Source organism: Pinus tabuliformis, chromosome X (genome assembly GCF_031772625.1).
Source record: "Pinus tabuliformis cultivar Carrire ecotype Pingquan chromosome X, CPIR1, whole genome shotgun sequence".
In the NCBI taxonomy this organism is placed as follows: domain Eukaryota; kingdom Viridiplantae; phylum Streptophyta; class Pinopsida; order Pinales; family Pinaceae; genus Pinus; species Pinus tabuliformis.
In genome coordinates this window covers 1,497,899,658-1,498,043,836 of record NC_142308.1, presented here as the reverse complement: position 1 = coordinate 1,498,043,836, position 144,179 = coordinate 1,497,899,658, and positions in this window count along the sequence as shown.

The following is a 144,179-nucleotide window of genomic DNA, read 5'->3' as shown; positions in this document are numbered from 1 at the left end:
GTCTCTAGGAACATAAATATGTATAATAGTATAAAAATGTCGTTCTAGGAGACATACCCTCAAATAATGATGAAGCGACGTATGATTCCTCATAGAATATACATGGTTCGGATTAGATACTATAAGTTATGATTCATGTTTAAATACCAAGTGATAAATACAAAAAATAATGGTCATGGATAAAAGCTCAATGAAAACATTATATTGTGCCACATTTTTGGTCGCATGGCCAAGATAAATCCCCCCTGAATTGACAAAATCATCAATGGGAAAAAAAATAATCCATGTAGTAGAAGCTAGGTTCCAAGTACCATGGCGGACACTATCTGTGAAGCCTACATATATCACAGAGGGACTTGACATATCTCAATCAAGAACCATGCATAAGGGAGAATTTAATGTATCATATATAGACATAGATAAAAAATAGAAAACGCACCACCCAAACCTATAAAAAATATATACAATGAACATATTGCTATCATACTTATTCATAGCGTCTTTTTAGATAATTTCTATTACATGGATTTGATAAGGGATTTCCATCATGATCTAATAACTCATAGGCTCCTTTTTTTAGAGAACACTTTACGAGATATAGACCATTATAGAAATTTTCTAGCTTATCAACACCTAAGGTTTCATGATCTTTATCATAGAGCATAACGATACCCTCATCCACTGAAACACAAAGTCCAATAGATTTATCATATTGGGTTTTCACGTGCTTCTTATGCGTCTTGTCCGATATGACTTGATAATGACATTGTTAATAAATATGGGCCAAATATAAGAGATTATATTGCTTGACATAAGTGTTAGGTACTAATTCTATGACTAGCTTTGAAGCTGGAATATAGCACTCAACCTAAAGTACAACATCCACCTCATAAACTAACTGGAAAGGAGTGAATCTTGTGGTCGTTTTGACTCAGGTTAGATGGGCCCATAACATGGAAAAAAACATAATATCTTACGATTCCCTCCCATCCTTTGGAGCATGGTTTTCAAGACATGTTTAATAGCCTCTACCTATCCATTAGCTAAGGAATAATAGGGGGTTGAGTGTATTTTGTGAAAACCAAAATTTGTTGTTAATTTTGTCATCATATGATTGCAAAAATGAGAATTGTCACCCATCACCATTGTATTGGGTAGAACAAACATACTAATCATGTGGTCGAATATTAATAAACCCATAGTGGTGCAATCACTAGAGAAGGGAGGCATAGCCTTAACCCACTTCTGAAAGTAGCATTAGGGGTATTTTGAGGGAAAAAAATAGGCCTAAAAGATTGTACTAACAAAATTAACTTAAACAAACCAATAGGATTCAAGATGATGATGTCATCAACAAGGGAGAATAGTTTTGAGGGAAAAGAAGAAAACAACTTTTCTTAATTATATTTTCATCTTATCCCCTTGTAGTTTTACTCAAATGTCAAGTGTAGACAGCCGTTGGATGCAAAATTGAATTCCACATCCAAGAAGTACCCAGTCTGCATACTTCATCGTCTAACCACACAAAAATATTAAAAATACAACAAAAAAGGTGTGTACTTTTAATGCTAAGATACCTGAAAATGCTAAGATAATTGAACACACTTTTTTCATGTATTTTCACCTTTTTTAGATGTCAGTCTACTCATAAGTATGCAAAGAGGTCACTTTGTTAATTTTTATTAGGGATATATTGTTCTTTTATTTTTATAATTGCATTAACACTTTTCATATACTTTTCATATACTTTCACTCTATAACATCATCATAACATTTGAAAGTATATAGAAAGTAAAATATCATCAACAATGTAGTGGAACACATAGGATTAACAAAAGGCCGAGCGTAAATAGAAACACCATGATTGATCAGAGACCAGGGGAAAACCCCAAAAGGGGGAAAACCCGGAACTTATTATTCTCCTTTTATTAGATTTCACCAATTATTTAGCTCAGATAAAAAGTACAATATCATGAGTCATAATCCTTCACATCAGGGACCCTAAGGCCTAAACATATCTTACTTACAACTTCATTTGTGAACAATATCCAAATCATGAAGAAGGGTATTAAAACATCATTATATCTGAATATGTGTTTCTGTTCAGGGTTACAGGTAACAAGGGATCTGCATATACCAATATGTCAACACCAATATGATGCTTCCATATCAATACTCAATACTACTTTATGGTGCCATATCAATATGTCCATACCAACAACTTTTCACACAATATTGTCATCAACCATAAATTTTCATCAAAACTAATTTTCTCGTACAGAAATTGTTTTATGCAAGAATAATGTAAAATACATACATCAAGGGATAATAATTTTCATAGTTTTAAGAGCACAGTCGTGTGAAAGGTGACGTCATTGTCATCATATAGTGTAACATAGATGTTGTAATGAAACAATTTTAGAAATAATATTATTTTTCAATCCATCAAACTTCTACAACGATGCTATACCATATTTAGTATTTTATGATTGTACCATTCTAGTGAGCAAGTACCTTACTAGTGAGTGATTTCCTCTTGACGGTGTCGGAAATCCATCAACCAAGGCGGTCTCCTAAATGTGAAGTCTAAATTAGTCATCACACCATTTCGAGTAGGTTCCCCATCCAAAATATTGGCTCTATTGCCATATTTTCTTATAGATTTTCCTTGGCTTTAACTGTCGGCAAGAGACAGAAGCATATATGTGCCTTTGTGAAAAGAGTGAGTGTGCCTGGTGAATGCTCGATTATTGGTGTATCCAAGTTCTTCTACTACAAAGGGAAGAAAGGCGAGACTCTAAGGCAAAGGTAAAATTAACACCCTAGTACAGGTCCACACAAGAGAAAAGATAATCGCCTAACATGAAGCAGAATAATCCACATAGATGTGATGATTGTTACCACCATTACAACACATCTTCAATTAGGTAAGCACTAGAATAACTGAAATATTTCAACTAAATTAGTACGGGTGAAAGCAAACATGAATCATAAATATTCATAGAACATTCCTACAAATATTCACAATCCATGCATGAAAATGTGTCAACCATTAGGCTTGTCCCAAGGTATATGAATACAATGAGCATCACTAGTTCGAATAGTGGGGCATTGTATCCACGAACTTCTCCTAAGATGTACTAAATTGTCTCTCTGATTCCTTATGAGAGAAGCCAAGGTGAAAATTCGTTTGCTTGTACCTTGAGGGTGTATATATAACAAATTGGGTGATCCTTCACCTCCCTTGTGGCTCTTAGGCTACCCTCATGATTCTTCGACTACTCTATGACCGTTTGACTTCCTACATAACATTTCACATTACAGGAATGACTCTTGGACTTCCACTTTACATTATATTTCTCCAATATTGAATTACATATTCTGTAAAATGATGTGGCACATGATGACTCATGACATGACATGACATGAAAATGTTGATAAGGAATTCTTGATGACATGGAAATCCCAATCCATTCTTGCTTCTCCTTTCTCTTCAATATGATATGTGCAATGCTTAATATTTATGAGATATATTTTTTATTCTTCATATCCGCCCCCCAACGGTTGGGAACCATATGGAATCTTCATCTGGTCCTCATCTTCGATCTTCTATTGTAATCTAGTGTTCCTTGGTATTCTCACCTGATGATCATCGCATCTATTCAACTCCATATATGTCTTCTAGCATGGCCCCTATTAGACCCTTATACCAATAGGTGTCATATGTCATGATTGACTTGATGAGTTATGTAATATGTTCCTAACTTTTCTTGTTCCAAAGGTTTCCCATATTTTCAAGAAAATAAAATTTTTTAAAAAATGTAAAGAGGGTATACCCTAAAAGAAACATCAAACGTTAAAAAGAATAAAGATGGTCAAAAAATGAAAGAAAATGAACCCCAAACAAAAAAGACCAGGAAAGTGTGCAAGTCTAAATGCCGCTACTTTTTCATTTGTGTAATAAATAATTGTGTGTATCTTGTCATTTATGCCACAATTCATGAATTTTCAAATTGTTTAAACTTGGCTCATTCATTTTTCAATTTCATGTTGTAGAAATAGAGAATAAATATCTGACCAAACAGTCTAATCTTGGCAGGTAAGTACATAGGTAGGGCAAATAAAAATGAGCTCAATAGTTTAATCTAAGCCCTTGGATGTAATAAGTGTAGATTTAGATAAAAATCATTATGTAAAAGAAAAGGAAGTTGAAGAGGCTTTGCCAGTTCAAGTGCACCCTAATAAAGAAGAAAAAATGCTAAGTTCAAGTAGGTAGGGTAGGTAGTTGATGTTGCAGAATTATGTGTGATGAATAATGTCTCTAAATGTGTTAATATTTCATTTTTCATCATAAGGAAAAGGCATACACTTCATTGAATACATTAAAAGCAAAACAAAGACATAATGATTAACTTCCCTTCTCATTTTCCCTAATCATTCACTAGCTTCCCCTAATGACTAAGGCATTTGCTAAATTGGAGCGGCATAGAGAATTTCTCTGACTTCTAGAGGGACTAGACCCTCGGCCCAATAATTTAAAAGGCCTAAGTACTTAAAACCATCCATAAATCATCCATTCACCCTCATAAGTATTTTCCTATGTAAAATCCTATTTTACTTAGGAAAAAATTACAATATTACATAAAAAACCCTTTTTCACTTTAAGCCTAGGTTCAAATATATATGCATAAAATGTTTCAACTTAGCACTTTTCATTTCATTTATCATATTAACTATTAACACATTATTATATAAATCCCTTGAAAAAATTAACCCACTCCCATATTATTTAAACTATATAAAATCCTGAAATATTATATATCCCGCTCGGGTTAAATATAACCATAAACTATGTTAAAATAGGATTAATGAGATAATCAGTAACCCATTAAGAACCCAGACCCTCCACTTTATTAAACAGGATTAATTAACTCTCATGGTTAATTAAGAACCCCCCCAACCAACCATATCACCCCCGATACAATTAAACAATCCTTAATTGGGTTGGGCCCACTCGCATTAAACCTCGTCCGATCGCGCCTCCCGTCTATCATTCGATCGTGCTTCCCCCATCCAACGAAAATTATCCATATCACGGCCCCGTTGGTGACCGTGCGTTAACGCGTGATCACCATGTGGTTTCCACCTTGTACCTCCGCCATGCGTCATGCAATCAATGGGATCGTTGGCTGCCGGTCGAATACCACCTGACCCCAAAAGTGATGCGACACCATAGTACTTATCGCCCTCCGCATATGACAAACATCTTTTCTCACTTACGTCATCTGCCCGATAAACAAAAAATCCTGCCAACCTTGACTTTGTTAAATAAAACAAACAAATTGCCATTTTCATGGTTTATACTGCGAACCTCTGTTCCCATGCAAAGGACATCCAAGTCAACTATACAAGCTTCCCAACTGCCACCTGGTTAAGAAACACGCAGCGACGGAGCCCAGAACCTGTTATCCATCCTATCATTTCACGGTTCACTGCCACAATAGAAGTATTTATCTAATCTCTGCCGAAACCCTACAAGTCTTGGTTTTACACTATAAATTCCATAGAGAAAGGCCAAATTTAGTTCTAATTTAGTCTGTGTTTTGCAATATAAGTCCCCATACCTACTGTTTTGCTCATTTTTCATAGAAAACCTAAATTCCTTTCTGAAAACACAAGAACCAGAAATGGAAAACCCAGTTGTTTTGAGTGTCGCACAAATCAATAGCCCCCACAAGGACGAGGACTATCTGCCTCTTGTAGATAAAGATTCCAAATAAAGGACCTATCGACTGATCAGAATCACCTCAAGGTCTTTTTCCAAGCCAGAGACAACTACTAAATGGCTCTGACATCTTCGAGCTATGGGAATCCAACCTTCCCAGGTATTTTCTCCCCTCAGTCCATGTTTTCCTTGATATAATTCATCAATCCTATGCAAATTATGATCCTAACCATAGAGCTGTTATGTCCCCAAGTCAAACAGTCATATTCCCCATAATAACTACGTCCATTAATGAAATGTTGCAATTTTTTCCTGGTCGAGCTCTTACTCCCCTTTCCATGGGTTATTTACTTGAGAAATCAACTTAATTACCACAATCAGAACTCATTCACCTCTGTTAGACGTTCATGTTAGAAAAACATTAGCCCAAAGGCCCACCTCCTTATGGACAGACCTTCTTCATAGATATGGGAAGAATTATAGTGGATATGATATCTTTAGTAATGGTATTTAACAATGGTGAATATGTTGATGAGGTAACCCTAGTGTTATTGTCAATCTTTACTCCTCGACAACCCCCTCTTATTAAATATGACTATGCTTCCTTTATTGCCAATAAAATTCATTACAAATTCCTGAGACCAGACAATGAAGGAGTCTTCAAATAGACCACTCTCATCTATCATCTTATGTTGTATTATCAGTCAAATAACTTCCCTTTCCATGTCAGGAAACTTGACACCGAAGGAAATCCAAGGTATGTCATCTTTTGGAGTCCCATTTTCCATAAATCCCTTGAGAAACCTTACACCTACAATGAGTTCATTAATATATTTGTGCATCCAACAACCACTTTACTGATAGGAGTTTCCCCTCCTAGGATCAATGGTGATATGAAGAAAATCCTACAGCTCTCCAAGAAATACAGAATAGGTGATTGGTACCTGTACACAAACCATATAGAAATCAGGATTTATGGGTGTGAGCTATGCCCTTTTAAGCTACCAAAGTATGTTCCAATGAGACCTTTTGCGTTGAATACTTCAGGAAAATAATAAATTCAGACCTGGTTCATTTTTGTAATTCCAAGAAGGAAGCTCAACTTAGAATAAAGAGTCAGTTAGGCCCTTTTGTCTGCAACACTAGGGAAGTAGGGAGAGAAGCATAAATTATTTTAGAAGATCATCTTAAATTACAAAAGAGTTTTGGGTGGAAACCATATGACCCTAACAAATTGATATGTGATAGAAGAATGAAGAACAGATTGTGACCACACACATTCACCATAGGATTCTAGAGATTGAACAATTTGCAAATATGGATGAATGGAGGGAAGGGACCCTAATAGAGAATGATAGTGAACAGGTCAAATTTGAGAATCTTATGAGAAATATTGAGAAAACACTTGACCTGGATTCTTTTGGACAGGTATAAAGATCAGAAATTCATGCATCCACTAATGGAACCACTCAGTATCCTTCACAGGAAGCCAGTACGCTAGCTACAGGAATATCAAAAGGCAAGGAATTAGAAACCACCATTCATGTCACAAAACAATCTACAATGTCTAAGCAGCCTGAAACTTCCAAAGAATAGGTCCAAATGCCAACTCCTCCAGCTCAAACTAATGTAGAAACACCTCCAAGCTTGCAGACTCCTATGAATGAGGAAAGGAACAAATAGAGAGGCAGGGAAACAAATACACCTGCCAGTGGACCTTCAGGACAGCCTGGAACAAAAAGGCAAACAATAAATCCCCTTCCAAAGGAGGAATTTGTTGAAGAGACTATAGATAGTCAGAGAGAATAAAGGGTAGTTAGGCATCAAACTTTTCCATTGGGAGTAACATCCACTAGCTCACAAAGACAAGAGATAGAAAGACCACAATGTGCAGAGGTATCATCTTTCAAGCCACCAAGGAAAGATGCCTCAGATATCAAGAAAACATTTACAGAAATAAAGGCTAGGAATGATCCATTGAGGCTTCAAGTTTATAATCAGTATTTGAAAATGGCCGCCACAAATCAATAGAGATTAATGTCAGCCTATGACATCAAAGAAGGCAAAATGATAATGAGCTATTTCAAACCAAAGGTGAAATAGCCTAAATTAACAACATATTATCTTAGAACAAATTTGGAGGTCATGCCAAAGGATATTTATCCCATTGATTAGATTGAATTGCATAAACAAACTAGAGAAATGATTTTTTCAACCTTGACTGGTAAGGCAATGATGGCCCATACGCTACAAAATTCTTTGGATAATACAACTTCCCAACTACACTTGGAGAAAGCCTCCTCCTTGGCTAAAGATAACAGAATAAAGTCTTTAGAAGAAATAATTATTGGATTGGGACATGATCCCAAAGATGTGAAGCGTGTAGAAGCATTAATAAAAAAGAAAGATGAAGATATTGTTGCCTTGAGGAAGCAGCTAAAGTTGCCTCCTTCAAGGCATCCACAGAGTGATGAGATGATGAAGCAAAAATCTAAAGAATAGCTGATGGATTTACTCTTAAAACTTAATGAATGATTAAACGAGATAGAGCAAGCATTAGAAAAAACATTGAAGGACAAGCAGGGAGAGTCAACCTCTCAACCTCCGAGTGTGATACCGTTAGTCTCAACAGTAGTTCCTTCTACACTTGGAACATCATTAGCACCAAACATTCCAATAGCCATAGCAGAGGTAGTCATAGGTACAACAACAATAGGGCTAGCATAGGGCAACACTGCCAATTTGAGCACATAAGAACTAATAAAGTCAATGGAGGACATGAAATTACAATTTTAAGAGCTAAATAACGTAAAAGAGTAGTATACCAATTTAGATCAAAGGTATGATCTCTCAAAGATAAGTGTTGGAGAAAAGACAAGAGAGATTAAAGGATTAGAAAATAAAGTGAAATCATTAGAAAAGGATCTTGCTTTTGACAAGCCTCTGGCAGAAATTAAGAAAATTCTTTGGGCCAACATCACTCAATCCATAAATGATGTTTGGCCATCCATCCAAGTAATTTTTTAGCAGATTGATCTAGTAAAGGCATCCGAAGAAGAAATCCAAAAGACAAAAGCAGAATTAGGGAGAATGCCTGAGGAAGCCAATAGGTTCATACATTTTTGATTACTAAGAACAAGGACCAACTAGAAGAACTTGGCATTATAGATAGAACATAGACCATTTTAGAAGTCAAAAGTGTACTAACCAAAAAAACTTTGATGCAAAATTCAGAAATAAGATGCCATGACATGCAGGCAGAGATCAATGCTTTTATGGAGAAAGTTGCCATTTTACAAAATAAAGGGCTACCCAATCCTTTAGTGATCAATGACAGATTAATGAGGCATAAAGATTATGTGTATAAATTGAATCAATATGCGGGCAATAAAGCAAGTTCATCAACAAGTGTATTAGGAATAAAAGCACTCCCTATAGGGAGAGTTCTCTATGACAACCTAGAGAACTTATTTCATGTCGAGCATGAACTGAAGCACTTGGTCCCAATTGAGCCTACATTCTTCAGGTATACATAAATATATGAAACCCTCCGAAAGCTCCAGAAAACCAGAATACCACAGCCACAATGGTGGGAAGAAATGCTTGAAATTTTGTAATTTATCTTTGGTAAAAGGTAAATTTTGATTTTTTACTACAGTCAATGAGGGTAAAGAGGATGAACACAAATCAAATAGGTAAAGAGTATCAGATGTAGGTAAAGTGTATCAGTAGGGAGATAAAAATAGAGCAGCCAACACATAATTACACCAAGGACAACAAGGGGCGAAATCATAGGACCTAACTCCTGCACATTCTCAAGAATAGGGACAACAAACCATTCGGTTGCCTTATCTGTCATCTATGAGGTCCTCTGGTCGTATTTTCTTGAAAAATATGACTAGCATCTCAGTTTATATCTCACTTTGTTATGAGATATTTCATTGTAAAATTTTCTGTATAAATACACCCCATTCGGAGTATTGAGGGTGGATTCTTTGACATTGCTATAAAACTGATTATTTTGGAATTAAAATTGTTGTTGGACAAATTTTTCATGGCTGGCTGGATGAAGGATTGATGTGAAGGATCTTTCACGGGATTCATGTGTTGGACATCAAACAAATAAGTATCTTATGTCTCATGTGTTAATGTTTTCCGGTTTATTATATTCATCATGTTCCATATCTGAATATTAAAACGAAAAAGAATAATTCAGAAAGTGCTTAAGTGCAATCTGTCATCAATCGTTTTTGTTCTCAATGTTTTCTTCTAAATTAGCATAAACAGTGAACTCTTAATTTCTCTCATTTCCTAGTTTACTCATTTTAATCATTTAGTAAAGAATTCTTAATTGCTCTTTATTGATGGTTATTCATATTCTACTCTCATAAAGTTGTTAAAGGATTCTTAGTTTCCCTTTAACCCTTTAAGTCCATCCCATATTTTTAAGTCACTATTTGCTCTCTGTTCAACTATCTCGACCTGTGAAGCCATCCTTTATTGAGAAACCAAATCCAGTTGAGCCATTTTCCCTGACTCCATTAGCCCAATGGACTAAACTATTCAGTTCTACCCCTCTGCTATTGAACTTCACCACCAAATTCAAACAAAACCCCAATCTCTAATAACTAGCCTAATATCGTCCAAAACAAATCTAAACCTTAAAGAGAGAGCCCTCTCTAGATATAGATTGGCTAGATTCTCTATCTAAAATATTTGTTTGTGGTTACCTTAGACACCTTTCCTCTTTTTACAAATTCTAGGAAAATTTGAGTGATAACATAGTGGCGACTCTGCTGGGGACGAAGATTTATTGTTATTGCTGTTCACTTTCTAAGCTACAGACGGAGCCTGAAATTAGCCAGGTAGCCTTCGAAATGCTCTTGCTTTGCAAGATCATAAGTAGATGAATGCTACTTTAGACTATCTCCGGTGTAGTTTATGAACTAAACATAACCCAGTTCGTTAGTGAAATAAATCTTTGGGAATGTTCTGAATTCAAATCCAAAACATAAAGAAATCACAGAAGTTGTTGTTGAACTTAATTTAGAAAATCAAAACCAAGAATTCTGGCTATAGAAAGAACTCGTTACACTAGGTCAAATCCTGATCCAAATCCACCACCTATGTTTGAGAACCCAAATCTGATTCCAAGAATTCTTAGGAGACAGGAAAGTCAATAAAGTACTTCTAGTTCTCAGCCAATCTACAGATCGAGGTCTTGTCCTGTGAAGGGGATTTATCTTGAGGACGAACCCTTTGATGAGTAATTTGAGAACTCTTTCTTTGTAACATTCTCTGGCACTGAATTATCCCGCTTGGTTCCAGACCCAATATTTATTGATGACTTACAATTTGAAGCTGTCACTGTTTCAATTGATAGACATTTACAAAGTTCAATATAATCTGAGCTTACTTATGAAAGAACACTTGATCCCTCTACAATCACTGCTGCTTCTATAAGTTCCACATCCATCCCTCATACATCTCAACCCAAAACTACTCCACCACAAACCCCTCCTTCTACCCCTCCATCCACAACTCACATTCCTATTGTTACCCCTACCCCATCGGTTGTTTCATCACTACCTCTAGCTATGGTAAATAGGTATACCCTCTTGAATTTACCTACCAACTTGGGGGCCAAGCCCCAAGACTACCAAAGTAAAACGACTCCTTTTGATGGTTCTGGTACCTACACAACACAACAACATACCAAAAGAATGACTGGCTATTTTAAAATATATGAAATTAATGCTAATGAAGTTAGAATGAGGATATTTGTTCAGAGTATAACTGGGCAAGTTGGAGCCTGGTTTAGGGATCTAAGAGAAAACAACATAAATAACCTAGAAGCCATTTATACACAATTCTTAGATCATTGGGAGAAAAATAAAGATCCTTTGCAGATCTTATCAGAGTATGAAAACCTTAAGAGAGGAACTCATGAAACTGTGCAAGATTACTGCACTAGGTTTAATGTTGTTTACAATGCAATTCCTCAAAACCTCAGATCCTCACCTGTTTTAGCCTTGATCATGTTCCCAGATGAATTTGATTCAGATATGAGTTTTTAGTTAAGGGAAAGAGCCCCTAGAACTTTATAAGTAATACAAAGTATAGTTGTTAGTGTTGAGGCTAATTTGATATCAAAACGTGTGAAGATTAGAAGTGAAAGAAGGATAACACTGAAAGAAGAATCTTCACCTTTGGAATAGAAACTGGATGCTATAATCAAAGGAATGGAAAGATTATGGGATAGACTTGAGACAATAAAAAGAAAATCACCTTGGGAGGGTCAGCAGGCCAATAGAGAGAGGAATCCCAATTTCCGAAAAAAAAAATCAAAATATTGGGAAAATTGGCCTTGATCAGAACATTAGACCCCCTTTCCAAGAGAATTATATAGAAGCTTCCAGCTTCTAGGATCCTCCTGAGAATACTTAGATAAATCCAATGGGACTTAACAATGAAGGAGAAGTCTTCCTAACCCAAGATGATCAAGAGGCTCCCATCCTCAAACAATTTCAAACATAGTCAAGAGAATCGTTTTACTTTAGGGAGGGATATGACACAACTATCTATGAAGTGCACAAACAGTATAATTTGAGAAGTAGAAGAATTGATGTTCCTGATAACAACAAATAGAAACATCCAAAACAACCAGTCAAAGGTAAAACAATCCCTCCACATTTACAAATTTTGTCTAGATCTAACAATAATCCCTCTAATCCAATAATTGAAGATGTTTCTGATAGTCAACAAAACAACAAACATTCTTCCATTCCTCCTCCCAAAGGTAATGTGGAAGAACCCCTAGAAGTTGATTTAGAAGAAATATCTAATCATAACACTACTCCTGAAAGGGAAAACATAGAAAATATAGAAAACAAAGACAAACCCATTGTTCGAAACACTAAAGCCCACTCTGAAAAACCTTTCAATCTGGAAGCTGAAGTAGGCAAACTAAAGGTAGTTGTTCCACTTTCCGAATTAGCTAAACATGATTCCTACCGAGAACAAATCAATAGATCACTTAAAATCACTGGAACCGAAGACTCTGTAAATGTCTTTGATGACCAACCAGAACTAATATTTGGACCTAAAGTGAATGGGAAACACTGGGAACGAAGTGTGCCTCCCTTCTATGTGATTTTAAATATTCATGACAAAATCCTTCATAATTACATGTTTGATTCTGGGGCATCTCACAACTTAATGCCCAACTCTGTAATGGAGAAATTAGATCTTCACATCACAAGACCTTATAAAGATATCTTTTCTTTTGATTCAAGCCAAGTGAGATGTTTAGGATTAATAAAATACCTGTGTGTTTCTTTAGTTCAGTACCCTGCTAAAATAATATTGATGGATACAGTAGTAGCAAATATTCCTCCGAAATATGGAATGTTGTTATCCAGGTCCTGGGGTGCTAAACTCCAAGGATCACTACAGTTGGATATGTTTTATGCTACTATCTCTGTTTTTGGCCAACCTAAATAGCTATATCGAGAGACATTAATGAAATATGTAGTAAGTAGCCAGGAGAAACCACAAAATTTCCCTATTTACTCAGTACACTCAGATATGGATTCGTTTATTCTATATAATGCCGAAATCAATCCTATCAATAATGAAAAAGTCTTAACAACAGAACCAAAAGAATTTGAAATAGGGAAAACAAGTGTTCAGATCCAGGAAATCTCAAATACAAATGACCAATCAGATGACAAAGATAAACCTGATGAGAATGAAAAACTGAAACCTCCTGCAAAACAAATTCCAACAACCCATGACACTGATTATCTACATGAAATACTTTGGCACCTAGAATTTGAAGGTTCAATAAATAAATTAGAGGCAGGGGTGGGAATTTGTGTGCATAACTTAGAAAACAACCATGCCAAAGGCCATGCCTACAGGCTAAATTTTAGATGCACCAACAATATGGCGGAGTATGAAGCTCTTTTACTAGGACTTAAAATTGTAAAAAGGTTAGGAGCAATCAGAGTTTCTGTTATAGGTGATTCAGAATTAATTACTAATCAGATTAAAGGAAAGTATTCAACTAGAGATTTTAGATTAGGATACTATAGGGGAATAGTTATAGAGATTCTTAATAATTTTTTGGAAACTCAGCTTGCTGTAGTATCTAGGAAGCACAACTTACATGCTCACAGTTTGGCCATGTTTGCCAGTACTTGTAAATTATGTTTCGAGCCTAACCACTAGTTCACTGCTGAAATTAGGCATAGGTCAGCCGTCCCTGACAATGTAAAAAACCGGCAAGTTTTCGAAAATGATGAGCAAATTAATAACTTTTTGACTTTAGATAGTGAATTTTCTCACAGTCACATAGACGTTGATGCTACTAAATAGATAGATGAAGTAGATGCCAACATTATAGAAGATAGTTAAATTCAAATGCTTCATCCCACAACTTTCACCAAACATGAAGTTCAAGACTTAACACATATGGACCTTGATGAGATAAATGAAGAAGAAACAAAAGTTATTGTTCTAAAAGATAATCATCTACCTAAGGGACTAACTCCTCTTGAGGACCTCTTCGATTCCAGTGACATTCCTAAGAAACCAAAGATGGAACCATTGAAGGCAGACATTGAAGAATATAACTTAGGGACAGAAGAAAATCCAAAAATGATCAAACTATCAAAATCTTTGCCTCCTAACCAAAAGTTAAAATATGTTGAACTCATGAGAGAATTCCAGGATGTTTTTTCCTGGAGTTATGAGGATTTGAAATCATATGATACCTCAATAATTCAGCATACAATACCTTTGAAGGAAGACCAGAAACCATTCAAACAAAAACTTGGAAGAATATACCATGTATTACTACCACTTATTGAGAAAGAGATTAAACGTATGTATGAGGTAGGGATAATTGCACCTATAAGATTTTCAGAGTGGGTATCAAATTTAGTACCAACTAGGAAGAAAACTAGTGAAATCAGATTATGTGTAGATCTGAGAAATGTAAACAAAGTTTCTTTAAAGGATAATTACCCCTTACCTAAGATGGATCACATTTTGCAAAGGGTAGTGTGATCCTCAAAGATTTCAATCTTAGATGGATTTTCAAGGTATAACTAGATTCTAGTTCACCCTGATGATCAAGAAAAATCTTCCTTTACCACACCATGGGGTACATTTATGTATATTAAAATTCCTTCTGGGCTTAAAAACGTAGGAGCTACTTTTCAGAGAGGAATGGACATTGCATTTGCTAAAGAAATTCATGATTTTCTTGTCATATATCTAGAAGACCTAACTGTTTTTTCCAAGACAGATCAACAACATTTGGATCATCTTAGACAGGTATTTATCAAATGCAGAAAATATGGTATCTCTTTAAATTCTAAAAAGTATTTATTTGGTCTAGAAGAAGGTAAGCTCTTGGGTCACATTATCTCAAAGGATGGCATTCAGATTGATCCTGCCAGAATAGAAGCAATTTTCCAGATACCTCATCCTAGAAGTATCAAAGAACTTAAAGCTTTCTTAGGAAAGATAAACTTTTTGAGAAGATTCATATCTAATTTAGCAGAATTAATTAGGTTACTAAATAATATGTTAAGAAAGGATTCAAGTATAAAGTGGACAGTAGAATCCAAACAAACATTTGAAGAAATTCAAATGGCTTTGACTAGTACACCGGTCCTTACAAGTCCCCAATTTGATAGAGATTTCATAATTTTTTCTTTTGCCTCAGAGCACACCATAGCAATGATTTTAATACAAAAGGATGACCAAGGATGTGAAAAATCCATAGCCTTTTTTAGTAAAGCACTAAGATATGCATCACTAAACTACAAGATCATGGAAAAATAGGGATTTGCACTTGTTAAAGCAATTAAGGACTTTAGAGTTTATATATTATATTATCATGTGATAGCCCATGTACCAAATGCTGTTGTCAAGGACATCCTGACTCAAGAACGAATTGAAGGCAAAAGGGGAAAATGTATTGCTACCATTTTAGAATATGATATTGAAATAAAACCTACAAAATTGATAAAAAGATAGGGATTAGCTAAACTCATGACAGAAACAAATTGCCAAGCCCTGGACATAAATGAATTTGAAAATGAACAGGAGATGGTGACTCCACAAATCAGCTAGGCCTTTTTAGATTCACCTTGGTATGCTGATATAGTCTATGTGTTACAAAACTTGCAGGCTCCTCCAAGGTTGTCTAGAATAAAAAGTAGATTTTTAAATATGAAAGCTTTAAAGTTTTGCATTTTATATAGTTCTCTTTTTTGGAAAAATCATGAAGGAATCTTATTGAGTTGTTTACTAAAGAATGAAGATGACAAGACACATCAAGATTTTCATGTAGGAGACTGTGGTGGACACCTCTACTGGAAATCGACTGCAGATAAGATCTTAAGGGTTGGTTTATATTGGCCAACCTTGTTTGCTGATGTGAAAAAATTTGTTACCTCTTGCCATAAATGCCAAATTTTTGAGGGCAAGAGAAATCTATTACCTCTACCCCTGAAACCTATCTCTACTAAAAAACCATTCCAACAATGGGGTCCTGACTTCATTGGAGAAATCCACCCTCCCTCCTCTGGCCAACATAAATGGATTCTCACTACCACTGATTATTTTACCAAATGGATAGAAGCTATCCCCTCCAGACAGGCCAATGACACCGTAATCATAAGTTTATTAGAAACCAACATATTGTCTAGATTTGGCTACCCTACTAAAATCATAATTGATAATGCTGCAACCTTTAAATCAAGAAAGATGATCAGTTTTTGTAACAAGTACCACATTACCCTAGGTCATTCCACAGCCTGTTACCCACAAGGGAATGGTTTAGCTGAGTCTTCGAACAAAATCCTCATTAATATTATCAAGAAAATGTTGGAAGAAAACAAAAATGCTTGGCATAAGAAACTAATAAATGCAGTATGGGCAGATAGATTGACAACTAAAAAATCCATTAGCACTAGTCCTTACGAATTAGTCTATGGCATGGAGGCAATATTCCCTTCATCATTGGGAGTTCCTCTTATGGAACTACTTCAAGAAGCTCAAGTGGAACCTAATGATATCCAAAGGAGGATTAATCAAACCATAAATCTACAACAGACCAAAAAGGAAGTGTATCAGAGATCCCAAATATGGCAAGAAAATCTCAAGAAAATATTTGATAGAAGAACTAAAGTAGAAGATTTCCACCCTCATGACAAAGTGCTCAAATGGGATTCTAGAAGAGAGGATAAGGGGAAACATGGGAAATTTGATTTCCTATGGAAAGGTCCATAAATTATCCACGCGCTATAAGGAAGCAATACATATTATTTGAAGAACTTGGATGGTGTAGGATTAGAAGAAGGACCAGAATGGTTGAATGTTAAAACATTACTTTGATCCTACCTATTAGGATTGATCATGATGACTAACTTGTACATACTATATCCTTTGTAATGTCACAGTTTTGATTGGATAGTGACTTTTGGAGTTGAAGCCCGAAGAGAAGGCCCTAAGCTTCAGAAGTATCATTGTCATACATATCATAAAGTAGTAGGGAAAAGAAGATTGTAGAATATAGTCAAAGTCATTCAGAAGCTAGCTGATCTATTGTTCTTGAATTTTCACCAAGAAAAGCCATCCCCAAGTCAATCCAGTGTTAGGCCCCTATAGCAATAGGTGTCATATACGTCATGATTGACTTGATGAGCTATGTAATATGTTCCTACCTTTTCTTGTTGCAAAGGCTTTCCATATTTTCAAAAAAATCAAAAAATTTTAAAAATGTAAAGAGGGTATACCCTAAAAGAAAAATCAAAGGGTAAAAAGAAAAAATATGGTCAAAAAATGAAAGAAAATGAACCCCAAACAAAAAAGACCAGGAAAGTGTGCAAGTCTAAATGCCACTACTTTTTCATTTGTGTAATAAATAATTGTGTGCAGCTTGTCACTTATGCCACCATTCATGAATTGCCAAACTATTTAAACTTGGCTCATTCATTTTTCAATTTCATGTTGTATAAATAGAGAATAAATATCTGACCAAACAGCCTAATCTTGGCAGATACGTAGATAGGTAAAGTAAATAAAAAGGAGCTCAACAGTTTAATCTTAGCCCTTGGATGTAATAAGTGTAGATTTAGATAGAAATCATTATGTAAAAGAAAAGGAAGCTGAAGAGGGTTTTCCAGTTCAAGTGCACCCTAATAAAGAAGAAAAAATGCTAGGTTCAAGTAGGTAGGGTAGGTAGTTGATGTTGTAGAGTTATGTGTGATGAATAATGTCTCTAAATGTGTTAATCTTTCATTTTTCATCATAAGGCAAAGGCATACACATCATTGAAGACATCAAAAGCAAAGAAAAGTAACAATGATTAACTTCCCTTCTCATTTTCCCTAATCATTCACTAATTTCCCCTAAGGACTAAGGTATTTGCTAAGGTGGAGGGGCTCAAAGCATTTCTATGACTTTTGGAGGGACGGGACCCTCGGCCTAATAATTTAAAAGGCCTAAGTACTTAAAACCATCCATAAATTACTCATTCACCCTCATAAGTCTTTTCCTAAGTAAAATCCTATTTTACTTAGGAAAAATTCACAATATTACATAAAAAACCCTTTTTCACTTTAAGCCTAAGTTCAAATATATATACATAAAATGTTTACACTTAGCACTTTTCATTTCATTTATCATATTAACTATTAACACATTATTATATAAATCCCTTGAAAAAATTAATCCACTCCCCTATTAGTTAAACTATATAAAATCCCGAAATATTATATATCCTACCCCAGTTAAATATAACCATAAATTATGTTAAAATAGGATTAATGAGTTAATCAGTAACCCATTAAGAACCTTGACCCTCCACTTTATTAAACAGGATTAATTAACCCTCATGGTTAATTGAGAACCCCCCCAACCAACCATATCACCCCCGATACAATTAAACAATCCTTAATTGGGTTGGGCCCACTCGCATTAAACCTCATTCGATCGTGCCTCCCGTCCGTCGTCCGATTGTGCTTCCCCCATCCAACAGTCATTATCCATATCACACCCCCCTTGGTGACTGCGCGTTAATGTGTGATCACCAAGTGGTTTCCACCCCATACCTCCGCCACACGTCATGCAATCAATGGGATCGCTGGCTCTCGGTCGAATACCACCCGACCCCAAAATCGGTGTGACACCATACTACTTACTGCCCTCCGCATACGAAAAATGTCTTTTCTAGCTTATGTCATCCGCCTGATAAAAAAAAAATCCTGCCAACCTTGACTTTTTTAAATAAAACAACCAAATTGTGCTTTTCATTGTTTATACTGTGAACCTTTGTTCCCATGCAAAGGACATCCAAGGCAATTGTACAAGCTTCCCAACTGCCACCTAGTTAAGAAACTTGCAGTGACGTAGCACAGAACCTGTTGTCCATCCTGTCATTACGTGGTTCACTTTCCCAATAAAAGTATTTATCTAATCTCCGTTGAAACCCTGCAAATTTTGGTTTTATACTGTAAATTCCATAGAGAAAGGCCAAATTCGGTTCTAATTCAGTCAGTGTTTTTCCATATAAGTCCCCATACATAATGTTTTGCCCATTTTTCATAGAAAACCTAAATTCCTTTCTGAATCCACAAGAACCAGGAATGGAAAAGCTCGTTGTTTTGAGTGTCGCACCAATCAATGCCCCCCACAGGGACCAGGACTATCTACCTCTTGCAGATAAAGATTTCCAAATAAAGGACCTATCCACTGATTAGAATCAGCTCAAGGTCTTTTGCAAAGCCAGAGACAACTACCTAAATGGCTTAGACATCTTGGGACTATGGGAATCCAACCTTCCCAGGTATTTTCTCCCCTCAGTCCATGTTTTCCCTTATATAATTCATCAATGTTGTGCAAATTATGATCCTAACCGTAGCGCTGTTATATCCCCATGTCAAACAGTGCTATTCCAGATAACAACTACATCCATTAATGAAATGTTGCAATTTTCCCCTGGTTGAGCTCTTACTCCCCTTTCTATGGGATATTTACTTGAGAAATGCAATGAATTACCACAATCAGAACTCATTCACCTCTATCAGACCTTCATGTTAGAAAAACATCAGCCCAAAGGCCCACCTCCTTATGGATAGACCTTCTTCACAGATATGGGAAGACTTATAGTGGATATGATATCTTTAGTTATGGGATTTAACACTAGTGAATAAGTTGATGAGGTAACCCTAGTGTTATTGTCAATCTTTACTCCTGGATACCCCCTACTGTTAAATATGACTATGCCTCCTTTATTTCCAATAAAATTCATGACCAATTCCTGAGATTAGACAATGAAGGAGTCTTCAAATACACCACTTTAATATATATTCTTATGTTGTATTATTAGTCAGATAACTTCCGTTTTCATGTCAAGAAACTTGACACCAAAGGAAATCCAAGGTTTGTCATCTTTTGGAGTCCCATTTTCCATAAGTCCCTTGAGAACCCTTACACCTAAAATGACTTTGTTGATCTATTTGTGCATCTAGCAACCACTTTATTGACAGGAGTTTCCCCTCCTAGGATCAATGGTGATATGAAGAAAATCCTAGAGCTCTCCAAGAATTACAGAATAGGTGATTGGTACCTATACAAGAACAATATAGAAATTAGGATTTATGGGTGTGAGCTCTGCCCTTTTAAGCTACCAGAGTATGTTCCAATGAGACTATTTGCATTGGAATACTTCAGACAAATAATAAATTCAAACCTGGTTCATTTTTGTAATTCCTAGAAGAAAGCTCAACTTAGAATCAAGAATCAGTTAGGCCCTTTTGTCTACAACACTAGGGAAGCAGGGAGAGAAGCAGAAATTATTTTAAAAGATAATCTTAAATTACAAGAGAGTTTTGGGTGGAAACCATATGACCCTAGCAGTTTTATATGTGATAGGAGAATGAAGAACATATTGTCACCATACATTCACCATAGGATTCCAGAGATTGAACAATTTGCAAATATGGATGAATGGAGGGAAGGGACCCTAATAGAGTATGATAGTGAACATGATAAACTTGAGAACGTTATTAGAAATCTTGAGAAAACACTTGACCTAGATTCTTTTGGACAGGTACAAAAATCAGAAATTGGTGCATCCACTGCTCGAACCTCTCAGCAGCCTTCACAGGAAACCAATACACTAGTCACAAAAATCTAAAAAGGCAAGGATTAGAGACCACCATTCAAGTCATAGAACAATCTACAATGTCTAAGCAGCCTGAAACTTCTAAAGAACAGGTCCAAATTCCAACTCCTCCAGCTCAAACTAATGTAAAAGCACCTCCAAGCTTGCAGACTCCTTTGAATGAGGAAAGGAACAAAAAGTGAGACATGAAAACAAATACACCTGCCAGTGGACCTTCACGACAGCCTGGAAAAAAAAGGAAAAGACTAAATCCCCTTTTAGAGGAGGAATTTGTTGAAGACACTACAGATAGTCAGAGAGAAGAAAGGGTAGTCAGCCAGCAAACTTTTCCATTGGGAGGAACATCCACTAGCTCATAGAGACAAGAGCTAGAAAGACAACAAAGTGCAAAGGTATTATCTTTCAGGCCACTAGGCAAAGATGCCTTGGATATCAAGAAAACATTACAGAAATAAATGCCAGGAATGATCCATTGAGGCTTCAGGTTTATAATCAATATTCGGAAATGGTCCCCATAAATCAATAGAGATTAATGTCAGCTTATGACATCAAAGAAGGAAAAATAATAATGAGCTATTTCAAACCAAAGCTACAATAGCCTAAATCAGCATCAGATTATCTTAGAACAAATTTGGAGGTCATGGAAAAGGATATTCATCCCATGTATCAGATTGAATTGCATAAACAAACTGGAGAAATGATTTATTCAACCTTGACTGGTAAGGCAATGATGGCCCATAGGCTACAAAATTCTTTGGATAATACAACTACCCAACTACACTTGGAGAAAGCCTCCTCCCAGGCTAAAGAAAACATAATAAAACCTTTAGAAGAAATAATTATTGGATTGGGACATGATCCCAAAGATGTGAAGGGTGTAGAAGCATTAATAAAAAAGAAAGATGAAGATATTGCTACCTTGAGGAAGTAGCTAAAGCTGCCTCCTTCAAGGCATCCACAAACTGATGAGATCATGAAGCAAAAATCTAAAGAAGAGCTAACAGATTTACTCTTAGAAATTAATGAAGGATTGAATGAGATAGAGCAAGCATTAGAAAAAGCATTGAAGGTCAGGCAAGGAGAGTCGACCTCTCAGCCTTCCAGTGTGATACAAGTAGTCTCAACAACAGTTCCTTCTACACTTGGGACAACATTAGCACCAAACGTTCTAGTAGCCACAATAGAGGTGGTCACAGGTACAACAACAACAGGGCTAGCACAAGGCAACACTACCAATTTGAGCATAGAAGAACTAATGAAGTTAATGGAGGACATGAAATTACAAGTTTGAGAGCTAAATAAGGTAAAAGCACAGTATACCAACTTAGAGCAAAGGTATGATCTCTCAAAGATAAGTGTTGCAGAAAAGACAAGAGAGATTAAAGGATTAGAAAATAAAGTGAAATCATTAGAAAAGGATCTTACTTTTGACAAGCCTCTGGCAGAAATTAAGAAAATTCTTTGGGCCAACATCACTCAATCCATAAATGATGTTTGGACATCCATCCAAGTAATTTTTTAGCAGATTGATCTAGTAAAGGCAGCCCAAGAAGAAATCCAAAAGACAAAAGCAGAATTAGGGAGAATTCTTGAGGAAGCCAATAGGCTCATACATTTTTTGAATACTTAGAATAAGGACCAGCTGGAAGAACTTTGCATTAAAGATAGAACAATGACCATTTTAGAAGTCAAAAGAGTACTAACCAAAAGAACTTTGATGAAAAGTTTAGAAAGAAGATGCCATGACATGTAGGCAGAGATCAATGCTTTTATAGAGAAATTTTCCATTTTGCAGCATAAAAGGCTACCCAGTCCCTTAGTGATTAATGAAAGATTAATGAGACATAAAGATTATGTGGATAAATTGAATCAATATGCAGGCAATCAAGAAAGTTCATCAACAAGTGTATCAGGAATAAAAGTACTCCCTACAGGAAGAGTTCTTTGTGACAGCCTAGAGAACTTATTTTATGTTGAGCATGAACTGAAGCACTTGTTCCCAATTCGGCCTACATTCTTAAAGTATATAGAAATAGATGAAACCCTCCGAAAGATCTAGAAAATGAGAATACCATAGCCACAATGGTGGGAAGAAATGCTTAAAATTTTGTAATTTATCTTTGGTAAAAGGTAAATTTTGATTTTTTACTACAGTCAATGAGGGTAAAGAGGATGAATAGAAATCAAATAGGTAAAGAGTATCAGATGCAGGTAAAGTGTATCAGTTGGAAGATAAAAATAGAGTAGCCAACACATAATTACACCAAGGACAACAAGGGGCCAAATCATAGGGCCTAACTCCAGCGCATTCTCAAGAATAGGGACAACAAACCATTTGATTACCTTATCTGTCATCTACAAGGTCTTCTGACCCTATTTTATTGCAAATATGATTAGTCATCTTAGTTTATATCTCACTTTGTTATGTGATATTTCATTGTAAAATTTTCTGTATAAATACACCTCCGTTCGTAGTATTGAGGGTAGATTCTTTGACATTGCTGTAAAATTGGTTATTTTGGAATAAAAAGTGTTGTTGGACAAATTTTTCATGGCTGGCTAGATGAAGGATTGTTGTAAAGGAGCTTTCATAGGATTCATGTGTTGGACATCAAACAAATAAGTATCTTATATCTCATGTGTTAATGTTTTCTGGTTTATTATATTCAGCATGTTCCATATTTGAATATTAAAATGAAATATAATAATTCAGAAAGTTCTTAAGTGCAATCTATCTTCAATCGTTTTTGTTCTCAATGTTTTCTTCTAAACTAGAATAAACAGTGAATTCTTAATTGCTCCTGTTTCCTAGTTTATTCATTTTAATAATTTAGTAAAGAATTCTTAATTTCTCTTTATTGATGGTTATTCATATTCTACTCTCATAATGTTGTTAAAGGATTCTTAGTTTCCATTTAACCCTTTAAGTCCATCCCATGTTTTTAAGTCACTATTTGCTCCCTGTTCAACTATCTTGCCCTATGAAGCCATCCCTCATTGAAAAACCAAATCTAGTTGAGCCATTTTCCCTGACTCCATTAGCCCAATGGACTAAAGTATTCAATTCTACCCCTCTGCTATTGAAATTCACCACAAACTTCAAACAAAACCCCAATCTCTAATAACTATCCTAATATCTTCCAAAACAAAGCTAAACCTTAAAGAGAGAGCCCTCTTTGGACACAGATTGGCTAGATTCTATATCTAAAAGATTGTTTTGTGGTTACCTCGAACACCTTTCCTCTTTTTACAACTTCTAGGAAAATATGAGTGATAACAACCCCTTCTCATTTTCCTTCCTCATCATTATGTCATGATAAGATAAAGTAACTCCAACTGGAAACCATTCATGACAAGTTGAAATCAGTTCAAAGAAACCCTAACCTAACATGTTTCATGAATTCACCTACTAGGGATGGAGCTGGTCACTCGTTGAGTAATTTTCTAAGGGATTGTGTAGTTATAGAGGCTGGGGTCCTATACTGATGCTTGAAAGTACACAATACATAGTTTAGGATGACCAAGTTCAGGAGATTTCATAGTTTGGGGGTCTTAAGAGTAAAAGGGCAGGGATTGACGCTTGAATATGCCCACTATGTAGTTCTTGGAGGAAATAAGCCAAGGAATTATGCATTTGAATGACTCAAGGACTTACTATGGAGGCTTGATCATTGAGACTGGACAATGCACAATTCTAGAGGACTAGGTAGAGGAGCTACGCAGTTGAGGGACTGAATGACTTAGGTTGGAGAATTGAGCGTTGAGTTTTTCCACTCCAAGGTTCTAGGAGGCAGGGATGCTAGAAGATTTCACAATTACATAGTTTAGGAGCTCAAGGCTAAGGCTTGAGGACTGAGACTACACAATGCATAGTTCAGGCCTAGCTAGAGGTCATCATTATGAAGTTTTGGAGGTCAAGGTTTGGGCTTGAGCACTGAGAGTGTGCAATCCATAGTCCTAGGAGGAAGGAATTACATATTGTGTGGTGTAGGCAGGGCTACAACGTAAGGGTTGAGATTATGTAATGCATACTTTAGTAGGGTTAGATGAGGCTAAGTTTCTTGGTTGCAAGTTTTTTTAAATTTAGCTAAGCGTGGGATCGATGAACCTGATGTGAAGTGATAAAACTTGATTGTGATCACACACTTAGAACTATTTACGACAAAAAATATATCATCCAAAACACATGAATAACAAACTTCACCTAGTGCAACAAATTTGCGATGACAAGTGCGACCCCAAAGGTACAGTTTGTGATGACTAAGACGACACTTGTACTACTATGCTTCAGACTTGGGAAATGAGTGCGATAAATTTATACATGGTGATTAAAACTCGTTAATTCAAATATTACCCCTTGAAACACACCAAAAATAGCTTTTGTGCGTTGTATGACACTCCACATGCCAAAAGACAACCATTATTATATGTTGAGAAAAGTGTGAAGGACACTTGTGATATGTAAACAACAGTGAACGTGACACATGCTAGATTCATGATAACATGAAAATCATGCTAACTAAAGTGAAAAAAAGAAAAAATGATAGTCGTAAACATGAAAATGACACATGTGAAGATGAAAGTGCACAAAAGGAAAAAATTGCAGAAGCTCACCAAAAAAAAGTACAACCACAAGAAAGCTGAGGAACTGTTAATAACATGTGCAGTGACTGCTAACATGGTTTGAACCTTGTACAGGAAATATATTAGTGGATTATGCAAGGCTTGTTCAATATTTTATGAAAGAATGCTTTCATGAATGTGTTACAGACTAAGCACGTGTGAGCAGGTGACTTCAAGACTTACGATCCAAAACCAAGCTCAAAGACTTAACAAAGAATCGATCAACCAAGAAGTCAATATGGAATGACCAATCACAAGATCCATAGTAGGCTTGAAAATTGAAGTATTGGAAAAATTTTGGAGGGTGTTGTTGCAGTGACAAAATTGGCAACACATTGGTACAAATATTATTTTCTTTGTTTAGGTTGATCCTGTTGCAGGGGTTCTAGTTCTTCGGGAAGTATTGATTCATCGTGCATTTCAATTTGGTCTCCCCACTTGCCCTACAAATATGTGTAGTCCCCTCTGTCCCTTCTTAGGTGAACACAAACATAAGATCAACAATATCAAAATGTTTTGAATCAGAGAAGAGTACTATAGTTCACGAGATTCAGATTTCTAGAGAATTAATTTTCATCTCTGGTGTTTCTCTGCTACCAGTAGGCCTGGATAGTACCCCAATGGAGTCATTAAAAGAATAAAAACATTTCTCCACTACCAATGAGCTTGGATAGCACCCTGGAAGAGTTTCTTTCTTCACCTCCTTGGGAAGGAAGCCTTTCTCTTCTTTCACTTTTATTTATGTATTTTAGAGATGATTGTGCATAGGAACTGATTCATTTCATGTGTGGAACACAACTCCTGACTTATTGAGGGCAAAAGAGGCTACTCCTTCAGATAAGCATATAAGACCTCTAATTTTGTTTTTATCGTTATATTTTTCACCTTCTACTTGTCTACTTAATTCGATAAGCATGGAAAACACTGAAACACAAAGAACCGGGTGAAGACGTAAGGTTTATATAATAGACATGGATACCATGGTTCGAAACAAAGTTTTCCTTACACAAGGATCATATTTTCCATCAGAATATCATCGACCAAAAGATGTAACCGAGGCACAGAAGAAGGACTAAATATTAGCCAAATGTTGCAGTGTCACAAGGCCCTTTTTGTTTGGCCACATTGTCTTTCGAGCCAAAATGGGACACCCGTCATGCAATGTCCTATTAACAACACAAAAAGGAAAATACATGACATAATAAGAAAGCAAAACCAAAAGACAAGCAAAAGGAAGCTAAACAAAAACATGATGCTAGAAAAAAGTAATAAAATGCAAGAAATACTAAGAAGAATAAGTGCATAATGAGTGCAATAATATTATGAGGGAGAATTGATCTGATCATATTCAACCAATACATCAAGACAAGTGCTCAAATGACGAAATATTAAACCATGAATATTAAAGGATGTAAAACAACTATCATTTGATATAGTAGTGGGAATACTATATAATGAATGATAGTTAATATGGTGATCAGAGGAAATTTTTATGTCATGAGATTCACGGTTCAAAGATGGATCAATTTTAACATATTTACAAATGCCCTGAATGAATGAATCATCTTCCTTGCATGATAGATATGGAAACTTGTTTCGTTGTAACCAGTAACATACTGAAATAGTATGGTAATCATCAAAATAAGTAAAAATGAACGCCGGTACAAAGAACACATGAAATCAACTAGGATACGGTGAGTGTAGAAGAATTTGATTCACTAGATAACTCATGCATTCATTATCACTCAAGAAGATTTCAGGTGCAATGAAGGGAAATATTTGCAATATAAAATTCACAAGAAAAAACAAGAGTTGACTATTAAGAAATGAATGTGATAGGAATAATTCCTTCTACCAAAGATACTCTTTGAAATGATCAACTTCGCAATTCCCTTATTCTATGAGAGAAACAAATTCCACAGTAAATTCCAGTACAAGAGCCTTGCATGGAGATGAATCATGTGAAATAGAATATTGAACCTAATCAGAAACAAAATCTTGGAAGTAAAATTAGATCCAACATACCAAACATTTTTCAAAAGTAAATTTACATCTCGTGAAACCATGCAAAGAGAAGGATTGTGTTATAGAAACCAAATACGACCAAGTTTGGGGGGCTTACTAGGATCACAAGATTCTCACATAACCATCAATGGAAGTTGAAGTAACTCGACTTCCTGAAAAATACCAGAACTCTCAAGGATTGTAAAATCACATTCTGACATTTGAATCCAATCATGCATGGAGTGAGGATAACTTCTTCATTTGATTTTAATGGGACCAGTACTAACCAAATGGAAACTATCTTTGTCATAGTTCTGACCATATTTTAAAACTTTAGTAGCCAAATTAATTAAATTAAAAGATTATTTTGATCACAAATCTGGAGATGTATGAATAAGAGAAATTTCATAAGCAAGTTGATTTGCAGAGTTGTCTTCATGAAAACCAAGAGGTGATGAGGTATGGAAATAATACTTAATGATTCAATTATTTTGCTTCATTTCATGGATAATCTCACTACCTTGTGTTAGTTTGGAAACTAAGTAATCAGATGAATAGCTTGAAGAGCATGGAGTGTCTTAATCACAAGTATATGGATCACGAACAATAGGGAATAAGGGATAGTGAGATGAAGAGGAAGTTTTGATTGAAACATATTCGTTGAATGAATCATATTCTAGATCTAAATTGAAATATTCATGAGAAAATGAAAGATCAAATGATGTACCTAGGAATTCCTGATCACATACATCAATAGAGTTATCATCATCAGATTGATTATTTCACAAGGCTACAGATTGACTGGAAGAAAATCATCCATGAATGTAAGCATACCATCTTTATCCAAGGGACTTTGAAAAAGGGAATAGAGATTAAAAGTCTCTTCACTTTCCTCCTCCTCTACGAGTGTAATGCGACTCCCTTGTATCTGATCGCAATTTTAACCAGCAACTCGAAGATAAAGGGAGCATGAAGAGCTCGTTGGTGGGGTTGATTTGTTATCGGGAAAACTAGTGTCCATTCAAAGCTGCTAGTCCCACTAAGGTGGGTAGCTATATTAGAAACAAACAAGCTAAAGTTACTTTTGTTTTCCTTTATGAGAGATAGATGAGAGAGAATTAGAGTGTACCAACCTCAGTCTTTCGCTTGGATGCTTGCTTGTTTCCTCCCTCCTTTGACAGAGCTTCGCCACTCCTTCCTTACTTGTCCCACTTTAAAGAACACATGTAGAGTCAAAGCAACGTAATACCATCAAATAATAGAGATCTATAACCATAAACAATATAAGATTATATATATATTAACCATACAAATGCATATATCAATACAAGATTCAGAGATATACAAGAATATGGAGGAAAACTCAAATAACTTTCTTGATAGAAGTAGTTGAAGAGAGGATCACAACCCATTTGTCTGACCCAGTGCCATCCTCCCAGCATGAAAGCCCTCTTCGCCTCATGAGAAGCTTAGATCACTCAACAATACAATGTTTCACAGAGAAACCAACAACACTTCCTTACAAAATACAAAATTCCAGCCTCCGGATCTCTACGATGAGGGATCCATATATAGATGTTTGTAGGTGGGTCAGTTAGCTTCTGGGATTCTGATTGGTATCATCTCTCTGATAGTTCTTGGTTCCAGTCAAATATTTCATTATCTCTTACTCATCCCTGGGCCAATTCAAAGAGGCAAGTGTGAAATGGGAAGTTTCTAGAAGATTCTCTGGGTTTCCACCTAGCCAACTCCCTCTGCCATTTGTCTGATCTCGCTCATCGTACCATAAAAAAGGGCTTTCCAGTATGCATCTCACTTTTTGCATGTGGCAGGTGAGATGCATCGCATCCTTAACATTGAGCAGTCTGTATGGTCCTGTTTTGACTAGTTTTGAGTAGCGTTTGAGCTAGAAATTCTGGGAGATGATGTAATTAGCTGACCTTACTCCTTTAGGGTATGAAAAAACACTTTTAGGGACTTAGAAGCCCTTGGTTTATGGACATATGAGATTGGGGTTGCAGTGCCAAAATATTTCTATAACAGTTGCCCCCTAAAGCATGAGGTCGCGAATCTTTTGATGTCGAGTGAAATGCTTTATCATGAGGATCTGAGGTTTTTCGAATTGGAAGGTGACCTGTAATAAGATACAATACAATACATTATCTTCATAATATTTTCATGATCTATCTCAGGTGAGCATTCCCATGCTCAGCTTTATAAATTCATTTTTATGTACATAGGACGGAAAATCATCTGTATGGGAGACTGATGATTCTGGTAGAGCCATCATCCCTTAGCTTGGATGATTATCTTGTGCAGCTATGATGTACATTTGATGTCTTTATTTTCCTGAATATATCACAACCCGAATGGATGAAACTAGATCTGGGGTCTTCAAAGTCATTCAATCTTCGCCCGAGGTACAAGTCGATCCATGTGAAAAGATGTTCTCACGTCAAACATCGAAATACATCACTTGATTACCAGCCAATGATGTAAGCTCTTAAGAGGCACGAGAGGAATCACCGATAATGATAATGACCCTCAAGGTACTGCAGTACAAATCGTGTGGTGTGAATACATGAGTCAATGTTGAACACCACACAAAATATTCCTGTCGAAGGCCATTGATGTAAACGTATTGTCGGAAGTGAGACACTTGCCATTGAGGCACGCAAGCTTCAAACTATTGAAAGGGTTGTTCCTAAGTCGACTTCTTGGATAATGAGCTGATGTCGAAAAGAAGTGACCCGTCATAGGAGGGCCTTAATGAATCCCACATCTACAACAAGAAACAGAGCAAATGATTTTTTGGAGGTGAAAATTATTTAATGATACAAGGTTTAGGGTGGTCGTCATGAAAGAATGAAGCATGAAGGTATTGTAGTGGATGAGACATAAGCTGGGTTGGTGAATTCTGTGAGCGACTTCTCTTGAAGATATCGGCAACATTGAAATGGATTGGTAGCATTAACCCCAAAATAATGGATGGTATGAAGGACCAATGGTGATATGACCAGTGAGCGGAATAACCCAAACCTACTCAATCATGGTGATGAAGTGAACGTGTCATGTTCAAGAGAAATCTACTACTAGTAAAGTTTCTTCAAGTTTTCTTCCCAAATTTCCCCAGTCATTGTTTACCAGTACCTCTTTATGTTTTTCAAGCTTGAGGAGGATAACATATGCTTGTTCTATAATTTTCCCTTCAGGCAAACCCGTCGCTATGTTTTAATGAGCCTAGAGACAATGAAACTTGCTCTTATCTGCATGGACAAGTTTGTCGCTATTGTTTTAATGAGTTTAATGACAAAGATAACTCGGTTCTTTTCAATCTTAGAGAGTCTAAAAAGAGACGAAAAAGAAACTCCAGTATTCCTTTTTCATAATATAATCCCTTAAGTCCGAAAAAAGTATAAAATAATACGAAAGAGATGACTTTTCGATAGTTTTAACAAGCCGAAAAAGACAAGCACTCGATCCTTTTGTGTAATGATCCCTCAGGTCCAAAAAGATTAAAATATAGAGGAGGGATGGCACTTCCAATCACTTTAAGGAGCTAGAGAGGCTAATTTCTCAACAATATTTTCATATTTTACGAGTTAGATGAAAAGAGCTTAAACGAGACTCGTTTTCTGACAAATGAGTGATGTTTTCAGATAGCAAGGGGTTCTAGGTAAGGTTTGGAACTTTTCAATCATGGCAATGTAAAGAAGATGGCTAATAGAATCACTTGTCACAACTGTTCCTCAAAAGGGGTAAACAATCAAATGGAGGCATCTGATCAGCTAAAAAGAGTGGAGGTGATGGTAAGAACACGACAAAGGCTCAAAAGCTGATAATTATTTGATCGCAATGGTTATTTACCGAAGGTGGGTTCATTTTTTAATGAGCTTAAACTCTCGCAGAACATATTCTCATTGCTAGTTTTGTTTTTTAACGAGCTTGAAATTCATGTAAAACTACTCGTGATAATGGTCATTGATATTCGATTCACCGTTAACACTATGTTCTCTTGATGGTCATACTACCTATTCAATTACTCCATCAAACTGACTATAAATGAGAATACATGCTTCAAAAATGAGTTAAAAAAGTAATACCTTACTCGATTTGCGTGAAAAGTAACTTAAAAGTAGTTTTTACCCCTCATTTTACCATTTCATTTGAATTTGTGATTGTTGGAGCTTTGGAGGTGCTTTTCCCCCTCGATTTTCATCAGCTAATTCCAGGAGATTCTATGGACGATTTTCGGCGCCGTCTGGACCAGGTAGGAGCTAAGTCTGAGCTCTTCAATTGCATTCTTTCCTTTCTGAATTCTGAGCATGTTTTCCTGCTTTTCTGAGCCTCTGGGGCTTGAAAAAATCATTCTCTCCCCATCACACCTAGTATATATCGAAAGGTGTGATGAATACTAGGCTCTCCATTGGAAAGTCAGTATGCATCCCACCTAGTACACAGCTAGGGTGCGATGGGTGCAAGGAGGAAAGTTTTTGCACTAATTTTTCATGGAAATTTTGTCTGTTTTTTGCCAAATCAAGATCCTAATTCTTCTCTTGTTTGTTTTTCAGAGATTCATTAGAGCAAGATGGTCATTACATGGCATGAACATGAGCATGAAGAAGAGGACATGGTTGCCTTACATGATCTAGGTACGGTAACTGCATTGCGGAACCGTGGCTTGCTCAAGTTCTTCCGCATATCTACCATGAGGCAACAAGTCAGCTTGTTGCAATATTTCCTCGATGCATGGGATCCTACCAATCAAGTGTTCCAGATTAGGGGAAAATCCATCCCTTTGACTATTGATGACATATACTTCTTGACCAATTTATCGACGCATGGTGCCCCTCTCTGATTATCAAGTTCTGCCCATGGGGGTCAATCCGTGAGGGATTATATTTGCCAATACTATAGAGATGGATCTCAGCTGAGCAGGGATGGAAAGATCAACATTAGAGACGTCACTTACCGGTCCTTGAGGACTATCTTATTTACCTTTTCTAGATTGGTTGGCAGCGTGGCTCTTCACTTGGCCAATAGGTTCTATATGTAGTATGCCTTGGAATGCCTTGAACCAAAGATATTAACCTGGTGTGATGTAGTACTTTCCATGATAAAAGAACAACTTACCAAGGTGAAAAATGGAAGATCCAAGTAATTTGGCTATGGTTCTATTGTGACCACTTTCACCTTGGGAAGATCCCACTGATGCAGCCACAATACATTTCACTCGGTCTGCCACCACTGACTGAACCATGGATGCAGAGATGGGTTGACCTTATGGCTAGACATGCTGGTCAATTGTAAGTTTCTTTCTCTGATGCCTTCTTCGAGTGGTTCAACCATTAGCAGATGGTTTATTCTGAGTATCCATATGCTGGGATGGATTTCCGGGGTGACCCAGATTTGGTGCTGCCGGTTGGCGAGCAGTGGGGTGTCGTAGGTAAAACTCTTTGACCATGTCTTTGTTTATTGATTTTATAATGTTCTTATGTTTTTTAAATGTTTATCAAGACTAATCAAAACTCATGTGTTCATGTAGATATCGGACTAGTGTTACCAGCAGTGCACTCGAGAGTAGCAGCTACCATTCCAACAAGAGAGGTTGTAGGGAGTGCTATCCTCCGTGATCTCGATGTAGCCGAGACCCTTGCAATATTGCAGGATCAGATCGAGGGTCTCACCCTTGGTATTGAGGATGTGAGGACCGATGAGCTACCTCTAAGATTACAGTGCCATACTACTGGTGTGCCGAGCTGATGGACTAGGCTCTTACGCATGATTGCACAAGAGGTGACCTGTTATCACCAGCACCATTAGTCTAAGGTACTTCCTTGCATTTTTGAGTTTTTGGGTCGTATGACCAATTTTGTCTTGGACACAGAACATTATGTAAAAACTATAAACAGTTATATATATTTTTTATTTTCAGAGCTTTATTTTGGTTAAGTTATATGATCCTAATGCCAATGTTGATGAAATGCTTTTCTTTTATAAATGTTGCAAATGTCTATTGTTACACAAAAATATCATCACCATGACTATTTGTAGTCAGTATGGGTCTATCATCACTTGTACTATCTTCCTAAGCAAGTCTCCTCAGCTCTTCAAGTGAAGCTTTAAAAATGAGAGAAAGACATTAAAAATCAATAAAGCTCTGGTTTCGCACATTCTCTCACTATTTCCTGTGGTCCTGCACCCCCTGTTCACAAAAACTGCAGACCTGCCCGCTCTGTCTCTATAGGAGTGGGTGCAGACCCCTGTGAAAGTCAAAAAGGCGCAAGTTTACTCTCAAAACTCACTTTGGGTTAATTCTAGATTATTCTAGAAGGAATTTTGACGTGGATTGGTTGCTCTTAGGCGGTTCATGCATCCCAAAAGAGAAGGAGCTAATCCCTCGATGAGAGGAGCTATCCCTTTGAAGGAGGACTTTATCCCTTTGAAGGAGGACCTAGTAACTTGCCTCCATTGCACTATAAATTAAGGCATTTGGCTGGTTGTTGGGAAGGTTAGAAGCTGAACATTTTTTAGGGTAAATGCTGGTGGAATTGAGACTTCCTAATTAAGCTTGAGAGGAGATATCACATACCTTTTTAGCTTCATTGGGAAGAGAGTGAAACTTGTCAAAGTAGAGAAGACTTCTTGTTGGACCCTGGGAGGAGCTTGTACAACATCAAGGCACAGGTTGTAAAGTTCTTCTTTGATTTGAATTAATACAATCAGATTCATTTTTCTCAACAAATTGTCTTATGTCATTTGTTTCATGAATTCCTTGATCGTCATGTTAAGTATGCTTTATGACATTGGCTTTTCAGGTGCTATTTAATTTGTTTTCTTGTTTGTTTTTTTAGATTCGCACTAAGGGAGCTCATTTGGATCAAAGGAGTGAGGCTTCCACAAAATTACATTGGACCCAAGGTAGGCCTAAACACTTGTTCGCCTTTGTTTATAAATGCATATTTAGAGAAAGATAGTTTTTCATTGGCTTGCTTGTCACTAGATATCGTTAGATTCTAGGAAGGTCTATCTTGTCCGCAAGATCGACCCATTCCGTGTGACAAAATGGTGACCATATCGGGGACTTGATTTTTTCCTTATTTTTACCTTGACCTGAGAAACTGTGCTTTTGTTTCTATTTTTGGCTTGTTTTGTGTGTAATTGGGTTGATTTAGTAGATCTAGGATTATTTTTTGTTTTTCATAACTTTGGGAGAGGACCGCACCCTCGGCTTGGGACACAGTGCGGACCTATCTACACTTTTGCTCTTAGCACAGAGCGGTACCGCACCTGTGTTAACTGTGGGCCTGCAGACCCTGTCAAAATTTTGGAAAACCTAAGATTTCCTCTGTTAGTCAGCTTAGTTTTTGATTAGATGTTATTATCCCCTGCCCAGACCTGCATATAACCTGTCATAAGCTTTTCTTAGGTTAATTCCATTGGTGTTAGGGTTTTTGGTGAAATTCCTAGAAGTTTTGATTGTTGGGTTTGGTTTTCATTTTGGTCTTGTAGTAACTCTGAGTTTAGAAACTGTAGAAGCCTCAGATCACCTTGGTTTTTACTAGCCTTCTTATGAGTCTGACCATTTGCAAAATCTACCTTTGTTGAGGAATCCACCTTGTGTTTCCTCTTTACGAAACTTCGAAAAATCTTGTGTTAAAAGTTTGTATTTCATTTTTAGAAAAGAAAACAAAAATTAGTTGTTTTTTGACTGATTTGTGATTCTGGACAAATTAGTCCTTAGTTTGCTTGTAGCTAAATAAAACATCCTTGAAAAAGACATCTTGTAAGCTTTGAATTCAAATAGTTTTTTATAGTTTATAGATATCAAGATTAGTCATTTCGATAGTTTTGAGTGTTTATAAAAATAAAAAAATCTCTTTTGGAAAAAGTTTGTTTTTGTAGTGTTTGAGTGTTTTGAAAGAAAAGGGAAATTGTTTTGAAAATAACTAGTTGTCTCGTTTTGAGTGCACTGGAAAAGACAAAAAGCTCTTCTTTTAATTTGTTTGTTAAGAAAGATTTGTGTTTACAAGTATTTTAGTTCTCAAACTCTTTCCTAGATAGAAGTTCATTGAAGGGAAAAGATTGCTTAATCATCTGAAGTGCATTTTTTAGTGATTTCGAGTCAATTCTTCACACCACCAGTTTCATCTCCGCACCTCTTGAATTAAACAAAAACCAATAAAAATAACGCTTAAAGTAAAATATATCTAGTAATATTTTTATTTGTAGGGCTCTGATACACCAATATAGCTTAGGCTAGTGTCTTGGAGTAGGGAGTAATTAACTCTCCAAGACAGTAAAACAAACAAGTAGCTGTATCTTGCAGTAGGAGAGAAATCCAATTGTTGCATTTATGCTCTGGGAAAGCTCCTCTTAAAGGAGAACCACGAGATCATGTCCAAACGAGTGTGGGAATCAATCCTTCCTAATTGGGAACAATGCCAGATATTCACGTATTAAAAATGGTAAACCTCAGATTAACCATTGTCGAGGAGCCTAGGGTCACTTGTTGGTAAACCTTGGATTATGTCAAGGAGCCTTCAAGGGGATTGAGCTTGTTACTCTGCCCTTGCGTGCGTATCGGATCGTAGACTATTCCCCTAGGTATATTTTTTTCCGTTGGTAACCTTAGTGACCATATTCTATAGGATTCTTCCTAAGGTGACAGTGGTGGGAAGATCCCACTGTACCTGGAGTAGACATCTGCTAGACTCACTTGGATTTTCTGGCGGGTTCTCTGCACTCGAGACGGTTTAGAGGAGGAACTTGTGCCAGTCAATTAATTAAGTAGGTTGCCGGGGTAACTGTTCCAATCGCCATTTCTGTATTGAACACTGGGACGTTGGGCTTCATCACCAACTAGTGTTTTCAGTAAGGAAAGTTACTATTTGTGTGTGGTTTGATCTCCTAGATTCTTTAGGTGTGTGATTCAAATTTGTTTTGTTTTTTAGAGGCTTTAGGTGGTTTTGATTGAGATTTTAATTTGTTTTCATGTGAAGTAGTTAAAATTTTTAATCGTGGCTGAATTACCGAGGAAGTCCCGTAGACTTCGGGGCGAACCTCCTGAGTTTTGACCGAGCCAGCCTAAAGGGTTAAGAGCCCTCGCAACTCCTAGAGATAGTAGAGTTGGGTCACCTGAAGAAGGAGAGTCTTCTTTGGTGGTACATCCTGATTTTCAATCTTTAGTAGAAGGTTATAATCCACAATCAGTGTCTGTTTCCGAAATTACTGATAGCTTTTCATCTACTAGTGATATAGGTGAGGAACCTGAAATATCCGAACCTGAAAGTGAATTTGCTGCTACTCCAACATCGAGGTTTACCTCTCCAACTTCTAGTGGTCCTGGTTCACCCAGGGTAGAAATAATAGTTACCAAAAATCTTCCTTCTGGACTTATAGCTATTGAAGAAATTGCTACTTCGGAAGAAGAAGTAGGCATCCCTATCCCTGAAAATCAACCTGTCATCGAACTTAGGGAGCGTGAATCAATTTTTTACAGTCCACCTAGGAGCAGTGCTTGGTATCTTTCATTGACTAATTTTTTGGAAAACCCGGGACTAAGTTTTTTCACCACCTCGTATTCCTTATCACCCAACACCTAGAGGTTACTATTATATGTTAAATATGTCAAGGCAGTCATCCATGTTTACTCAATCGCTAGAATCCTTTTTGTATTGTGGTCCTTCTGTTCCTTCTGGGTATCAGTCACTTTCTGGTACTTTTGCGGGAGCATCTCCTCAACCCATTGAACAAGTGTTATTAACTAGAAATAATGGTACTAAGCCATTGAGTGTAGAAGATATTCTCATTATGTCAGGTACTATTCCTAATCCTCAACCTCAAGGTGGCCAGTTACCACCTGGGGAGCAACCTCAAAATCCTCAATTATCGCCTGGGGGGCAACCTCAAGGTACCCAATTTGCACCTGGGGGGCAACCTTAAGGACAGTACATACCTACGGGATAGTACGTTCCTCAAGGTCAACCCCAGACTCAATATGTACCTCAAGGTCAACCCCAGTATCAATATGTACCTTAAGGTCAACCCGAGTATTAGTACGTGCCTCAAGGGTATGAACCCTAAGGTCAGTACTCAAACCAAGGTTTCCAACAACCCTTCGCTCAATCATATGTTCAAGGAATGAGAAATGTACCTTTGAATTATCAACCCTACCCTGAACCCGATTATGGTCCTCAATATTCTCAACCTGTTGTGGGTCCATACCCCGGAATGAACTTAGTGTGGGATCCATCGCAAACTCAACAGGTCTTGCAATGAAATGTACAATTTTCATCTCAAACTGGACAACCCTTAGGTCCTGGTTCACCCCAGCAACCTGTGCAGTCTACTATTCAAACTTCTGTACCTTTGGTAGTTTCTCAGCCTCGGCCTAGTACGCCTCGTACTCCACCTCAAACGGCTGCTGCAACTTCTGCAACATCTGTTCAATCTACCCCACCTACTTTTGGAGTATTGACAACTCCGGTTTCTACTGTTCCCGTATCAACTCCTCAGACAACTTTACCCCAGTCTGGATCTACAATTCAAACTTCGGTTCAGATGCCTGTAGGAAAACCTGGTTCAAGTACGGTTGTCACAAGTTAACCACAATTTACTTATCAACCATACCAGGGACAGTACCAATTCGGTCCTACTGTGCAGTAGCCATTCTATCAGTATCAACCGTACCCTAGGTATACATATCAACAACCTCAACAACCCCAGTACGACTTGGTTAATCCTGATTTTCTGGGAGGATATAATATCCCAAACGCAATTCCAATTCCTAGTTTTCCTGGATATCCTCCTCCTGGGGCTGGTCTCATGACCCAGAGTTTTAGGGACCCTAATCGTCAGTTACCATTTATCATAACTTTGGACTTACCTGACTTGTCGCAACTAATGAACGATCCCATTAATTATATTTTGTTTTGGCTGCCAATGCTGAATAAGTTGCCTAGTGATATTCCTAAGTTTGAAGGCAAATCAGGAGAGGACCCATCGAACCATGTGATGAATTATCACCTCTGGTGTGCGTCTAACTCCATTTCAGATGATTAAATCTGTTTAAGGCTTTTCCAGCACACTCTAATTGGTCTTGTGGCCAAGTGGTACATTGACTTACCGCGAGCCACTTTTTATAACTTTAGTTAGTTAGCTACCTTGTTTTTAACTCATTTTTAGTTGCCAGTCAGATATGACAATGGCACGGAATTACTAACTTCATTAAAGCAGTTGACGTCCACTTACATCTCAGATCACATTCATGAATGGAGACGTTGATGGCGTTTAGTGAAGGTTTTTATTCCGGATCAGATCTTCGCTGAATGGTTTGTAAAATCTTTATTGCCAAAGATCACTGAGGATGTAGCTAAGGCCGGAGTCATTATTGAGGAGCAAGTAATTTCTCAAGCATAGTACCTTGAGTTAGTTTATACTTAGTCAGGTACATTACATGAGAAAATCCCCGATCTTCCTAAGCAAAATCAAATCACTGCATCTCCTTCAGGGTCTCATGACGCTGATGGTATGATTAGTACGGTTAACACCAAAAGTAAGAAGAAGTGTTCCAAGAACTATTCTCCTATCATAACCTTACCAAATTCCCCAATAGGAGATTCTTCCGCGGAAATTTCCACCGATATTCATGTTGTAGAGTCATCTACAACCAAATCAGAATCCGGTGGTAAGAAGAAAGGGAAGAAGAAAAATAAATCAGATAAAAATTCAAAAGAGAAACCAGAAAAAACGGAATCAAATGATGAGAAACGTAAACCTCGTTATCCTTGTGTAATTTGTGACGAAGAGCATTTTACAAGAGACTGCCCTCATCGTGGAGAGGTTGTGAAGATTGTCAAAGGTTCCCAAACGCCTGCTGTTTTGAAGGATCATTTTCCAAGTCAAGATAGTAAGATGATAGGTTCTTCCTCAAATGCCAATGAAGAACCCATACTGATGATGTCCCATGTTAGGATTATGACTCGATTGCATGATTATGGTGGTAAAAGTCCTGTTGATGGTAAAGAAGCAGAATCTTCTCATTCTAACCCATCAACCTCAGCTCCCGGTTCCGATCCACTACAGATCAAGAAACCTAATACAGACTTAGTAATCAAACTGCCTGCCAAGGGTATACTTCGAAAGTCAGCTTTCAATCCACATGCGAGAGCAGCTCAGAACTATAACATTGTTGAGGATTTAGTTGTTTCACCTTCAACAATGTCGGCTTTGGAAGTACTGCAATCATGTCCAGCACAACGTAAATTACTTTTGTCGGCTATAGGAGCTGTTGACGTTCAGGACTCGAACCTTATAATTTTCGATCTAGAAAATAGTACACCACGTTTACCTCATCAAATGGCTTTCCAGATCCCAGTGATAGTAAAAAACAGGCCTATTCATAGGACTGTGATTGACGAGGGAGCCTCAACGTGTATTATGTCGATACAGTGTTGGAGATCACTTGGTTCTCCTTCACTAAATCAATCCCCGACGATTCTAAAGGCCTATGATGGCCATGGGTTTCATCTTTTTTCCATTCTACAGTATTTACGTATAGGGGTTGAAGCAAAAACTGTTAATCTAGATGTGGAGGTGGTTGATGCCCCTCTAGATTACAACCTTCTATTGGGTCGTAGTTGGTCTTACGCTATGACAGCTGTCGTTTCATCGATCTTTCGGGTTATAAAGTTTCCTCATAATGGAAATATCGTAACAACAAGCCATCTGGCTTACTTTTCATCCGACCCAGCCCCTTCTGAAAGAATTCAGCATGTCGGTAAAACAACTATCCCGTATAAGGATGTTGGAGTAGGACTAGTTAAAGATGCTGGTTTACTGGGAACTTTTCCTTTTCCTCTGATCAATGCATCGTCTTCTTTTGCAACCATTCACATGATTTCGTCAGACACCATTGTTTATGATGATCCTTGGATTGTTCCTTCTGAATCTGAGATAGACTCATTTGGCGATGTTAGGCCTTTGAGTCCATATGAAATTGCGTATTAGGCAGGGCAGTCATTTTTCGACCCATCTTCAACCAAAATTGACTTAATGAATGTGGTCCATGAGGAATCACTTTTCACATCAAACTCGGATTCAATAACGTTTTCTCAACTTGTTCACACTGATGAGCAAATTTGTGAAATCCTATGTGTCGATGATTTACCATGGGAAGATCTCCATCATGGATCTTCGTTTTTACCCGAGAATGATTGTCTTGAAAATGATTTTTCATCAATTTTTACGACTGAATATGTCAAGGAACCTCAAAATCCAATGAAAAATCATGATTCAGAGTTAAATTTGGGAAACATTTCTCGAACTATTCCTATTGAAATTTCGGTTAAGCCTGGAATTGTTGAGAACATTCATATAGGTGCCTCGTGTACAGAAGATGAAATTCAAATATATAAGGACCTATTTCAAGAATTCCGTGACGTGTTTGCCTAGTCATATGAGGAAATGCCAGGAATTGACCCCACAATTGTTGCTCATGAAATCAAAACTTACCCGGACGCTAAACCCATCTGGCAACGTTTGCATCAGATTCAACCGAGAAAAGTTGTTGCTATAAAAGCAGAAGTTGAAAAATTACTCAAAGCAGGTTTCATTTATCTGATTCCGTTAACGGATTGGGTATCGAATATTGTTCTGGTTAACAAAAAACAAGGGACAATAAGAATATGTATCGATTATAGGGACATTAATCGAGCTTGTCCAAAGGACAATTACCCAACTCCCTATATTGATCAAATCATTGATGACTGTGCCGGCAGCAAAATATTCTCCTTCATGGATGGTTTTCTCGGATACAATCAAATCAATATCTACCTGCCGATCAACCAAAAACGGCTTTGATTTGTCCATCGTGGACATTTGCTTATTGCAAATTACCTTTTGGGCTCAAGAATACTGGGGAAAAATTTCAAAGCGCCATTGTGCAACCCTATCTCGATGATTTTCCTTCTCATTCATTACATCGAGCTGATCATCTCATCCATTTATGAGCAATCTTTATGAGGTGTAGGCATTATCGGATTAGGTTGAATCCACACACGTGTGTTTTCTATATAGAAATGGGTCGATTATTGGGGTGTTGTTTCGAAAGCCGTCATTCGCGTCGATCCCTTGAAGGTTGATGCTATTGTCAAATTGCCTCCCCCTTCGAGTCTTCGCCAACTCCAAAGTTTGCAAGGGAAAGCAAACTTTTTACGACGATTCATTCCTAACTACGTCGAGGTTACAAAGGGTTTTACTCGGTTGTTGAAACAGAACACTCCATTCTATTGGGATGAGATAGCACATAAATCTTTTGATGCTCTAAAACACGCGTTGACCCATGCACCGTTATTGCATCCTCCCAACTACAACCAGGACTACTTCTTATATCTCTCCGCCTCCTGTTCCACCATTGGAATGGTGTTAGTTCAAGAAGATGAATTTGGTACTGAACATGTGATATATTACCTTAATCTAACTTTAAATCCAACTGAGCTAAAATACTCACATGTGGAGAAATTGGCATTAGCAGTTGTTCAAGTTGGCCAACGTTTTCGTCACTACATTTTACTACGTAAAACTACAGTAATTTCTGATTGCAACCCTACGATCTACATTTTGACCAAGAAATTGCTAGGGGGAAAGTACTCCAAATGGATTGTGATCCTGCAGGAGTTCGTCTTGGAATTTGAAAAATCTAAGTCTAAGAAATCTTTAGTTTTTGCGGAGTTAATGTGTGACTTCCCGTGTGCTGACACGGAAACTGTGGCAGAGGAGCCCATTGCGGAAGAATCCTTGTTTCTAATAAGCACTTTAGATCTGTGGTATGTGGATATCATCGTTTATCTCCCGACCCAATCCTTTCGGCCAGAAATTTCAAGGTCAGAACATCACAAAATACGATTCCAGTCCCAACAATTCAGAATTGTTGGAGATACTCTTTATCGCTGTGGGGCGGACTCTATTTTTCGACGCTGTTTAACTCACGACGAAGCTGAAATGGTTCTAAATGACCATCACTCTGGAGCGTGTGTCGGCCATATGTTTGGGTATGCCACAACCCAAAAGATATTGCACGCTGGCTACTTCTAGCCGTCTTTGTTTAAAGATTGTATTAACGCCGTCCGAAAATGCCACAATTGCCAAATTTTTGATCGAAAGATGCACACTCCACCTGCTCTTCTCAACCCTATAATTGCCATTGGTCCTTTTGCCAAATGGGGTATCAATTTTATTACATGTAACCCTCACTCGGCCGGGGGGCATGCGTATAACATCCTTGCGGTAGATTATTTTACCAAGTGGGTTGAGGCGATGCCTACATTTGAGGCAGATGGTAAAACAGCTACAATTTTTGTGTTCAATCATATAATTGCTAGGTTTGGTGTTCCACAAGTGATTATCAATGATCATGGGCATCATTTTCGAGACATTATGATGACTGAACTTACATGCCAACTTGGCTTGCATCACAATAGTTCAACTCCTTATTATCCACAAGCTAATGGTTTGCTTGAATCCATCAACAAAGTTTTAGTCATCATGATCCGACGAATCATTGGGATTCATCGGTCAAATTGGCATAACATGCTATTTTCAGTGCTTTGGGCATATCAAACCTTAGTAAAAACATCAACAGGGTTCACTCCTTTCCAACTAGTTTATGGTCTGGAAGCTGCGTTACCCATTGAATGCAAAATCCCGTCATTGCAAATGGCCATCAAGTTACTTTTAGCCACTTCTGAAGAGGAAAAACATTTGTTATACTTGGCTCAATTAGATGAGAATCGACATGATGCTGTATTGGCGAATGAAACTCACGCAAAACGTATTAAAGCTCAGTATGATCGAAATGTGACCCCTCGAAATTTTTCGGAAGGAGACCTAGTCTTATTGTGCGATCAAGCTAATGATAAATTAGGTGCTGGAAAATTCATTCCTATGTGGCATGGTCCCTATGTTGTCAAGAGAAAGCTGGCAAAAGGGGCCTATGAATTGGTAAACTTTGACGAGGAGTCTTTAGGTAAACCCAGAAATGGTCTTTACCTAAAGAGATATTATGGTTAAAGAATGGGTATGGAGATTTTTAGATAGGATAGTTTTCTTTCTAGCTGGTGTGTTTTAGTTTAAAAAGTGTTCTTAGCTTAGAGAGTGTTTTTCGTCATTATTCCTACTTATCTTGGTTTTCCTCTTGATATTGCAGATGTTGATGCCCCTCCAAACATACATTGGTTTCACTGATGGTGCTTGTCGTAATACACAGAACATTTCTTCCGCAGGTTGGGTTATCTATTCGCCCTCTGACGAGTTGGTATCTATGCATGGGGTAAGCCGCGGTCAAAAAACGAACAACATTGCCGAGTATAGTGCAGTGATTGAGTTATTATTGTAATCTATTTCATTTAGGATTAGGAGTTTGATAGTGAGGTTAGATTCTAAACTCGTTGTATTACAACTTAATAGAGTGTATGCCATTAGAAATCTAGTGTTATTGAGATTATTTTTGAGAGTGCGTCTCTTGAAACGTGAATTTGATTATATTGAATATCAGCTTATTCCAAGATCTTTAAACACATTAGCAGATGCAATTTCTTCTCGAATGTTAAGTAGACATTTGCAATAATCATACATGTAAATTTAAAAGCATTCCATAACATGTTTTACAAGATAAGCCGGTAATAGTGATATATATAGGAGTGTGTCAAAATATACATCTTCCTCGATCATAGGTTGAAAAACACCTTATGATAGGCAAAAATGATAAGTACAAAAAGCAAAAATGTCATATGTGTCTACATTAGGCGATAATCCTATCACTGGTGATGATCTCGATAAGAAAACATTGTACGTGTCACCTTACAAAGGAACCTCCTAAAAGGTCCTGGGACCCCAATCACATAGCGCTGTAGTCGAGGAGAAATGTCATCTATGTCGGTCTCTGGAATGTCCCCTGTCAAGCACTCTAGATGACTCTCCAACTCGGCCAAGGTCTCTACTGATTCATCCTATGGGGCTGGCGCCGTTGCAGCTTGCTGTTTCCTCTCGTAAGGCCAGAGAGCGGCTGGTCGCTGTGGACCCTCATCTACATTTGAAACTTTTACTATGACTTTTGGGACGACATAAAAACAAAAAAAAATTAAAATAGGAAAATGTTGAAAATGATTTTACTTGAGTCATCCCATTGCTCTCCTGGTGGAAGAGCCATGCCTGGGTCACCGCGAAAATCTACCCCACCGTAAGGGAAGTCCTGAATAGCAAAAACCTGGATTTCCAACCAATGGAAATACTCAGGTTTGAATCGAATGACCTTTGTCTCCTTGTCAGGATGACGGGCCATAACTGAAACCCATAGCATCAGTTTGGGCTCTCGAGGAAGTCCAGCTCCAACAGTAAGATGCTGCGGGACCAACATCGGGACCCTCTCCAGACAAAAACTCACAACTAAAGCACCATAACCAAAGGTCTTCAGTTGTCCGTTCTTGGCTCTGGTCAATTGGCCTATTACATTAGCCAACATATCATCGCACCAGTTGAAGATGGTGCCTCAAAAGTAGTCAACTTCCATCCGCATCTGGGATCCAGTGGCAATATGTAGTGGAGCGCTCCTGCAAAGCCTGGTAATAGTAAACTCGATCACCATGAGTTCAGGATGGGATATGGTTTTAATGTCTATCCCTTTGTCTCTAGCCTGGTTGTTGCAGAACTCTAGCCGGAGGCTATCAACAGACTGGCCACCTGGTCTAGTCCCAAATAGAGTCAAGTCTTCACCTCTCTTAGGCAAACCAGTCAAAAAGTATATATCTACCGACTCAATTTCAAGCTGGTGGCCACCAATGAAGAAGCACTGGTCCTGTATGCTCCACTTGTCTACCAGCCACTGCAAGAAGTCCACCTGGGCCCTCATGCCAGGTATGGCCCAGAATTTGTACAAGTCGCATGCCTTCAATGCATCGATCGAAGGTTGGTGATTTAACGCGGCAAGATATATGTCCTCATGCTCCTGTTCTCACCAATCAAGCATGATGTACACTCTACATCCAACGAAAAGGCAATTTAGAATGCAAAAAATTAAATTGTTTGGGTCAATTTTGAGAATTTTTGGGTTAAAAACCCTTGCTGCGGGGACCGCACCCTCTCTATTAGAGACAGTGCATGTGTCCACACCTTGCCTTCATGGAAGGTGCGGATCGCTAACTTTTTCCCCATTGATAAAAAGTCGGGGTCTGCGGGCTGCCAGTGTTATGCCTGCGGGCCCCCGCGCACGGGTTTCTAGCCTAAAAACCCTCTAAAAAATAAAATAAAACCCTTAAAAAAGATTTGAAATGGATAAAATTGAAGAGTAGGATGATGTGGATTACCTGGAGGAGATGGCATTCGATTCCGACAGATGGATTTTCCGCAATCTTCACGTGAAGTTTCTGACCAAAAGCACTATTTTCTCGCCCAAATCTTAAACAGTAAAAATGAATTGACGAAAGCCATTTTTATTAGTTTTTTGAATAAATGAATTGTAAATTTGTTTATGTTTCACTTTAGAAAGGTAATTTTTGCAGCATTTTTATCCACCTCAAACAGGTATGAGTAATGTTTTCAATTTTTGTTCAGGATAACGGATTGTTCAGGCAAAATCAACCATTTTCGACGCAAAAACATTTAGAGTCACCTTTAAGCTCTTTTTTGACTCCTAAAACATGAAAAGATTGCTGAGTTTTTCTTTTTAAACTCGTTAAAATGGGACTAAAAAGACGGTGCACTTACAGCTCTTTCCTGACCATAAAAAACATGAAAAGATTGTCGGATTTTTGTCGTTTCAAATTCGATATTGGTTATGAAACGATATGTCATTGATCACTTTTTTACTTTTTCGGACCAGGGGCACTAATTACGAAAAGTACTCCTTGGTCGTAAAGATCAATCGGTTCTCTCAAGTATTATTTTATACTTTTTCGGGATTGGGAGACACAAATTTACAAAAAAGGTCAACCCTGGAGTCTTCTTAAGTTTTTTAAACTCTCTAAAATTGAAAAACGCTGAGTTTCTCCTATACTGGACTCGCTAAAATTTAACAGTAAAGGACCTGTTCAATTACAAACAGGAACGAACCACTCCTTCTTAGGGTTCGAATTTAAACTAAGTTGGACTCATCCAAAGGATGAGCTTATAATCAAGCAAATGTTATGCTCCTCAAGCTTGTCAAAAATAAAGAGGTACTTGCCAGAAATGGTGGGGGAAAAGAGAGAAACATGAGCTTGTTTTTCATACTTTGTAACCACTCTTGAACATGACACTTTTATTCACCTGGGTTGGGAAATCCTTTGCCTAATAGTTGATCAAACCACATTGAAAGTCTTCAGCCGGTTTCTGGGTATTAACTTTGGGTCAATTGTCACCAAACCATCTGTTGTGTCGTTATGTGTTCAAGAGGTTAGTGCCAATAAGCCATTCATCTACAAAATATCTGTCATCCATATTGACCATCCCTGAGTCAGTCCTTGCAACTAAATTTCTTCAACTTGATCTATGATTTCGTGTTGTGGGTTTGCCTGCGACGGATCGCTTTCTATCGACTTCAGCTCATTATCTAGAAAGATGATCTAGAAATCGTCACTACCTTGGGAACTGCATGCCGCAATGGCAGGTTTCTCGCCTTTGATGATAGGTTGCATCATTGACCTTCGATCAAAGGACTCCGTGACATGTTCGACATCAACACATCTATTCACATCTCATGGATTGTATTTGGTACTTTGAGAGCCATTGACATCACTAGTGGTTTCCCTCATAGTTGTTAACAGTTTACATCATTGACTAGTAATCGAGTGGTTTCTACCATGTTCGACTTCAACACATTCATTCACATGGATAGAATCGTACTGTTTCAGGAAGTAGAAATGGAGACCCTTGATCTAGTTTCCGCAATCCAGGCTGCGAGGAGTTTTGTATTCATTATATTGTGGACTATTCATAAACAGATGGTTGCGTCCATAATGTGTCTACATGTGTCTATACTTGTGATGTATTACAAGATCATTCCTATATCAGAGCAGTAGTTAGTTTTCTAAGCCAGTTTTGATCTGAGAATGGGAATGCCTACCTCAGCGATGATATGATCTCATATATATATATATATATTTCATTGAATGTTTTTACAGTTTCCGACCGGGATTTCCACAAGATGATCTTCGAAATGATAAAGTACTTCACTCTTCCTAAATGATAAATGAAATCCCCATCTACTACAGACTTCTTTAGGGGGCAATCTGTTACACAAAAATATCGTCACCATGACTATTTGCAGTCAGTATGGGTCTATCATCACTTGTACTGTCCTCCTAAGCAAGTCCCAAACCTCAGCTCTTCAAGTTGACAAGCTTTGAAAATGAGAGAGAGACATTAAAAATCAATAAAGCTATGGTTCCACACTTTCTCTCACTATTTCCTGCGGTCCCGCACCCCCTGTTCACAAAAACTGCGGACCTGCCCGCTTTGTCCCTAAAGGAGTGGATGCGGACCCCTGTGAAATTCAAAAAGGCACAAGTTTATTCTAAAAAACTCACTTTGGGTTAATTCTAGATGATTCTAGAAGGAATTTTGACGTGGATTAGTCGCTCTTAGGTGGTTCATGCATCCCAAAAGAGAAGGAGATAATCCCTTGATGAGAGGAGCTACCCCTTTGAAGGAGGACTTTATCCCTTTGAAGGAGGACCTAGTAACTTCCCTCCATTGCACTATAAATTAAGGCATTGGGGTGGTTGCTGGGGAGGTTAGAAGCTGAACGTTTTTTAGGGTAAATGCTGGTGGAATTGAGACTTCCTAGTTAAGCTTGAGAGGAGAGATCACATACCTTTTTGGCTTCATTGGGAAGAGAGTGAAACTTGTCAAAGTAGAGGAGACTTCTTGTTGGACCCTGGGGGGAGCTTGTACAGCATCAAGTCACAGGTTGTAAAGTTCTTCTTTGATTTGAATTAATACAATCAGATTCATTTTTCTCAACAAATTGTCTTATGTCATTTTTTTCATGAATTCCATGATCATCATGTTAAGTATGCTTTATGATATTGGTTTTTCAGGTGCTATTTAATTTGTTTGCTTGTTTGTGTTTGCAGATTCGCACTAAGGGAGCTCATTTGGATCAAAGGAGTGAGGCTTCCAAAAACTTGCATTGGACCCAAGGTAGGCCTAAACACTTGTTTTCCTTTGTTTATAAATGCATATTTAGAGAAAGATAATTTTTGATTGGCTTGCTTGTCACTAGATATCGTTAGATTCTAGGAAGGTCTATCTTGTTCGCAAGATCGACCCATTCCGTGTGACATCTATCTAACACATAATTTGCTAATGAATTGGCTAATGTTTTTAATTTTCTAGAAATGTGTTTATATTGAATAGAATCAAACTGCCTTCCCAAAATCTTGACCCTTAGGAACATGCGATAGATAGCTGGATTCTGAACGGAATATATGCCTGTAAGTTGTAGAATGACAAGCTGTGAGTCTAGCCTGATGACAAGTCGGCGTATACCATGCACGATGGCATCAGAGAGGAGCTCTATCAACATGGTACATTCAGCAATGTTGTTCATCGACTGACCAATACATACGGCTCTGAAACTCACTAACTCGCGACTTGGATAAAAGATGGCCCGAGCTGTAGAAGATAGGTTCTGCGTACTGTGACTCGCTCCATATTCATATCCAAAAAATGATTCCAATAGGTTCGACATCTACAACAAATGAAAAATTATATTTCCTAACCAAAACGATCACTCTTAACGAAAACAAAAATGTAACAAAAGAATATGAAGAGATTACTATGCTTAGTCAAGCATAGTAACGCTTAAGGTACAACTCGTTTCGGGGTTGTGAGAGTGGAATCCCATTATAATATACTAGCTCGTAGGCTCCTTTTGCGAATACACGCTTAACAATATAAGGACCTATCCACAAGGACTGGAACTTACCTACTCCCAATTTATCAGATTCTTGATCGTAAAGTAAGACCAAGTCACCTTCTGAGAAGACACAGGGTTTGACATTCTCATCAAATTGTGCCTTGACTAGTTTCTTATGTGCTTCGTTGGCCAAGGCGGCGTCACAACCGGTTTCATCTAGTTGGATTAATTCCAAGAAACGAGCCTCTTCCTTTGAAGTTCTGGGGAGAAGGTCGACTGCGAGCTTGAGAGATGAAATTTCACACTGAACTGGTAAGACTGCTTCCAGGCCATACACCAGCTAAAAGGGTGTAAATCCAGCCGCATTTCTCACCGATATTTGGTATGCTGACAAGGCTGAGTACAAGATTAGGTGCCAACTTCGATTATGGACTCCAATCATCCTTTGCAGCATGCGCTTCAAGACTTTGTTGATCGCCTCAACTTGCCCATTAGCTTGCGGATAATACAGAGTAGAGCTGTCATGGGACAGTCCTAATTTGGTAGCCAATTCAACCATCATGTGATTGTGGAAATGCGATCCATGATATGTGACTATATCTTGTGGAACACCGAATCTGGAGACTACATGATTGAAAAAGAAAAGAGCAGTCGTTTCGCCGCTGTTGTTTAATGTAGGCATCGCCTCAGCCCATTTCGTAAAATACTCAATTGTGACTATGATATACCCATGCCCCCAGCTGAGGTGGGCTTTCATGTCACGAAATTTATGCCCCATTTGGTGAATGGACCAACAACAACTACTGGGTGTAGAGGTGCGGATGGTATTATAGTTTTGCGGTTGAAGATTTGACAAGCATGGCAACTTCTGACTATGGTTATGCAATCCTTGAACATTGTTGGCTAAGAGTAACCCGCTCGTAAAATCTTTTGTGCCTTGGAATAACCATATTGATGCCCCCCACATGCACCTGAATGACAATCATTCAGGACTTTTTCAGCCTCCTCATGAGTGAGGCACCTTCGCAGAACTGTATTGATACCGCGACGGTAAAGTGTATCACCGACGATCATGTAGTCTTTTGCTTGGTATTGAGTACGTCGCTGTTTTGAGCGAGAGGTATTAGGCCTATATGTTCGGGTTTGGAGCTAGATGATTATATCTCCATACCACAGCTTGCTCGACGATATCAGAAAGAAATATTCATCCACGATTGTTGCTTTGGATGTTGAATTGTTGGACAATGATGGAAAGTCAAATAGTAACTCTGAGAAAACTAGAGATTTCTTTGATTTTGATTTTACAAATTCCATATCAAACTCTTCCAAAATAGCTATGCATTTCGAATATTTTCCCCCAAGCAATTGTCACGACAAGATGTAAGTCATAGCATTGCAATTTGACAAAACGGTAGTTTTACAAAAGCGGATATAGTGTCAAAATCTCTGTACTGCTTGAACAACTGCGAGAGCCAGCTTTTCAACATAGGAGTACTTGCTTTCTATATCATTTAAGTTTCAACTTAAATAATAAACAGGATGTTCGATTCCATTGTCTTCTTGAACTAAAACCACTGCGATGGTCGTATCTGTTGTAGCTAGATACAAGTTAAATTCTTTTTGATAGTTAGGAGCGTACATTAATGGTGATTTAATTAGGGATTCCTTTAGAGCATCAAAGGAAGCTTGCACAACCCGATCCTCGTTGAAGGAAACTTCTCTTTTCAATAGATGTGTATAACCTTTAACAAGTTTGCCGTAATTTGGAATGAACCTCCTCAGAAAGTTTGCCTTCCCTTGGAGTTTCGAAATCTGAAGAAAATTTGAAGGTGGAGGCATATCGATGATCGCCTGAACCTTACATGGGTCGAGATGAATCTTGTCGTTTGAAACCACAAAGGCAAGTAAATGACTAGAACCAACACAAAACACACATTTGTGTGGATGGAGTCATATCTTGTAGTGTCGGCAATGTAGAAATATAGCTCTCATGTGCCGCGGATGGTCAGTTCGCTTTCGCGAATGAGATGGAGGATCATCGAGATATGTTTGAACCATGTTCTTGATGTCATGGAAGGCGTAATTCATATCCCTCTGAAAAGTTGCCCCTTCGTTCTTTAAACCAAAAGGTAGCTTGCGGTACGTGAATGTGCCCCACGGACAAATAAATGCAGTCTTCAACTGGTCCTGTGGGTGGATATTTATTTGAATATACCTGGAAAATCCATCAATAAATGAAAAGATTTCGCATCTGGAAAATTCATCAATTATCTGGTCGATGAAGGGTGTAGGGTAGTTTTCCTTTCGACAAGCTTGGTTTACATCCCTGTAATCGATGCACACTCTAATCGTTCCCTGCTTTTTCATCACAGGAACAATGTTTCATACCCAATCAGTTAGAGGAACCGGGTAAATGAAACCAGCATGTAGAATTTTTTCAACTTCCACCTTGATGGCAACGACTTTCTTCGGGCACACCTTCCGAAGTCATTGTCGTACTGGTTTGACATCTGGATACATCTTAATTTCATGTTCAACTATGCTCAAGTCAATGCCTCACATTTCTTCATACGACCATGAAAAGACATCTTTGAACTCAAAAAAGAGAGTGGAATATACTTCAAGTTTTGAAGAAGAACAAGATTTGCCGACATGAATATTCTCTACAACATTTGGTTTCGTCGAGATATTCATGGCGATAGTTTCTTCAATATTGGACAGATTTCGCTCGGAATCCACTGTATTTACAGTATTTGATAGAAAATAAAAAACTGAAGGATGATTAAGGTCGCTGGAACAATATTCGTTGTAATCCGGAAGATGGGAACGATGGTGGTAATCTTCCCATCGTGCCTCTCCTATCTTCATTGACTGAACAATTCCTTTGTCTGTAGAATGTACATGTGAACAAGGATCTAAGGAGGTACCATATTCCCTAGACCTATCTACCCAAACACTCGATGAGTGTTGATTTGGGTTTGTCGTCGAGGCCGAGAACATTGATTGCTACAATATTTCTATTGGGCTTGGAGGCAAGACCTGGCGATGATCCATGCTAACATCATGTTCAAAAATCCTCTGAATAGAAGACACCATATTGCAGGCTTCCACCATGGCCACTTCCACTAGATTGTTCGGAGGTGGTAGGGAAAAAGAACCCATCAATCTAGGGTATTTTAGGAGGCCTACTCTGATATTTTGAAGCGATTGAGAGCTTCCATGGATCATCATGATGCTTCCCATAACTTGTGAACTGTTGGGGAGAAAGGTTTTTTGGTCAACAATTGTAATTCCTCCTTGGAAAGGAAATGCAATCTTTTTGAAGTATGTTGACACAACAGTGGCCATTGCATAAATCCATGGCCTTCCTAGTAGGATGTTGTAATCGAGGTTTCCATCAATAACTTCAACATCAATTTCTATTGTTTTGCTCCCCAGTACAACTTGCAAGTTACTTAAAATCCCGTATGGTGTGTATGTTCGTCCATCGAATGATTTTATTGTCGTTGATGATCTTGAAAAGGGTGGTGATCCTAAAGTTTTCTAGCAACTCATTGACATAATGCAGGTAGATGCCCCCTCATCAATAATTGTTCGGTGAACAGTTTTGCTGAGGGCTTTCACTTGAATGAGGAAAGCGCGTTGAGCTAGTAACTGATGTTCATATCCTTTATGATTAAAGGCCACAAGATTGGAATTCGTTGGGTCAGTCCCACCTATTGCTGATAATAGAGCTTGCTTTTGGGAGGGGAAATTTTGCAGTACATCAAGTTTCGACATAGTGGGCAGTGATTGGGCCAGGCCCTCTACTATATTATAATTTTGTGCTGCTCTGGCATGAGGATTTAATGTCGATTTGCGTACTACTCCCTTTGGCACTTTATCGTTAGCTCAGAAATGATGGGTGGCTCAACTTCAGTTGAAATTGTTGTCGCACTACTAGGTTGATCTGCAGCCTTGTTGTTCGACAGCTGTGGATTCCCGTAATCTTTATTCCTTGTTGATATCAAAGCATCATTTTGTTTTGAAATGGACAATATAAGCACTTGGGATGGGGAAGCATTGTCGCTAGCAACTAGATTGGTTTCTGGGTTTGGAAACGGGTCGGTCAATACTGCTGATGTTTTTGAACTCTTAAAGAATTTCTTAATATCATCTTTATGTGAACATTCTCTCATCCAATGGTATTCATCGCATATGAGACATGGCCCAGGAGGTTTCTTTTTCCCAGAAGGGTTTGCAGAAGATTTTTTAGGAGATGAATCACCCTGTTTCTTCTTTTTGCTTTTCCCTTTCTTCTTGCCCCCTGGTTGCTTCGTTTCCTTGCCTTTGTCGGTTGACACAACATTAACCTCTGAGGCAAGAAGTTCTTCACTTCCCCTCTAACCAGAAACCGTATGAGCTTTCTTAGATATAGCCTTTGTAGTTTTTGTGCTGGCTGTACCTATCACGCCATCGCCGACATGAGAGTCTTTGTTTGATTTAGGAGGAGGAGGAATGGAAAACTCTGGTCTAGGAGCATAAGGGATTTTTTCATAGATTATGCCAGACTGAGTATAGATCAAGTCTAGATATTGCGCATGAGCAGTGACTTGCTCTTCAGTGACAACCCCCCCCCCCCCCCCCCCCCCCCCCCCTTAGCCACATCTTCTTTAATAGAAGGTAATGATGACTTCATAAAACATTCAGCTAGCGGCTGATCAGGAACATATGTTTTTACCATTCTACGACGACGTTGCCACTCATGAATATGATCAGATATGTGAGTGGCTGTCGTCTACTTGAAATTGGTAAGAAGCTCTGTTCCTGTTTCGTACCTTACTGGTAATTGAAAATGGGTTAAAAAGGTTGTGGCAAGGGCGCTGAAGTTTTCAAATGAAGCTCTAGGAAATTCTATGTACCATTTTGTTGTCGAACTAGTTAAGGTTCGCTGAAAAAGGAAAAGCCTAATCGAATCATGATTTAGAGTGTTGGACGAACACCACAGATGAACGGTTATCACATGATACGACGGATCTTCACCCGTATTTCCATTGGATTTATGAATATCTAACAGAAGTTTATGAGGAATCACCAGCCACCAAGGGGCATAAGCAATTGGATCATTTGTTAGCCGATTCAGATCTGGTAATTCTAAATTTGCTACGAAAGGAAACTATTGATTTAGGTTTGGAAAAGCATACCCCGGATAATATGGGATCGCCTGAGCAGTGGGTCTTTGCATACCAGCATAATGTATTTGATGTTGATAACTCTGATAAGGTTGATTGGTATAACCATTATGATATGATTTATGGTGACCGTTTTGAATATACGGCAGCCCATTACCCACAAAGCTTTGTTGCTCAGGTCCTCGGTAAGCTTGTTGGAATTGCAGTTGTTGATATTACACCAACCATGGTTATGAATCCATTTGCTATTCTCCAATACTGGATGTTTGACCAAGATGAGGGGTAATAGTACCCGTTTGAGCCTGAGCCGCTCCAGTGAAGGAGCCACTAATCGGTGATTGTGGTTGTGTCATGGAGACAAGAGGCTATTTTAGTATGACTTGAGAAACTTGAGGTTGACATACAATAGGCAACGCTTGTAATTGCAACACCGTCACAATAGCCGGTGTAGTGGGGATATTTGACACAGGTAGACCTGGTTACATTGAATATACAATTCTTGGCTGTTGAGGCAGTATTGGCACCCAACCACTGGATGTGATTCCAACTTGACCCGATTTCTATTGTGAACTCTCATATGGTTGTTCTCCTAGAGGGAACAATGAAATGACATATTTCCCCCCATATGGCAGCAATCCAGTGTTCAAAGGAAATATTGGCCTCTGGAGACTGGGCTGCCCAAATTGATACTGTTGCGAAGGATCAATTTGCTGAGACTCAACATAAGAAATTCCAGATATTATTCCGGACGAACAAACGGGAATATACCATACTGTCGAAACAGTCCCTAGGTGGACTTCATCTAGCGGTCGAGAGCTAGTTGGGACAGATGGTATACCATCGAACATTTTCGAAGTGGCAGCAGGAGGTTCTGCTATTGATGTGTCAGATGACACAGTCGTAGATGTCGATGGTTGTTCAAATATATTGAGTCTATCGAAAATATTTCTTGCGATTCTACAGGAACTTGCCATGAAGGATAACTAAATTCTAATTTCAGAGCCTCATGTTCATCTTTTATTTTATCATGCCTCCTTTGCTTTTGATTTATCTATTCATCTAGAACAACTTTGAGTGTAAAAAATTCTTCCAGTTTAACTTTATGGTGGTTCTAGTCTTCATTGTTAGAATTATACATACCTTCCTTAGCTCTTGGAATATTTTATTTCAACAACCTATTCTTCTTTCTTGTCTTGTTTAGTTCCTCTAGTGAGCTAAGCAATTTAGCATCATGGTCCAACACTCTTTCTTCTTCAAAGTTTGATTTGTCCTAAAACTTTGGTTTAGATTCGAATTCTAGAAGAATGAATTCATCATGTTCTCCTTCAAGGTATTCTTTACTACTAGCCACAGATGACTTACTGTCTTCTTTGGAATGTAAGCTCTCATTTCTCCAAGTATTATTCTTTTGATATTTCTAAGCTTTGTCTCCTTTTTCTTCTCTTCTCTTTCTCGTACTTCTCATATTTATTATATTTTAATTTTAAAGAAAAGTTCCCTACTCTCCCAAAATAGAAATATATGAAGGGTGTCTTACCCTTATACTTGTTTGAGCCTCTCCTATATTTTCTTACAAATTGGTCCATATTTTTTTTCTTTTTGATTTCCTCTATTTCATGTATTATTATTTGAGGCTTTGAACACTGCTTCTCTTGGTACGGATTTCTCTTTGTGAATTCTCATCTCATTGGCAGTGAGATTTCCATGCAATTTGTACATTGTTAGATTCTTCAACTCTAGAATCTCTTCTATGGTTGAGATCTTAGCATTAAAGGTCATTGGGGGGAACCTTAATACTTCGTATATAATTAATTATTCTTTGATATAGTCATGTAGACCTCTAATCATCTATGTAGCTTCATCTACTCTAATAATGTATTTTGTACTACTTTCATCATTGCTTAGCCTTAGACTTTCAAATCTTATTCTATAAGTTTGAAGTTTGGAGTTTTCTAGGATAAGGTTGAAGGTCTCAAGCACAGGGTGGTCATAGGTAGGTGGGAATTTTCAAATCTGACTAGAGAAAAATGACAAGTTTGGTGGATAAATGTTGGTCTCCACTTTTGAACTACAAATAGAAGATAAATGTCTTATTTAATGGTTGGTTTATTTTCATTTTTTCTTTTTAGAGAATGTCGAGTGTAAAGTTTATATTACATTGTTCAAAGGTTGGTGTTTTCTTTCTGTCCAATGATACCACATGATTTTTAATCCTCGTAAGGAAATGTTGAAGAGAAAAAATCGATTGGTTAAACTGCTTAGCCTTCCTCTAGAGTCTTGGTAAAATAAATTCATTATGGTGATTGTAAATAAAATTGGTAAATTTTTCCTCCTAGAGGAATGGAGTATGGGTAGAATCATAAAAAGGATAGTTTGGGTGTTGGTAGAAATGGTTTTTCTAGAGGGTTACTAGAAGAGATAGAGTTCTTTTGGGGGATTTCTTGTCAATGCATCAATTATTGGGGGATCCCCTTTTGATGCGTAGGTTGTCATTCAACCAGTGATCTACTGGTGGAATTTATTTGGAGGTTCATTTCATGTTGTCATTGGGAAGTGATATATGGAGAAATGGGAAATTTCACCAATGAAAATCCAATGCCAAAAAATATCAATCATGTGGACAACATTGATCATATAGTTCTAGGTACTCTTCCATTTTTTCCTCCTCTTATTAATGATGTTGTTTCTCCTAATTATTTTTTTGTTAATATTGAACTTTTATTTGATGAGAACAATCCTTCTAAGAAATTTAAAAATATTGTGGTTTAGAAGGGAAGCATGGGGTTCCCTTTATCCTTGTCCTTGTCCATTAACTACCATAAAGACATAGTTAATCGGTCCCATGTAAGACACATTTATTCTTGTATTATCCTAGATAGGGATCAGGTGAGAGGGGACCTAAATTCGAACAGGGCTAGTTTTTTCTTCTCCTATTAGATTTCGTGATTACTTAAGGAATGCATCTTCTCTGGTTTCTTGAGAATATCAAGTTGGTTAATCTGGCTAGGAATGACTATATTGGTTTGAAGCCTCTTTATATCAAGAAATCATTTTTCCCCAAAGAAGATGTATTTGTTAGTCTAAATTATAGGAAAAATATGTTAGCCTCACCCTCATATGTTAAAAAAATTCTAAGTCCAAATAATTAAATTAATTAAAATCATGAAAGTTACTCCTCATGGGTAGGAGTCAGTTTAGGCCTAGTTGGTTGAGAGATTCTATCCAACTAGTTAGGCTCCTATATTAGTGTGTTGTTGAGATATTTTCTCAACCACAGTCTCCAAGATAGACATACTATCTTGAGACAAACTTCCTCATGTATTTATTTGTATTATTATCATTCTTTGTACATTGGATTACAATGAGAGTGTGAGAAATATAATACAACGAGGCTCTGGCCTTTGCCAACATGCTTGGTTTGGGTATATTTTTGTTGTTTATTTTATTAAATGTTTTATTAGTTCAGTGAATTTCCTTCATGTGGTATCAGAGCGGTATCGGCTGCGACCTATAGAGAAGTGACATACATATCTTTACTAGAGATGTGAGCATCATGAGCTTGAGTCATTAAGTCTTAACTAGTGTGGTTGCCTATGCAAGGATCCACAGAGCCGATTGAGAGATACAAGCATTAATCTTGCATTCCACCATGGTGTGGCTGCTTTTTCTAATCACGGTGATTCCTGCCTGGGTGAGTTGCTATGCGTGAGTCATTGTTTTTTTAGAGTACGAGTTTGTCCACCATCCATGAAGAAGAGTAAATCAATGAAGAAGTGCATGCATGTTCCATAACATGTGGGCGAGATGGTTCTATGCGTGAAGCCATGAAGGTAAAGCTCTATAGATCGAGTTGGATTATGATGGCTGCGAATGATTAATGGGTCCTATTCTACTCTAATGCTTGATTTGATATTATCCAGACTAAAGACTGCAACGTAGTTCAACAAGATAAGCATTGGTTTCTTCGATGATGGTAGCAATGCGCTATAAGAAATAGCGTTCAGAAGAATATTTTCCAAATTGCTGCTCACATTTCCTATTCTTTCGAGTCAAATTCCAAATCAAAATTACCTGGCAAGCATACAATGCTATTCTTTTGGCCCATAAAGGATCATGTTTGGAATAAATCACCTCAAATCCATAAGCCAATTGTTGTACAATGAAACCACCCATACTATTGCTTCTTCCATATCAGGCTGCCTCAACATAGATTCCTGCGCGATCATGTGAGAGATCATGTGGATGTTTCTTTACTAAGCCTGTGTGGAGCCTGTTTCTATAGTGTTGACTGCATAGTGCAGCCTTGTGAAGCGAAGTGGGAATAGGAATCTGAAAGCCTTATGGTGTTGTTTTCTTTTGCTCAAAACCTTACCTAAGATTTGAATGACGCTCTCCAGAACATGCGTACAGGACTAGGCTACATCTTGTGTAACCTCTTAGTTTGAATCTTTTATCATGTGTGATTGAATAACATGAATTTCTGTCTTCCCTAGTTTATGAGTATTTTCAATTCCTCCAGTCGTGTTGAAAATGTTGACTGAAGTCTTAACTATCTATGTCATTGACAAGGAGTTGTATTATGCAATTCAACACAAAGATCTGTCATAGATCATGAGAAATTGGAATTTCATTAAGCATAGAATCCCTCTACGTGTAGAGCCTCGATCAAGGTAGGTAATTTCAACACTTGCACTACAGTAGGCATTCTTTGGTATCAATGCCACACAAGGAGTCCCATTAATCCACCACGAAATGGTATTTTTGCATCGCATAAGGGCTAAAAGTGGGTTTGCAGCTACGCACTTAGGGGTATGTCTACCTTTGAAGCCTGTCATCGTCTTTCAAAGCTAACTTCAATGAGTGGTGATACCTCGTGCAACCCAGACACCATCGGATCATGGTGTCCACGGTATGAGGTTCGATGTCAAATATTGAATCTACCATTCATTTTCAATTGAGTAAGTGGTTGTTCATCATGTTCAATATGAGGACTATATGTTTACCAAGGTACTTGCATTGCGTCAAGGAGATATGGCAGTGAGGGGAAGTTTGAAATTACTGGTTTTTTTTAGAGTATAAGTTGTTTTTTATGTGAAAGTTAAGTGGAGCAAAAATTGAACTTAACTTTGAAGATAGAGCTTTGTGCTTAAACAATGTCAAAAAACGGAGTTATAAGGTACAATTGATTGTTTATGTATTCAATAATTAATAAAGACATAATTTTTTTGTGGAGTTGAAGTGTCCTAGATCCACCGGAAATTGAATAAGGGGACCTGAGGTACACTATGCGCACAATTGTGTTGGTGCATGATTCTTGATATTGTTTTTTGTTTTGTGTCTAGTTTTGACATTGACCTTCATGTGGTATCCTTCTAATATGGTACACATGTAGCACACAACAAATTAGTGAATTGCATGCACATAATCATTTTCATTCAAGCTTATGTAATGAAGCGAGCTACAAATAATCAAGAAGAAACAATACATAATCGAGTTGTCAAAGACAATTCTACATCAACATCCAATCAAGTTAATGAAGTTGTCATCTACATCCACAAAATTTGCATCAATTCAAAATCAATTTTTTAGAAAATGAAGTTATACCATTTTTTAATAAGCTTAATACAAAACTGTAACTTGCAAATCATAATTTGTAAGTTGGATTGTAATCAAAGTCAAATTGAGTTGAATTGTAAGGGTGCATTCTCTGTTGAAACTCAAGCCCAAGCATTGAATTGATAAGGAATCAATTAAACCAAGTGAATCCATTTTTTTTAACTGAGTCATTCAAATCATTGTAAGAATTTTTCTTGGGTGCATTTTCGATAGTATTCGACACCCTTCTTCTGATGAATCAAGAGTGCGAGTTCAAGAAAGTGGAAAGTTCACAACATCAAGCGAGCCTGAAACTGAGGGAGTTCAACATTAATGAAAGAAAATATTTAAACAATAATTAAGCCTGATCATATCTACAGCAAGTGATCATGAGTTGTAGCAAGTTCACATGGAGAAAAGCATTTAGTTGTTAAAGATTCTTAACAATTTGATCCTCTCAACTGCTTAAGACATGCTGCAAATTAGCAAAGCAACTCTTATTGATATTTCAATGAATCTACAACAAGGACATGAAACAATTGAGTTCCGTCAACTGCAGTCACAACTACAAAGAGATGAGATACAATAGAAGAGTGATGCTTCCAAGTCTTTCATCCATACAGATGAAGATGATGATGTTGATTCCAAGTCACTCATCCAGACAACTTCAAGTGTAGATGTTGTCCATGATCAAATTGAACTTGCTTCTTCCAAACCAATCATCAAGCCATGGGAATAAATTTAAAGTAACAAAAATCGATGAGGATTAGGACATGACAAAGATGAAAACAACCTGCATATCCTCGATTATTCTAAGTCGACCAAGTTCATCAGTTCAGGATTTCTTGATCAAATAACATCAACAAGCGATGAGAAAGTTGAATACAAATCCACATGCAAACATTGCCAAAGAAAAGATCACATGGAAGGTCAATGTTTTGATTTCCATCCTTGTCACCATTGTGGCAAGAAGAATCATTCATCAGAGAACTGTTGCAAACAAGACCAACATGCTAAATTAAAGATCAATTATGCATGGATTGATCATTGGTAATGGTCGTCAATAGTAAAATGATTGCATAAGTTTTACAACAAAATTCAATCTCAACTATTGCAGCCAATAGTTAATTGAAGATGGTACTCTCTTCCACCTGAAAGCGGGAATACAACAGTGAAAATATCCTACACCTTAAGGGGGGGGGGGAGTTCAGAATTCAGATGATTGTCTCTCCTTTCACCTAACGAAGGGGGGAAATGATAACATAATTAAGGGTGGTTGTTACATTGAAAGTATTGACAACATCTTCAAATTATCTAGTGGTAATCATAAACAAATTCGCCATTAGGCATTCTCAATATTTTGTCAGTGGACAAGAAAATTCGCCAGTGGGCGTCATCAACATTTTGTCTATGAATAAAGTATGTCGATTGTAAGAAAAGGACAGATGGACTTTTGCAGCTTGGCACATGATCGAGTTGTCAAGAAAAATTTCAGAGATGACTCAAACTTGCAGCTGACTCATGTTCTCTTCAAATCAGAGTTTTTTTCAGCATCCATGTTTGGCTGTTTTTTCAGGCAGTGTTTTTGAGGATCAATAGTTCCAGCATGAGAACTTGGAAGATGGTTTCTCATTCTTATCTTGGACTTGTCATTGTGTGTGCGGGGGGGGCCGAGAGTGTTACCCTCACTCTCATATGTTAAAACAATTCTAATTCCAAATAATTAAATTAATTAAAATCATGAAAGTTAGGATTTAATCCTACCTTTCTGGATTGAGTTTGTTCCTCTTGGGTAGGAGTCAGTTTAGGTCTAGTTGGTTGAGAGATTCTATCCAACTAGTTAGGCTTCTATATTAGTGTGTTTTTGACATATTTTCTCAACCATAGTGTCCAAGATAGATGTACTATCCTGAGTCAAACTTCCTCATGTATTTATTTGTACTATTATTATTATTTGTACATTGTATTACAATGAGAGTGTGAGGAATATATTTCTACCATATGTATTTCGGGTATATTTCTATTGTTTATTTTATTAAATGTTTTATTAGTTGAGTGAATTTCCTTCAAAATATAACATTTAAGAAGAAGAAAGTTATTACATACAAAAAACTGTTAAATTATTCTATGGTCCCTTAGAACCTTCTTTCTCCTTTCCAGGAGTCCATAGAGGATCCCATTCTCCTCAAAAAAATCTTTCCTTTCATATATATGGGAATCCAGATGTTGATTTTCACAGCTCTTAGGACCTTAGAGGGATTACACTGGTGGAAGTTCTTCCCAAATGATTATTATGTCATTAAAAATTAGGGGTATGATTTTGCCCCCCCAAAATGAGATATCTCCATAGTATTATTCAGAAGAAAATTCCTAAATTAGTTCTTTTTTTCAGGAGACTATGGTCAATAAGGAAATGGCTTTGGAAGTCTTGCTAAAAAATTTCCTCTGTTTAATGTGTGCAATTAGTGCTTTAGGTCTCTCGGGAGGATTAGCTGCCATTTGGGATCCTAAAATCATTAATCTCATATCTTATCAATATTTTTCGGGGATTCTTTTATCATGATATCTGAGAGAGTCTATTCTGTGGCTACATATCCTCAATATGTATGCCCATTTTTCTGATAGGAAGAGGTTTTGGGACCAACTCAAAGCCAGTGGTATGCAAGATTTGAGCTCCTTAATTTTAGCGAGTAATCTCAATATGACTATGGAAGTAGATGAGGTTTGGGGAGACAAAAGAAATATTATGAGATGCGGGTATATTTCAAGGATCATTTTGCTTAAAATATATTGTTGGATGTCATTCCTATTACAAGAATTCCTACTTGGAGGAACAATCATTTAGGGACCATGGGGATCTATAAAAGGTTGGAATTTTTTTTTATTTAATCAAGTTAGGTTGGTAGATTGGGGAATTTGTTTTCTACGATTTGTAATTCCTATATTTTATATCATAATCTAATTTTTCTATAATGGTCTGTAGAAATCAAGAACCAAGCTTAGCCATTTAAGTTCAACCATTCATAGTTAAATCAAAAATAGCTTGGAGATTCCTATTTGATTTTTTTCTTGCATGGAAGTTGTTAGTTATAAACTAAAATAGTTGGAGCAATTTTCTACGTAATGGGTAAGAAAGGAAGAAATTGACTTGGTTGGGGACTTGATTTCAATAGAAAAAATGATTAAAACCTTGGTTGATACGATAGATCCATATAATTTCTCAAAATACACAAAAAGAAGTTATTATATCTTGAGGAAAGAAAGAATCAAATTCTTAAGCTACAAGAAGAGGAGTGGTGTTTGAAGAGAGATTAGCCATTTAAGTTCAACCATTCATAGTTAAATCAAAAATAGCTTGTAGATTCCTATATGATTTTTTTCTTGTATGGAAGTTGTTAGTTATAAACTAAAATAGTTGAAGCAATTTTCTACGTAATGGGTAAGAAAGGAACAAAATGACTTGGTTGGGGACTTGACTTCAATAGACAAAAATGATTAAAACCTTGGTTGATACGATAGATCCATATAATTTCTCAAAATACACAAAAAGAAGCTATTATATCTTGAGGAAAGAAAGAATCAGATTCTTAAGCTACAAGAAGAGGAGTGGTGTTTGAAGAGTAGGGAAATTTGGGTGTTGGAAGGATACCAAAACACTTGTTTATTTCATAATCATGTGTCTTATAAAAGGAATAAAAATTCCATTTGGTATATCAAAGATCTTGAGGGTAGTATTCATATAATAAAAAAGGATATACAGTCAGAAGATGTGATTTATTTCAACAATCTATGCAGAGAAAAAGCACAAGGGATTCACTGGAGTAATACCATACCACGTGCATTCATATTATGGGATATATATTGAGGAAAAAATGGCATAATATATTTAGCATATAATATGGGGTAAAGTGTTTTTATATTAGCAAGTATAAAAAATGGAGCTCAAAGTTAATGAAAAACTATAAAGTGGTATAAATTCTAATGAAAAGATGGATAGCTACAATATCTATTGAATGTAGGAGTTTTTTAAATTGGGAAGGTGTATTGGGTTCACATTGGTACGACGTTAAATAATGTGATTTTTAAAGGAATTTTTGAATATGTAGTCGAATTAGAGGTATTGTCTAGTATGCCATGAACGCACGTGATATGTGAGAGGTTAATTCACTAAAGCCTCTATGATTAAAATAAGGTGCTAATTTTGAAAATAATATGGATATTATTAATCATTTTCCTAATATGGTTAATGCTATGGAAAATTACCAATTTGTTAGAAAATTATATATTACGGAGCAATGGAACACATAAAATATTGTAGAAATATAAACACAGAAAACACACAAAACAAGAGAGACACAGATATATGTGGTTCACCCAGTTTGGTCTACATCCACCCCGAACAGCCAGTCCTTCCTTTCTATTATCTAGCAAAATGAAGAGACACAACCTACAGCAAATTGCTGTAATATCCTCTGTTTTCTCTCACAGTCTCACCTCTCTGTTTTTGGCTCACAGAATACACATCTATCACACAGCCTCAAATACAATACCCTCATATAAAGAGAGGGGTTTCCTTCTAGGGCAAAAAACCCTAAATTAAACATAATTTCTACCGTGAGATCATCCGCCTAATGAACGGCCCAGATTGACTAGAAATTACTATACTTTTACAAGGCAATTTTATAGCTGTTTTTAGCTTCGGGGGCACTGCCCCAGAAACCCCCCGCCAGGGGGGGGGCTCCCAAAGGTTGCAGCCGCCCCCCCTGGACCCCCCTGCAGCGAATATCAAACTGGGGTCCTATGTGGCGATACCTTTGAATATAGAAGATAATTAGGCTCCACACCCAACACAATTTGGGATGTCAACTTCTAAGGAAGAGGTATTCGAGGTTGAGAGTTATGGATAGGGAAAAGAGTTTAGGCCCAGATAGTTTGTAAATGCACGGGGGATTCACTGACAAAGAAATACCATATCACATGTGTTCATATTGGGGCATAAAAAATGGGGAAAAATGAAATAATATATTGATCATATAATAGGGGGGTAAAGGTTTTTTTATCTATTGTATAACAATATATGTATTATAAGGTATTGTTTATACAAGACATTGGCCATGTAGAGGCCAAAAACAAGTGGGACGAAGAAACTGAGGTTCAAGAGTATTGTGGGATTTTCGAGAGTGGGAGGGAGAAAGAAACAAATATGGTAATATTAGGTCCATAGTAAAAGTGACATTCTCCTTTATCTTTCATTTTTGTCCTTTTACTTAAATTTTTGACATTGCCATGAAATGACTTAGGATGTTTGAGAGTGGTTATGACCTCATTAGATTTTGATATGGAAAAAGTAGAATTTTATATCTCACTTAAAATCCAACACACTTACTAATTTTTCAGGATTTCAGCATTGGGGGGATTGCAATGTTGCCATTGGATTTTGTCATGTGCTATGGTATGGAACTTGTATCTAGTCAACAAAGCCAAGCCCTCTATGTTCCTTGATTACAGTGACATGGGTTGCCAAACTCCTCTATGATGACACTACTAAAAATGTACTTGTTAGTCAAACAAAATATTGACTTGACATGCCACGTTTTTTCTATCTTATGATAATGTTTAAAGGGTGATATTAAAGACAAAGATCCTAAGATAGGAAATGATTTTGATGATATGTAGGTATCTTTTGTAGCCTGATTTCTTTGGATGTTGTAGGCCATCCATAGCTTATTTGTTGATGTATTTTTTGTTAAGAGATGGGTGGCACTAGATGTTATTTTGGTTATGTTCACGCTTACATGCTATATAAATGAGAACTTGTAATTGTGGACCTTTGGGGTATGAAGATTATAACTACTAGATGAATGATGTTATATGGTTTAATCCATTTTTCAATTTTTTTTAATCATAAATTCGTCATTCTAAATGCTTTTTTGACATATATGTATCAAAAAATATAAAAATATATAATATATAAAATTCACTCCCAACATCTCTCCCAACCTGAGAGCTTTTGAAAATGTCACTCCTCGCTCATGCTTTCACTCCCACTTCCTGCTTCTACTTTTGCTTCTTGCTTCTGCTCTTGCTCCTAAACAACCTTTCTCTATACTAAGAATACATCACATTACTAATACCTCTATGATCTATGTGTAATGTGTGCGTTAAGATTTTTTACCTATTTCTATGCTAATGATCCTCCCAATGATGGGGCAGTAGAGAAGACAACAAATATGGTACCTTCACCCTTTCCTTACATTAGTGATAAATAGTTTGAGTGAAAGTGAAGGAGACAATGATACATACTGTTGCTTGGCAGAGGGTACATGAATGCCATATGATATAGTAAAATAGACTATTGTTTGGAAGAGAATGCATGCATGCTAAGGGCATGCATGTCACGCCTTAAATTAATTCTAGTTTAGATGTTGTTTCAAATTTAGCAATTTCAGTTTTGTATAGATTTTTTTCTTTTATAAGAGCTTTTATTTTGTTATTTTTAGCATTCATGATATATTCTTACTAAGAGGCTACATATCCTTAGTCAATTAGAATACTTATGCATGATAAATTCCCATCTTAGATAAAGGACATAGATCTCAATGAAGGGATGCATTATTGCATGCTCCAATTCATCTTTTAATGGAGGCACACTTACTTGGCACTCTTACCATGCAACTATGGTGCACTAGGTGATCATGTTAGGGCTATGATTTGACAAAGTCCAACTATATAAGATTTTGCATGTGTCCATATTCATTGTACTTTATCTCCTCTTCCTATTGTATAGGCAAGATGAAAGTTGTGCCATTGTGTTGGTTATTGAGGTTTAATTTTGAACTATTGTAGTGTACCTTTTTCAGTATTCAATAGAAGATAGATGTAATCGAGAGTTCAAATCTATGTATTTTCCATTTAAATTTTCCATAATATGTATTTGTAAATAAAGCAACTTATATCAGCCTCTTTTTTATTGAAACCTTCAAGTTTTCAGCTACCTTGTATGTAGGTTATTCTTTCTAGGTGCGAAATCTGCTTTACCATTGTTAATGAAAATAAAGGGATATAAATATAAAGGGGTGTAAAAAATGTTAAGGAAAAAATGAATACCTACAATATCTAGTGAAAGTAGGGGCTTTTTAAATTGGGAAGGTGTATTGGGTTAGTATTGTTATGGGGTTAAATAATGTGATTTTTAGAGGTATTTTCCAATATGTAGTCAAATTAAGGGTATTATTTAGTATACCACAAATGCACGTGCTATGTTGGAGGTTCATTGAGTGAAGCCCCCATGGGTAAATGGAGTGCTTTCTTCATTTTTAGGACATTATGATTGGGGAACTATCATACATGGATGAGGAATCACAACATCTATGTCCAATGTTAGGATTGATTAATGTTATGTTCATAACTGTCATTCTTAATATGGTAAATCGTTCAACATTTGATGACTATAGAATTATTTCTTTATGGAATACAATATATAAAATGATTTCTAAAATCATTCCAAGAAAGAATAAATGTACATTGTCAAACCATATTTTTCTAGAGAAATTTGTTTTTTCAGACAATAGTCAAATACATGATGTGGTAGCCATTACTCAAGAATGAATCAATTCTATTCTAACTTGTCATATGGAAGTTTTTCTTGTGAATATTGACTTCATAAAATATTACGATGGTGTGGATTGAGAATCATTAAAGATAATTCTTCATAACATTAGATTTGGAGTCATGTTAGTTGACTAGATCATGACATGTATATCGCCAATGACCTTTGTTGTCACCATAAAAGGGATTCCTATAGGTTTATTCAAGGTACCAAAAGGTCTTAGACAACGGTGTGCTCTATCACCTCTTATTTTTCTACTTGTTATTGTTGTTTTAAGTAAAAGGATCAATGAGGCTCGATCTACATGCATTATAACTTGTTGTAGGCTATTAAAAAATATTATATTGTCATCTAATTTTTGTCAAGGATTTTCTCTTTACAGGAGAAGCCACAATATTTTTATGGCCAACCTTTGATAAGCTAATATCTAGATTTGTGGATGCCTCAGGCTTATATATGAAAAATGGAAAATCTCCATTAATTTTGTCAAAGAATGAAGATGTTATGATGTTAGATATTTCTAGTATCTTTGATGTGCAATTCATATCAATCGAAGGTGGTTTTAGATATCTCGAATTCTTTTTAAAACCAAATAAATATGAGATCAAGCACTCAGAATGGATAATAAGGAATATTGAGAAAAATGTGTCTTCTTAGTGACATAAATAGATATTATTGGGAGGGATGCATGTGATGATTAAACTATTTTTACAAGTTATATACATATATTGGATGCATATCTACAATTTTCTTAAAGATATAATTAATATAAATAAATATATCATTTGTAAAATAAATGGGTAGGTCTAGGAAAATCATACAAAATTCATTCAGTATGATTAGATGAGATATCTCGATAGGTAGATGTTGGTAGATGGGATATTGTAGATATAGAATGTTTAAATATGGATTTAGCTATTAAGAAATTATTGGGGGGGATTAAGAAAAAATGACATATGTCTGCAAACTACTAAAGTTAAATACGTAAATAATAAACAACTAGTTAACTAGATCAAAGAGAGGGCTCAAGAAAAGAAGGTGGCATACTTCATTTGGAGGAGTACAATGAAGATTAATCATTGGATTATTAGTAATTTAAGATAGGAGGTCGGTATGGGAAGGATGGTGGAGATAGGGATAGATTCCATTAAAGTTTTGGTTGGTAATAATTCTCTATCAGTCCCTATTCTTAGGTATTTACATAGAAATAGTTCCTTTTTCCTTAACCATATATATGTTGAATGCATTCCAAATCCATTTTTAAGTTCATGGTTATATTCTATGGATATTAGAGTCACTAGATAATTCATTGCTGAGTGGGATTAGGATATCCTTTCGTTGAGTCTAGTAGGTATTTTGTTGATAGGTAAGGAGGATATAATTTCTTGGGATGGTCGCATATTTTAAGGTCAAATACCAGTAAAAGACATTATTCTCAAATTTCTGAAGGTCAAAGCATTGTTGTTAAGACTTTATGGTTTCAAAATTCATGTAAGTGGTAGATCGCGCTTAAATAAAAATATTTTGTTTGGATGGTTATTCATAACAAGACCCTAACATGGGAAAATCCTCTTAAAATAGGCTTTCAAGGACCAACAAGATGTTTATTATGTAGAGAAGATTCTATAGATGTGGTACATATTTTCCTCTCCTCTCTATTCATAGTTTCAGTGTGGTGTGGGGTTTTACAACTACTTATGTTACACACTATTTGTGATAATTCATGCATTGAAGGTTTCCTTTTATAGTGGTTTACTAATTTTAAAGTTTATCATGCTTTCCCATTACATATCCTTTGGGGCATTTGGATGTCAAGGAATGTTAGGATGTTTAATCAAGTGGAGACAAATGTAAGGGGGACATGCCTAAAAGTCTCAACCTATTTTCTGGAGATAGGGACAAAGCAGGAGAAGCTATCAATAAGACATTGTTAGATAAAGGGGATATGGGAAAAATACCCACGGGTCTTTATTATTGGGCTTCATATTTTAGGTTGCGTGGAACAATGTGTTCCTAGTTTTGAAGTCTAGGAATTTTTTTCATTTAGCTACTTTAATGGTGTTGGCCACAATAATAGATTGGAGCTCCTTGCACTCTACGGAGTCTTATTTTGTGCTAAATTCTTTTCCATTAATGAGATTGAATTATATGGAGACTCAAAAGTGATTATTGAATGGGTACATATGAGATCAATTTTTGATTCACCATCTCTCTCAGGTTGGATGCATAAAATTATATTGATAATTGAGAGTTTCAAGAGGATATCTTTATCACATACCTTCAAAAAATAGAATTGCATTGTAGATGGTCTGTCAAAATATGGTTTTTGTTGTGATATAGGAAAGATCATGTTTCCAATCTTTGAAAATGGTTCCTTTTTATGTTAGAGGATTATTAAAATTTGATGGATTGTATTGGAATTTTACCCAATGATGCCTTTTAGAATATTTTTATGTTATAATTTGATCTGGGTATTTTTTTTTTTTTTTGTAGATCTAGATATCCATGCAAGAACATAAAAATATGTTTTTGTTACATGAAGCCATAGTTGTAATAATGAGACGTATCATATGAATGAATAGAAGATACATATGGAAGGTTCTAGAGTGAAAAATGACAACGGTAAATTACTGAGGGTGATATAGCAGTTTCATGTTTTAAGAGGATGTGAGAAATCCATAGATATGTAACGACTTATTTTTATTAATGAAAGTATATATGTTTTTTCTTATGAAGAGAAAACCATTGGTGAACCTATGGTCAGGGTCTCTAGGGAAAAAACTACAATTTAACCATCCGATAATGGGAATAAATCCCATCTTGTAAATTCTGTCACTTAGTTTGAAACCCGAAGCTTTGGAACCTGTCGCACTTTAAACTTCCATAACTTCTGAACCCCTAGGACTTTTTACAACTTTTTGATACCGTTTAAAAGGTATTTCGCAGGACAATCCAACCATATAATTTGTGTGAGCATCCAAGCTGATATTTTGTAGAAAAAATGCCTTCAACAAGCATGACATTGAACCAAATGTCCACCAATCATAGCCATAAGGTTTTTAAAGATTCTTCACTTAACAAACTATTATTATGGTTCTCAACCAATTACCTTAACTACCATCCAAATGCTTTGACATCAATGGTAACACTTTTCCCAACAATAAAAAAAAAATCATATTACGAACTTTGCTGAGCATCTAATACCCATCACACTTTACCATTTCTAGGATTTTTTTCCACAAAAGTTACACCACTAAGAATTTTTTTCACCTAAATTAAAAAACCTGTAATTTAATTTTAACTTTTCAAAAAAGGAACAAAATCACATTTTGCAGATGCTAAAAGAATTTAGAACGTGCTTTCCTACAACTAATTAGCAGGGGAAAAAAGAAAGTAAAAAATACAAAAGATAAGATTAAGTGATATAAAAATCACTTATTTTATCTTTCTTTCCATTCTTTCTTTAAACCTTTTTCGATGCTGAAATGGGAATTTCAAAATCATTCCCGACCACCTCTAGCAGGTGTTCTTTGTTAAAATATAATATTTTTGAAATATGAACTCTCTCTGTGCCCACCAACCCATCTTGTTTTATGGCTAGTACTTCATGTTGTTCCTGTGCATGGATTAGTTCTATTTTTGAGGTATTCTACATACGATTTCCATGCTCATCATTTACTTAGGTATTCTTAACTTCTTGTTCTAAAAACTCCTCCTTGATTTCCACTACTTATTTTTCAGGAAAATAGGATCAAAAGGTTGTGATACTTTATTGTTATCACTATATGGATTTTTAGTTTTTGGTGAATTTTTCACCATAGGGCATGAGTCCTAAATATGTCCTATTTTAAAACATGTGTGGCATCTTAATGTCATGCTTTTCTAGTCGAAAATTTGAATACATTGGAAAGATTTAAGTCAAGAAAGATGTTGTCAAGTAAACACTTTCTTAGGTATATTTATACACATATACGGACAAAGGTCAATAAAAATTTATCCATTATTTCAAGATCTATATTTTAAAGGAACACAAAGCATTCCCATCACCCTCTATAATCTTATGGTGCGAAAAGGGAAGAGGGATGTATGGTAGTCTTACCCAAACTAGCATGTTTGTTACCACCAATGTTGTAGAATCAAAATCTAGGAACCAAAGTTGATGGAAACCATCGATCTTCCTCAGAACCATGCCCCTTTCTTCAAAACTTTCTCTAGATATTCTTGGGAATCAAACTAAACAACAAAAATACCTTTTGAACATATTTAAATATCACAATTTTTGGACCATTTCATAAAGAACCATTGATGTAAAGCTTTGGACCTTGGCCAAAAAATGTTAAATCCAGAAATCACAATGTTTGATTCCTGAAATAAAAATATTTGATTTAGCTCATGTAGATTTAGTTCCATAGTTGGCACTTGTTCTGATTTTTTAACAATATAAGTTCCTATACTCAACTATGATTGTTCCATTATAATATCACCTTTCCTCCATGCCACATATTTACAAGAAATTAAAGTGGATGCGTTCCTATAGCCCGAGGCACCACCACATAACCTCAAAAGTAATAAAATAACTTGGAGTTCCTAGTTATGTCATAATCACACTTCTAAGAAAAAACTGCAATTTCTTCCCTTGACATATAAGTAGTTTCTTTGCTACTATGATCCCCATACATTTCTCTCCAGTTTATATTACATCTACCATATACCCCTATTTTGAGACCGAAAGTGTGATTGAGGTGCCATTTAGAACCTTTATGAAGATATGAAAAACTTTCACTTTGTTGTAATTGACCTCAACCAGATCTGATTCATATGTCTTTCCCGTCAGCCAAAATAAAGGATAACATGGGGTTTTTTCACTAGACATGTCATTATTGACATGTCTTAATCACTTTCTTCATGCACTCCTCCAAGACCTTCAGCATATTACCCTTGGTAGGGTTAGGACTCAACGTCATGACCACATCAATCCCAATCTTCCTACCCCTAACACTTATATAATTTCTTTTGAGCACAGGCTTGCCGTGAAATTTCAAGGATGAGTGTTGAAAGAGAATACAGAAGGAATAGAAACAACATCATTTGAAAAAAAGATAAATGCCTTCAATATTGCGGATGTAGTGATGGACTTAAAGGTATGGTACAAATCCACTGGCCTACAAAAATGAGCTAGGGTTTTCACATCATTGTTCAAGAAACATAGTAATCAATCACCTTTCTTTATCATGATATTTTGAATATCAATATTACTTTTTACACCTTTAAGAAGATAAAATAACATGGCCTTGATTTCCCTCTCCATACTCAATGTTCCATTAGTGATGAAGGTTACTTTTATCTCATCTATTTTAGATCATTTTATTGCTAGAAGAGTTAATTCTTGTGACCCTTGATGTGCTTTGAAAATTTATGTATTTTATTTTTTTAACATCATTGGTTCCTATATTACGTTTTGAAAAAACAAGACAATGGAACTTCTCTCCTGTAATACATGATTATTCACCGAGTGGTACTAGGAGTGAAGGATTTACAACAAGATCATCCTAATTCCCACCACTTAAGCTTTGAGATGAAAGCTAAACTGTAGTATACCGTGACAAATTGAAAAAATAAAAGGTGAAATTTGCAGAACATTTTCACTTAATATTAAGATGATTGATGTGCCTGACTATGATAGCTGAGGAGAAGCCCGATTTTCCAAATTGAAGCGTCTGGCTGCTCTGCACCAATGAAGAGGAGGAGCCTGATTGTTTAATTGTACATTCTCGTTGGTCTATGACAAAAATGGAGAAGAGAACAATTCTTGAGGGTTCTGAGGCTTGATCCTGATGCGTTTCCATGGCAACTCTATCCTTGGTGCACTGTAATTGAGGGATGTTGCCCGAATAGAGGATCCATGAGGGGAGGGTTCCCGAAAGAATCTAAGGGAGGGGGAATATGAGACAGGGGGCATATACCGAGCGTTATTTTCAGCAGAGTAAGAGAGAGGAGGGTTGGTGAAAGAGATGGGACTGTATCGACGATGCAGGAGCGATGGGATCTGAAGGAGCGACGACCTAGCTGGAATCTCGTACACTTGATTTTTCTAAATGCTCCTGACTCCTTTGTCTATCTTAATCATGATGAGAGAGTTATAGTTCTTTGATCCTTCCGCTGTGTCTGTACTTATAGGTTTGATGTAAAGCTAGTTGAGAGAAATGTTGTAAATAGTCATGGCAAATATTGGGTAGTCTCCACTCCGTTGCAAACTAAGCAACCCTGAGATCTGGCGCACACCTTATTGGCCTGTTTATCTGCATCTTTGTTTAAGCTGCACAAAACATGATGGAAGTGTAGATCTTTCATATGGTGAGCTAGGTTTTGACAATGGCTTAAAGTCTGCTGGAGGCACACATTGAGGGGGTCTCTCTTCTGGGCCATGGAACTGATGACCATTGCTGAATCTCCAAAGATGGAGGCTACATCGATGCCTAGCTTCCAAAGCTGAGGAAGTCCCTGATATAGTGCCAGGGCTTCTGCCCTGTTATTAGAGATATGTCCTAAACCCCATTCATATGATAAAACAGTTTCTCCATTTTCATCAAGGATCCCTCCTCCAGCCCCTGCAGCCCTTGGATTCGACTTTGAAGCTCCATCCCAAAAAAGACTGTACCTTTTGGAGTGTTGAATCAAGGCATCAAACTCATTTTCTTTGAGTCTTATTTTCCAGTTCTGAGGGACAATGTTTTTCCTGTTGCTAGCTATGCTACCTGTGTGCCTGCTGTTGTTTTTGTCCAACAAATGACCAATGAAACTTCCTTATTCCACACTGAGCTTGGTGATGTCTATTCCCCTCAGATTTTTGGCCGATATGATTTCAAGGGCAAGACCCCTTGCTTTGCTGTAGAGACTTCTAGTATTCGATCCCTTATCCTTAAAAACTTTTCGGTTGCGGGCCAACCAAATATTCCAAAACATGGTATAAGGGAGAAGGTCCCATACCCTCTTCGCTATGTTGTTCTTCCTTCTCTGCCAGGGGAAATTATTTTTCCATTTGTGCAAAATTTCTCCTATGGTGATTTGGCTGGTCCATGGAGTCTCGTTGTTCTGATCCAAGTTTCCCCAATATTCTGTAGCAAAGGGGCAGCCAATAAAAAGGTGAGGAATGGTTTCCTCAGTAGCCAAGCAATTGGGGCAGCGAGAAGGGCCGATGATACCCCTACTTTGCAGATTTTTAGCGGTAAGAGTCTTGCCTTTAAGAAGAGTCCACATAAAAAATTTTGATTTTTGGAAGGGCCTCGGACTTCCAAACGGCCTTCCAACGATTCCAGATTGGCATTAGGTGGTTCCTACTGCAGAGGAGTTGGTGAGCAGCCTTAATTGTGTATGAAGATCCAGAAGGGTCCCATATGAAGCCATCTAAATCATATTTTTTTCAGGAGATATGGTATGCAGGTGAGATAGAAGGGCTGACACACTGACTTTGAGATTGTTGGGAATAGCAGGAAAGGACCATCCAGCCCAAAGATGGGTTTAAGGATCCCACTGAGAGATATGATTCAAATGGTGGATACCAGCTCTTTCGAGAAATGAGAGGTTGCGATTGACTCTTGCGTATTGATGGGTGGCTGCCACATGATTTTGTCCGCTCCAATGTTAATGCTAGCTCCTCCCTTAGGAATTTTGGAGGTATTTTGGGTGATTATGGGAATCACTTTCTTGCATAAGCACCAGATATTGGTGGAATATCTATTGGGGATGTCTTGATCGAGGAGCTGATGCCTTGGAAAATTTAAATATTTGATTTCCAGGACCCTTTTCCACCATGCAGGAAGACCAGTTATGAGTCTCCAAACAATTTTGCCTCCAAAAGCTAAGTTCAGAAATCTAGGGGATCTGATGCCCAAACCACCTCGATCCTGGGGTTGAATTACCCGCGTCCATCTAATCAGATTGAATTTCCTTTTATCTTACTTCCCTCCTTGGCACAAAAAATGTCGAAGGATGCCTTCCATCTTGTGGTGAAAGGAGGCTGGGGTTTGAAGAAGAGTGAAATGGTATAGAGGCAAAGAGGATATACCAGATTTGAGAAGGATGAGGCTACCATCTGGATTTAGCCATATTGAGCCCCACTACTGGACTTTCCTTTTCATGTTATTGATTATAGTGTCCCAAACTTCTGCCCTTAAGGGCCCTATGCTTAAAGGAATGCCTAGGTATGAGAAATGAGACCAGTCATAGTTGCATGAGACCCGAAATGTTGCTGCTATATTGTGGAGGACCAGCACTGATGTGTTCTAGCCATAAAAACAACTTTTTTGCTCGTTAACCAAGCCGCTAGAGTAATCCATGAATTTTTCCAGAAGGACTTTGAAGCACCTAGATATTGTGATGGAGGCCCCCCCAATTAGTAGGGTGTCCTCAGCAAATTGCGAATGATTGATATTCTTGGCTCCATTCCCAAATTTTATTCTTGTTATTAGGCCAACTCTCCGATGGAAGTCCAGTGATTTGTTAAATGATTCAGCCATTAGAATGAAAAGATAGGGTGAGAGGGGGCAGCCTTGTCTAAGACCACGGGTGGATTCGAAAGCTTCACCTGGTCTGCCATTGACGAGAGGGGTGATACATGGTCCGGTAATACAGGCTTTGATGAGGTTCAGAAAGCCTGTGTCAAATCCCATCTTCTTCAAGACTGCAAAGAGATAGGAATGCCTCACTCTATCAAAAGCGTTGGGAAAATCTAGTTTGACAACAAATCTTTTCTCATTCCTGGATTGGCTCGAATGAATGGCTTCTTGTACTAGGAGAATGGATTCAGCTATAAACCCCCCGTTTTTTTCAGAGATGAGGGATGGGAGAAAGGGTTTGAGGCAGGAGGCGATGACTTTGGACAGAATTTGGTAGGAAGAATTACAAAGGGATATTGGACGGAATCTAGTAAATGAAGAGGGTCGATTTTCTTTGGGAATAAGAGCCAGATGAGTGGCATTGTTGAATCCTCCTACTTTGCACTTTCGTTGGGTCCACTTTAACATTTTTATTAGGTCTTTTTTCATGGTTCCCCAGAAAGTTTGATAGAAACATATGGGGAAGCCATCTGGGCCTCGGGCTTTATCAGGTTGAAGAGCCCAAACTAATCTTCTGACTTCTTCCTCGTCAATCTCTTTGGTTAAAATATCATTTATTTGTTTGCTAATCCCCACAGGCAGATGTTGTAAAAGCTCATTGTAATCCTCCTGATCTTTGGTTTATGTTAGAAGGTCTCGAAAATGCTCAGTTGCTGTCCTTCGAATGGCATCCTAGTTTTCTTGTTTGTTTCCTTCAGCATCTATAATGGAGCTTACAATATTCCTTATCTTTCTAGCAGTTGTTTGTTTTTGAAAAAATTCTATGTTTTTGTCTCATTCCTGCAGCCACAATTGCCTCGATTTTAACCTCCATTTTAATTCCTCTGCTTTTTTAACTCGGCACAGTTGTGAATAGAGGTGGTCTTCTTGTTGTTTGCTTTCTTGGGTGAGCCCAAACTCTTCTATTGCCCTTTGAATGCTATTGAGATTATTTTTATGCTCCTATTTTTCCTCTTCAGGTTCTTTATAGCTTGTTTTGGCCCATTCTTTAATTGCCTGTTTGGTTCCTTTTATTTTGGACTCCCAGATGAATCCAGGGGATCCTTCGACATGCTGACTCCAGGTTCTGAGAACAGTTTTGTTTACTGCTGGTATGCTATTCTAAAGAGAGCTATACCTGAAGGGTATTGGCCCCAAATTTCTATGTTTTTCCAATGTGAGCGTGATGGGAAAGTGGTCTGAGAAAGGGCATGACAAAACGCTGGCATACCCAACCGAAAACCTGGAAAGCAACGAAACGTTAATTAAAATTTTGTCTAAACGCTCCATGATGTTGCCTGTGCCAATCCTGCGGTCGCTCCATGTATATCTTCGATTTTTTGGAACAATGTCCATTAGATCATATTCCTGCATAATGTTTTCCAAACAGGTTTTGTAGGGGTCAGCTATGAAACTGTCGCCTCTCTTTTCATTAGTGTGGAGGATTAGATTGAGAGCGCCACACAAAATGATGTTAAAGCACTCTTCTTCGTCAATTTTGGACTTTAGATCGCACCAGCATCGTCCTTGTCTCTGTAATGGTTGGGCACATATTTATTGTAACTAATTATAGTTTCCATGTCTTCTTTATTTTCTAAGATTATTTTGATCCAGTGTTGGTTGATGGTTTCTGAATTGCAGTTCCATATATTATGATTCCACATGGTGGCTATATCTCCTGAAGCTCCTCTTGCTTCACTAAAGCTCCCTTTAAACTGTTTTTGCTGTTCAATGATACCATTCATTTCCCGCTGACCTTGCTTTGTTTCCTGCAATAAAATAATTCCAGGCTTCTCATGATGTATGAGATCTCTGAGGGCAACTATCTTGGAGGGGTGCCCGAATCCCCTGTTGTTCCAAGACAGGATTTTTATCATTGCAGGTGTGATATTCGGGTTGGTGCTCGCCCCCCCTTATTCCTTGTTGACTGTTTCTTTGTCATGCTGACTCAGGATGAAGGATTCTATGGGTGTCTAGGTTCCCATAGCAATGTTTTTCTGCGCATTCTCGTCCCGATGCTGCTTGGTGGATTTCCTGCTCGGACCAGGCTTCTTACAAGTATCACTCGATCCTCCATGATCTTTAGAATAGCTCCTGGTGATTCTGTTTATAGTAGGGTCCTGAGGGGGCTATGTGGAGGTGATCAGGGGCAAGGAGGATTTAGGAGGGCTTTGGGGGTGGCTCTCATGGGAGGGAGGGTCAGGGGAATGGTCTTCAGGGAGAGAAAGAATAGAAATGGGGGTTAGATGAAGGGGGCGGAAGAGGGGAGTTGGGGGGAGATTTGGAGGGTGCATGAGGGGAGGGGGAATGATGGTCTTCTTCTGAAGTTGATGGATCTGCTTCATGGGTGGCTTTGACCAGGGAGATGGATTTATTTTTTTTAACAACTTCCCATTGTTCCTCTTGAGGACCATTTTCTACATTAATAAGCTTAGTACATCGATTTGCAAAGTGGCCGTACTCGTGACATACCTTGAATTTGAGAGGGATCTACTTGTAGTCCAACTACTGAATATGGCTCCAGTCATTGACTTTGATCTTGATGGCTTCAGGGAGGCCTTTGCCGAGATCGACTTCCACATAGATCCGACCAGAAGCTTGCATGTTATCCTTGGGCTCGCTTCGGTCGACATATTTTCCCACTGCATTCCCTATGGCTCAAATCGAATCATCCCCCCAGCAATGGAGGGGGAGATGAGGGAGCCGGACCCAAACTGGGATAGTGCTGGGCACATCAAGCTCAGGATCAAAATCAGGGGTCCATTTGTTGAGATACAGGCCCCTAGAATCCATGAAATAGGGCCCGTTTCTGAAAATTAAATCCTTATCTTCTTTGGATTCAAAGCGAAATGTAAAATACCCTTTCCCGCAGAATCTTATGGATATTTTCCCTTGTATCTTATCTAACCAGTTTCTCTCAACCCGTCTCTGGACAGTTTTTGGAGAGGGCCAGAGGCCCGTGAACTGTCTAATGAGCCCTTTTTCTACCAGCGAAAGAGCGGCCAAGCGAGGTAGAGCAGGAGGCAAGTGAACTTCTTCAAGGCCATCGAGCTTCTTAATAAATTTTGAAACAACAAGTCGTGGGCGCTGAGGAGGCAGTGATTTTACCAAGTTTGAAAAAGCCTGCTGAATGTCGTTCCCCTTCGGTGGAGCCTCCGGAGGGGCCATAAGCGATGAGTGAAGAACCAGTTGGTTGCGTTGCTGAAATCGTTGGCCGCGCGCACAGCAGCTCGAGCTCTCCCTGGAATACTACTTTGAAAAGTTTTCTTTTACCACTGTTGACCAAGAAGTATTTGTTTCCTCTCCCAAAGAATGTAGCATCACTATCCCACATGTCTCATCTACGAAAAATTACCTCAGATGCATTGATTATGAAAACTCACATTATACTTTACCAAAATGGCTATTATTAATCCAAAATTGATTCAAAATTCTAAGTGATTATCATAATACCATTTCCCGACAACCATCTTAGTGAACTTGGTTGCACTATATCATAAATTTTTAGAACAAGTTTATTGACTAAGAATTTAGAAACTAAATTACTTTCATACCCACTATAAAATAGGGCATTTATCTTCTATTTACTTACAGAGACATTCATTTGCAATAGTACATGTTTATCTCCACCCACCTTTTGCTACTAGAATGTAGTGAAAATCATGTATTCATATAAATTATAGTTGTTTCTTAACATTTTTTTCATTTCAGTATTTTTGTTTACATTTCCCATGGAATTTAGTCACATCGGATGCAATTATGGATGAATATTATATCACTTCTCTCACATGCTCCCATCCGCATCACAATAATTACAATTTCTATTAGGATTAGACCCCTTTAGTACTTTGAAAACCATATTCTTGTCTCTGCTCTCATCATTTTCTTCTTGAACCATATGTTACTACCCATTCTTAGAGTTACACTAAATATAGAGAACCTTATTACTCAACTCATATATGTTTCTCATGATAATAAGTTGCAATAGTATTTTGATATCACTAAACAAATTCCTCTAAGCTACGTTACCTTCAACCATAATTTGTCAAAAGAGAAACCCAACTAGATGGATGACCTATTAAACTTATAATATTATTATTGCATCCCTTATATGTATTTTTTTTCGAGGCACTGTCACTTCATTAGATGCTCCTCTTTGTATCCTACGGGATAAAATTTTGACCTTGATAATGTTTTCAAGTCGTCACATTTTATAACAACTTAATCCCTGTCTTTCCTCAATCCATCCACATATCTCTCACACCACAATAGAAAATGTCCCATCATCTTCAAGCATGCCAAGAAAGTAAGATGATTCTTGTACTTGATAAAGAACAAAGTAAAAATAAATATATTTAAGATAACTAGATATTCAAACAAAGTTTTTACTCCAATTTTGAAGGGGACATGAGAAATTCAAGAGAAATAATGTTTTTTCCTGAATTATTATATTTGGGATCTTGTCCCTTATCATTCTTCAAAAAAAACTACATTAGTATTTATTTCAATCTAGTAATATTACATTGAAATCAAGAAAACTTACCTAACATATTATTTGCCATGTTCTTCATCATTAATTCGATTAATTGTAGTTCTTTAATTATTTGTAGAGCTAGGAAAAACCCATTTCCACAATTTTTTTTTATCATATATGGTTTTTAAAATGCAATTTTCTCAACTGTTTGGAACCTACGCTTATATTAGATGATCCAAAAATGATAGGCCTATGGCATATATATTATTTCAAAATAGATGTATATTATGAAATAAGTTTATTCTCTTGTGTAATGTTAGATCCAAGACAGAAAAATATATTTTTATGCAATCCAAAATGCAGTTGGATTTACATTATACAACCCATGAAAACAGAAAATTTTCAAATTGAAATGTCAGCCCTCTCTTAGTGATGATAACATTGTTTGATGAGGGATTGGTTGTAACTCTTTCTTCATATCAATTTATAACTGGGAGAATAAGTGTGAAAAGAATCCTCAAAGAACTACCAATGGAACAAATTGGTGTAAAATTTTTCCCTTAACTACATTTGTATCAATATATATAAGACAAAATTAATTTATGAGTAAGTGTGGAGTGGATGATACAAGTTACAAAATAGCATCCTTCCTAAATCACATATGACAATGTTGTTGAGGCATGAATTTTATACTCTGAAATACTTTACACCTTAAAATGTTGTGTATAAAACAAAGGATATTGTTCATATTGGATGATAAATGATGTGAAATACTAAATTATTGTCAAATATGTTGTCCAACATGTCAAACCAACAAAAACAGTATGATGATTATTTCAAGGACATGTCATATGATAGACCTCCATATGGATGGTGTGTTCACCATCAAATAAACTCTAAATTGATAAAACACAATATATAATTAATTTAAAAAGGAAGAGAAGACATAAACATGATGCAGGAGCTTCAACTCACCCAAAATCAAATTATGATTATTTGAAGACTTTGGAAGGAGCATCGTGGTAGCTTAAGAAGGCAGACACAATTTTTGTAATTTTTTATGTAAATTTCAATTGAAAATGTAAGCATCTAAAGGTGATTAGCTCACATGAATGAGATCCATTATGTTAGAATATTGTTAAGATTTTATTTCTTTATATGGGATGTCGGTGAAATGTTAGAGGGTTGGCGACCATTAGGAACGTCATATCAGGTTGAGTTGTGTTAGGCCAAAGGTATAAGAGGTTGTCTATAATATATATTTTTTTGAATATATATATATATATATATATATATATATATATATATATATACATATATATATATATATATATATATATATATATATATAGTGTGCGTGCACCTGTGTCTTGTCCATGTAATCCTACCATTATTTTGAGATTTTTCCACTATTTTGATATTGTGTTTGAATGTGTATTCCTTGTGTGAGAATCACGATAGTTATAGTGCCAATTTCACCAGTATTGATGGAGGGAGCACTCATATCGATCTTCGATCACTAGAGGGATCAATGAACAAAACCTTAAGTATTAATTGAGATAGGAGGAAATGTGCAGAGAAGAGGTTTAAGATTTTAGGGGAAGGAAGTTGGATGCATATTGAGAATGGTGAAGTCCTTGGATGGTTGTGTTGGGTCCCTATAATACTAGTGATTACCCCATTACTATTGTAGTTATACCCCTTATTAATATTGTTGTGCCCCTATTGCCCCCATATTGTTATTACTGTGCCCCATAGAATCCCTCTATTGTTATTTTTGTGGCTTTATATTATTATTGTTAGGTCGGCTGGATTATATTGTGACTTCTTAGACTCCTATATATAGAAATGAGGTTTTTTCATTTGAATCATCGAAGAATTCTTCATTCATGTAATGTAAATGAGGTTGCTCCCTCGAAGAGGCTAAATTCTAAGGCGTTGATCTATCTTTTCTTGAGCTGGTTTCATAACATTTGGTATCAGAAACAAGAAACAAGAACTCAACAGCTACGAATTCGATCGTATCTTGTCAAGTGGAAGAACTTACCCGCTGAAGATTCCACATGGGAGGATGAGAATTTTATGCAGAAGTATCCAGAACTACTCAAGTGTTGAGGACAACACTTTTTTGAAGGAGAGGGGCATGTTGGGTCCCTATAATACTAGTTATTACCGCATTACTATTGTAGTTATACCCCTTATTAATATTGTTGTGCCCCTATTGCCCCCATATTGTTATTACTATGCCCCATAGAATCCCTCTATTGTTATTTTTGTGGCTTTATATTATTATTGTTAGGTCGGCTGGATTATATTGTGACTCCTTAGACTCCTATATATAGAAAGGAGGTTTTGTCATTTGAATCATCGAAGAATTGTTCATTCATGTAATGTAAAGGAGGTTGCCCCCTCGAAGAGGCTGAATTCTAAGGCGTTGATCTATCTTTTCTATCTTTTCTTGAGCTGGTTTCATAACAGGTTGTAGGTCATCAAATCATGAAGGGAGATGAGGACCATAAGATTAAGGAGGATGAACAATGTTGAGTTGGGACTTCGGGTCTCAATAAGATGACAAGCAAAACGAGGGTCAACCCCTAACCTTGAGTGAATCGTGCAAAACTTAGCGAGGAAAAACTGGAAGTCAACTTGAGAAGGGGTTAGATTGCAGAGTGGGACCTATTTGACCTAGTCAGTAGGTGGCCAACTGCAGAGGAGAAAGATAGTAGTAAGATAGAATCTATGAGAAGTTGGAACCATGACGTCAAGCCCTATTTTAGTTAGGCCGAGAAATAGAGAGTATGGTATGTTTCTTTTCTTAGCCTCCCAAATTGTCATTAAGGCTCATGTTCATTTTGGCAATGTCCACATCATAACCTTTGGTTTAAATGGCCATAGTGCCATGACCATGTGTTAGAAGAGAAAAATTGTGAGCCCATAACCCACAAGCTCATTAGATTGAAGCCATCCATAGGTCAAAATAAGTATACACCACTTTTCATATGTATCAAGTTGTATTAGATGTGCAAAAATGATTTCCTTCTTATGGGAGAAAGATGAGAACAAATTCCAACTGCGATTTTGTTGAAGTTGTACAACAATTCCACAACTATGGTTTCGGGTTATGTTTTCAAGATAAGTTAATAGCGTGCAACATCTAGGTGAGCAGAGAAATCTTGAGAGGTTACAGAGGTGATCAACCATGATGCCAAAAGTCAGAGAAGAGGAAAAGAGCTGGTGACGTTTCAGTAGAGGCTCAATTGCATATCACTCGTGAGCATGACGAGAAGCTCACAAATACATGGGGAGGATGAGGAAGAGGGAGAGGAAGATAGAAATGGATGAGATGTAGTATGGAGGACACATGATTAGGAGATCATGAAAATTTTCAAGTGTAGGAATCTATTGCAGGAGCATGGACTCGCACAAAATCAGATTTTGATTCCCTAAAGACTATGGAAGGAGCATCATGGTAGCTTAAGAAAATGGATAAATTTTTCTGATTTTTTATGTAAATTTGAATTTAAAAGATAAGCCTCTAAATAAAAAATAGCTAGTAGGAATGAGATTTGTTTTGTTAGAATATTTTTACTGTTTTCTTTGTTTATAAGAGATGTATGTGAAGTGTCAGAGTAAAGGTGGCCATTAGGAATGAAATATTAGATCTAGTTGTACTAGTCCTAATGCCTGAGAGGTTGTATGTAATAATTTTCATTTTGAAATATATATATATATATATATATATATATATATATATATATACATATATATGTATATATCTATATATATATCTATATATATATATATATATATATATATATATATATATATATATATATATATATATGGTTTTCTTTTTCCATGTAATCCTACCATAATTTTTTCATGTTGCAATTTATTTGATATCATGTCTGAATGTGTATTCAGTGTGTGAAAACAATGAGAGTTATAGTCCCAATTGCACGAGTGTTGATGAAGGGGGGACTCATATCCATCTTTAATCATGGGAGGGATAAATGATCGAAACCCTTAGGTATTAGTCGAGACTATAGTCAACTTGCAAAGAAGAGATCTATGATCATAGAGGAATGGAGCTTGATGGAGATTGGGAATGGAAAATTCCCTGAATAGCCACAAGTGATTAAGTCATGAAGGGAGATGAACACAATTATATTAAGTAGGAAGACCAACATTCAATTGTGCATTCGAGCCTCAATAAGAAGATGAGTGGACAAGGGAGTTGACCCCCAACCTCAAGTGAACCGCTCAAGGATGAAGTCGAGACCAGATTAGACTGGAAAAAGTGGAAGTTGGATTGAGATGGAGTTGGAGTGCCTAGTGGGAACTAGCCAATCTAGTTAGTAATCAAACAACCTCAAAGGAGAAAGAGAGGAGTAAGCATGAATCCTTGACTTAGACCTTAAGTGGGAACGATGAGGTTGAGCGCTATTTTAATTGGTCTAAGAAAAGAAGAGTATGCTATGATTTTTCCTTAGCCTCCCAAATGAGTGTTTGGGCTCAGGTGCTTTTGGGCAATGTGCACATACTAATTTAGGGTTTTAAAGGCCATAGTGCCATGGCTATGCATCACAAGAAAGAAATCATGTTCCCATAACCCAGAGGCTCACTACATTCAAGCCATTTGTAAGTCAAAATATGCGGAGCCAAGCTTTTGTCTTTGTCATAATGATTATAAATTGATTTATTGTTTTATGTGTTATATCATGTGAATTATGTGTTTAACCAAATAATATGAGATGTAGATATCTATACACGGATACACAATTGAAACAATTACATAGATTTCAATATATAATGTGATGGGAGATAATTCTAGATGAGTAAGTTGTATAAACAATTTCTTATATGTAGTTAAAGATGAAGATGTCTCAGAGACACTTTCACTAATTTCCAAGACAAATTTACTCCTTTTTCAACCAATATTCAAGACGTTTTCATTATTCAACCTCTCATTTCTATTACTTCTCCTTTCATATCCCTTGTTAATATTTTCACTACAATCCTATTTCTTTTTAATGTCTTTCCTTTGGAAGGTCAACCATCACAATTGTTAAAATGCAGTTCCAACACTATGAAAAAAACTATGTGAAGTGAAGATTAACAATAAAATGCCTATTACAAAATATTTAGAGGTAAACAACCAAATACTTATTACAAAATTTAGCAATAATCTTATTTAAATCATCTACAAATCTCAGTAAACTACCAAAAAGAATAATAACATGGATTTCCACAATGAAACTTTGTGATGGTAATTATGAATAGTTATAAGAAGATAACATAAGATATTAGCCATATAATATATAAAGGGTAAGTTAATGTGCTATGATAAATGTAGTGAATCCTAGTGGAAATTCCTTTACAGACTTAGTCTTACTAGTCGTAATTACAAACACACACATATGACAATGATGTTTGAGGTAAAATAACTATGATTCGAAATGCGCATTCATTACTAGAGGGAGATTTCAGTAGACTAAACGGTATATGTTCATTGATTAGTGTAATTAAGGAGTGAAATTTTTGTAAGATAACTAATGTAAATGAAACTATAGTAAATGCAACGACTTTTGCATTCAATATTTCATAATTAAAAGAAATTGAACTACGCAATAAATAATATCATATGATATTATGTATACTCTAACATATGAATTAATGACTTTTATCATACAACTCTGATGATCCATAATTTCTATAAACCTAGTTGGAACTTCACAACATGGCCCTGAGCTTTATAAGTCAATATAAATAGAAAAAATTAAAACATTGAAAAGTACAATCAATAAAATTAAGAAGTAATAATTTCTCGTAAACTATTTTTATCATAAAACCCTAATCGTCCACAATTTATGTAAATTTAGTTACAACTTCTGTAAATTAAATCAGAACATGGCCTTCAAGTTTATAAGGCAATAAAAATAAAAGCAATTGAAAAAAAATAGAGTTAAAACATCAATATTTATAATCAATAAAATTCAAAATAAATAAAATTATTTTTTATTATTTCATTGAAAAATATAAATTGTTATATTAAACTGGGTCAAATAGAACTGTGTGATTAAAAAGCAAACCAAAAGTAATGCAATGTCAACAGTGCGCAAAGAATGGTTATGCAATGTTTTGGTGCCGACAGTTTTGAAACCTAGAAATAAAATGGCTTATATTCTATTAATAAAAATAAAAACATTGAAGGATGCATGTGTTTATATTTTTTTAAATTATTTGTAGAATGCAAGTACAACGAGAACAACTACATTAATATTAATTTGGTTGGTATATTTTGATAAAAGAATATGAATTATATACACAATCACATTATTAAATTTGGTTGAGAAATGTTGATAACCATTACTAATATAAATCTAATATTTTATAAATATATATTAAAAATAATAATAATATTACTAAAAAAATTATTATTATTATTATTAATTTGTAATAATTATAGTTAATTAATTATTAATTAATTAATAAATTTATAGTAATTATGTTAGATTATTTATTGCTATTACTAATTAATTAATATTATTATTTTAATGTTAATTAAATTTGATGTTATTATTAATTAATTAATAATAATAATAATACTAATTCATTCATTTTAATTTTAATTTTATTTATTATTATTATTTATTAAAAAATATAATTATTGGTTTTTTTATAATTTATATTAACTATCGTTGAATCCAAAGGACTTATATTAAATCCATGAATTATTATTATAAACCCTATGACTAATATGATACTCTAGGAATATGAACCCTTAAAATAATAAACCCAATGGATAATATTAAACAAAAGGGATTAATACTATGAAACAAATGTATATAAACACTAAAATAATCATGGTTGACCATGATTTACTGTGGTTGATTCTCATGTTGAGACAATCTTTGTCACAATGTGACATTGGACCATGATTGATTTTCATATTAACGAAATCTTTGTCACAATTTGACGTTGGACCATGGTTGACAATGGTTACAAATTCAAGGGATTTACATTAAACCCAAGGATTAATATTATAAACCCTATGAATAATATTATAATCTATGAAAATGAACCCTTAGATTAAAAGACCCAAGGGATTGATATTATAAACTGAAGGGATTAATAATAAAATCCCCAGGGAGTATAAGCACAAGAAATTTAAACCCTAGCATAAATATTTTAAACCCTAAAATAAACATGGCTGACCAAGCTTGACAATAGTTTACCATGGTTTATTTTCATATTGACACAATCTTTGACATAATGTGACATTGGATCATGGTTGACCATAGTTGATTTTCAGATTGAGACAATCTCTGTCACAATGTGACATGAGAACATGGTTGACCATGATTATAAACCCAAGGGATTTATGTTAATCCCTAGGATTTACATTATAAATGCTATGAATAATGATATACCTTACGAAAATTAACCCAAGGGATTAATTCCAAGACCCCAAGGTATTATCAACCCATACTATCAAATCATATTATCAACTCAAGGGAATAATATTAAACCCAAGGGATTGATATTATAAACCCAATGGACATAAAACCTAAGATAAATATTAAAAATCCTAGAATAAACATGGTTGATTGTGATTGACCACGGTTCATTTTAATATTGAGATAATATTTGTCACAATGCAATGTTGGACAATGGTTGACCATGGTTTATCATGATTTTCATACCGAGACAATATATCTCACAATGCGACGTTGAACCATGGTTGATTTTCATATTGAGAAAATAATTTTCATAATGTGACATTGAAATATGGTTGATCATGGTTTACCATGATTATAAACCCAATGGATTGATATTAAACCCAAAGGCTTCTATTATAAACCCTATGAATGATATTACACCCTAAGAAAAGGAATACGAAACGTTAGATTAATAAACCCAATGACTTGATATTATGAACCCATTGGATTAATGATGAAAGCCCAAGTTATTATAAACCCAAGGGAATAATATTAAACCCAATGAATTAAAATTATAAACATTAGGTATATAAACCCTAAGATAAGTGTTATAAAACCTACAATAAATATGGCTGACCATGGTTTACTATGGTTGATTTTCATATTGAGACACTATTTGTCACAATGTGATGTGGGACCATGGTTGACCATGGTTGACCATTGTTTATATTCATATTTAGACAGTCCTTGTCACAATGTGACATTGGACCATGGTTGACCATGATTATAAACCCAAGGGATTTATATCACACCCTAGGATTAATGTTATAAACCTGATGAATAATATTATGTCCTAGGAATATGAACACTTAGATTAATAAATCCAAGATACTAATATTATAAACCCAAGGGATTAATATTATAAACACAAGGTATATAAATGCTAATATAAATATTATAAACACTAAAATAAACATGGTTGATAATGGTTGATCATATTTGAATTTTATATTGAGATAATCTTTGTCACAATATGGCATTGGACCATGGTTGACCATGGTTGAGCATGATTGATTTTCATATTGATAGAATCTTTGTCACAATGTGATGTTGGACCATAGTTGACTATGGTTTGTAAAAATTTCACTAGTGTAATCATATTGCAGCAATTCAAAATATTTATTCTAAATGTAAATTAAATTAATAGTTTATTGCTACAGTAACAACGAAATAATCACACTATAACCTTAAAAAAATATTACAAAAAATAAAAGCATTGAAAATGGAGAAAAATATTGTTACACAAACAATAAAAAATGACACTATTATTTTTGGACAAAAGTCCCTTGAAAAACCCAATGCAGGAAAACCGACGTGGCATATGAGAGTTTTATTTGATTATGCAATAGTGAGAATTTGAGTACAACCCAGATGCACAAACTAGAAATACACTACAAGAGAAATTGGCCACAAAAATTAGTGAGACAAATTTTGTCTCACACGTCATTGATGCAACTTTAACACTAGCTCTGAATGGGCTCCACGAAACCCGTATGTTAGCCTCTGTGTCAAGCATGTGCAAACATTGATATGCTCTATCTCGAACTGCAACTGATCAAGTCATATCCTCAACCGAGCCCCTGAGAACGAGTCGATGATCTCTTCCAGAAATCTTCCCCATCTCTAGCAACTAAATCGACCCTCTATCTGACCAAATCAAATTGCTTCCTCTAAGCCTTTTATGCTTCCTCTAAGTAGTCTCACTGAGGAAACTCGGCCCCCTGTAGCTGACTCTTTGAGTCTGGAAAAACTCCTCTGCACTCACTGTCCATGCCCCTCACTCACTACTTCAATCACCGGGTCTTCTGCAAGGTACTGTTGCTGCTCTCGAAATCGATCTGCCAAGGAGATCAAACTTATAGTGTTCTCTAGTATCTCCTCCAAGTTACCATCAACTTCTTCTTATAATACTATCTTGGGAATCCAACAGTAAACATTAAATATTAATCAATGGATAGGATCATATTGAAATCAATCTGTGTGAGTTTCTAGATGATTCTCACCTTATCTTAGTTAATAATGATTAGTTAACACTATTCCCTAAGTTTAGACTTAGGAAATATTTAAAATATGGCTAATGATCTCATTGGCACATCTCTAGGTAGAATTTCTAGAAATGATTTTTGGGTTTTCGAGAACTCATGTACTATAGCCTCTCCACGAAATGTCATGGCTAAACACATCCGATGCTACAAAAATTAGCACTCCCCTTTAACGAGGAATGTGTTCATGTGTTTCACACCCTGTCATAACACTTTGTATCTGCATCATCTCCTGTCACGTTGTTGATTTCTGGATATACTTTCCACCAACTGCTATGCAACTCTAATATGAACTCCATATATACTTCTACTGACACTGTCATACCACTACCAACACTGTATCTACATTGCAACTCCCTCTAATATGTTATTGTTGCAATTGGAACATATGCAACCAGAAACCGTCCAAATTACTGAATCAACTGTCTTTAGTTTGATTCATTTGTCTATTAATTCTCTGACTACTCGTAATATTTTCACTGTCATTGAGGAATATCCGTTTCTTCCAACTCTAGAATGAGCCACTTGCTATACTGTCAACACTACACTGTGATCCCCAGCCTCTAACTACTACTAGTCTATAATTGTCACTCTAGTACTGACTACATTAATTGTCACAGATCCATCCGGCTACTAAATACTTTGGGCGTTCATAGCTAGGTATTTATCCATGAGGTGGACTCGTCAAGGAACCCACCCAACCTCTATAGTTCTCTGGGACTATAGTACCAAATATTCCCACCTCACTCTTCTAGGTATATCCCTAAACATTATGAAGTCTTCATCCAACCTGGAGGAAAAACCTTCAATCTCTACCGAGGTTTCGTGCTAGTCTTGATTCTCCTCCTTTTCGATCTTCTTGAGAGGACACTAGGTACTATAGTGACCAAGCTCACCATATTTAAAGAACTTGACCTTTAATAGGTCATTATTCCTTATTTGTTCCCCTACTTTCGATTGAGACCCTTTGATTTGAGGGTGACATTCTCCTCCTCCTTCACCACCTTCAGTTTGTTACTACTACTTCCACTCATGGAGCTCTTAAACAAATCTTGTCTTAACTCCTCCTCTTGCAAATCGACCCACATTTTGTCCCATCCAAGTAGTTTGTATATTCCTAATATACTCTAGAAGAAGACCTTCTAATCCTCTGAGACATTTTTGGGTGCCAGTCATACTAACTCTGAAGTTTGAGGCACTTCCCCAGCATCTCACAACTATTCTCCAACCTCTTGAATCTTGGTGAGGAAGGGATCTATGCCTTCCCTCTTCTACATCCTAATGGATCTCAAATTCTCCTTTAGGAGCATCTTGAATTGCTTAGAAGTACCACGGGATAACGTGGAGAGAGAATCCCACATTTCATTAGTCGTTCCCTTGGCTACTACATGTGACACTATATGATCCCATACTACATTCAGGATCAACTACTTAACCCGTGCCATGTCCTTCGTAAATTCCTTGAGTTGTTCTTCATCCTCAGGAACTGCCACTTCATAATGAATGTAAGATTGTAGGCCATATTCATCTAGAAGGAAATAAATCCTAGCCTTCCAGATGTCATAGTTGGATGATCCATCCAACCTATCCTAATCTCTCAGCCCTGCAGTGGTCATCTCCAAAATTGTCGAAAAATCCCTCTTTCCCTCTCCTTGGCTATTGCTCTACTACTTCCACTCCCCTATTGAGTGAGAATATCTTCTCACAACTCATGCCAATCTAAAACAAAAAAAATCAAACTTCTGAGACATGAAATTCCCTGAGAGAATTTTTCCCTCTGTTGTGTGTCCTTTTCTCTTCCACCCGACACATATTCTTCTTCTACAACCTACTAAAAAACCCTCTACATCCAACCAGGAATCTTCTCAATGAGAAACCGAGTTCCTGTAGCTCTCTCGGTCGATTGGAATCACCCATTTCTGGGGGATTCAAACTTTTTTCTACCCCGTGCACTAAAAAATCAAGCTTCCCCAAGAAACTTTGCTTGCTTGGAAATGAACTATGCCGCCTCAAGAATTTTAGCCTACTACTCCTTTTGACTAGCAAAATTATTTCCTTCACTTCTAAGCTTTTGCCTAATCACTTACGCTCTGATACCATATGAAAATTTCACTATTGAAATCCTATTCCAGCAACTGGAATTATTTATTCTAACCGTAAATTAATTTAATAGTTTATTTCTACAATAACAACAAAATAATCACACTGCAACCTTCACAAAAATACTGCAGAAAATAAAAGCGCTGGAAACTAAGAAAAATATTGGTGCACACACACAATAAAAATTATCACTATTGTGTTTGGATAAAATTCCCCAGAAAAACCCAATGTTGGAAAACTGGGGCAGGAGATGAGGGTTTTATTTTATTATGCAGCAGTGAAAATATGAATAAAATCTAGATGCACAAACTGGCAATCCACTACAAGAGAGACTTCCCACAAAAATTAGTGAGAGAATTTTTCCTCACGCGACACTAATCTAGCTCTGAAATTGGCTCTGAATGGGCTACACAAAACCTCTACGTCAATGTCTGTTTTAAGCCTATGCAACTAGTGATAGACTCTTCCTGGAATTACAACTAGTCAAGCTATCTACTCCATCCAACCTCTAAGAACAACTTATTGGTTGCTTTCACTAGTCCCTTCCAGAAATACTCCTAGTCTCCAGTAGCTGAATCGATCCTTTGTGTGACAAAATCGAAGTGTTGCCTCTAAATATTTTGCATTGCCTCTGCGTAGCCTCATTGAGGAAACCTGGACCCCTTGTAGCTGACTCTCTGGATATGGAAAATCTCCTTTGGAGTCACTGTCCCTGCTCCTCACTCGCTAATTCAATCTGTGGCTCTTCGGTAGTTGTTTGCTGCTACTGTCAAAATCGATCTGCAAGGAAATCAAACTTCTATTGCTCTCTAGTGTCTCCTCCAAGTGCCCATTAACTTCTTCTTGTAATCCTCCGTTGTGACTCCAACAAACAAGATTAAATTTAGTAAATGACTAGGATCATCTTCAAGTCGATATGTGTGAGTTTCTAGATGATTCTCACCTTTTTTTTTTGTAAGCTACGGTATGACCTTTTCTATTATATACAACCAAAATAAAATATACATTCGTTGGTGACCTCAACCCACCCCGAAGGGAAACTGGGTCTGTTGGTCACCCAGAGTCTGAGAATATCAACTTGTCAACTTAGCTGGTGCATCAACATGTTTAAAACCAAAGCAACACCCTATCTACATACTATTTGCCTATCATCGATTATAGATCAAAAATTTGCCTACAAAAGCTAATTCTCTTATGCCTAGAAGATAAATCAAATGAAAACAGAGCAATACAGTCAATATACCATGAGTTTTTTCTTAATTTCCTCCTCGTGCTGCGTGTTGGTTTTCTCCTTCAGCATTCCGCAGATTTCCTCCATTCTGTTGTCCTGCTTCCGGATCATGAGTTGCAGATTGTTCATCTCCTTTTTCAAATTTGGAAAACCTTGAGCAATCCCCGTCATCTCTTTGGCTACCTACTCCATGGCTTTAGCTAACAGATGTTTGACAACCTAGTACATGTGCAATGCTTGCTTATATAACGATAAGTGTCCTCTTGTATTCCCAGGGTCTGGGAGGAGAATGCTCCATTCCTCCATTTCTGGATTAGATGCCTCCTCCAGGACATTATTATCCAAGGCACCTATAATCCTTCTGATCTCCCCATTTGCTCCTTTGATGTATGCCCTTTCTGCTTTCTGAGCGACCTGTTCTGTGGATCATTGGCCTCTTTTTTGTTGGTTTGGAACCGGTGTCTATGTTTCATTACAGTCTGCTTGCCACATTCTCCCGCGACCCCTGCGCCTCCTAGCTTTACCTCTTCTGGGAGGTCTGCCCCTATTGTTACCCCTGCTACTTTGCCCCACCCTTAAAGTCACCTTCGCCATGCACTCCTCCTTCCCAGTCTCCATTTCCCCTCCTCCGCAATTTCCTTCTTCTTTTTCCATTCGCTTCTACTCCCATCATATGTTCCTCACCTCTCCACCCTTTGACAACCTTTCCTTCCTTCCTCCCTCCGCCATAACTTCTTGCCTTCTTCTGAGATGATACCCTAGGTCTCTCTGCCACATTGCTTCACTCTTCGTCACATTTCCTGTCTTCGGATTGTCAATCTCCCTACCTCCTCCTGCTCTTGTAAATATACCGCCACCTATCCTTTGCTGCACCAACGGATCGCCACCATTCTTCTCATCTACAATTTCCATAATTCTGCTGGTTTCTTTTCTTGGTTTTCGGTCTCCTCTGCATGCCGTCATTGCAAACCTTGAGAAGATTACCCTGAGGTGTGGCGTATGCTGCCGTGTACTACACCCCATCATATCTTTGTGTAGTTCACCTTCCTCCACCCTGATTGGGGATAGATGATTCTCACCTTATCTCAAAATAATACTGATTAATTGATAATATTCCCTAAGTTTACACTTAGGAAATATTTAAGAAACAATTAATAATCTAATTGAGACACTTGTAGGTTGAATTTCCAAAATAAAATTCTTAGTTTTGGAGAACTCATGTATTTTAGTCTCTCCACCAAATTTCGTAGCTATAACACATATCATGCTACAAACACTAACATGGTTTACCATGATTATAAACTCTAGGGATTTATGTTAAACCCAAGGATTTATATTATAAACCCTATAAATAATATTACACCCTATGAATATGAACCCTTAAATTAAAAAAGTCAACTAATTGATATTATAAAACTAAGAAAATAATAAACCCAAGGGATTATAAATCCAAGGGAATAATATTAAATCAAAGGGATAATATTATAAACACTAGGTATATAATACCTATGATAAATACTATAAACCCTAAAATAAACATGGTTGACCATGGTGATGAGCCCTATTATTGCAACAAGAATGTTGTAACTCCCAAGGCTACCAACTTTAATTATTAATCTAGGGTTTATACAAAATTACGAGATTTCGACTCTATATTCGCAACATGGAATGTATCATTATTTCATTGATCTCATGCAATGAGGTGAATATCATGAAATCAAATCCTAAACTAATTACAAAAATGGAAATGCTACACTATTTGCAAGAAATGGAAATTGTGCTTTCCTTAGTAACATAAATGTAAATATTGGGCTATTTGTAGAAATGTAAATTCTATGCTACTTGCAAGAATGTAAACACGAGTCTCGTTGTAGAATGTAGAAGTTGCATTGAAAAGGAAACCTAAATATGCAATGGAAATAAAAGTGCTTACAATTAAAACCCTAAAATAAGCATGAATCTAAGATAAATAGTCCTATTCTAAGTTGAATAGGTAAATTAGCATTAAATCAACCTTTAATCACTGTATTAAAATATATTATCTTTAGTGGTAAGAGTTCATTAGTAATTTCATGACATAATCAGGAAAATCATTAATGTATATTTAAATTCATAAATTTGTCCTCTAACCATAATTGCATATGTGAATTGCAATAGAGAATAGGTAAGGCTTACGAAGTATTTGGTATTACTCAATCATGTTTTTGGAGCCTACGAGTCATTATTGAAGCTACGAGTAGCAAATCAAGCTTCAAGGACAATTATGGTCAAGTTTGGAGGACTTTTACATGGTTCTACAAGATTGTCTTCTTTTGATATAAGATTGGATCTCTAAACATTATGAGGGTGGAAATGGCTATATAAAGGTGAGAAATGGTATATTATAGTATATGGAGGTTTTATGACGCTTTTTACAACATTAGCACCTCTCAGAGGCCCATCATGCACAAACACAAATGCACGCGATGTCCTTCAATGTTTGAGAAATTTACTTTCAGTGGCTGAGTTTTGAGAGCATTGTGTAGTGATGATAAAGAGGTTGGTGATTGTATAAGTAATGTAGGATGACAATGGTAATCCTAAAAATCAATAGTATTACTTTCACACAACAAAATTATTATGATTTTTGTACTTGCAAAGGCTAAAATACCCAATCTTCCACCTAATTTGTCCTCCAATTTATCTCACTGAATGACCAAGAAACTAAAATGAAAATGATATGGGGTTACAATTTTTTTTACTAAATAGGATGTCCTAATACTCCAATACAAGTGGAATCACACAAAAATACCCTTTTTAATATGTGTTAAAAATAGAAGAAAATTACTACTCCAAAAACTGGAAATTCAAGAATGAGTGAGCTAGTTAACCTACCAAATTCCTAACCTGATCAAGTGAAAATAATATGGGTTAATTTCTCTATTAAAATGATTTTTTATGACTCAACACAAGTGGAATCAACTCAAAATAATCTCATTAACAAGTTCTAAAAATTAGAAAACAATTACTACTATTTTACAACAAGAGGTTTCTCAAAATTCTATATTTGTGAACTAGTGAACCAATCCAAGTAGTTCAATGATGAATATGAATTTTCAAAGTTTTTTCAAGGATAAATATTTTTCTTCAATCTATATGTAACTTATGAAAAAACTCACTTCAATCGTTTAACTAATATAACCTACTAAAAAGGAAACATAAAAATTAAATGCAAAATTAAGAGATGCAAGTGAAAAAGACATTCAAATGACAAAAAAAAATTATATAACAATGATCTGAGGCTACTAGGATGGCCAAGACCAAGGAGATCCAAAGTAATATGAATTAAACCAAGCTTTAGAAGCTAAAAATGGCACCAAAATTCATTATTTGAATCAATCCAACTACATCTCTGCTAGAAATGGAAGTGGAGTTGTTAAATAACATTTTTTCTCCATAAGAAGACTAAGAAATAGATGCCCCTAAAGTAAAATTACAATCGATCCTTAAGAAATAGATGGGTAAGCATCCCCCTTTAAAAGAGGTATATTTCCCCTCCGAAATCCATAAAAAATTTGATCTGGCCCAACACTAGGAATCTTTATTTAATGACATGTAACACATTCCTAGATTTTCTCAATCAGTGGAGGTCCTGAATTTGTTCAATAATTTCATAATATCTTGTTCATTTATTATCAAATCTTGTTCGATACCGTAGTAGGGAGAAACTCCATATATTATCTCATTCATAATTTACTCATTATTCTCTCAATATTATTAAAACATAAATAATATTAGGCACACAATATATAAGTATATATTAACCTTCATAGGAACATATTAAAGCTAAAAAAACATCATTAGGTTTAGAAGGAGAGATTTAATATATCATTAATATTCGTAAGAATGGTTAGATGGGACTTAATTTGTGTCTAATTTGGACGCCTATCATACCCCCCTACTGAAATTGTTGCTCATCCTCTAGGAAAATTGCTCATCATCCTTTCCTTATTGTTCTTCATGTGTGCTCCCTTGTTTCATGCTCTCTTTCTTGGTCCATGAGTTGCTCTTCCTGCTGTTCCCTTTTATACTCTTATAATTAGATTTATTCTTGTATGTTATTTTCCCAAGGAAGTCCTAATATAGGTTCAATATTCTTCTTCCTCTCAAGTGATTATTTAACTGTAATGTGGGTTCTATTTTTTAGGGAAACACCTTGCTTTTGGTTCATATTCTCGGTATTCCTTTGTATCTTCTCCTTATGTAGGGAATAATTTATTTATATCCATTATCTCATGTGTAGATTCCTTTTCCTAATGCACTCTCGTAGCTAAAGTGGTGATTCTACTAATGTCATTCTCATTGAAGTCCAAGCCTGTTAATATTGGTATAAATTCATGGCCACATGTAAATTCACTGCAAACTCGAGTGTAATCTCACCATAACAACCCTTATGGCTTCAAAAAATCCCATCTAGTTACAATTTTGGAAATGGTAAGCACTTCAAGATGATGATGGATTCTCTCCCTGCATATGGGTTTTCTCCTGTTAAATCCTCCTCACATATTTCTAAAGTGTGAATTTTATATGTAGAGCCTGGGTCTTGCTTGTACAACTCAATTTTTAAGTCATAAGAGTTTGTGTGTCCTTGATACCTCCCACAACATACGTTGAGGGTTTACCCAGTGCCTTTTCCTTCCGACAATTATAAAACTCCTCTCAGAGAGAAAAAACAGGTAATCTAGGCAGCGTTGAAAAATGAATGATTTTGACATTGTGGTCTCAATTTTCAATTGAAGGAGTGAACTTTAGGTTCTTGACGATGACACATCATACTGTCCACCAAATTCTCATGAACTCCTTTGACTAGAAATGGGAATTATAATTTTCTCATTAAATTATAGAATTGAAAACACTTAACAAATAGTTTTTTCTTCTTATAGAGGGAGAAATGATGGTGAATAAAGTAAAGAAAAAGAAAGGAATGATGTGATGACCAACCTAGTGACTTGGATAACTTTCACCCTTAGAGAATTTACCAATGTGCAGCCCAAACTATTTATAGAAGATCCTTTTCAGCTCTATTGTGTTTCTTTGTACCTTGTAGCAATTAATTAGCCACCATCCAACACCCTAGTGGCAATAATTTTATATTGAATCTCTCCTGTAGCCCTCTATTAACTTCCTATAGAAATTTGTATGTGTCATATAGAATATTATACAATATTATAGTAATCGGTCTCTATCTTGTAGTAATGTGAGTAGGATCCTATAGTGGCAGGTTTGCAAGCTAATGGGTGGTGGGTCCAGCATTATTTTTTTCTTCTTTTTTTTTTCTTTTTTTGATTGCATGCAAATTAAAATCGAAGCTCTTAGAGTTGACTAAGTTGGCTCCACCAACGCCTTCACATTCATTTTATTTTATTGCGAGTCAATGATAACAACGTAGTTTATCAAGTTCTCTTCACTTATGTCTTGTTCCTCTCCAACATGTGCGTGTGTCTTGGTCGAAAAGTGAAGTTAACTACTAGATAAGTTTGATGCTTCTCTGCTACTAAGTTTGGATATAAAAAAATTTCTTTCATACACTTCCAAACTTTTTTGGAGATAAAATAAGTTTGTATGATATATTTCGAGGATTGAATACCTGCGGATTACCATTGATGTATTTTTGCAAGTGATATTGAGGTTGCTGATATGATTGTTGAAACTTCGAAAGCTGCAAGTGATGATCCTTTGATGGTTACACGTTTTTTTGAATAGAGGTAATGACAGATCTGATCTCTTCTTGAGGTGTCATCTTCTTATGCTCATTGCTCCATGCATTGCATTTGGTCTGAGTTTTTCTTTCTCTCTTAAAATGTGCTTGATTTATCAAAGCTTAACAATACAACTTCTACAAAAATCGGATAGATGTTGTTATTAAAGTTCAAAAATGACCCTATACCAACCTTGCAAAAGTTTTGTCGCTGCCCAAGGTCAATGAGATCATCCCTCAATTCTTCATGATTGTCAATTCTTCATTATGGTGATTTCCAGTGCCTCTGGTTGTGGTCTTGGAGGGTTTTTCCAGACCGCTACATGATTGAGTTATTTCCTGTAGCTATCAAATAGACCCCCATATGACCACAATAAACTTCACAAAATGAATCCAAAAAAATATGACAATTCATGTTAAACTCATGGAGAAGAATTAGAAGATTTGGTAGTGGTGAAAATAATGAAAGGAGTGGTAAAACTTGGACTTTTCTACGGAGAAAGGTGATTATTTGTGTGGAGAATTGGCTAAATGGCATGGAGGATGCGTTATGGTGGTTTGGTGGACCTCTCCATTCATTAACCCAAGGAAATCATAGGATCTGAACTCTTTCTATATGAAAATCACAATCGTATAACAATTATAGTCAATCTTGTAGCACTATAGGACAATCGTGTAGCAATACAGGACAATCATGTAGCTGAATTTTTTAATCCATATCTCACAAATGGTTCATTGGATAGACTTGAATTCTTTTGATCATGTTTCCATCATCCTCATGAATCTCTCCATAAAAATTCTTCTCCAATATATGCATGAATCTCAAGTAGAATTAAACATGGATGTAGGTTATGGTGGTTAATTTCTCAAAAATATGTGTTGGAAATTGCGAAAATATCTTCAACATGTTACTATCATCCATATGCATCCCCCAATGAAACATCTCAGCTAATGGAAGGTTTTTTAGATATGGTACAAAACATTTATGCCTCGTGTATTTTGACAATCATGTATCAAGACAAAACTTTCCAATAGCAGTTTAGGAAAATTAGGAAAATGAATGGGAAATGATTGAGAATGATGGGTGAATGTTGGGAATGGATGAAGGTAATGGATTGAAATATTCGTAGTCCTATTAGAGCATCTAGGAAAAGTAGGTGAAAGCTTAACTTTGACATCCCTTAACTAGAATGATAATCAACATTTTCTTATGGTGCTAGCTTGTTCTCGTTTCTTGTAGAGGTTGGAGAGCACGTGTATTCACTAACAAGAGATACCTAGGGAAAACATTTTTTATTCTTTTTATTTTTTCTTTCTTTTTGGTTATTTTTCCTAGGCCTTCTAGCTACCTCATAAAGGTTTTCAACCAAAAGAGAAAATCTTAGGCACCTGAAAAGAGGTTTTCACCTAAGATATCACTTTTTTCTCTTTTTTTTTTATTTCGTCTTTTTTATCCTACTTTACTTGAAGAAAATCACTTTCAAGTTTAGGAATACTTCCAATGGAGTCATGTGCATGAAAATATGATTGATAAACGGATGTGTACACTCGAAATATATTCGTTGACATGTACCTGAATGTGAGAGACAAATTGCTTTAACTTTGATGATATCAAGCACTGTTGATGTTGGAGAGGTAAATCCCCTCTACGGATAGAGGCGATCCCTACTAGCCCAGCAAGGGTCTAGCAACAATCACACAATACTGCTATGCATGTTCCTAATTACAATTAAACAAGAGGTAAAGAGCACCTACTTGGATTCCAGTGCTGTCGTTTGACGAAGAGATGCCGCCTTCGCTCCTTCGCTTTGGCTGGTCACAATCCCCCGCGATCCCCGCGAATAGATACCTGCACACACAAAGAAGAAACAAACGCAAGCGTGAAATCTAATAAAAGCAACCATACATCAGTCAGAAAAGATGTAATTCACATTTAACCATTGCATGTACAAATGAGAATGGAGCGATAGTAGCAGTCATCTATTATTAATCAAAATAGAGAAGAATACAACCAAATGTTCTGACGTCGGTATCCTTCTCAGGAGGGGCCAGTCAGCAAGCATCTCAAGCATTCACCTTTGGAAATGATTCTCCCAAGACAAGAGACTCTCTCTCACACAAGCAACACAAAACAACCTTCCCTAAGCTATCAATCACTTCCACACCTAGCACACCAAATACCTATAGTAGCAGCAATCTGAGCACTATAAGCTCTATACAATCCGAGCTATTCCAAAACTAGCTGCTCATGGTAATGGTGGAAGTTTATATAGGAGAAGGAGCCTCCTAAAAGGGTGGAAGGATGAGCTTATCCTTGAGGGAAGTGGTTGCAAAGAGTCGAACAATCATGCCATAGAAGGGAGTCGATACTCACAAATCCAACAACAAAACCTGGAGTGATCTGGAAGGCTGGTTGTTGGAACAAATTCGCCCAAACAGGATCAGCGTGGATTATAAGGCGACTGACGCGCTGATGTCGCGCCTCAATAACTGGGAAAGTCATGTCAGCGCGACCCAATACAAAGGAGAGGTGCGCTGGCTCATAAAATGCGACCAGCGCGGAAAAGTGATGTGCTTCCGCGCTGGCAGCGCACTGAAAACATTAAGAGCCGCCGGTCAGCGCGGATATTTTAGAAACAGACGCGCTGATGAGGAAAACTTTGGAAAAGTGGGTTTTGGGCCAGTTCAGAAGGCATGAACTTGATTATTGTGAATTCTTGACACAGTAGGGTGACTGACAGGGAGACAGTGACAAATTACTGTGTAACAGATGCCCCCTAAAGCATGAAGGCCGAGAGAGTGGGAGGGGTGAAATGATTTACAACGCTTTGACGAACTGGAACACCACCAGGAAGGACCAAATATCTCTGATAATCAAGTACATGCAGTCTAGGCATGGGCGCAGCCATCCAAAAGACATGCGAAAAGGTCTGTGGAATGGACGCAGCCACCCAGCTAAAAAGACCAGAATAATGATAAGGTATGGTCGCAGCCATCCATGAAGACCCAGGTATGGGCACAGCCATCCATCAAGGAGTCATCTAATGATCATCCACAAAATCGCAACCTGGACCATAACAGACAGGGATCCAGGGTCTTGCGCTCCGTCCTGACCCGAACAAAGTACAAGTTCAAGCACGTGAATACATGAGTTGAAGTCGAACATGCATGAACATCATCTGATTACCAGCTAATGATGAAAACTGTTAACAGACGCGAGAGGTACCACCAATAATGACAATGGCCCTCAAGGTACAATAGGTACAATCCGTGGCATGTGAATCAATGAGCTGGTGTCGAACACCCACGGAATCATTCGATCGGAGGTCAATGATGTAAACCTCGCGTCGAACACGAAGAACCTGCCATTAGGGCATGCAGGCTCTAAGGCACCTGAAGGGAGTCTCTAAGTCAGCTTCCTAGATAATGAGCTAAAGTCGACAGGAAGTGACCTTGATCGAAGGTGTGCCATGATGATTCCCACATCATCGACACGAGACAGAGGTAACATGATTTGTGTGAGATAGCAGGTGAGGTTGTATTATTTCAGAGGTCAACTTCTCTTGAACATATTGGCGGCACCATAACGGATTTGGCAGTATTTGACATCGAATGAGCAAAGGGTATGGTGATGATGGCAATGAGCAGATAAGAGGTCGAATAGGATAACCCAAACCCACGGAAGCAAGTGAAATACAAGATGAGATGGGTCCACCCAGACACGAAGCAGAAGGGTGCCATGTTCAAGAGCGACATACTGCCGACGCAACCATTGCAGTTCCATTTTCCCCACCATTTCTGGCAGGTACCCCGATTATTTTTGGATGACAAGCTTTGACGGGGATAGCATATGCTTGAAGAGTGTCATTTCGACAATGCCCGATGTCATCAAGTGTTTAACGAGCCTGACAAAGGAAAAACTCGGCGTCTTTTCTTGTTTAGGGAGTCTGAAAAGACAGCGGAAAAGGAGACTCCAGGGGGGTCCTTTTTCGTACAGTTGTGTCTCTCGAGCCCGAAAAAGTATAAAACAATGCTCGAAAGAACCGCCCGACCATTACGATCGAGGAGTACTTTTCGTAAATAGTGCTTTCGACCCGAAAAAGTAAAAAATCCGTTGAAGACACGTCGTTTTAGAGCCAATAACGAGTGGGAAACGAAAAACACCCGACAATCTTTTTAAGTTATACGGTCAAAAAAAGAGCTTAAAATGACCGCCTCTCGTTCCCTTTAACGAGCTGAAAGGAGGCTCGGCCATCTTTTCTTGTTTTGTGTCGGAAAAGAGCTCAAAGATGACATTGTTTGCGACCAAGTGATTTTAGGATCATTATGATTTCCACCGTTTCGAAAGACCTGCACAATGAAAATACCCGCATAAATCCGTTCGACATGTTAAAAACATATTAAAACATGTATAAAATATTGACAAAAGCGCTAAATCAATGGTAAAAGTATGACCATAAACCCACATTTGTAAAAATTATAATTAATTAAGCCATTTTTACTATAAATAGAAAGGTAAATAGTCATTTTCACCATTGTTACCAAATTGAGCCATTGAGAACGTTGTGAAGCTATGAAGTTGACGGAGCCAATTCTTCCTCGTGCGGACACCATTTGGCGAACGGCTTGCTCCAGGTAGGTTCGTCTTGCCACGCGCCTTTTTTCGAGTCTTTTTAGCAGTATTTTGACGGTGGGATTGGCCCAATCGGGCGATTTTTTGAGCCATTGGTGTGCTCTCGGTCAGCGCGGGTTTCCCGCTCGGGTCCCCGCTGACCGATAAAAATTGCACGTACCAGATTTCGGGTTAGCGCCGAAAACCCGTGTTCTTCCGCCCTGACCTGGAGAAAATACAAAGGGACCGCCATTTCCATCGTGGCTGTTTTAAAAACAGCCACGCTGGCACAGTCAAATTTCAATTTTTACAATTTGGACGTGAAATTTTTATTAGCCAGTATTCTAATTGGTTTTAATGTTCATGCAGGATGCAATGGCCTTCCAGTGGTAAGAGAGGGCTCACGATGTTGAGGATATAGCCACTTTTGCAAGAGCGGATTGTCGAGATGCCATGCGGGCATGTGGATTCTTAAAATTCTTCCTTACTCCACGCTTGAGAGCTCATCATGACTTACTGGAGTTCCTGATCCGATCATGGAACCCAATAGACGGCAAATTTACCATCTGTGGCAAAGACATCGAGTTTGACTTCATGGACATCTATTTCTTGACCAGTTTGTCGCGCCGGGGGGCGAGGCCCATTCTGGAGGGGCAGCGGCCCAGCGGCGAGACTCTCGACCAACTCATGGCTCGAGTATGTCTAGAGGCAGAGAAAACGCGGAGTGGGAAGGTGTCAATTCCCACGGTGAGAGACATAGTTCTTCGCACCATCCTTTTTATGGTGACCCGGGCAGCGGGAAGCTTGGCCAACCATGAGGCCTCGAAGACCCACCTGCTGCTAGCTCTTGATTGTCTACAGCCTACAGTGTTTGATTGGGCCACTGTAGTGACCAATAGTATGAAGAGACAACTCAACAACTGTCGACGCGGAGAGTCGAAACAGTTTGGCTATGGGTCACTCTTACTCCCACTCATTCTGGAGCGGGTACCGGTCATGCGGTTGCAGACTATAGCCGTGGATCCTCCCAGGAGTCCGCGGGAGACGAGGGCCACTCGATGGGCTCGCATCATGCCACGTGGGGGTGGTGGCCGGCCAGCTAATTGGGGAGTGGTTTTTTGAGAGTGGTTGGAGCAGCAGATCGTTTTCGTTGAGAATTGGTCGTACGCGGGTATGGATTTCCGCAACGATCCCGACATGCCATTGCCACCGGGAGACCACTGGGATGATGGAGGTATGACACTTGGATTTTTCTGAGTTTTTTAATGTTTTTGATTTAAATGTATATGTCTTAACAAATGTCGCCGTATGCAGATGTGGGACCTGTCAGACCTGTCGGCTTAGCCCCAGAGGCGCGGAGAGAGGGGCAGGGAGCTAATGTCCTTGCCTTGGTCCCTCCAGGAGTTGATACTTTAGAGACCATAGCTCGCAACCTTGAGGGGTTGCTGGAGGGTGTGCCGGACTATCAGGGAGTCGAGGAGGTTCCCATAGAGCACCAGATCCATACAGTGGGGGTGGTACCTAGGGTGCACCGCCTGTTGAGGCGGGTGGCATGAGCGGCTGTGTGCTACAGAGAGCACAACCCAGCACAGTAGTCGCCTAGGTTTCTTTTTGATGTTTGGAGAGACATATGTCTCAAATGTATGGAGAACAGTGACCCTCATTTTTGACACATACACTTATTTTTTAGCGCCTCAGTGCGCCACACGATATATATATATATATATATATATATATATATATATATATATATACATTCCGATTTTTGGATGGATCTTGTTACATATGATGATGTTTTTGCTTATGTTATGCAAATGTTCAGTACAAATGTGATCTTATGTATGAATTGCACAACACATGACCCATGTATTTTAATGTTTTTAATGCAAGCTTAAAAGCACACACAGCACGCATGCAAACTATGCTTGAGAAAATATTTACATATGCTTTACTCTATTATGCTTTCCATGTCTTCTTGTATGATGTTATCTATTTCACAAATGTCTGTCTAATACATGATTTGCCAATGCATCAGTCAACGTGTTTAATCGTCTCGGAATATGTTGATATGTAATATAGTCAAAATTCCTTTCCAACAATCTGACACGTAGATACAACCTTAGGATACGTTGGTTTCTGACGGAATATCGCTCATTGAGTTGATGAACGACCAGTTGGGAGTCCAGGTTTACCATCATTGCTCGAATGCCGAGATCAACTGCTTCGGCTAGTAGCTCAATTACGGCACTGTATTCAGCAACATTATTAGTGGTGCGACCGAGACAGACTCCTTGAAGATCTAGCAACTCTCCGTGAGGATCATAGAGCGCCCATGCCGCAGAGGACAAATTACAGGTATTACGGCAGGCGCCATCAGTGAAACCAACATAAGGTGCACTATACATCTGCACGAGAAGAAGAAAACACAATAAGAGGCAAACACGCCTTCACACCTAAGAAAAACATGAAATCATGCACACAAAACACACTAACACATGTATGTACAAAGTGAGTGCATGAAGTCATGCATAATATTTCTTTAGATACAGCCCGTTGCGGGGCTTGTCAAGAGGATTTCCTTCGTAATCAATCAACTCATATGCGCCCTTTTGTAAAACTCTTTTCACGATATAGGGACCTAGCCACATGGACTCGAGTTTTCCTGCCCCCAGCTTATCTTTAGCTTGATCGTAGAGCAGTACTAGATCTCCCTCAACGAAGGAACGAGGATGAATGTTCTAGTCAAAGTGAGCTTTGACTCTCTTCTTTTGCGCTTCGATAGCCAGAGAAGCTAAACGACGAGTCTCGTCTAACCGTTCTAGGTACAGAAGCCGTTCCTCCACCGAAGTGGTGTTGGGAAGCAACTCGACAGCTAATTTCAACGAAGGAATCTCGCATTCGACAGGAAGGGTAGCCTCCAGTCCATAAACCAATTGAAATGGAGTGAAACCGGTGGCATCCTTCACGGAAGTCCGGTAGGCCCACAAGGCTGGGAACAGCATCAGATGCCAATTAGACTTGTGCGTATTGACGGTGCGTTGAAGCATAGTGATCAAAACTTTGTTCACGGCTTCGACTTGACCATTAGATTGTGGATAGTACGGTGTCGAACTATCCTGACGCAAGCCTAGTTGGGTCGTTAGTTCTGTCATCATGTGATTACGGAAATGCTTTCCGTGATCTGTGACAATAGCCTGAGGGACTCTGAAACGAGTAATGACATGATTGAATAAAAACTGCGCCGCTGTGTAACCATCTTCGTTTAATGTAGGCATCGCTTCGGCCCACTTGGTGAAATAATCCACAGCAACAATGATGTACCCATGCCCCCCGGCCGAACGAGGGTTACAGGACATATAATCGATGCCCCATTTGGAAAATGGACCTACGGTGACAACAGGGTGCAGTGGTGCAACAGGTGCACGCATCTTCTGGTGGTAAACCTGGCATTCGTGACATGCTCATACAGCAAGGATGCAATCCTTGAAGATGGAAGGCCAGAAATAACCAACGCAGAGGATTTTTTGGGCGGTAGAACATCCGGACATATGGCCGCCACAAGCACCGGAGTGGAAGTCATTCAAAACCCGCTCAGCCTCTTCGAGAGTCAAGCAACGGCGGAGAACAGAATCAATGCCGAGGCAGTACAGGGTATCGCCCAAGATGCGATAGGGTTGAGCTTGGCGAATTCGTTGTCGAGCATATTTCGATACATTTGGACGGAAGGAAGACGTATATAGATATACGATAATGTCCCCGTACCACGGGTCGAGGGTGCTGATAAGAAACAACGTTTCATCCGGGATATGCTCCTCTGAGTGAGATGGTGCAGAATGAGATGGTAAAGAACAGAGCAGTTCAGCAAAGACCAGAGATTTCTTAGACTTGGCTGCAGTGAATTCCAAGTCGAACTCTTGGAGGATTACAATCCACTTCGAGTATTTGCCCCCCAGCAGCTGACGTGACAAAATGTAGGTCATAGGGTTGCAATCAGAGATCACGGTCGTTGTGCGCAACAGGATGTAGTGTCGGAATCGTTGGACGACACAGACAGCTGCCAATGCCAACTTCTCGACATATGTGTAGCGAGTTTCCGTATCCAGAAGGTTGCGGCTAAGATAGTAGATAACGTGCTCGGTGCCGGCATCATCATCCTGCACTAGAACCATGCCGATGGTGGTATCAGCGGCAGCAAGATAGAGAGTGTAGTCACGGTGGTAATTCGGAGGTCTTAAGAGCGGAGCTGAGACAAGAAGATCTTTAAGACGCTCCAAAGATTCCTGAGAAATAGCGTCCCAGCAAAAGGGCGTGTCTCGCTTTAACAACCGTGTGAAACCCTTAGCCACCTCGACATAATTTGGGATAAATCGTCTGAGAAAATTAGCTTTACCCTGCAAGCTCTGCAATTGCTGCAAAGAGGCAGGGGGAGGAAGATTCAAAATGGCCTCGACTTTAAGGGGATCCAGGCGGATGCCTTCCCGGGAGACGATGAACCCGAGTAGTCGGCTAGATTCTACGCAGAAGACACACTTATGCGGATTGAGTCGAATACGGTAGTGTCGACAGCGGAGAAAGATTTCGCGTAAGTGAGATGGATGGTCTTGACGTTTAGCTGAATGAGCTGGAAGGTCATCCAGGTAAGGCTGTACGATGTGTCGGATATCATGAAAAGCATACGACATCGCACGCTGGAAAGTGGCACCGGCATTTTTAAGACCGAAAGGTAGCTTCTTATAAGCGAAGGTGCCCCAAGGACAAATGAAAGCTGTCTTATGCTGGTCTGCGGGGGCTATGTTGATCTGGTTGTAACCAGAGAAGCCGTCCATAAACGAATAAATCTCGCTTCCTGCGCAGTCATCAATAAGCTGATCAATAAAAGGCGTAGGAAAGTTATCTTTTGGACAGGCGCGATTGATATCGCGGTAGTCAAGACAGACCCGGATAGTACCCTGCCTTTTATTCACAGGGACTATGTTGGATACCCATTCCGTGAGGGGAATGGCATAGATGAAACCAGCTCGAAGGAGCTTTTCAACTTCGGCCTTGATGGCTGCAACCTTTCGAGGGTGAACTGGACGTAAACGCTGACGAACAGGCTTAGCGCCTGGATAAGTAGGGATTTTGTGCACCACAATACTAGGGTCGATGCCGCGCATTTCCTCGTAAGACCATGCGAAGACATCGCGGAATTCACGAAATAAAGCGGTATAAAGTCGAACTTCCTCAAGAGTGCATGTGACTCCAATGAAAATATTCTCGACAATCCCTGGTTTGACCGAGATGTCGATGGTCTGGGTCTACGTGATGTTACCCATATTGCCTTCCGAAGACACTTGATATAGCTGAACAGGCATTTGGAGAGGCGGAGATGGGACACATGAAGCAAACCGCTGGAGACATGCAACCATTTCCGAATGTGGAGGGAGGAACGAAGAGCGATGGTGGTGATCTGACCAAGGGAGCTCCTCGAGAGACATAGTCTCAATGATGGCCTCATCGGAGGGGAATGATTCCTTCAAGGGATCCGAAGTGGCCTCATCTCCCAACCAAGGGAAGCGATCATATGAATCGGGAACGCTGCTTGAAAAAGAAGGTTCAGGAGGGGGAGCCGATGCAGCGATAATCTCGATGTAGTTGAGCTCGGCAGGACTCAACGGCATCATCTCACCCCAAGAGTCTTCCTGATTCAAGGGAGGAAGAACCCATGGATCAGAACGCACTGAAATCATGTTAACAGGGGCGAGATTCGGAGGTGGGAGGGGAAAGACTCCCATCAAAGAGGGATCTTTGAATAATCCAGTGCCCACACTCACTAACGACTTGGAGGTATGCTCTACGAATGGCACATTCCCTTCAGAAGAGGAAGCAAAAAAGGACAGCTGGTCCACCGTGACGATTCTTCCTTGATGGGGGAAGCGGACGACACGGAACAAGGAGGAAGCCACGGCTTGCATGGTGTATGTCCAGCTTCGTCTAAGGAGGAGGTTGTAAGTGAGATTCGCGTCAACAACTTTAACCTCTACCTCTACGGTTTTCCCTTCTAAAGAGATAGCCAATCGTGGGAGGATACCATATGGACGAGATTCTCTTCCATCGAAAGCCTCCAAGGTCATAGGAGACTGGCTCAGAGCAGGAGAACCAATAGCCTTCCAGCGAGCAACTGACATGATGCAGGTTGAGGCACCTTCATCAATGACTGTACGATGGATCGTTTTGCCGTTGATGAGAACCTGTATAAGGAAGGCCACCTGATGAGGCAGTCTTTGTGTGAAACCCTCGAGATCAAAAGAAATTAAATCCGAATCTGCGGGGTCTATGCCACCAATCGCTGATAGCAGGGACTTCCTCTGGGAGGGGCAGCTCTGGAGGACTTCTAACGCGGACATAGCAGACGGAGTCTGAGCTAAGTCCTCGACGATGCTATAGTGCTGAGAAACACGAGCATTAGGGTTATAAGATGACTTCCTGAGTACACCTTTGGGAGGGGGTCGGGGGATCGTCTCAGTGCTGGGCCGTTCAATGTGAAGGGGACCAGAACTGGACGGAGGAGCACTGGAGGGAACCTCCGGCTCTTTCCCGGCTGGAGATGGATAATCTTTCGCTCGAGTTGAAACATGGATGGGGATCGTTCCAGCCATGAACACTTGAGAACCGAACGAGGAAGAGGATTGGGAGGGATCTGCCACCTGATGCGTCTGCTGGGAAGGGAAAGGCTCTTTTAGCACAACAGGAGGCCCCGGAGCACCTTTCAAAAGTCGACTAACCTCGGACCGCCTAGGGCAATCCTTGGTATAGTGATCCTCCTCACAGATGAGACAAGGATACTTAGGCTTTCGTTTGGCCCCTTCCTCGGAGGGAGGTTTAAGAGGGTTCTGCTTGGGCTGTCCAGATTTATCTTTAGCCTTCCCTTTCTTTTTGCCTTTCGAGGATTTATCCGCCGCGGTGGACTGGACGGCGTTTACCTCGGAGGTAGTCCCAGAAATATATTGGTCCTGAGGAGCATTTTTGTTAGAGGCGTTCTGTTTCTGCTTCCCAGGGTTCGCGGCTGATTTTTTAGATGACGAGTTCACAGAGCCAATGACTCCATCAACAGAAGGCTTTGGTGGAGCCTTGGGTTGTCCATGCCTCGGGGCGTCTGGCAGATACTCATACAAAGTACCTGACTGAGAGTACACTAAGTCGAGGTACTGAGCTCGCGCGATTGCTTGCTCTTCAGTTACACACGCTCCCATTGCAATGTCTTTTGCAATCTTAGGGACAAAGGAAGTCGTGAACCAGTCGGTCAGGAGTTGATCGGGAATCCAAAATTTAATCAAGCGATGACGCCTTCTCCATTCATGTATATGATCAGAGATGTGCGTTGTCGTATCCTGTTTGAGAGACGTGAGAAGATAGGTCCCAGTCTCGTACCGAATGGGTAACTGAAAATGAGTCAAAAAGGCCATGGCCAACGAGTTGAAATCTGAAAACATGCCGCGATTGAGTTCGATGTACCACTTAGCAGCTGAACCAGTGAGAGTCCTCTGAAAGAGGCGAAGCCGGATAGAATCGTCAAAGCACGAGTTAGATGAACACCAAAGGTGATAAGTCATTACATGGGCCTGAGGGTCTTCACCAGCTTTGCCATCAAACTTTGGACAGTCACCTGGTATTTTGGTTGGAACCGGTGGCCAATATGGATTGTGAAAAATAGGATCATTTGTCAACTTGGACACATCAGGCAGTTCCAATGTGGCTAAGAATGGTAGCTGCGGGTTAAAGGACATTTGTGGCTACGGATTCGAGGTGACATTAGGGGTCCACCCAGATTGAGGTTGCCCCCACGAACTTTGTCCAGACGAACCTGGCCCAAAAGGGCCTGGCGCGTAAGAACTTTGTCCCGGCGGACCTGGCCCAAAAGGGCCTGGCGCATAGGGAGTTTGTCCATAGGGGTTCTGTCCGTACGGATTCTGGCCATATGCGGACGGCTGTCCCTGTGTCTGCCCCCCAGCTCCCCATTTATTAGCAGCTTGCCCCGCAGGTGCACCATATTGATAATTTTGGTAAGGAGTGACCTGTGGTTGCTGATAATTTTGGTAAGGAGCAAACTGATTTTTCCCCTGGGGTTGCTGGTAGCCATATGGTTGCTGAGCCCCATACGGAGCCTGATAGGCAGGATGCGTTTGGTAAGAAGGTTGATAACCTGTTTGAGTTGGAGGCCCAGGGTAATGTCCTTGAACCGGCTGGGGTTGAACCATCTGTCCCGAAGGTTGACCTGGTTGGATTTGAGATGGGCCTGGTTGGCCAGCAGGATAAACTTGCTGGGCACCAGGTTGTCCATGCGCCACCAAGGGTTGTCCTTGCGGAACGGATGACTGAGCCGGCTGGATAGCTGGTTGACGCCGAGGTTGGCCAGCTTGTCCAGCTGGACGATTAGGGCGGACAGCGGGTTGACCTTGCTGCGTAGAAGGTTGGCCCGTTTGCCCCCCAGGGTGACTAGACTGAGCAGAGGGTTGGGCTTGCTGCATAGCAGGCTGCCCTCCTTGGTGTATAGGCTGAGCAGAGGGTTGGCCTTGTTGTATAGCAGGCTGCCCCCCTTGCCCAGAAGGATTCATGGATTGAGCAGTGGGTTGACCCTGCCGAACATAGGGTTTCCCACCCTGCCCAGAAAGATGACTAGACTGGGAAGTAGGTTGGCCTTGGTGTAAGTAGGGTTGCCCCCCCTGCCCAAGAGGATATCCCTGCTGGACTGCTGGTTGATTTTGAGGATTATAAACTGACCCAGTTTGTCCAGATGGGTACCCTTGCTGGAAACCGGGTTGGCCTTGCTGAACGTAAGGCTGCCCGGGTTGCCCAGTTGGGTAACCTTGTTGAGTACCAGGTTGCCCTGGATATCCAGTAGGTTGACCTTGATATGAATACGACGGACCTCCAACGGCCGAGGGTTGTCCCAGGTAGGGTTGACCCCGTGGGCCCCCAGATTGTCCTGGGTAAGGCAGGCCATAAAGTGGTTGCCCTTGAGGGGTTTGCACATAAGGCGGCTGGCCTTGATTGGGTGGTCCTTGGGGCTGCACGGGAGGATCCCGGTTCCCATAAAAAACATGAGTGGCAGGATCGTACCTCATGTTCAAAGGTTCCTCATTTTCTTCGAAAGGACGATGAGGAAGGACCGAAATGCTCTCGAGGTACTCACCGTTCTCATCATAATAAAAGAGGGGACCTTCGTAATCTGGGTCCGTAATGGGTTGCCCAAAAGCATCATACGGTCCTGCTCCTGGAATGCCACCAGAAAAGGGACCAGCTTCAGGGTTCGCAGATGAGGATGCCGGTACAGCACTAACGACCGGAGTCGAACGTGCTACACAGACGGTGGGTCTGGTGGGAACTGAGGTAACAGGCGTGTTAAGCCCTGACGTAAGGGGTGTACTAAGGGGTTTCGAAACAAAGGACCCGGTGGAGGCGATAAGACTAGGATCCCATATAGTCGTAGAAGTAGTCCTAGCGGCTATCCTATCCCTCACTGATTGATATCGTGGAGGGAGTGGAGAGGAAGCCGGGATCGGGGTCTCAATTTCGGTCGCCACGGGCGTCTCACCGGTGCTGGAAGTTGTCTCATCCATGGGGGAAGTAGACATTGGAGACGACATACCGAGAGGAGTACGAGGGGTACAAGGGGTATAATCAGGCTCCTAGATAGGATTCCAATCTTCTATGTAATCTTCGTCGCCTGGGGCACGTACGTTGATAGGCTGGATACTCGGAACAACGGGAAGAGTACCGCTTACAACTGGTACCTCTGGAGCAACAGAAAATGGAGAACCTTGATCACTTAGACCGGGAGTTGACGGGTCAGCCAGGATGACCAGACCCCTTAGAAAACCTAAAGCAAACTAACGATAAAGACCCTACTCAAAACTAACGCATACAAGATCTAATCAGGTGATGTTATCGTGGCCGAATTAATATTTAGACACAAGAACCAAACTTGACCTTTTCATGTTTTAGGAGTCGAGAAAAGGACGAAAACATGACTCCAGTCTCCTTCGAATGTTTAATGAGCACGAAGTGACAAGACGCTCACAGGCACCTTTTCATTTAGGGAGTCCGAAAAAGATCAAAAGTGACTGCTCTGGAGACTCTAGGTATAAGGTTTACCAAGCAACCCGTAAAACTGCTTATACACCTTAGCAATCGTATGAGAGCCAAGGACTTTCCGTACTGCAGTCAATCTTCCCGAATGCTATGTTCGTTGCGTTACGGTTCACAAGGCGGCAGACTCGGCTTCCTATGGATAAAGGATAAAAGCCTAGTGGGGTCTCCCTATATACGCGACGGTACATGGGAGCGCAGTCCGTGTTAGACCACTATCGAGTCACAGAAGGAGGAATCACCCAACCTAATGTGAAATAACAGTGACTATGTTTAAAGACGCCGGAACACGTCTCTAACCTAGACCTCTAGATGTTTGCGCTTAGTTCCAATGCGTTTTTAGATTCATTCGGTTCATTTTATAGTTGATCTTGAAATTAAGTTTCGATTTCAGGCTCTATCGTATGTTCTCTCACAATTACCTAGATTCAAACTACATGCCAAAGAATTTCATTTTGTTCGATGAATTCTAACTATGAGAGAGTAAGGAATTTTGATCAAACAAAACAAATACCAGCAAACAATCAACCTAATGCAGCTAAAAGCGAGGAAAGGAAACTTTTTCTTTTGAAAATGCAAATCAACGAAATGTTCTTTTCCTTTTCAATTTTCAAAAGCAAAGCTACTAGTTTGATCTTCTTTCAATGGCATAAAGCATCTAAATGAATTTGGAGGAACCGGAACACCAAGCAAATCACTTAATGAAAGCACACAAAGTTCCCAAAACACCCAACAAAGATTTTCAAATCAGAAGGAAAACTAAGTTCTGCACGAGCTATGTGATCTAAGCTCGGCAAGACAAGCGAGGATTGCAAGCAAAGAGGAAGCGAAAACCACTCGGAAACACAACCCAAAACACTTCAACAATCACTGAACAAGTGCATAAACAAATCTGAGGTTGGCTGGTCAAACAAGCAAACAAGATCCCTAAGGAAGGCCTGACACACACACGGCCACTAGATGCCCTAGGGCTAGAGTGCGAAATCAATGGAGAAAAGCAAACACCCGAAGGATGAGAGTTACAACCAGTCAATTAGAGAATCAACACAACCCAGCAACTGTAAAGGTGATGGCGAAAACACAAACCAAGCAGCGGAAGCAAAGAGGAAGGTATTTGCAAAATCGAAAAGATGAGCAAAACGAAACCCTGTGGAACAAGACTTCGCAAGCAAGCAGCTCAGAGTTCAAATAGTGAAAAACAAGCTAAAACCAAGTGGAGAGAAGAGGCGAAAGCTAAAGGAAAAGGTTCAGGAGGCTGATCTGGACAAAATCAGGTTTTACAGGATCAGCGCGGGTGGCCTTCAGCAACTCGGCACTGACAGGAGGTGTCCCATAGCAACTTTGCGACGTCAGCGCGGAAATACACGGATAAAGCGCGCTGTCTCAGAAAAACGAGGTCAGTGCGACTATTAATCACACAGACGCGATGACAGGGAGGACAAAGAAGCAAGTGTGCGACGTCAGCGCGGAAGCACACGGATAAAGCGCGCTGTCTCTGAAAACGAGGTCAGCGCGACTATTGATGGTACAGGCGCGATGACACGGACAACACAAAAGAAGGGACGCGACGTCAGCGCGTCTGTTTTGAATTAAAGCACGCTGAACAAAACGAACACTTCCCAAACCAAAGGTAAAGACCTTTTAACAGTTAAAACACTTCCCAGATGCACCCAGAAAGTTTACAAGCAGAGAAACAATCCCAGAATCTTGACAAGAGAGAACAATCAAATTCAAACACAAAGATGGACTCAAGAGACAAAAAGGCTGATCCCCAGCGGAGTCGCCAAATTGTTGGAGAGGTAAATCCCCTCAACGGATAGAGGCGATCCCTACTAGCCCAGCAAGGGTCTAGCAACAATCACACAATGCTGCTATGCATGTTCCTAATTACAATTAAACAAGAGGTAAAGAGCACCTACTTGGATTCCAGCGCTGTCGTTTGACGAAGAGATGCCGCCTTCGCTCCTTCGCTTTGGCTGGTCACAATCCCCCGCGATCCCCGCGAATAGATACCTGCACACACGAAGAAGAAACAAACGCAAGCGTGAAATCTAATAAAAGCAACCATACATCAGTCAGAAAAGATGTAATTCACATTTAACCATTGCATGTACAAATGAGAATGGAGCAATAGTAGCAGTCATCTATTATTAATCAAAATAGAGAAGAGTACAACCAAATGTTCTGACGTCGGTATCCTTCTCAGGAGGGGCCAGTCAGCAAGCGTCTCAAGAATTCACCTTTGGAAATGATTCTCCCAAGACAAGAGACTCTCTCTCACACAAGCAACACAAAACAACCTTCCCTAAGCTATCAGTCACTTCCACACCTAGCACACCAAATACCTATAGTAGCAGCAATCTGAGCACTAGAAGCTCTATATAATCTGAGCTATTCCAAAACTAGCTACTCATGGTAATGGTGGAAGTTTATATAGGAGAAGGAGCCTCCTAAAAGGGTGGAAGGATGAGCTTATCCTTGAGGGAAGTGGTTGCAAAGAGTCGAACAGTCATGCCATAGAAGGGAGTCGATACTCAAAAAGCCAACAACCAAACCTGGAGTGACCTGGAAGGTTGGTTGTTGGAACAAATTCGCCCAAACAGGATCAGCGCGGATTATAAGGTGACTGACGCGCTGACGTCGCGCCTCAATAACTGGGAAAGTCATGTCAGCGCGACCCAATACAAAGGAGAGGTGCGCTGGCTCATAAAATGCAACTAGCGCGGAAAAGTGATGTGCTTCCGCGCTGGCAGCGCACTGAAAACATTAAGAGCTGCCGGTCAGCGCGGATATTTTAGAAATAGACGCGCTGATGAGGAAAACTTTGGAAAAGTGGGTTTTGGGCCAGTTCAGAAGGCATGAACTTGATTATTGTGAATTCTTGACACAGTAGGGTGACTGACAGGGAGACAGTGACAAATTACTGTGTAACAGTTGAAGAAGAGAGTGATGCTCCATCTTGTTGATTTTCTAGAACCAAATTTAAATATAGTTGTGATTCTATTTGTTCACTTTCACATTTAGATCACTTTTTGTCTCCTCTTCTGCGATGACATTCAAATATTCTTCTTTTTGTAGATTATTATCTTCAACACATAGAGGATTTGATGGTAAACATGATGGAGGTTTCTCACTCACTAATTCTAATGTCTGCTATCCATCAAGTACAACCCGTGATTCTTTGTTCACCTCATTTGAATCTTCTTATTTTGATTTTTTTCCTTCAATAACTTCAAGAGAATCTCTTTTTTACAAAACTATTCCTGAGATAAAATGAATTCCATTTAGACAAAGTGGAGTTATTTGTAAGTGTTGTATTGCAACATTGTAAGTGGGTTGAGTTACTTTAATATTTGGGTTCATAAATGGTTGTATAGGTAATTGAGTGGGATTTGATCATTGAGATGGATGGGGTTGATGTTGTGTTTGCTGTGGAGGTAGCTGGTAGGAATAACATGGAGTTGGATAAAGAGGATATTGAAAAACATATTGAGGATATTTTGGATTTCTCCCATAGGGTCCTTGCCAGTCTTGTTGCCAAGATGGTTTTGGGGTTGAGATGGCCAAGGTTTCCAAGGAAAGGTTGTGTTCCAATTACACTGAGATGGATGTGCATAACCTTCAAACTATGAATTAGGTTCTTGCAGCATACCAGGTTGACTAGGCAATCATGGTCTTCTTGGAGCTTCATAACATATATGCTTTGTTGATTGAATTTCTCTATTGTCCTCCTGGTAAACTTACTTCAACCTTGGTAATGATGGGAAGTATTTAGTAGCATGTGATTCTACATGGATAACAAAAATATCAAATTCTTATTTTTACTCATTTTGCATTGCTAATATTTCTACTTGTTCACTTATATTGCTAACAATTTATGTTTTAAAGCTATCAAAAAAATTTCAAAGTTCAGCTTGATTTATCAATCTCGGTGTTCATTTAGTCGCCCTTTCCCTCCATCTTGATATTAAGTTGCATATTTCACAAATTTATTCAAATGATAATTGGTATACACCTACTCTACTCATGAGAAAAGGGATAAAAAATCTCCCATACCTAATTGTTCTATGTAAGAGGGATATTAGTATGTAAAATCCTAACTGATGTGATTTTTCCCTCTTAGCATTATACATAAATCACTCTATTATATCCTTGAGGCTCTCATATTGTTTTTGAGTCGTTGTAAATATTTCCTCTTTAGAATCATGAAGTTTATTTTTTTCTATAAATATAATTTGCATACCGTTCCATTATCTTATTGAATTAGTCCCTAAACTAATGAACCACTTCAGGGATTTATCCTTAAATGTTTCCAGAAACAATCTCCATTTTTTATTGTTTAATAAGTAACCATAAGATCTACAAATTATTTGAAATTCAAAGATAAAGGTTTCCCAATCCTCTGACCTCATGACATGGAAGTTGGGAAGGAAATATGGAGGGATTTTCTTCACATGAACACTAATATTAGTATCTTGAATGGGAAATCCAAGAGGTTCTTCCTCATTTTCATCATCTCCATCCATTTATTCTACCTGCAAAAGTGGATGACGATGTGATTCTTACTGCACCATGTGATCAAGTGGGGGGTTTTGGGATGGGGGACTGTGGTATAGAAGATATCTCTCTCTCTCTCTCTCTCTCTCTCTATATATATATATATATATATATATATATATATATAGACTGAATGAGAATGCTAATGTAATTCAATTTTCTATTCTTGAAGTGAAAGGTGTAATGATTTTTTTTTGTTTTTGATAAAGTAAACGAAATGAATCAACTAGGGAATAAAAAAATGCATACTTTAACACCTCCTCGACAACAATTAAAAAAAGTAATGATCCCTAGTATTACAAGAAGAATGTTCTAACTCCCCACGCTATTAACTTTAATTATCAATTTGGAGTTCATAAAAACTTAAGAGGTGTCGGCACTATATGTGTAACATGCAATGTTTCCTTATTTCATTGATCTGATGCGATGAAGTGAATATCATGAAATCAAAGCAATCTAATTACATAAATGTAAATTATTCTCTATTTCGAAGACATGAAAATGATGCTTTCCCTAGTTGCGGAAATGTAAAGATTAGGCTATTTGCATCAATGTAAATTTTATGCTGCCTGCAGGAATTTAAACACTAGTATAATTGTAGAATGTAAAAGTAGCATTGAAAAGGAAACCTAATCTATGCAATGGGAATAATAGTCTTGCAATTGAAATCCCAAAATAAGCATGAATCGAAGAGAAACAATCCCAATCTACCTTGCATAGGTAAATGAGCATGAAATGAACCTTTAATGAATACATTCAAAGATATTAGATTTAGTGACAAATTTAACTAGGAATTTCATGAGACAATCAAGAAAATCATCATTGTATCTTTCAATTCATAAATATGTCCACTAACCATAACTACAAGGGTAATTTGTAATGAATAAGAGGCAAGGCTTAATAGGTATTTTGTATAATGCGATCATGATTTTTAAGGGTAAGAGTAGTTATTAGAGGCTAGGAGGAAATAATAAATATCAAAGGACAACTTTTGTCAATTTTGGAGGGTTTTTACATGGTACTATAGGACACTACATGATTTCTACAAGATGCTCCACGATTGCCCTATTTTGCTAATGTATTGGATATGTGAGCATTTTGAGGGTGGAAAAGGTGACATAAAGGTGGGAAAGGGTATATGAACGTATATGGAGGATGTATGAGGATTTTCCCGAGCTTAGAACCTCTCACAAACCCATGTTGAGAAAAACCAAATGCACACGTTGTCCTTCATGTCCCAGAAATGTACTTTCGATGGCAGTGTTTTGAGGGAATTGTGTAGAGAGGAGAATGAGGATGATGATGGTAGGAGGAGTGTAGTATGAGAATTACAACATTGGAAATAAACCATAATAGCTTCACACCAAGAATATATTAATATTTTTATACTTGCAAAGCCTAAAATACCCAATCTACCAGCTAGTCTTTCCTCCCATGTTTCTCAATAAATGATGAAGGAAATTGAACGAAAATGAGATTACACCAAATTTTATATTATTTAGAATTTCTTAAGGCTATAATGCAAGTAGAATCACTCACAAATACTCTTTTTAACATGTGCTAAAAGTAACAGAGATTTACTACTCCAAAAACTAGAAATTCAAGAATGAGTGAGCTAGTTAACCTACCGAATCCCTAACCTAATAAATTGAAAATGATATAGGGTAAATTGTAAATAAACTATAATTATTTTATGACACAATCCAAATGGAATAGACTCAAAATAGTCTCATTAACAAGTTATAAAATTTGCAGAAAATTACTATTATTTTGCTACAAGAGACTTCCAGAAATTCTAGATTTATGAACTAGTAAACCAATCCAAGTAGCTCAATGATGAATATGAATTTTGAAAGGTTTTATAAATACTAATAATGTGTTAGAATGTGTAAATAACCAAAAAAAAATCACTTCATTAATTTAACAAATATAACCTACAACAAAGGCAGCATGAGAACTAAATGTCGAAATAAGAGATTGATGTAAAGAAACATTCAAAGGAAATAAATAAATTGTAAAATAAGGCTTTGAGGCTCCTCTGATGGAAAAAATCAAGGATAATAAGAGTATTTTGAAGGAATCAAATCATTAGGAGCTAAAAATTACACGAAACTTAATTATTTGAATCAATCCAAGTATATCTATACAAGAAATGAAAGTGGAGCTGCTAAATAACAATGTTTCTCTACACGAAGACTATGAAATACATGCCCCTAGACGAAATTTCAAATAGATACTTACAAAAATAGATGGAGAACCATCCTCCAAATGAGGTAGCTTTCCCCTCCAAGATCACTCAAAAAGTGGATTCGGTTCCCAACACTAGGAATCTTTATTTAATGACACGAAAGACATTCCTAGATTTTCTCAATTACTAAAGCTCCATAATTAGTTCACTAATTTCATAATATCATTTTCATTCATTATACAATATTCTTCCATCCCCTAGTGGGGACAAAGTCTGTATATTATCTCATTCAAAATTTACCGAATATTCACTCAATGTTATGAAAAATAAATAATATTAGGCACATACTACGAAATTATCTCTAAACCTTCTTAAGAACATGTTAGACATAAGAAGGGCATTATTAAGTGTATAAGGAGATATTTAATATAGCATGTGTGTGTGTTATGCAACTAAATCACAAGTAGATAGATCAACAAATTAAAAATTATCCTCTTCGAGGGGGAAACCTCCTTTACATTACATAAATAAATAATTCTTGGATGATTCAAATGACAAAACCTCCTTTATATACATAGGTGTCTAAATGGTGACAAGATAATTAGAGCCTACATAACAATAATAATGTAATGGCACAATAATACTAATAGTGAGCTTCTATGGGGCAAAAAAATAATAATATGGGTACTACGTAGGCACAACAATAATAATAAGGGGGCTACACTAGTATTTTAGGGACCTAACACGCCCCTCTCATTCGAAAAAGTGATGTCCTCAATGCTTGAGTAGTTTTTGATGCTTCTTTATAAAATTATCATCCTCCCATGTGGAATCCCCAGCGGGTAAGTTATTCCACTTGATGAGATACTCTAAAATTGATCGATTTTGTAGTTGTCAAGTTCTTGTTTCTATGATTTCTTTAGTTTCAAATATGTTTTTTTTCTTCCTCGTCATGTGATCCAGGTGGATATTGGTGGCCACCTGCCAAGTCCACCTGGACCCCCACCATTGTCTTTCTCTACATTTTTAGTTTCCTTAATTGTAGCACAACTTACTATTTTTAGCAGTTTTTCGGGTCCTGAACTTCCGGAGCCATTTTGAGGCCCTAAACAACGTTTTTTGGGGAATTAGGGGGCAACATGGGTCCATGGAATGGACCGATGTTGCTTGTTCCAACAATGATAGTGCTCGGATGGATCTTTCTAATGGGCTATTGTACGCGTCAAACGGTGATCATATGCCAAAGTTACGACCCCGGGAAGTTGATGTACCAATTTACCCCAAACGGGGCCCACAATTTGGCGTTTCATCTCCTAGGGTTAGGTTTTGGAATGTTAAGGGTTTTTCCATTGTTTCTCAACAATAAATAGGCCTTCGAGCCTCATTGTAATACAGTTCAGAGGCATGTAGCCATCACATCTCTTCTCAGAGATAAGCTACCATCGTCCTAGCTGGTTTATTTCCATTTCTGGTTGTAAGCATATTTCAGTATTTTCCATTAATGAAATGAAGTATTATTTCCACTGCATCTTTGTGTATATGGTTATCTCTGTAATTTGTTGCGTTCCTGTTTAAATCCAGACCAGTGGTATCAGAGCGGTCTGCTTTTTCTTTGTTTTTCTTTGCATGTCCCCAACAAGGTCGGGATATAAGGAGTTAGGGCTTGAACTGGTTGAACCTTTGCAAGACCAGCCTCGCAAATCCAGACGGCCTCCCATGGCAGACGAGAAGAAAGACGAGGGGGCAGGAGATCCCATCAAAATCTTGCTCGAAGAAGCCCTCGAGCGACAACGGAATGCGATGATGGACAGTTTTGCCCATATCCTTCAACGGCTACCCAGAAGCGGCGCATCGGCTTCCAGCAGCTCCTCTGGAAATGCCACACCCTTTAAGGTACAAGTTAATTTTGAAATCCCCATATTCGAGGGTCAGATAGACGCTGATGCCGTAGATAAATGGTTAAATCTGCTAGAGGGTTATTTTTCTGTTCATGAATTTTCGAGTCGGGAAAAGATTGTTTTTGCTCTTCTCAAAGCAGCCCCCCACGTCAAGGACTGGTGGGAAACCTACTGCGAGCAGAAGGATGAAAGTACTGGCTCACTATTTTCAGCCACACCCACCTGGGATTCGTTCCGGGATGCCATCAAGGAGCAGTACTACCCTGTCGGAAGCTATGAGGATGAATACATAAAGTGGACCACGCTGCGGCAGGGAAGGGACCAAGACGTGCCGGAGTTCACCAATCTTTTCCATACCCTTCGCACAAAGTTGGGTATCAAGGATTCGGAGCAACATTTGATACTCAAATACCGTGGCTGCCTGCACAAGTACATCGAGAAAGAAATACAGTTCCTAAACATCCCCTCGCTCGGCGCAGCATACCGATATGCCGTCAAGGTCGAGCAGAAGTTTAAACAAAAGAAGCGAGACTTTGGATCTGCGAATTCAAAGCAGGGGAAAGGTGCCCCTAAACCACAGAACAAAGGACAGAGCCAAGGCGGGACAACCCAAGACCACCAGCCAAAGCTGCAAGCAAAGAACAACGTCGCGAAGCCGAAAAAGGACACTGGAAAATGGTGCGAGTTCCATAAGAGATCCACTCACAACACAAGTGAGTGTCAGGCCAAGCAGTCACTGGTGGCTGAGCTAAAGGTTTCAGAATCAGATGCATGTTCCGACTCTGAGTCAGAACCCGATAAGGGGTATGAAAAAGGGAAGCAGATCATTGATGCGGATCCCAGCGCCACTGTTGCTACTGCAAAGATCCAGAAAAATGAACCTGAAGATCCAGAGGAGGAGGAGCGTCTCTTCCACTCCCAGATGTGGGTAAAGGGCTCCCCGATACAGTTCATTGTTGATAGCGGGAGTCAAAAAAACCTCATTTCGGCAGAGGTCGTGAAGCGGTTGGGCTTACCGACCACAGCACATCCACAACCATACACCATTGGGTGGCTTCACTAAGGGCGAGATCTTCGCGTGAGCCAGTAGTGCCGCCTTCCATACAATATCAAGCCCTTCACGGATGAGGTATTGTGTGACATTGCTCCCCTTGAAGTTTGTGATGTATTACTAGGACAACCATACTTGTGGAAGCGACATGCTGTGTATGAATCAAGGCCCCGTGCTGTTATTATTACATTGGGGAAAAAGTTGTTCAGGATACCAGAGGTAGCACCACCTGCCGCCGTCTCTTTGATTACTGCAAAACAGTGCAGTAAGATAATTTCCAAAACTAGGAAATTTGTTTTCCTGATGATACGCCCTCAAGGGAAGAAGAAGATAGTGGTCGCGGTCTCCAAACAGGGTCCCTCTGCACGACAGCTACAGATGGACAAGATTGTGGAGGAGTACGAAGACATCTTCACCTCCCCGGCAGGGGTTCCTCTGCACTGTCAGGTCAAGCACTCCATCGATCTGACCCCAGGTGCGCCGCTACCCAATGGACCAATTTATCGGTGCTCTGTTCTAGAGAACAATGAAATCAAGAGATAGATTCAGGAGCTCCTGCAGAATGGTCACATCCGTCCAAGTTCATCGCCCTGTGGGAGCCCAATCGTGCTGGTACAGAAGAAGGACGGGACGTGGAGACTCTGTATTGACTATCGGGCGCTGAACAAGATCATTGTCCGTAATAGGTACTTGATCCCGCGGATTGATGACCTCCTAGACCAACTAAAGGGGGCGAAATATTTCAGCAAGATCGATCTGAAGTCAGGATATCACCAGGTACCAATCGATCCCTCAGATGTGTGGAAGACTGCCTTCAAATCCAAGGAGGGTCTCTTCGAATGGTTGGTCATGCCTTTCGGATTGACGAATGCTCCTGCAACCTTTATGAGGCTAATGGATGACATCTTGCGGCCATTCACCAACTCCTTTGTAGTAGTATACTTGGACGACATTCTGATCTTCAGCCAGAGTTGGGAAGAGCACCTGCACCACATCCGACAGGTTCTCCAAACACTGCGGCAACACAAGCTATGTGCCAATTTGGAGAAATGCACTTTTGGCATGACCGAGGTTCAGTATCTGGGTTACATCATTGATGAACAGGGGGTGCATGTCGATCCAGCCAAGGTCCAAGTCATTCTGGATTGGCCCTCTCCAACCACTCTAACAGAGCTCCGCAGCTTTCTAGGTCTTGCCAACTTCTACCGCAGGTTTGTGCTGGGGTTTTCTCATATTTCTTGGCCCTTGAGTCAGGTCACCAAGGGAGGGGCGAAAGCCAAATTCTTTTGGTCTGAATCTCAACATAAGGCATTCAGGAAGTTGAAGGATCGCGTCTGCACGGCACTAGTGCTCGCGTTACCAGATTTACAACAACCATTTGAGGTCGAGACAGATGCCTCTGGCTATGCTATTGGGGCAGTCCTTACTCAACATGGACATCCAGTGGCATATCACAGTGAAACACTTTCAGACACAGTCTGGAAATACCCCACTTATGATAAGGAGATGTATTCCATTGTACAGGTCTGCCGACAATGGAAGCATTACATTTTGGGGAAGGAAACGGTCATCCACACAGACCACCGACCCCTGCAGTTCATACAGACCCAAGGGAAATTGCAGAATGATCGCCATCAGAAGTGGTCTACATACCTGCAACAGTTTCACTTGAATATCAAGTATAAAAAGGGCAGCACCAATAATGTTGCAGATTGCCTCAGTCGACCACCGATCATGGCACTGACCACCGTGCTCAACTCTTGTGGTCACGAGACTTTTGATTGGCCACTTCTCTACAAAAGCGACCCAGAATTCGGCCACACATACCAGACACTCTTGGAGGGACGGCATGTTGCAGATTTTCACCTCCAGGATGCCCTATTATGCCACCTCAGTCACCTTTGTGTTCCTTCAAGCGAGCGTGCCAAGATGATTTTGGAAGCACACTACAGTCGGGCTGCTGGGCATTTCGGGGTCGAGAAAACAGTGGCAGTACTGCAAAATTATTTCTATTGGCCGAATCTTCGATAGGATGTTGGGAAGTACATCCGATCATGTACTCCCTGTGCCATTGCCAAACCGACCATTAAGAAGCAAGGCCTCTATACCCCGTTGCCTACCCCTAGTCGACCTTGGGAATCCATCTCCATGGATTACATGTCAGGACTTCCTTCCATTAAGCATGGAAATGACTGTGTTTTTGTGGTCGTCGACAGGTTCTCGAAGATGGACATTATGGTGGCCTGCAAGAAGAATATCACAGCAGAAGCCACTGCTAAACTCTTCTTTGAACGAGTGTGGGTGCACTTTGGGATCCCACAGTCTATCATCTCAGATCGGTACAGTCGGTTTCTCAGCACATTTTGGTCCAGTCTCTGGTCAATGTTGGACACCAAACTCACGAAGTCCACAGCCTTCCATCCTCAAACTGATGGCCAGACAGAGGTTGTCAATAGGATGATTGTGCACATCCTGCGCATGTATAACTCAAAGAATCCACGCACATGGGACGAGAGCCACCCCTATGTTCAGCACAGCTACAACCGAGCTCTTCACAACTCCACTGGCCATAGCCCTTTTCAAGTGGGTTTGGGATTCTAGCCACTATGCCCCATTGATGTGGCCATGCCACTTGCAGCTACTCACATGAATTCAGCTCATGTCCAGTCCGAAACAGATAAGGCCACCAGCTTCATTGAGCGCATCCAACATATTCGCCAGCAGGTCCATGACATTCTTGAGAAATCAAATTCCAAGTACAAGCAGCGACATGATCAACATCGGGTGCCACACAAGTTTCAGGTGGGCGACAAAGTCTGGTTGCATTTGCAAAAGGAACGCCTTACTGGAGCCTATCGTAAATTGAGACCACTCCGATATGGTCCTTACACCATTACTAAGGCTATGGGAGACAATGCATTTGAGCTCAGCATTCCCCCATTCCTTGGCCTGCACCCAGTGTTCAATGTGGACCGCCTTCGGCCATACTTTCCACCATTGCTAGACACATCCGACATTGCAGAACAGCTCAAACCCACAGAATTGAATCCAGATTGCATGGAACAAGCTGCAACTGATCGAATCATGGACACACAGATCAAGAACACTCGCCAACAGAATATCCAACTGTATTGAGTTGTCAAAGTAGGCCAACTCCTTCAGCAGGGCAAGTGGCTCACCAGGGAACAAGTTCAGCAGAAGTTCCCTCATCTCATGGAGGAGCTCAACGCAATGGGGACCATTGCTTCCTAAGGGGGGAGGAATGATCCAGGTGGATATTGGTGGCCACCTGCCAAGTCCACCTGGACCCCCACCATTGTCTTTCTCTACATTTTCAGTTTACTTAATTGTAGCACAACTTACTATTTTTAGCAGTTTTTCGGGTCCTGAACTTCCGGAGCTGTTTTGAGGCCCTAAACGACGTTTTTTGGGGAATTCGGGGGCAACATGGTTCCATGTAATGGAACGACGTTGCCCATTCCAACAATGATAGTGCTCGGATATATCTTTCTAATGAGCTATTGTACGCATCAAACAGAGATCATATGCCAAAGTTACGACCCCGAGAAGTTGATGTACCAATTTACCCCAAACGGGGCCCACAGTTTGGCGTTTCATCTCCTAGGGTTAGGTTTTGGAATGTTAAGGGTTTTTCCATTGTTTCTCAACAATAAATAGGCCTTCGAGCCTCATTGTAATACAGTTCAGAGGCATGTAGCCATCACATCTCTTCTCAGAGATAAGCTACCATCGCCCTAGCTGGTTTATTTCCATTTCTGGTTGTAAGCATATTTCAGTATTTTCCATTAATGAAATGAAGTATTATTTCCGCTGCATCTTTGTGTATATGGTTATCTCTGTAATTTGTTGCGTTCCTGTTTAAATCCGGATCATCATGTTCTGGAAATATTTCTCGGAATGGGAGCTTATCATCTGGAACCTTCTTTAAGCATGAAACATGGAAAGCTAGGTGCACTTGCAAAGATGTAGGAAGCTCCAATATGTATGTAATAGTACCAATATTTTGAAACACCTTGTAAGGACCACAATACTTTGGTGATAATTTAATATCCTTCTTAGCTTACTTAAGCGGAAATTTCTTATATGGTTGTAGTCATAAAAATACCCAATCTCCTAGATCAAAGCTTCTTTCGTTGTGATCTTGCTCCGCCTGTTGTTTCATGCAATTCTACACCAATGTGATGTTATCATTTAAGAGTTAAAGAACTTGTTGTTGATGCTCGATGTGATATTCCACTACTTGAACCTTATAATTTTTTTTTAAAGATGATGTGATGGATGGTGGATGATATCCATAAATTTGTTCTCTTCTAAAGATAATATTTGTTCCAAAAAGTATTTAAGCCTATTATGATCTATTTTTACCTTGAAATGTATTCCTAATAGGTAAGGTTTATACTGATTTAGTGCATGTAGTATTTCCAACATTTCCTTCTCATAAATAGGTTTGTGTAAATAATTTCCTTTGATTGGATGACTTTAAAAAGCAATGTGTCTTCATTCTTGCATTAAAACAAAATCAATTCCATTTTTGAGGCATCACATTCCACAATAAGGGTTTTTGAGAATGATGACGTATATAGGACCGATGCTTGGCACATTTCTTACTTACGCTAATACCAAATGGCTAATTAGTTACTAAAAAAATCACTAAAATTTGCATATAAATGAATATTTTTTAGTTGATGACCAATAGTAGCTAATTTATAGTATCTTATAATGCGACCAACTTTTAGTCGTTTTTATCTTATTCATTAATTGGTTGTCTCAATTTTATTATCTAGTAGTATATTTAGTCATAAATTTAGTCATTAATTGCCACAATTAATGACCAAATATAGGAAAGAATATATTATTAAATGATCACCTGATAAAGTCAATTAATGACTAAAGAAATATGACAAAAATGTTGGTCGTGTTATAAGATGTTGTAAATTAGCTATTAATAGTCATATATATCCAAATTTTAGTCATCGTTTGAAACCAATTAATGACCAAAGAAATATGACTAAATTTTTGTCGTGTTATAAGATACTGTAATTTAGGTAGTAATAGTCATATATATGCAAAATTTAGTCATCATTTGTAATCACAAATTTATCATTTGTAGTAATCATTTATCCTTTTTTTTGTAGTTTCATACTCATTATATATATGACTACTTTAGTAGTTTATAGCCGTTTCATTTACCTTTTTTTTTTTGCTAATGCAAGAGTCATGCCTTCTATTCAAAACATCAAGAAGGATAAAATTACATAAAATAAAAACAATCATCGGCTAAACCATTTAGCCCTAGGTAGAAACCTCACCCACAAATTAAACCCGCCAACTAGGTCTTAAAGACCCAAACAACAGACCTGATTTAAATCAAATTCGAAATAAACAATGCATGACCCACCGTGAAGCTATACATGCTTCAATATCCAGACCCACTAACATGCACATTGTTCCCTCACCATTGATTCTCCTCGCCAGATCCAACGGTGGAGGACCATATCATAATACCCAAAGACTCAGAGAATTACCGCACGAATTCACGTGTTGCGTGGTGAATGGAATTGCTTCCAACTCCACTTCCAGCTTTAAGGGCATGCAACAAACCGGAAACCACTCTAAGGGCAATATAGAAACCATGGGATGTGATGCAAGGGGATTTGAGTCTGCTGTGAAAGCTGAGACTCTGGTCCGTCCCACCTCCCCGACTCCTCAGGCACATGAACCAAAGGAAGATGAAAATCTTATTACCCTTCTTGATGTTCTCCATCCTATAATCCAAGAGCCATTGTCTGCTTAACCACCTCCACCTGAGACTCCTGTGTTTGTGCTTACCTGGGTTGACGAAGCAAACCAAGACCTGCATCCCAATTATAACATCACTTTTGAAGCACCACTTCATAATTCCTCTGATTCCACTAGACCCCTTCATTGCGATTGTTTTCCAACTCTGTTTCGATATAACGTTCTGTCCTCATCCACTTGACTAAGATAGTGCTCCCTCAATCTATCGTGAGGCATCTCTTGCCATCTCAACTTGACACTATTTTTGGTGCAGAGCACCCCTCGATTAGCTAGAATGTCCGCCAATTTATTTGTTCTCCTTTGCACATGAGTGAAACTCACTATTCGCAAGCACAGAAGGTGAAACTGTATCTTTTGAATGACCTGAAGTAGCCTGCAATGTCTTGAGACCTTCTTCGGCTCCGTACCACAGTAGATTCTCTTGACCAAGTTCATGATTAACTACGAATCAGCTTCAATTATAATATTCTAAAGATTGTCCTGCTTCAGGATTTCTAAACAATGTTCTAGAGCCATTAATTTTGCCATATTATTTGTAGCTGTTCCCAAATGGCAATGAAAAATAAAAAGGACGCAACCATTTTCTTCCCTTAACACCCCTCCATAACCAGCAATACTCGGGTTGCCTTTTGAGGCCCCATCAATATCACATTTCAAAAAACCCTGAGGGGGAGGATAGCAGCAGTCTGGCTTGTTGACCAGTTTCTTCACCTTCCTATCCATGCCTTGTGGTATAAGCCCCTGCATACCCAATTGAATAAGTATCTACATTTCAGCTTCTGAAGGAGGATTTATTGGGGAAGTTCACACGAAAATTCCCACTGTTTCCTTCAGTTGTCTTAAGATCTGTGCCATAATGCTCTAGGAGGAGCTTTTTTCATTTTTCAAGATTTTGTAGTTCCTTTCTTTCCAGAAATTCCATATAATGAAGCTTGGAGTTAAAGCCAAAGTTGTGTGAAGAATTTCATAATCAGAGAAGTTACCTCTCCGGTTATTAAGAGTATTGATAATGCTTTCTTTGTCCCTGTTTGTCTGCCTGAAAATTGTGGAAAACCTATCCCACAACCTGGAGGTGAAAATGTAGTTATTGAGAAGGTGCTCCATCATGTCCTCTTGAGACTCATAAGTTGGCATCTAGATGGTCCCAGGACACCCCTCTTTCGACTGTTTTCCCAAGTCAGAATCTTCTTATGATGTACCAGCCAAATGAAAGGTTTGATTTTCATCCATCCTTGATGCCTCCATAGATTCTGCCAAACCCTGTCCCATACATTAGAATCAAGCTCTAGGATTATCCACTTTGCCTCCTTAAGATTGAAGTTGCCTTCATTATTATTGCCCCATCTAACTTGGTCATGCCCCACTGACACCTGAATTTTCCTTTTGTCCAACATTGTTAGAAGTGCATCATCTTTTACTTTCAAGGGGCTATCATACATGTATTCCATATTCTTCCAGGTTTGCCATTTTCCTTCACTATTGGTTTGATCCGAAAAATCTTTTACCCTTAGTAACCCTCTGGAATCAGTTACATTCTTGAGGTCCACAAAGTCCTCTCTTAGCAGTGTAGGTTCTTGTTGCCATTTGTCCTCCCAAAACAAAGCAAGATCTCCCTCTCTGATTTCCCAGAAGTTATTTTCTTGCACTAAGCCTCTATTCTCCCAAGCTTTATTCCAGATGTAGGAGCCTTTTATGATGCCAGTCACCCTTATGTGATCACTGTCTTGCCAATTGCTGGCATATTTTTCTTTCCAAATACGAGCCCACTAAGCCTTTGTATCTTTTAGCCAATGCCACCATAATTTTGTCTATAAAACTTTTCTTAGCACTTCTGGATCATCCAGTCCAAGACCTTGGTAATTTTTAGGTTTGCAAATCTTATCCTAGGCTACCAAGGCCCATTTCTTTCTCTCCTCCCCCTTACCCCAAAGAAAGTCCCTTTGAATGGTTCTACATTGTTGTGAGACTCCTTTTGGAGCTGGAAGGGCAGAAAGAAAAAAAACGAGGATTGATTGAAGTACAACTTTTGTAAGCACCAACCTACCTACCAAGTTCAAAGATCTAATAGTCCATTTCCGGGTTTTGTCCTACATCTTGTTAATCACCGGCTCCCAAATACCCTTGTGCAAGTTTTATTAGTTAGAGGAACTCCCAAGTATTTGGAAGGAAGGATATCCCTTTGGAAGCCCAAAATTTTGGAGATATTCCTCTAAATAGCAATATTACTATTAAAGAAGAAAATCTTAGATTTGGAGAGATTTACCTCTATACCCATAGCCATGGAAAATTCACTCAGGATTTGTTTATAAGAAAGTGCTTCTTTGACTGTGGGGATTCCTTGCAGCATGGTGTCATCACCAAATTGTTGATGGGTCAAACACTGAGCAGTCTCAGAGAGTTGGAGACCCTTGATGTTACCCACTTCTTTAGCATGCTTGATAGTTCGACCAAGTCTTTCAATCATAGGATAAAGAGAAAAGGGGAGAGCAGATCTCCCTGCCTGAGGCCCCTTGTAGGAGTAAAAGTCTTGGATGGAGAACCATTAACCAAAATTGAAAAGCTAGATGAGGTCACCAGGGCCATAACCCATCTAACCTAGTTATGGTCAAATCCAAAGGCTAGAAGGACCTTCCTGATATAGGTCCAATTCATCTTGTCATAAGATTTGGCTAAGTCCAATTGCATAATCATTTGTGCCTTCATATTTTTTATCAATGAATGAACCACCTCATGTGCTTGAATGATGTTATTGAGAATTTGTCTACCCTCCACTTTTCCTGTTTGTTCCACAGAAACTAGAGTAGGAAGAAGGGGTTTGAGCCTGTTGTCAATAACTTTGGATATTATCTTATACACCACATTGCACAAAGCTATGGGTCTAAATCTATTTGGAGTATGAGAAATGTCCTGTTTGGGGATCAAAGAAATGAAGGATGTATTGTGCACCTTCAAAATGGTTCTATTCAATCCGGGAGTCCTCCACAACATTTAGAAAATCTTGCTTGACAATGTTCCAACAAGCTTTAAAGAAATCGACATTGAAGCCATCAGGGCCTAGCGCTTTACCATTCTGCATTTCTTTGATGACCTCACTAACCTCCTCTTCAATCACTGGCCTATTGAGATTAAAATTATCCTCTCTTGTTACTAGCTTAGGTATGTGCTTTCTTAAGTCCCTGATAAAATGAACTCTGTCTAAGCTAGTCTCCTCTGTGATACTTCAAAAGTGTTGAAACAGCACGGCTTCTATATCTTCACGAGTATTGAGAAGTTGACGTCTGAAGTCCTTAATTGAAGAAATCCTGTGATGAGACCTGTTTGCCATGGTGGATCTGTGGAAAAAGCTATTGTTTCTTTCCACTTCTTTTAGCCACTGAACTCTTGATTTTTGTCTCCAAAATATCTCCTATTGTTTACATAAGTTCTCCTAGTCTTAATGATGCTTCGTGACTTGATCACTTATTACTCTATCAAAGCCATCCATGATAAGGGCTTGATTGAGTTCCTGCATTTTACCTTCAACAACTTTTTTTGCTTCAAAAATATTACCAAATTCATTCTTGTTCCAATCTTTGAGTCTGACCTTGATGTGTTTCAGTATTTGTGTAGAGGAAACATTATCGTACCCTGAATATGCAGATATTATGTTCACCATTTTGCAATGTTGCTGATAAAATCTGGGTGAGTGAGCCAGATATTCTCAAATCTAAAAGGTTTGTTCTTGGTGTTGCCAATGCTCTGAACCTCAAGTTGTACAGGCCAATGGTCCGAGCCTCCAAAGGTGAGAATTCTCACTGTCATTTCCCTGTTTGTGAGCATAAGGTCCTCTGATATTATGAATCTGTCTAACTTAGAGGCTACTTGAGGCTCTCCTCCTCTCTTATTGTTCCACGTATAGAGGCCATTCCTCATCTCTGTGTCAACTAGCTTCATGTTATCTATAAAATTCTGAAATGCTATAGAGTCTTTGTTCAAAGTCCTAGTCCCACCATTTTTCTCGATAGTGATTTGATCATGTTGAAGTCCCCACCCATAATCCATGGTACTCCTCCATGTCTATCTCTTGGTTCCACAAGGGAATCTAGAAGCCTGAATTTATCATCCAGTCTTTGGGAAACATAAACATTTGTAATTAAATAAATCTCCTTGTCTCCCACAGGCTGAATAAACACTGATAAATAATTCCTAGATGCCTCAACATCTGTTATTCCAATCTTTTGGGGGTTCCAAAGAGTAAGTATACCTCCTACTGTTTTATTTGCTTTAGCTTTAACATTTAGTTTCCTGGATAAAGATCATATCTGGAGCTTCTTGTTTCATTCTATTACTAAGCATTGTTTGTTTTATTTTACTTCCTAGACCTCTGATATTCCCAGATGTGAACTTCATTATGAAATATTTGTAAAAGAGTAGCTGGTTAGTTCTTTCATCTTACCTGAATCTATCGTTAGCTTTCCACATTCCATCAATAATTCATTCTTCTATTTTCTGCCTCTTTTCCTTCCTAGATTTCTGCGAGCTAATCCTGGTGTGGTTTTTATAGTTTTCACACCTTAGTTGCCTTGCCTTTCATTGTTTCTTAGACTTTAAAGCCCTTTAGCTTGAGTTCTCCATAGAAACAGCTGATGTACTATGTTAAACTCTTCTTGAGGTAGTGATTCTACCCCTCCTATGGTCCCTTGTTTCAAGAACCCTTCCAGATCTAGGTGTTCTCTATCAAGAATATCCTGCAGTTCATTATCCTCCATTTCCATCTCACTCTTTGTCATTTATTGGTCCATTTCTAGTTCTGCATCGCTCAACATTGTCTCTTTCTATTTACTAATATCCTGTTCTTGCCCACTATTTTCTTCCTTCTCCTTCTCCCTTAGGTTGTCTTCCATTACCTGATCAACCTTTGTTGTCTCTTCCTCTTCTTCTAGAACTTGGAACCTATTCAGACTGGCTTTTTTCCCTTCTGTTTGATGCTTCTTTGGCCCCCTTTTGCCCCCTTTCCTCTATGTCCCACTTTGTGAAAGTTTTCAGTGTCTTCCACTATGGTAGCTTTACTTTTCTTCTCTATTTTACTGAGAGGGCAGTCTCTAAATAGGTGCCCATGTTCAGGGCATCTATGACATCTGAAAGGAATATGTTCATAATCTACTATTTGCATCAATTCTTCATCAAAAACTTCCAAGATGACCTCATCCGGTAGAGATCTAGAGAGATCCATCTCCACACATATTTGTGTGAAGGAAGTGTATTTTCCCCTTCTGGTGGCCTCAAATGCTTTGACAAAATGCCCTAATTTATTTCCTATGGCAAATAAAGACTTAGTTTGCCAGTAATCTAGAGGTAGGGAATAGAGTCTAACCCAGACTGGGACCAAAGTGAAAGTCTCTCACTCCAAGACAAAATTCATCACCTAAGGTCACATGTAGAGACCTGCAACAGCATAGAAGTAGCGCCCTCCTTCAAACACCATGTCTTTGTCCTCAATATTTATAAAGACCACAGTGAAGAAACCCTTTGACCCAACATGTAGGTCTATGCCTCCTTTCAGTTTCCAGTGGTATTGAATCCATGCTTGTAGCGCCTTTTCTATGGGCCATAATCCCATGAATTTTAAAAGGATAGCATAGCTCTGCATGTGGTCCCTGTGCACCTACAGAGCAAGATGTTGGGTCCCTATAATACTAGTGATTACCCCATTACTATTGTAGTTATACCCCTTATTTATATTGTTGTGCCGCTATTACCCCCATATTGTTATTTCTGTGCCCCATAGAATCCCTCTATTGTTATTTTTGTGGCTTTATATTATTATTGTCAGGTCGGCTAGATTATATTGTGACTCCTTAGACTCCTATACATAGAAATGAGGTTTTGTCATTTGTATCATCCAAGAATTGTTCATTCATGTAATGTAAAGGAGGTTTCCCCCTCAAAGAGGCTGAATTCTAAGGCATTGATCTATCTTTTCTATCTTTTATTGAGCTGGTTTCATAACATTGGTATCGGAGCTTTGGGTTCTAGGGTTTCGCCGCTCCAAACAGGTCATCGTGGCATTTTCGCTATAACTTTTTTCTGTGACGTTTCAGAAGTCGCAAAAAAAACCCATTTTATAAGAAATCGCGTTGAACCTTGGTCCCAATTTTAGAGCTTTTCACGCGATATTTGCGGAGATATGATCTGAGGAAGTTGGTCTTTTTGCAGACTCCTGAATTACATTCAAAAACAGGTGACCTGGGGAAATTCCTGATAACTTTCTATCTGAGAATCAGATTGAAATTTCATAAGAAGTTACAAAAAGAGAACGGACTGTAGTTTCTTGTATATCATTTTCAGAACCAAAGATAAAAAAATTGTACACGTGGCACTTCATAGAACTTCACTCTTCTGGAAAGGTCTATAATTAGGTCATATTGGGAGATTGTGCATAACTCTTTCTTGGAGAATCCAATTTGGATCAGACTGGTGGCATTAGAAAGAGGACACAAAGAGCTACTACAGGTCATAAATTCAGAACTAGATGATTGGAAAGTACAGAGATACATCAGAGGCAATATCAAGCTCCTACAAAGTGAAAAAAGGTGTGTAGATTTTTTTAAATTTTTGCTTAAGCTTGGTTTGAAAATTTATTCTAAAGGAATTCAAAGGGCATAGTAGAGAATTATTATCAGTAACTTATGCCCCGAGGAAAGAAAATGCAAACACCTAGTAAGGAACCTGAAATCTCTAGCATGACTCATGAAGAAGAGGAAGAAATGCTACATGATATATCAAAATTACAAGAACAAGTGCAACAAATTTCACGCTCACAAAAGTTAACAGAAGCTACGATAAATGGCGTGGAAGCTAAGATGAATGGCATGGAGGCTAATATGGACAATTCGAAGATAGATTTGAACACAAATTTGAAGATAGGCATGGCAGATTTGAAGATAGATTTGACAAATTTTCTACAAGAAATACTCACTAATGGTGAAAAGGTAGTAAAGGAAACTCATGATGAGAACAAAAGAAATGTTAATCATGATTCCATAGATGCTAATGTTGGATCGAAGAATCACCATATTCCAAAAATCGATATGAGGAAGTTTGATGGCAAGGATCCTGCCACATGGATATTACAGATGGAGCAATTCTTCGATCTCAATAATGTGCAAAATGCACAAAAGGTATGTATGGCAACTGTATATTTGGAACGAAATCAATTTGTATGGTATCAATGGCTTTGTTGTTGTAAACAAATTATCACTTGGGCAATTTTTATGGAAGAATTGATAGCACATTATGAGGATACAAAAAGCAACACTTTTTTTAGCCAATTGATAAGTCTCAAACAAAAGGGTTCAATAATGGAGCACATTGAGGAGTTCCAAAAATTGAACATAAGGGTAAAAGATATTCCAGAGGAGCATAGGATTGATGTGTTCATAGGGTCTTTAAAGGATAATATCCAACATGATGTTCACCTTTGGGAACCTGATTCATTAGAGAAGGCATTCAGGTTAGCAAGAAAAATGGAAAGCAAAATTATGGCAACTAGGAAGCATACCATTCACAACTATAAAGACAGAAGTGTTGTTGCTACTAGTATTCCACAACCTACAAGGTTGACACCACAAAAATTGAAAGAAAAAAGAGAAAAAGGGCTTTGTTACAATTGTGATAGAAAATACACAAAAGGTCATAAGTGTGCTGAGAAGAAATTATTCTACATAGATTGTGAAGAGGAAGAAGAAAAGGAGCAAGAAAGGTCAAAAGAAGAGTATATACTCCAGGAACAAAGCCTAGATGAAGAACAAATAAATCCGACCATATCTTGTAATGCATTGGCAGGAATTACCACTCCTCAAACCATCAAGATAGAAGGACAAATCAAAAAGAAAAAGGTAATAATGTTGATTGATTCAGGAAGCACCCACAATTTTATTCATTGTAGGGTAGCAAGAGAATTGAATTGCTTCCTATATCGAGCACCAGAGTGTCAAGTGATGATTGAAAATGGAGGAACAATAAATTGCTCTAGGAAGTGCCATAATATCAAGCTATCCATGGGAGAATATGTATTAACTATCCCAATGCTTTCCATTCCAATGGGAGGTGCTGATGTTGTACTAGGAGTCCAATGGCTACAATCCTTGGGTACAATAGCTTTTAATTTTCAAGAACTTTTCATCAAATTTTCTAAGGAAGGAAAGGAAGTTGAATTAAGGGGCATTGCAGGGAAACCAGGAAAGATAATCACCTCTAATGGCATGACAAAGCTTCTAAAAAAGGAGCAAAGAGGTGTAATTACACAATTATGTTCGCTAGATGTTTCCACATTGGAATAATCTATTTATCCAGATCTCCAAAAAGTCCTGGACAATCATTCCAAGGTATTTGAGACTCCCAAAGGTCTCCCACCTATGCGTGATCATGATCATGCTATTCATCTGATTCCAGGAACTGTTCCTCCAGACATCAGGCAGTACAAATATCCCTATGTCCAAAAAAGTGAAATTGAACGTATGGTTGCAGAAATGTTAGAGGCTGGTATAATTCAACCGAGTCAAAGTTCTTTTTCAGCTCTAGTAGTGTTGGTGCATAAGAAGGATGGATCATGGCGCATGTGTCTGGATTATAGGGAGCTCAACAAGATCACTATTAAAGATAAGATCCCCATTCCTGTCATTGATGAATTACTGGATGAATTGCATGGATCAATTTACTTCACCAAGTTGGATCTTCCTTCGGGATATCATCAAATCAAAATGAAGATTGAAGACATTCTGAAAACAACATTTAGAACTCATGAGGGTCATTATGAATTTTAGGTCATGCCTTTGGGCCTTACCAATGCACCTTCAACATTTCAAGGTTTGATGAATTCAATTTTCAAACCATTCCTTAGATTTATGTTAGTATTTTTTGATGATATACTAATCACGTTGAACATGTTGACAGGGTGCTACAACTATTGGAGGAGAAACAATTATATGCAAAAAGATCCAAATGTTTCTTTGGAGTCTAGGAGGTGGAATATTTGGGTCATATTGTATCTCATGAAGCAGTTAAGGTAGACCCTAGCAAAATTAAAGCCATTAAGGAATGGAAAATCCCCACATCCATAAAGCATCTGCGAGGATTTCTTGGGTTTGCAAGGTATTATCACAAGTTTGTTAAGAATTATGGGAGAATAGCAGCACCTCTAACAACATTATTGAAGAAAGATTCATTTTCATGGACTCCGGAAGCAATAAAGGCCTGAGCATCTTAAAGAGGCAATGTGCCAAGCACCGGTCTTAGCTACACCGGACTTCACAAAAACCTTTATTGTGGAATGTGATGCTTCAGGAAATGGAATTGGTGCTGTTCTAATGCAAGATGAAAGACCCATTGCTTTTGAAAGTCGTCCAATCAAGGGAAAGTTTTTAAGAAAAGCTATTTATGAGAAGGAAATGTTGGTAATACTCCATGCACTTAAGAAATGGCGACCCTACCTAATGGGAAGACACTTCAAGGTAAAAACGGATCATGATAGCCTTAAATACTTTTTAGAACAAATATTATCCTCTCAAGAGCTACAAAAGTGGGTCACAAAGATGTTGGGTTATGACTTTGAAATCATCTACAAAAAAGGGAAGCAAAATGTGGTGGAAGATGAACTCTCAGGAAAGGATGTGGATGTGGAAGCATTGTTGTGTGCCATTTCTATTATCCAACCAGATTGGATAAACGAAGCAAGGGAGGAATGGAAGAATGACGAAGAAGTGTGGGCACTTATTAAAAGATACAACAAGAATACAGTACTTGTGATACATTTAGCTGGAAAAATGATTCGTTATGGTACAAAGATCACTTATACCTCTGTAAGAATTCCTAGATAAAACAAAATATTCTTATGGAATTGCACACTTCTCCCTTAGGAGGGCACTCAGGATTTTTAAAAACTTACCACAGGGTTAACAAGGAATTTTTTTGGGATGGCCTTAAATCAGATATTCAAAAGTTTGTGGCAGAATGTTTGGTTTTCCAACAAAATAAAGTTGAAACAATTAAGACACCAGGTCTATTACAACCTTTATCCATTCCAAGCCTATGTTGGGAGGAGGTTTTAATGGATTTTATCATGGGTTTACCCAAGTCTGAGGGAAAGAGTGTCATCATGGTGGTAGTTGATAGACTTACCAAGCATGCACACTTTTGTGCATTATCACATCCATTTAAAGCCAGTACAGTTTCTACTGCATTTATGGAAACAATTCAAAAGCTACATGGAAACTCAAAGATTATTGTAAATGACAGAGATCCCATTTTCACTGGAAATTTTTGGACATAATTATTTTCTTGTCTTGGTACTCAGTTAGCTCATAGCTCATCTTATCATCCTCAATCTGATGGTGAAACTAAGATAGTAAACAAATGTTTGGAAGGATATCCTCATTGCTTTGTATCTGATAAACAGACACAATGGGTCAAATGGTTTCCACTGGTTGAACGGTGGTATAACACTTCCTTCCATACAACAAAAAAAATGACCCCATTTATGGAATTTTATGGGTATCAACCACCATCCATCATATCATATTTAAGAGAAAATTCTATGGTTTAGGCATTGGAACATCACATCGAACATCAACAATAAGTCCTCCAACTCTTAAAGGATAACCTCGTGTTGGCGCAAAATAGAATGAAACAACAGTCAGATCAACATCGCAGTGAAAGAAGTTTTGATGTATGTGATTGGGTATTCCTACGGCTACAACAATATAAGCAAATGTCCCTAAAGAAAGCTAAGAAGGATAATAAATTATCACCAAAGTATTATGGTCCATACAAGGTGTTGCAAAATATTGGTACTATGGCATACAAATTAGAGCTTCCTGAAGCTTCTCGATTGCACCCAGTTTTCCATGTTTCATGTTTAAAGAAGGTTATAGGTGACAAGCTCCCAATTCTAACAAGATTGCCAGAACTTGACGAGGAAGGAAAAATTATATTGGAAGCGGAAGCAGTCATAGAAACAAGAACTCGACAGCTACAAAATCGATCAATTTCAGAGTATCTTATCAAGTGGAAGAACTTATCTACTGAAGATTCCACATGGGAGGATGAGAATTTTATGCAGAAGTATCCAGAACTACTCAAGCGTTGAGGACAACAATTTTTTGAAGGAGAGGGGCATGTTGGGTCCCTATAATACTAGTGATTGCCCCATTACTATTGTAGTTATACCCCTTATTTATATTTTTGTGCCCCTATTACCCCCATATTGTTATTTCTGTGCCCCATAGAATCCCTCTATTGTTATTTTTGTGGCTTTATATTATTATTGTTAGGTCGGATGGGTTATATTGTGACTCCTTAGACTCCTATATAGAAAGGAGGTTTTGTCATTTGTATCATCCAAGAATTGTTCATTTATGTAATGTAAAGGAGTTTTCCCCCTCAAAGAGGCTGAATTCTAAGGCGTTGATCTATCTTTTATATCTTTTCTTGAGCTGGTTTCATAACACAAGATCATTTAAAACTACTTTGGGTTTGACCTCAGCCTTAGGTTTGCGTGGACGCTTTGGAATTTTGTGTTCTGCTTCCTGTTTCTTGTCTTCTTCCTCATTTTCTTTTGTTCTATTGCCCACCCTTGTATTGGTCAAATCTTGTTCCTCTTCAATGTTCCTTTTCACTTCTCCTAAAGGACCTCTACCAGTTTCTATCAATTTCTTACCTCGGTTGGCTGCTACCTGAGTGTAGGAGGGAGTGGAGCTTCCCCCTTTGCGCCCCTCCATGGAGTTCAATGCTTGCAAAAGCTTGAAACCCTAGCTCTTACCATTCCTCTTCTTCGCTCCTCAACTAGTTTATTCTTAACCATGGATATTTTGTCATTTCATTTACTTTCATTAACAACCATTACTAGAAAATAATTTAGCTGTATATTTATTTTATTTGTGATGAACAATAATTAACATAAACTACTAATATGCTTTCATTATTAATCAACATAAATCAATTAGTGCGATTTTCCAACTAAATTAAAAAAAATGTCATACAGTGTACATGTTCATCTAACATGAAAACACAAAGTTACAATTGTTAATTATAATACTAAATAATATCAAGTACAACTAAAAATAATTTCAACCATGAAAACTATATTATATAAAATGTCAAGTATTACAATATGAGTTTCCAACTTAATATTGGTTGGAGTCAAATTTACACATGAAATATTGTTTCCCCACTTCAAAACATTATCATTGTCTTGTCAAGGCATATCAGGTGAATTCACCAACTATGAAGACTTGACCATCAGTCTCTGTGTGTCCCTTATGAGGGATATTGGCTATACAAGTACCACTAGACCAGTTCTCTTCTCTCCCTCGTTAATTTGCATTTTTTATCTTGTGTTATTTTTCTTCTCCTTCTTCAATTCTTGCCTCTTATCATCAATATTGAGTTCCTTTTCTAAAAAATAAATAATATATAATGTAGATTATAAGACATTAAAGATGATGAACAATTGAATATAAAATAAAGCAGAGTATAAATGATTTATATGATATATAACTTAACATCAACAATATTGTCAATGACATTTTCCCCATAAAAGCAAGAAACTGGAACAAGTTTTCTTTAGTTGGGCAATAGTGGCCATTAGTGAAATTAGTATTCAACCTTCAAGAAATTCTAGGCATAATCATGCCAGCTAAGTTACATGCTAAAAAGCTCAAGTTGTAGATTACTTATACAGTGTGGGAGTGCAAACAAAACTCATAGAAAAAGACAAAGCTAAGTCTACAATAAAATGAAATGAAGTAAAAAGGATACAATAATATGATAGCCTTCTATACGTGTATGTAACTGGATACTATAGAAGGCTAGGTGAATAAGTCCAAGGATGGAGGTCAATGATCTCAAGAATACCCAATTCTGATAAGCATTTCTTCAGATAAAAACTAGTATTTGGGTCCATTATCACATATGAATAGGCCAACTAGTCTATATCAAATTATTAATGTTTTACTTATACTGATGGAACACTAAAATATAAGTGGATAAATTTCAAAGACAATTCCCTACCCACTATGTTGCTGACCTATGGTATAATATATTAGGTGTGATTTGGAGCAAATTTCCAGCATCGAAAATATGTAGCAATCACCAATAGTAATCCCCCATATGGGATCATTTTTTAATGTAACTTTTAGATTCCAATTGTTATATGATTTTTGAATGGAAAAACCACACTAAATTCCAACACCAAACTTCCAATTTGAGAAAACACCTGTGGCCATCCTCAATCAGTCAAACTGAAAACATCAACTTGATCATTATAATGAAAAGATAAACTAAGGGTAGTTTTGATCTGTTTTGTCGATTTACATGCAAAGCACCAATACATTTCCCATATTTATTATACTTGTAATTTCCAAGATATAACACATCGATTAATCTTTTACAACAAATACTTGATTCAATACCAATAAGAATTTAACATATTAAAACAATACCACCAATGTTTGATCCTCAATTAGTTCAAACTAGTTAGCACAAAAACTTCAAGAAAGAGCAACAAGTTGAAATAAAAAATCCATCAAAAAATGATAAGATTGTTTTAGAAGCTTGATAAACAACTATAAATTATATTGACAATCCACTACAACTCCTGGTCTTATTCAAAGAGAAATACTACATAGAGAACTCATATTCCAAATTATTTTCTCTATCCATCAAGCTTTCTGCAATCCTAAAAACATAATTCAAATTCAATATTTTAGGTTTCTGAAGCTTTCCAAAGGCCGTTCCAAATGAAGCTGTGAATTTCATTGATTTTCATAAAATGGTTCTTTTACTAAAAAAATGTAGTTTGACCATGTCATAGATAATTCAAGCAAGTAAAAATTTGTGTACAATATTTCTTAGAATACTTCATGTTGAAAGGAAAAATTTCATATCTTAGATAGAAAAAGAATCTTAATAGAGATGGTCAATATTACAAAACAATAGAGTGGATAAAATTGTAAGTAGAACTAACAAAATCCTAATTGCAATACAATTGATTAATTAGTCTAAGTGAAGCCAACTAGATACATACAAGTTTTTATTTTCAGCTTTCTTTCCCATATATTTATTAGACATGGAATCTAACTTGCAAGCATCTCGCAAGGTTTTTTTAGAAATAGTATATGTTGCATTTCCATATTCCACACTTTATTTTCCATGAACAATCATAGCAGGTGTTGGATTAATTCGTTGCTACATTTGTTCAGATGTCAACTTTCATTTTCTCAATTTTTGTTTTCGTGCATGTGCATTATTTGAGTTTTCCTTAGTGGAATTTTAGATAAGACAACAATAAGTCTGAAAATAAAACATTCATCACAAAAAAAATGACTAATTATATGATGCCAAGCCATATTTCTTTATTTTTGGAAGAAAAGTATTCAACTA